At 41.2% G+C, this 144,179-nt stretch overlaps 2 protein-coding genes across 2 annotated transcripts; both read right to left on the reverse strand.

Annotated features, from left to right (window-relative positions):
* Window positions 1-8,698: 8,698 nt before the first annotated feature.
* Window positions 8,699-78,425, reverse strand: LOC143363664 (uncharacterized). The gene is made up of 2 exons (XM_076804221.1): window positions 77,822-78,425; window positions 8,699-8,715 (listed from the first exon to the last, which is right to left on the reverse strand). The coding sequence occupies exons 1-2, from the start codon at window positions 78,423-78,425 to the stop codon at window positions 8,699-8,701; spliced, it is 621 nt and encodes a 206-aa protein (XP_076660336.1).
* A 191-nt stretch (window positions 78,426-78,616) lies between these two features.
* On the reverse strand, window positions 78,617-81,516 carry LOC143363665 (uncharacterized). The gene is made up of 2 exons (XM_076804222.1): window positions 79,273-81,516; window positions 78,617-79,207 (listed from the first exon to the last, which is right to left on the reverse strand). The coding sequence occupies exons 1-2, from the start codon at window positions 81,514-81,516 to the stop codon at window positions 78,617-78,619; spliced, it is 2,835 nt and encodes a 944-aa protein (XP_076660337.1).
* Between the last annotated feature and the right edge of the window lie 62,663 nt (window positions 81,517-144,179).

The following is a 144,179-nucleotide window of genomic DNA, read 5'->3' on the forward strand; positions in this document are numbered from 1 at the left end:
CCTCTATCCTATCCTATCCTCTATCGTATCGCATCCTCTATCCTATCCTATCCTCTATCTTCTTCTATCCTCGATCCTATCCTATCCTCAACCCTATCCTATCCTCAATTCTATCGTATACTCCATCCTATCCTATCCGCTATCCTATCCTATCCTCTATCCTATAATATCCTCTATCCTATCCAATACTCTATCCTATCCTCTAGCCTATCCTCTATCCTATCCCATCCTCTATCCTATCCTATCCTCTATCCTATCCCATCCTCTATCCTATCCTATACTCTATCCTATCCTATCCTCTATCCTAGCCTATCCTCTATCCTATCCTATCCTCTATCCTATCCTATACTCTATCCTATCCTATCCTATATCCTATCCTATCCTTTATCCTATCCTATCCTCTATCCTATCCTATCCTATCCTGTATCCTATCCTATCCTCTATCCTATAATATCCTCTATAATATCGTATCCTCTATAATATCGTATCCTCTATAATATCGTATCCTCTATCCTATCCTATCCTCTATCCTATCCTATCCTCTATCCTATCCTATCCTCTATCCTATCCTATCCTCTATCCTATCCTATCCTCTATCCTATCCTATATTGTATCCTATCCTATCCTCAATTCTATCCTATACTCCATCCTATCCTATCCGCTATCCTATCCTATCCTCTATCCTATAATGTCCTCTATCCTATCCAATCCTCTATACTATCCTCTATCCTATCCTCTATCCTATCCTATCCTCTATCCTATCGTATCCTCTATCCTATCCAATCCTCTATCCTATCCTATCCTCTATCCTATCCTATCCTCTATCCTATCCTATCCTCTATCCTATCCAATCCCCTATGTTATCGTCTATCCTACCCTATCCTCTATAATATCGTATCCTCTATCATATCCTATCCTCTTTCCTATAATATCGTCTATCCTATCCTATTCCCTATCCTATCCTATCCTCTATCCTATTCTATCCTCTATCCTATCCTATCCTATCCTCCATCCTATCCTATCCTCTATCCTATCCTATCCTCTATCCTATCCTATCCTCTATCCTATCGCATCCTCTATCCTATACAATCCTCTATCCTATCCTATCCTCTGTCCTATCCTATCCTCTATCCTATAATATCCTCTGCCCTATCCTATCCTCTATCCTATCCTAGCCTCTATCCTATCCTATCCTCTATTATATCCTATCCTCTATCCTATCCTATCCTCTATCCTATCCTATCCTCTATCCTATCCTATCCTGTATCCTATCCTATCCTCTATACTATCCTATCCTCTATCCTACCCCATCCTCTATCCTATCATATCCTCTATCCTATCATATCCTCTATCCTATCCTATCCTCTATACTATCGTATCCTCTATAATATCGTATCCTCTATAATATCGTATCCTGTATCCTATCCTGTCCTCTTTCCTATCCTATCCTCTATCCTATCCTCTATCCTATCCTATCCTGTATCCTATCCTATCCTCTATCATATCCTATCCTCTATCCTATCCTATCCTCTATACTATCCTATCCTCTATCCTACCCCATCCTCTATCCTATCCTATCCTCTATCCTATCATATCCTCTATCCTATCCTATCCTCTATCCTATCCTATCCTCTATCCTATCCAATCCTCTATCCTATCCTATCCCCTATCCTATCCTATCATCTATCCTATCCTATCCTATATCCTATCCTATCATCTATCCTATCCTATCCTCTATCCTATCCTATTCTCTATCCTATCCTATCCTCTATCCTATCCTATCCTATATCCTATCCTATCCTCTATCCTATCCTATCCTCTATAATATCGTATCCTCTATAAAATCGTATCCTGTATCCTATCCTGTCCTCTTTCCTATCCTATACTATATCCTATCATATCCTCTATCCTATCCTATCCTCTATCCTATCCTATCCTCTATCCTATCCTATCGTCTATCCCATCCTATCCTCTATCCTATCCAAACCTCTATCCTATCCTATCCTCTATCCTATCCTATCCTATATCCTATCATGTCCTCTATAATATCGTATCCTCTATAATATCGTATCCTCTATAATATCGTATCCTCTATAATATCGTATCCTCTATAATATCGTATCCTGTATCCTATCCTGTCCTCCTTCCTATCCTATCCTCTATCATATCCTATCCTCTATCCTATCCTATCCTCTATCCTACCCTATCCTCTATCCTATCATATCCTCTATCCTATCCTATCCTCTATAATATCGTATCCTCTATAATATCGTATCCTCTATCCTATCCTATCCTCTATCCTATCCGATCCTCTATCCTATTCAATCCTCTATCCTATCCTATCCTCTATCCTATCCTATCCTCTACCCTATCCTATCCTATATCCTATCCTATCCTCTATCCTATCCTATCCTCTATCCTATCGCATCCTCTATCCTATCCAATCCTCTATCCTATCCTATCCTCTATCCTATCCTATCCTCTATCCTATCCTATCCTCTATCCTATCCTATCCTCTATCCTATCCTATCCTCTAACCTATCCTATCCTCTATCCTATCCTATCCTCTATACTATCGTATCCTCTATAATATCGTATCCACTATAATATCGTATCCTGTATCCTATCCTGTCCTCTTTCCTATCCTATCATCAATCCTATCCTATCCTCTATCCTATCCAATCCCCTATGTTATCCTCTATCCTATCCTATCCTCTATAATATCGTATCCTCTATCATATGCTATCCTCTTTCCTATAATATCATCTATCCTATCCTATCCTCTATCCTATCCTATCCTCTATCCTATCATATCCTCTATCCTATCCTATCCTCTATCCTATCCTATCCTCCATCCTATCCTATCCTCTATCCTATCCTATCGTCTATCCTATCCTATCCTCCATCCTATCCTATCCTCTATCCTATCCAATCCCCTATGTTATCCTCTATCCTATCCTATCCTCTATAATATCGTATCCTCTATCATATCCTATCCTCTTTCCTATAATATCATCTATCCTATCCTATCCTCTATCCTATCCTATCCTCTATCCTATCCAATCCTCTATCCTATCCTATCCCCTATCCTATCCTATCATCTATCCTATCCTATCCTATATCCTATCCTATCATCTATCCTATCCTATCCTCTATCCTATCCTATTCTCTATCCTATCCTATCCTCTATCCTATCCTATCCTCTATCCTATCCTATACTCTATCATATCCTATCCTCTTTCCTATAATATCATCTATCCTATCCTATGCTCTATCCTATCCAATCCTCTATCCTATCATATCCTCTATCCTATCCTATCCTCTATCCTATCCTATCCTCCATCCTATCCTATCCTCTATCCTATCCTATCCTCTATCCTATCCTATCCTCCATCCTATCCTATCCTCTATCCTATCCAATCCCCTATAATATCATCTATCCTATCCTATCCTCCATCCTATCCTATCCTCTATCCTATCCAATCCCCTATGTTATCCTCTATCCTATCCTATCCTCTATAATATCGTATCCTCTATAATATCGTATCCTCTATCCTATCCTATCCTCTATCCTATCCGATCCTCTATCCTATTCAATCCTCTATCCTATCCTATCCTCTATCCTATCCTATCCTCTACCCTATCCTATCCTATATCCTATCCTATCCTCTATCCTATCCTATCCTCTATCGTATCGCATCCTCTATCTTCTCCTATCCTCGATCCTATCCTATCCTCAACCCTATCCTATCCTCAATTCTATCGTGTAGAGTGGAAGGGTCTTTTCAGGAAGCTAAATCGTGTAATTTAGAAAGATGCTTTATTAAATGTTCTCTGCCAAGTCTGAACGTGAACTGAACTCGCTTAACGGACAACTCAAAACGAAAACTAGTGTCGGCGGTTTTTCACTCTGACCTTATAGCTCGAGTCGTCGTCGATCAGTTATTGTGTCGAAAAACACGGGGCGACGACCGCGCGCCACAACATTGTCTGAGGAACGACAATCCTTCCTCGCGCAACGGACACACGCTTGTATACAAGGCAGCGCAAGGTGTTTCTTTTACAGTTCGGCCTATTCTGACACCATGACCGTCCTCGGTCAAAGTCGATTTCGCAGCGACTAACAGAGCAATAAACAAAAGAAACGATATACAAAGATATGATAAAATGGAATCACAAAAAAAAATGAAATTGTAACATAAAATGAGATAAAATTATTAGTCATCACGATTATTTGGCCAGAGTTTCATTTGGTCGGGCCCTACGACCGTCGAAAAGGGTATACGTGTTCGTTGAAACCCATCGATATCGCTGACTACGTATCGATCATAATCTAACACCTTAATTACTTCATATGGGCCTTTAAACTTAGGTATTAACTTTTTATTGACTCCTGGCGTAACGTCGTGATTCCTAATCAATACATAATCTCCGACTCCATTTTGAGTGCTCGGTTTGTGACGCCGATCATATAGTAATTTATTGCGATCTTGCATCTTATCAATAACGGCGCACGCATTGTTTCTTATCGCAACTAAATCTCTCGATTGATCAATATTATCGAGAAGAATTGGTCGTACGCTATCATTCACTTTACCTGCTTGGTCCACACCGAAAAGTAATTTGCTGGGAGTAGTTCCCGTTGATTGGCAAATTGTGTTGTTTATAGCGTATTCTACATTATCGAGAACGTAAGACCAATCCTTGGGTGCTTCGCATAATTTCGCTAACATTGGCGTTATTAATCTATTATATCTTTCAGCCTGTCCGTTGGCTCGAGGTGTTCCGACAGCTATTAGCACGTGGCTTATTCCTGCTTCATCAATAAATTCTTTAAAAATGTTCGACGTGAAACAGGATCCGCGATCGCTAATTATACGTTTGGGCTTGCTGTAACTTCGGAAATAATCGTTAAGATGTTTAATAACTTCCTCGGTCGTTGTGGACTTGCACGCGAACAATCTAATAAATTTTGTAAATGCATCGACAACTAATAGTATGAATTTATAACTACGCCCGCTTTTCTCAAACGGACCGCAATGATCTATATGTATCGTGTTAAATGGTACATTGTCTTTCGGAATATTGTTTAAAAGCCCTTCGCTTCGGCCTTCCAAGGGGGAAAACTCTATACACTTGAGACAATTCCGAATGTGCTGCTTAACTTTTTGTCGTATGTTCGGAAACCAGTATACCTGTGTAATGTGCTGGACCACTTTTCCGACACCTAAATGCCCCAAATCGTCGTGGGAGGCACGCAATACATTTGATTCTAATATCCGTGGCACATAAAATAATAACTTGTTTTTTCCTGCTTTCCGATATACTAAACCATTTCTAAGTTCGTAAACTTTGTCTTCGGTTATTTCCAAACGTTTCCGAATAGCCTGAATGGTCTCGTCTTGGCATTGTTTTAACGCTAGAACTTGCTCGAACGTGTTCCCCTCTAAAACTAATACATTATGACACCTGCTCAATGCATCTACGTGCTTCATTCTCTCGTTACGTCGATGTTCTATCTCGTAATCGTAATTTTCTAAAAATAAAGCCCATCGGTAAATACGTGGATTTACATTTTGTTTGCTCAGAGTTAATCGAAAACTGTCACAATCTGTAATTATTTTAAAATGTATTCCAGACAGATAGATATCAAATCTCTTAATTGCGTAAATGACGGATAAACATTCTAATTCAAAACTATGGTACTTTGATTCCGGGGTACTTGCACGCTTGCTGAAGTAAAATACTGGTCGAAAAGGTCCGTCTGTCTGTTTCTGAAGCAAGATAGCTCCAAATCCACTAGCACTGGCGTCGCAATGCAATTCTGTTACCAATTTCGGGTCATAAATTGCTAAGACAGGTTCCTCTGCTAATCGTTGTTTCAAAATTTCGAAAGCTTGATGTTCGTTCGGACCAAATCGAAATTCTGCGTTCATTTTTATTATATCGTAAAGAGGTTTCGCTAAAATTGAGAAATTTTTAATAAATCGACGGAAGTAACTGGCTAGGCAAACAAACCGATGTAGTTCTTTGGTATTCTTCGGAATAGGGTAATTCAGAACAGATTCTACGTTTTCTTTGCTAGGCCGTATTCCTGTCTCGTCTACCAAATAACCCAAATAGTTCACATGTGTGTACAAAAGGGAGCATTTATCCCAACGAAACTCTAATTGATATTGAGCAGCTAAACTAAAAACACTACGCAGAATATTTAAATGATCGTCTATTGTGGTTGTTGCGACCAATATGTCGTCAAAATACAATAATATTTTATGATCGTTTAATAATTTACGGAAAATGTTAGATAAATAACGTTGGAATACACGCGGTGCGTTTGTTAGGCCAAAAGGCATTTTCAAATATTCGTATTGACCGAGTGGCGTTACGAAGGAAGTATACTTCACGGATTCGTTAGCCATTTTAACGTGATGAAAGCCATTACGTAAATCGAGTTTAGAAAAATATTTTTTTCCTTTCAATTGGTCCAAATGATCATCAATGAGCGGGGTTGGGTAATTATCTCGAATTGTTATTGCATTCAATGCTCGATAGTCTACGCACAACCTCACGTCGCCTGTTTTCTTCCGTACTAACACAATTGGACTCGCGTACGGAGAGTTACTTGGTTGGATAATCTTATCTCTAAGCAAAGTGTCTAAAAGTTCCTTCAATTTTCCTTTATCGGCGAAGGAGAGTCTCCTGGGGCGAAAGCTAATAGGCTGCGTATTTTTTAACTCGATCGCCATCTCGAAACCGGTAGGAGTAATGCTGTTATTATCGCAAGAGTTTAGTGCTTCGAAAAATAAATTTTTAACAGCCTCGGTCAAGCCCGACATTTCGGGGTTTATATCTAAGTTTTTTATTGGGTCCGTTGACCCATCGACGTACTGAATCTATAAAATTTGTTTTTCAAAATCGTCGACACACTCTATTTGGAATTGTTGTCCTAGTGTTATTTTTAATGAAGGATTTAATATATAGTCTCGTCCCAAAATAACGGCGTAATACATAGTAGTATCCGGAACGATTAAAAATTTCATGAAAATATCTACATTATTTATACAAACAGTCGTTTCAAAAATGCCTTCAACGTTCAAAGGTGAACCATTGATCCCGCTAAACGAATCTGTACGTTGATAAGGTGACCGAAACGCTACGGGTATAAAACTAGACTTAATCAAACTGACGGGGGAACCTGAATCGATCATAGCAGATAGAGAATAATCACAAGTATTACCATCGTGAGTATGCAGCGAAAATTTAAATGGTACCATAAATGGAGTCTGCGTCGACGTTGGTTGTACCAGATTGACAGTCGTCGGCCTCGATGATCCCTGCCGTGACGCTCTGGGTAGAGAATCGTTGCTTTCTTGCCGGTTTTGTGGGCAGCTATCGACTTTGTGCGACCGGCTTCCACATTTGAAACACGATCCCCAATCACGCTTTGGCTGGCGGCAATCTCGTTGTAGGTGACCACTGGTATTGCAATTATAACATTTATCTTCACGACGAATTCCTTGAGACGTCGTTCCTGCCCTCTTCGTTATCGCAGGCCACTTCACTTCTTTCCTCTCTTGAATAAGTTTCGGATCCTCCAATGTCAGTTTCGAAAACGCTTTCAGCATTTGATCTGTTGTTTCGAAGCATTGCATCCTTGCCTGGTTCCGCAATTCGGTGTCAGATATACCATCGATAACAACGTCAATTAACTCTTCCTGGTCGATACTGACTTCTTCGGCTAGTGTCAGTTTATCGTGAAAATAATCGGCGAAAAATTCATTTTTCTTCCAAATACGTGCTTCTAATTTCCTTCTTAACGACAGTTTGTTCGGACGGTGATCGAACAGTGATTGTAGCTTTTCAAAGATTCCCGAAACGGATAGCGATACGTTAGTTGATCGTGCTCGAAACCAGTTCAACGCCTTCCCTCTTAATCGTTGGTGGATCAACAGACGCGTCGAATTTTCGTCTAATTCATACGTTTGCCTCAACAATTCTACTTGCCGCTTCCAATTGCCAAAATTGTCGCCATCGCCCGAAAACTCATTCAGTATTTCGGCAATGTGGCGTATATTCACGGATCGTCCTGAAACATTACCGACTTCGGGTCGCGAAGGTTGGATCAAATCGCGTTCCAATCGCATCAATCGTATTTCACGTTCCAAAAGTTCTTTTTCCCGTCGGAGGAGTTCGAATTCGCGAGCACTAACGGCATTGTTCTCTTGAACTGTTGCTTCCCCAATTAACAAAGATGTATTTTCCACTATATCGTCTCGTTCTGTTAAACCGTCTTCCCGCAATCCTTGGAGTTCTTCTACGTATTCTTGCAGGTGATCGTCACAATCTGGAATTTCGGTTTGTAGTCGTGTGAGCAGATCGTGCTTCGAACCTCCGCTTGCCAGATTTCTCGAACGTAGTAAGATTCTTAATTCCGAAACCGTGAAATCACTGATGGATTCTTTCAAAATTGGCAGTCTTGGCATTTTCGAAATATTCTCAATAACCAAAATAAGGCAAAGTCAAACAAAAGATGAAACACGCGAGAACACTGTTTCTTAAACAAAATTACCAAACGGATAAAAATTTCACAAAAGATTCTTTGTTCTAACCAGTCCAAAATATCCTGAAAATGACTATTGAAAACTTCCACTACTAACGAAATCAATACTAAACGGATAGCCCAAAATTTACGGACGCGCTAACTAAACTCGCGAACTGTTTCCAAAAAAAAAAGTTCAGTTATCCCACTTCTGATACTGTAGAGTGGAAGGGTCTTTTCAGGAAGCTAAATCGTGTAATTTAGAAAGATGCTTTATTAAATGTTCTCTGCCAAGTCTGAACGTGAACTGAACTCGCTTAACGGACAACTCAAAACGAAAACTAGTGTCGGCGGTTTTTCACTCTGACCTTATAGCTCGAGTCGTCGTCGATCAGTTATTGTGTCGAAAAACACGGGGCGACGACCGCGCGCCACAACATTGTCTGAGGAACGACAATCCTTCCTCGCGCAACGGACACACGCTTGTATACAAGGCAGCGCAAGGTGTTTCTTTTACAATCGTATACTCCATCCTATCCTATCCGCTATCCTATCCTATCCTCTATCCTATAATATCCTCTATCCTATCCAATACTCTATCCTATCCTCTATCCTATCCTCTATCGTATCCTATCCTCTATCCTATCCTATCCTCTATCCTATTTTATCCTCTATCCTATCCTATCCTCTATCCTAGCCTATCCTCTATCCTATCCTATCCTCTATCCTATCCTATACTCTATCCTATCCTATCCTCTATCCTATCCTATCCTTTATCCTATCCTATCCTCTATCCTATCCTATCCTATCCTGTATCCTATCCTATCCTCTATCCTATCCTATCCTCTATCCTATCATATCCTCTATAATATCGTATCCTCTATAATATCGTATCCTCTATCCTATCCTATCCTATCCTCTATCCTATCCTATCCTCTATCCTATCCTATACTGTATCCTATCCTATCCTCAATTCTATCCTATACTCCATCCTATCCTATCCGCTATCCTATCCTATCCTCTATCCTATAATATCCTCTATCCTATCCAATCCTCTATACTATCCTCTATCCTATCCTCTATCCTATCCTATCCTCTATCCTATCGTATCCTCTATCCTATCCAATCCTCTATCCTATCCTATCCTCTATCCTATCCAATCCCCTATGTTATCGTCTATCCTATCCTATCCTCTATAATATCGTATCCTCTATCATATCCTATCCTCTTTCCTATAATATCGTCTATCCTATCCTATTCCCTATCCTATCCTATCCTCTATCCTATTCTATCCTCTATCCTATCCTATCCTATCCTCCATCCTATCCTATCCTCTATCCTATCCTATCCTCTATCCTATCCTATCCTCTATCCTATCCTATCCTCTGTCCTATTCTATCCTCTATCCTATAATATCCTCTGTCCTATCCTATCCTCTATCCTATCATATCCTCTATCCTATCCTATCCTCTATCCTATCCTATCCTCCATCCTATCCTATCCTCTATCCTATCATATCCTCTATCCTATCCTATCCTCTATCCTATCCTATCCTCCATCCTATCCTATCCTCTATCCTATCCTATCCTCTATCCTATCCTATCCTCCATCCTATCCTATCCTCTATCGTATCCAATCCCCTATGTTATCCTCTATCCTATCCTATCCTCTATAATATCGTATCCTCTATCATATCCTATCCTCTTTCCTATAATATCATCTATCCTATCCTATCCTCTATCCTATCCTATCCTCTATCCTATCATATCCTCTATCCTATCATATCCTCTATCCTATCCTATCCTCTATCCTATCCTATCCTCCATCCTATCCTATCCTCTATCCTATCCTATCGTCTATCCTATCCTATCCTCCATCCTATCCTATCCTCTATCCTATCCAATCCCCTATGTTATCCTCTATCCTATCCTATCCTCTATAATATCGTATCCTCTATCATATCCTATCCTCTTTCCTATAATATCATCTATCCTATCCTATCCTCTATCCTATCCTATCCTCTATCCTATCCAATCCTCTATCCTATCCTATCCCCTATCCTATCCTATCATCTATCCTATCCTATCCTATATCCTATCCTATCATCTATCCTATCCTATCCTCTATCCTATCCTATTCTCTATCCTATCCTATCCTCTATCCTATCCTATCCTCTATCCTATCCTATACTCTATCATATCCTATCCTCTTTCCTATAATATCATCTATCCTATCCTATGCTCTATCCTATCCAATCCTCTATCCTATCATATCCTCTATCCTATCCTATCCTCTATCCTATCCTATCCTCCATCCTATCCTATCCTCTATCCTATCCTATCCTCTATCCTATCCTATCCTCCATCCTATCCTATCCTCTATCCTATCCAATCCCCTATAATATCATCTATCCTATCCTATCCTCCATCCTATCCTATCCTCTATCCTATCCAATCCCCTATGTTATCCTCTATCCTATCCTATCCTCTATAATATCGTATCCTCTATAATATCGTATCCTCTATCCTATCCTATCCTCTATCCTATCCGATCCTCTATCCTATTCAATCCTCTATCCTATCCTATCCTCTATCCTATCCTATCCTCTACCCTATCCTATCCTATATCCTATCCTATCCTCTATCCTATCCTATCCTCTATCGTATCGCATCCTCTATCCTATCCTATCCTCTATCTTCTCCTATCCTCGATCCTATCCTATCCTCAACCCTATCCTATCCTCAATTCTATCGTATACTCCATCCTATCCTATCCGCTATCCTATCCTATCCTCTATCCTATAATATCCTCTATCCTATCCAATACTCTATCCTATCCTCTATCCTATCCTCTATCGTATCCTATCCTCTATCCTATCCTATCCTCTATCCTATTTTATCCTCTATCCTATCCTATCCTCTATCCTAGCCTATCCTCTATCCTATCCTATCCTCTATCCTATCCTATACTCTATCCTATCCTATCCTCTATCCTATCCTATCCTTTATCCTATCCTATCCTCTATCCTATCCTATCCTATCCTGTATCCTATCCTATCCTCTATCCTATCCTATCCTCTATCCTATCATATCCTCTATAATATCGTATCCTCTATAATATCCTATCCTATCCTCTATCCTATCCTATCCTATCCTCTATCCTATCCTATCCTCTATCCTATCCTATACTGAATCCTATCCTATCCTCAATTCTATCCTATACTCCATCCTATCCTATCCGCTATCCTATCCTATCCTCTATCCTATAATATCCTCTATCCTATCCAATCCTCTATACTATCCTCTATCCTATCCTCTATCCTATCCTATCCTCTATCCTATCGTATCCTCTATCCTATCCAATCCTCTATCCTATCCTATCCTCTATCCTATCCAATCCCCTATGTTATCGTCTATCCTATCCTATCCTCTATAATATCGTATCCTCTATCATATCCTATCCTCTTTCCTATAATATCGTCTATCCTATCCTATTCCCTATCCTATAATATCCTCTGTCCTATCCTATCCTCTATCCTATCATATCCTCTATCCTATCCTATCCTCTATCCTATCCTATCCTCCATCCTATCCTATCCTCTATCCTATCCTATCCTCTATCCTATCCTATCCTCCATCCTATCCTATCCTCTATCCTATCCAATCCCCTATGTTATCCTCTATCCTATCCTATCCTCTATAATATCGTATCCTCTATCATATCCTATCCTCTTTCCTATAATATCATCTATCCTATCCTATCCTCTATCCTATCCTATCCTCTATCCTATCCAATCCTCTATCCTATCCTATCCCCTATCCTATCCTATCATCTATCCTATCCTATCCTATATCCTATCCTATCATCTATCCTATCCTATCCTCTATCCTATCCTATTCTCTATCCTATCCTATCCTCTATCCTATCCTATCCTCTATCCTATCCTATCCTCTATCCTATCCTATCCTCTATCATATCCTATCCTCTTTCCTATAATATCATCTATCCTATCCTATCCTCTATCCTATCCTATCCTCTATCCTATCATATCCTCTATCCTATCCTATCCTCTATAATATCGTATCCTCTATCATATCCTATCCTCTTTCCTATAATATCGTCTATCCTATCCTATTCCCTATCCTATCCTATCCTCTATCCTATTCTATCCTCTATCCTATCCTATCCTATCCTCCATCCTATCCTATCCTCTATCCTATCCTATCCTCTATCCTATCCTATCCTCTATCCTATCTTATCCTCTATCCTATCCTATCCTCTGTCCTATCCTATCCTCTATCCTATAATATCCTCTGTCCTATCCTATCCTCTATCCTATCATATCCTCTATCCTATCCTATCCTCTATCCTATCCTATCCTCCATCCTATCCTATCCTCTATCCTATCCTATCCTCTATCCTATCCTATCCTCCATCCTATCCTATCCTCTATCCTATCCAATCCCCTATGTTATCCTCTATCCTATCCTATCCTCTATAATATCGTATCCTCTATCATATCCTATCCTCTTTCCTATAATATCATCTATCCTATCCTATCCTCTATCCTATCCTATCCTCTATCCTATCCAATCCTCTATCCTATCCTATCCCCTATCCTATCCTATCATCTATCCTATCCTATCCTATATCCTATCCTATCATCTATCCTATCCTATCCTCTATCCTATCCTATTCTCTATCCTATCCTATCCTCTATCCTATCCTATCCTCTATCCTATCCTATCCTCTATCCTATCCTATCCTCTATCCTATCCTATCCTCTTTCCTATAATATCATCTATCCTATCCTATCCTCTATCCTATCCTATCCTCTATCCTATCATATCCTCTATCCTATCCTATCCTCTATCCTATCCTATCCTCCATCCTATCCTATCCTCTATCCTATCCTATCCTCTATCCTATCCTATCCTCCATCCTATCCTATCCTCTATCCTATCCAATCCCCTATGTTATCCTCTATCCTATCCTATCCTCTATAATATCGTATCCTCTATCATATCCTATCCTCTTTCCTATAATACCATCTATCCTATCCTATCCTCTATCCTACCCTATCCTTTATCCTATCCTATCCTCTATAATATCCTATCCTCTATAATATCGTATCCTGTATCGTATCTTATCCTCTGTCCTATCCTATCCTCAATCTGATCCTATCCTCTATCCTATCGCATCCTCTTTCCTATCCAATCCCCTATCCTATCCTATCCTCTATCCTATCCTATCCTCTATCCTATCCTATCCTCTATCCTATCCTATCCTCTATCCTATCGCATCCTCTATCCTATCCAATCCTCTATCCTTTCCTATCCTCTATCCTATCCTATCCTCTATCCTATCCTATCCTATATCCTATCCTATCCTCTATCCTATCCTATCCTCCATAATATCGTATCCTCTATAATATCGTATCCTGTATCCTATCCTGTCCTCTTTCCTATCCTATCCTCAATCCAATCCTATCCTCTATCCTATCGTATCCTCTATCCTATCCTATCTTCTTTCCTATCCTATCCTCTATCCTATCCTATCCTCTATAATATCGTATCCTGTATCCTATCTTATCCTCTGTCCTATCCTATCCTCAATCCTACCCTATCCTCTATCCTATCGCATCCTCTATCCTATCCAATCCTCTATCCTATCCTATCCTCTATCCTATCCTATCCTCTATCCTATCCTATCCTATCCTATCCTCTATCCTATCCTATCCTCCATAATATCGTATCCTGTATAATATCGTATCCTGTATCCTATCCTGTCCTCTTTCCTATCCTATACTATATCCTATCATATCCTCTATCCTATCGTATCCTCTATCCTATCCTATCCTCTATCCTATCCTATCGTCTATCCCATCCTATCCTCTATCCTATCCAATCCTCTATCCTATCCTATCCTATCCTATATCCTATCATATCCTCTATAATATCGTATCCTCTATAATATCGTATCCTGTATCATATCCTGTCCTCTTTCCTATCCTATCATCAATCCTATCCTATCCTCTATCATATACAATCCCCTATGTTATCCTCTATCCTATCCTATCCTCTATAATATCGTATCCTCTATCATATCCTATCCTCTTTCCTATAATATCATCTATCCTATCCTATCCTCTATCCTATCCTATCCTCCATCCTATCATATCCTCTATCCTATCCTATCCTCTATCCTATCCTATCCTCTATCGACTCCTATCCTCTATGCTATCCAATCCCCTATGTTATCCTCTATCCTACCCTATCCTCTATAATATCCTATCCTCTATACTATCCTATCCTCTGTCCTATCCTATCCTCTATCCTATCCTATCCTCTATCCTATCCTATCCTCTATCCTATCCTATCCTCTATCCTATCCTATCCTCTATCCTATCCTATCCTCTATCCTATCCTATCCTGTATCCTATCCTATCCTCTATCCTATCCGATCCTCTATTCTATCCTATCCTCTATCGTCTCCTATCCTCTATGCTATCCAATCCCCTATGTTATCCTCTATCCTATCCTATCCTCTATAATATCCTATCCTCTATACTATCCTATCATCTGTCCTATCCTATCCTCTATCCTATCCTATCCTCTATCCTATCCTATCCTCTATCCTATCCTATCCTCTATCCTATCCTATCCTCTATCCTATCCTCTATCCTATCCTCTATCCTATCCTATCCTCTATCCTGTCCTATCCTGTATCCTATCCTATCCTCTATACTATCCTATCCTCTATCCTATCCGATCTTCTATCCTATCCTATCCTCTATCCTATCCTATCCTCTGTCCTATCCTATCCTCTATAATATCGTATCCTGTATCCTATCCTGTCCTCTTTCCTATCCTATCCTCTATCCTATCCTATCCTCTATCCTATCCTATCCTCTATCCTATCCTATCCTCTATAATATCGTATCCTCTATAATATCATATCCTGTATCCTATCCTATCCTGTGTAGTATCCTATCCTCTATCCTATCGCATCCTCGATCCTATCCAATCCTCTGTCCTATCCTATCCTCTATCCTATCCTATCATGTATCCTATAATATCCTATCCTCTATCCTATCATATCTTCTATAATATCGTATCCTCTATAATATCGTATCCTCTATCCTATCCTATCCTCTATCCTATCCTATCCTCTATCCTATTCAATCCTCTATCCTATCCTATCCTCTATCCTATCCTATCCTCTACCCTATCCTATCCTATATCCTATCCTATCCTCTATCCTATCCTATCCTCTATCGTATCGCATCCTCTATCCTATCCTATCCTCTATCTTCTCCTATCCTCGATCCTATCCTATCCTCAACCCTATCCTATCCTCAATTCTATCGTATACTCCATCCTATCCTATCCGCTATCCTATCCTATCCTCTATCCTATAATATCCTCTATCCTATCCAATACTCTATCCTATCCTCTATCCTATCCTCTATCGTATCCTATCCTCTATCCTATCCTATCCTCTATAATATCGTATCCTCTATAATATCGTATCCTGTATCCTATCCTATCCTGTGTAGTATCCTATCCTCTATCCTATCGCATCCTCGATCCTATCCAATCCTCTGTCCTATCCTATCCTCTATCCTATCCTATCCTGTATCCTATCCTATCCTCTATCCTATCCTATCCTCTATCCTATCATATCCTCTATAATATCGTATCCTCTATAATATCGTATCCTCTATCCTATCCTATCCTCTATCCTATCCTATCCTCTATCCTATTCAATCCTCTATCCTATCCTATCCTCTATCCTATCCTATCCTCTACCCTATCCTATCCTATATCCTATCCTATCCTCTATCCTATCCTATCCTCTATCGTATCGCATCCTCTATCCTATCCTATCCTCTATCTTCTTCTATCCTCGATCCTATCCTATCCTCAACCCTATCCTATCCTCAATTCTATCGTATACTCCATCCTATCCTATCCGCTATCCTATCCTATCCTCTATCCTATAATATCCTCTATCCTATCCAATACTCTATCCTATCCTCTAGCCTATCCTCTATCCTATCCCATCCTCTATCCTATCCTATCCTCTATCCTATCCCATCCTCTATCCTATCCTATACTCTATCCTATCCTATCCTCTATCCTATCCTATCCTCTATCCTATTCAATCCTCTATCCTATCCTATCCTCTATCCTATCCTATCCTCTACCCTATCCTATCCTATATCCTATCCTATCCTCTATCCTATCCTATCCTCTATCGTATCGCATCCTCTATCCTATCCTATCCTCTATCTTCTTCTATCCTCGATCCTATCCTATCCTCAACCCTATCCTATCCTCAATTCTATCGTATACTCCATCCTATCCTATCCGCTATCCTATCCTATCCTCTATCCTATAATATCCTCTATCCTATCCAATACTCTATCCTATCCTCTAGCCTATCCTCTATCCTATCCCATCCTCTATCCTATCCTATCCTCTATCCTATCCCATCCTCTATCCTATCCTATCCTCTACCCTATCCTATCCTATATCCTATCCTATCCTCTATCCTATCCTATCCTCTATCGTATCGCATCCTCTATCCTATCCTATCCTCTATCTTCTTCTATCCTCGATCCTATCCTATCCTCAACCCTATCCTATCCTCAATTCTATCGTATACTCCATCCTATCCTATCCGCTATCCTATCCTATCCTCTATCCTATAATGTCCTCTATCCTATCCAATCCTCTATACTATCCTCTATCCTATCCTCTATCCTATCCTATCCTCTATCCTATCGTATCCTCTATCCTATCCAATCCTCTATCCTATCCTATCCTCTATCCTATCCTATCCTCTATCCTATCCTATCCTCTATCCTATCCAATCCCCTATGTTATCGTCTATCCTACCCTATCCTCTATAATATCGTATCCTCTATCATATCCTATCCTCTTTCCTATAATATCGTCTATCCTATCCTATTCCCTATCCTATCCTATCCTCTATCCTATTCTATCCTCTATCCTATCCTATCCTATCCTCCATCCTATCCTATCCTCTATCCTATCCTATCCTCTATCCTATCCTATCCTCTATCCTATCGCATCCTCTATCCTATACAATCCTCTATCCTATCCTCTCCTCTGTCCTATCCTATCCTCTATCCTATAATATCCTCTGTCCTATCCTATCATCTATCCTATCCTAGCCTCTATCCTATCCTATCCTCTATTATATCCTATCCTCTATCCTATCCTATCCTCTATCCTATCCTATCCTCTATCCTATCCTATCCTGTATCCTATCCTATCCTCTATACTATCCTATCCTCTATCCTACCCCATCCTCTATCCTATCATATCCTCTATCCTATCATATCCTCTATCCTATCCTATCCTCTATACTATCGTATCCTCTATAATATCGTATCCTCTATAATATCGTATCCTGTATCCTATCCTGTCCTCTTTCCTATCCTATCCTCTATCCTATCCTCTATCCTATCCTATCCTGTATCCTATCCTATCCTCTATCATATCCTATCCTCTATCCTATCCTATCCTCTATCCTACCCCATCCTCTATCCTATCATATCCTCTATCCTATCATATCCTCTATCCTATCCTATCCTCTATCCTATCTTATCCTCTATCCTATCCTATACTCTATCCTATCCTATCCTCTATCCTACCCTATCCTTTATCCTATCCTATCCTCTAACCTATCCTATCCTCTATAATATCGTATCCTGTATCCTATCTTATCCTTTGTCCTATCCTATCCTCAATCCTATCCTATCCTCTATCCTATCGCATCCTCTATCCTATCCAATCCTCTATCATATCCTATCCTCTATCCTATCCTATCCTCTATCCTACCCTATCCTCTATCCTATCATATCCACTATCCTATCCTATCCTTTATCCTATCCTATCCTCTATCCTATCCGATCCTTTAAAATATCGTATCCTGTATCCTACCTTATCCTCTGTCCTATCCTATCCTCAATCCTATCCTATCCTCTATCCTATCGCATCCTCTATCCTATCCAATCCTCTATCCTATCCTATCCTCTATCCTATCCTATCCTCTATCCTATCCTATCCTCTATCCTACCCCATCCTCTATCCTATCATATCCTCTATCCTATCATATCCTCTATCCTATCCTATCCTCTATCCTACCCTATCCTCTATCCTATAATATACTCTATCCTATCCTATCCACTATCCTACCCTATCCTTTATCCTATCCTATCCTCTATCCTATCCTATCCTCTATAATATCGTATCCTGTATCCTATCTTATCCTTTGTCCTATCCTATCCTCAATCCTATCCTATCCTCTATCCTATCGCATCCTCTATCCTATCCAATCCTCTATCCTATCCTATCCTCTATCCTATCCTATCCTCTATCCTATCCTATCCTCTATCCTATCCTATCCTCTATCCTATCCTATCCTCTATAATATCGTATCCTCTATAATATCGTATCCTGTATCCTATCCTGTCCTCTTTCCTATCCTATCATCAATCCAATCCTATCCTCTATCCTATCGTATCCTCTATCCTATCCTATCTTCTTTCCTATCCTATCCTCTATCCTATCCTATCCTCTATAATATCGTATCCTGTATCCTATCTTATTCTCTGTCCTATCCTATCCTCAATCCAATCCTATCCTCTATCCTATCACATCCTCTATCCTATCCAATCCTCTATCGTATCCTATCCTCTATCCTATCCTATCCTCTATCCTATCCTATCCTCTATCCTATCCTATCCTCTATCCTATCCGATCCTCTATAATATCGTATCCTCTATAATATCGTATCCTCTATAATATCGTATCCTGTATCCTACCCTGTCCTCTTTCCTATCCTATCCTCAATCCAATCCTATCCTCTATCCTATCCTATATTCTATCCTATCCAAACCTCTATCCTATCCTATCCTCTATCCTATCCTATCCTCTATCCTAACCTATCCTCTATCCCATCCTATCCTCTATCCTATCCTATCCTCTATCCTATCCTATCCTCTATCCTATCCTATCCTCTATCCTATCCTATCCTCTATCCTATCCTATCCTCTATCCTAACCTATCCTCTATCCCATTCTATCCTCTATCCTATCCTATCCTCTATCCTATCCTATCCTCTATCCTATCCTATCCTCTATCCTATCCTATCCTCTATCCTATCCTATCCTCTATAATATCGTATCCTGTATCCTATCCTGTCCTCTTTCCTATCCTATCATCAATCCGATCCTATCCTCTATCCTATCCAATCCCTTATGTTATCCTCTATCCTATCCTATCCTCTATAATATCGTATCCTCTATCATATCCTATCCTCTTTCCTATAATATCATCTATCCTATCCTATCCTCTATCCTATCCTATCCTTTATCCTATCCTATCCTCTATCCTATCCTATCCTCTATAATATCGTATCCTGTATCCTATCTTATCCTCTATCCTATCCAATCCTCTATCCTATCCTATCCTCTATCCTATCCTATCCTCTATCCTATCCTATCCTCTATCCTATCCTATCCTCTATCCTATCCTATCCTCTATCCTATCCTATCCTCTATCCTATCCAATCCTCTATCCTATCCTATCCCCTATCCTATCCTATCATCTATCCTATCCTACCCTATATCCTATCCTATCCTCTATCCTATCCTATCCTCTATCCTACCCTATCCTTTATCCTATCCTATCCTCTAACCTATCCTATCCTCTATAATATCGTATCCTGTATCCTATCTTATCCTTTGTCCTATCCTATCCTCAATCCTATCCTATCCTCTATCCTATCGCATCCTCTATCCTATCCAATCCTCTATCATATCCTATCCTCTATCCTATCCTATCCTCTATCCTACCCTATCCTCTATCCTATCATATCCACTATCCTATCCTATCCTTTATCCTATCCTATCCTCTATCCTATCCGATCCTTTATAATATCGTATCCTGTATCCTACCTTATCCTCTGTCCTATCCTATCCTCAATCCTATCCTATCCTCTATCCTATCGCATCCTCTATCCTATCCAATCCTCTATCCTATCCTATCCTCTATCCTATCCTATCCTCTATCCTATCCTATCCTCTATCCTATCCTATCCTCTATCCTATCCTATCCTCTATCCTATCCTATCCTCTATCCTATCCTATCCTCTATCGTATCCAGCCTCTATCCTATCCTATCCTCTATCCTACCCTATCCTTTATCCTATCCTATCCTCTATCCTATCCTATCCTCTATAATATCGTATCCTGTATCCTATCTTATCCTTTGTCCTATCCTATCCTCAATCCTATCCTATCCTCTATCCTATCGCATCCTCTATCCTATCCAATCCTCTATCCTATCCTATCCTCTATCCTATCCTATCCTCTATCCTATCCTATCCTCTATCCTATCCTATCCTCTATCCTACCCCATCCTCTATCCTATCATATCCTCTATCCTATCATATCCTCTATCCTATCCTATCCTCTATCCTACCCTATCCTCTATCCTATAATATACTCTATCCTATCCTATCCACTATCCTACCCTATCCTTTATCCTATCCTATCCTCTATCCTATCCTATCCTCTATAATATCGTATCCTGTATCCTATCTTATCCTTTGTCCTATCCTATCCTCAATCCTATCCTATCCTCTATCCTATCGCATCCTCTATCCTATCCAATCCTCTATCCTATCCTATCCTCTATCCTATCCTATCCTCTATCCTATCCTATCCTCTATCCTATCCTATCCTCTATCCTATCCTATCCTCTATAATATCGTATCCTCTATAATATCGTATCCTGTATCCTATCCTGTCCTCTTTCCTATCCTATCATCAATCCAATCCTATCCTCTATCCTATCGTATCCTCTATCCTATCCTATCTTCTTTCCTATCCTATCCTCTATCCTATCCTATCCTCTATAATATCGTATCCTGTATCCTATCTTATTCTCTGTCCTATCCTATCCTCAATCCAATCCTATCCTCTATCCTATCACATCCTCTATCCTATCCAATCCTCTATCGTATCCTATCCTCTATCCTATCCTATCCTCTATCCTATCCTATCCTCTATCCTATCCTATCCTCTATCCTATCCGATCCTCTATAATATCGTATCCTCTATAATATCGTATCCTCTATAATATCGTATCCTGTATCCTACCCTGTCCTCTTTCCTATCCTATCCTCAATCCAATCCTATCCTCTATCCTATCCTATATTCTATCCTATCCAATCCTCTATCCTATCCTATCCTCTATCCTATCCTATCCTCTATCCTAACCTATCCTCTATCCCATCCTATCCTCTATCCTATCCTATCCTCTATCCTATCCTATCCTCTATCCTATCCTATCCTCTATCCTATCCTATCCTCTATCCTATCCTATCCTCTATCCTAACCTATCCTCTATCCCATTCTATCCTCTATCCTATCCTATCCTCTATCCTATCCTATCCTCTATCCTATCCTATCCTCTATCCTATCCTATCCTCTATCCTATCCTATCCTCTATAATATCGTATCCTGTATCCTATCCTGTCCTCTTTCCTATCCTATCATCAATCCGATCCTATCCTCTATCCTATCCAATCCCTTATGTTATCCTCTATCCTATCCTATCCTCTATAATATCGTATCCTCTATCATATCCTACCCTCTTTCCTATAATATCATCTATCCTATCCTATCCTCTATCCTATCCTATCCTTTATCCTATCCTATCCTCTATCCTATCCTATCCTCTATAATATCGTATCCTGTATCCTATCTTATCCTCTATCCTATCCAATCCTCTATCCTATCCTATCCTCTATCCTATCCTATCCTCTATCCTATCCTATCCTCTATCCTATCCTATCCTCTATCCTATCCTATCCTCTATCCTATCCTATCCTCTATCCTATCCAATCCTCTATCCTATCCTATCCCCTATCCTATCCTATCATCTATCCTATCCTACCCTATATCCTATCCTATCCTCTATCCTATCCTATCCTCTATCCTACCCTATCCTTTATCCTATCCTATCCTCTAACCTATCCTATCCTCTATAATATCGTATCCTGTATCCTATCTTATCCTTTGTCCTATCCTATCCTCAATCCTATCCTATCCTCTATCCTATCGCATCCTCTATCCTATCCAATCCTCTATCATATCCTATCCTCTATCCTATCCTATCCTCTATCCTACCCTATCCTCTATCCTATCATATCCACTATCCTATCCTATCCTTTATCCTATCCTATCCTCTATCCTATCCGATCCTTTATAATATCGTATCCTGTATCCTACCTTATCCTCTGTCCTATCCTATCCTCAATCCTATCCTATCCTCTATCCTATCGCATCCTCTATCCTATCCAATCCTCTATCCTATCCTATCCTCTATCCTATCCTATCCTCTATCCTATCCTATCCTCTATCCTATCCTATCCTCTATCCTATCCTATCCTCTATCCTATCCTATCCTCTATCCTATCCTATCCTCTATCGTATCCAGCCTCTATCCTATCCTATCCTCTATCCTACCCTATCCTTTATCCTATCCTATCCTCTATCCTATCCTATCCTCTATAATATCGTATCCTGTATCCTATCTTATCCTTTGTCCTATCCTATCCTCAATCCTATCCTATCCTCTATCCTATCGCATCCTCTATCCTATCCAATCCTCTATCCTATCCTATCCTCTATCCTATCCTATCCTCTATCCTATCCTATCATCTATCCTATCCTATCCTCTATAATATCGTATCCTCTATAATATCGCATCCTGTATCCTATCCTGTCCTCTGTCCTATCCTATCCTCAATCCAATCCTATCCTCTATCCTATCACATCCTCTATCCTATCCAATCATCTATCCTATCCTATCCTCTATCCCATCCTATCCTCTATCCTATCCTATCCTATATCCTATCCTATCCTCTATCCTATCCTATCCTCTATAATATCGTATCCTCTATCCTATCCTATCCTCTATCTTCTCCTATCCTCGATCCTATCCTGTCCTCAACCCTATCCTATCCTCAATTCTATCGTATACTCCATCCTACCCTATCCGCTATCGTATCCTATCCTCTATCCTATAATATCCTCGATCCTATCCAAAACTCTATCCTATCCTCTATCCTATCCTCTATCGTATCCTATCCTCTATCCTATCCTATCCTCTATCCTGTCCTATCCTCTATCCTATCCTATCCTCTATCCTATCCGATCCTCTATAATATCGTATCCTCTATAATATCGTATCCTCTATAATATCGTATCCTGTATCCTATCCTGTCCTCTTTCCTATCCTATCCTCAATCCAATCCTATCCTCTATCCTATCGTATCCTCTATCCTATCCTATCCTCAATCCAATCCTATCCTCTATCCTATCGTATCCTCTATCATATCCTATCCTCTTTCCTATAATATCATCTATCCTATCCTATCCTCTATCCTATCCTATCCTTTATCCTATCCTATCCTCTATCCTATCCTATCCTCTATAATATCGTATCCTGTATCCTATCTTATCCTCTATCCTATCCAATCCTCTATCCTATCCTATCCTCTATCCTATCCTATCCTCTATCCTATCCTATCCTCTATCCTATCCTATCCTCTATCCTATCCTATCCTCTATCCTATCCTATCCTCTATCCTATCCAATCCTCTATCCTATCCTATCCCCTATCCTATCCTATCATCTATCCTATCCTACCCTATATCCTATCCTATCCTCTATCCTATCCTATCCTTCTATCCTATCCTATTCTCTAACCTATCCTATCCTCTATCCTATCCTATCCTCTATCCTATCCTCTCCTCTATCCTATCCTATCCTCTATCCTATCTTATCCTCTATACTATCGTATCCTCTATAATATCGTATCCTCTATCCTATCCTATCCTCTATCTTCTCCTATCCTCGATCCTATCCTGTCCTCAACCCTATCCTATCCTCAATTCTATCGTATACTCCATCCTACCCTATCCGCTATCGTATCCTATCCTCTATCCTATAATATCCTCGATCCTATCCAAAACTCTATCCTATCCTCTATCCTATCCTCTATCGTATCCTATCCTCTATCCTATCCTATCCTCTATCCTGTCCTATCCTCTATCCTATCCTATCCTCTATCCTATCCGATCCTCTATAATATCGTATCCTCTATAATATCGTATCCTCTATAATATCGTATCCTGTATCCTATCCTGTCCTCTTTCCTATCCTATCCTCAATCCAATCCTATCCTCTATCCTATCGTATCCTCTATCCTATCCTATCCTCAATCCAATCCTATCCTCTATCCTATCGTATCCTCTATCATATCCTATCCTCTTTCCTATAATATCATCTATCCTATCCTATCCTCTATCCTATCCTATCCTTTATCCTATCCTATCCTCTATCCTATCCTATCCTCTATAATATCGTATCCTGTATCCTATCTTATCCTCTATCCTATCCAATCCTCTATCCTATCCTATCCTCTATCCTATCCTATCCTCTATCCTATCCTATCCTCTATCCTATCCTATCCTCTATCCTATCCTATCCTCTATCCTATCCTATCCTCTATCCTATCCAATCCTCTATCCTATCCTATCCCCTATCCTATCCTATCATCTATCCTATCCTACCCTATATCCTATCCTATCCTCTATCCTATCCTATCCTTCTATCCTATCCTATTCTCTAACCTATCCTATCCTCTATCCTATCCTATCCTCTATCCTATCCTCTCCTCTATCCTATCCTATCCTCTATCCTATCTTATCCTCTATACTATCGTATCCTCTATAATATCGTATCCTCTATAATATCGTATCCTGTATCCTATCCTGTCCTCTTTCCTATCCTATCCTCTATCCTATCCTCTATCCTATCCTATCCTGTATCCTATCCTATCCTCTATCATATCCTATCCTCTATCCTATCCTATCCTCTATCCTACCCCATCCTCTATCCTATCATATCCTCTATCCTATCCTATCCTCTATCCTATCCTATCCTCTATCCTATCCTATCCTCTATCCTATCCTATCCTCTATCCTATCCAATCCTCTATCCTATCCTATCCCCTATCCTATCCTATCATCTATCCTATCCTACCCTATATCCTATCCTATCCTCTATCCTATCCTATCCTTCTATCCTATCCTATTCTCTAACCTATCCTATCCTCTATCCTATCCTATCCTCTATCCTATCCTCTCCTCTATCCTATCCTATCCTCTATCCTATCTTATCCTCTATACTATCGTATCCTCTATAATATCGTATCCTCTATAATATCGTATCCTGTATCCTATCCTGTCCTCTTTCCTATCCTATCCTCTATCCTATCCTCTATCCTATCCTATCCTGTATCCTATCCTATCCTCTATCATATCCTATCCTCTATCCTATCCTATCCTCTATCCTACCCCATCCTCTATCCTATCATATCCTCTATCCTATCATATCCTCTATCCTATCCTATCCTCTATCCTATCTTATCCTCTATCCTATCCTATACTCTATCCTATCCTATCCTCTATCCTACCCTATCCTTTATCCTATCCTATCCTCTAACCTATCCTATCCTCTATAATATCGTATCCTGTATCCTATCTTATCCTTTGTCCTATCCTATCCTCAATCCTATCCTATCCTCTATCCTATCGCATCCTCTATCCTATCCAATCCTCTATCATATCCTATCCTCTATCCTATCCTATCCTCTATCCTACCCTATCCTCTTTCCTATCATATCCACTATCCTATCCTATCCTTTATCCTATCCTATCCTATATCCTATCCGATCCTTTATAATATCGTATCCTGTATCCTACCTTATCCTCTGTCCTATCCTATCCTCAATCCTATCCTATCCTCTATCCTATCGCATCCTCTATCCTATCCAATCCTCTATCCTATCCTATCCTCTATCCTATCCTATCCTCTATCCTATCCTATCCTCTATCCTATCCTATCCTCTATCCTATCCTATCCTCTATCCTATCCTATCCTCTATCCTATCCTATCCTCTATCGTATCCAGCCTCTATCCTATCCTATCCTCTATCCTACCCTATCCTTTATCCTATCCTATCCTCTATCCTATCCTATCCTCTATAATATCGTATCCTGTATCCTATCTTATCCTTTGTCCTATCCTATCCTCAATCCTATCCTATCCTCTATCCTATCGCATCCTCTATCCTATCCTATCCTCTATCCTATCCTATCCTCTATCCTATCCTATCCTCTATCCTATCCTATCCTCTATCGTATCCAGCCTCTATCCTATCCTATCCTCTATCCTACCCTATCCTTTATCCTATCCTATCCTCTATCCTATCCTATCCTCTATAATATCGTATCCTGTATCCTATCTTATCCTTTGTCCTATCCTATCCTCAATCCTATCCTATCCTCTATCCTATCCTATCCTCTATCCTATCCTATCCTCTATCCTATCCTATCCTCTATCGTATCCAGCCTCTATCCTATCCTATCCTCTATCCTACCCTATCCTTTATCCTATCCTATCCTCTATCCTATCCTATCCTCTATAATATCGCATCCTGTATCCTATCCTGTCCTCTTTCCTATCCTATCCTCAATCCAATCCTATCCTCTATCCTATCGTATCCTCTATCCTATCCTATCTTCTTTCCTATCCTATCCTCTATCCTATCCTATCCTCTATAATATCGTATCCTGTATCCTTTCTTATCCTCTGTCCTATCCTATCCTCAATCCAATCCTATCCTCTATCCTATCACATCCTCTATCCTATCCAATCATCTATCCTATCCTATCCTCTATCCTATCCTATCCTCTATCCTATCCTATCCTATATCCTATCCTATCCTCTATCCTATCCTATCCTCTATAATATCGTATCCTCTATCCTATCCTATCCTCTATCTTCTCCTATCCTCGATCCTATCCTGTCCTCAACCCTATCCTATCCTCAATTCTATCGTATACTCCATCCTACCCTATCCGCTATCGTATCCTATCCTCTATCCTATAATATCCTCGATCCTATCCAAAACTCTATCCTATCCTCTATCCTATCCTCTATCGTATCCTATCCTCTATCCTATCCTATCCTCTATCCTGTCCTATCCTCTATCCTATCCTATCCTCTATCCTATCCGATCCTCTATAATATCGTATCCTCTATAATATCGTATCCTCTATAATATCGTATCCTGTATCCTATCCTGTCCTCTTTCCTATCCTATCCTCAATCCAATCCTATCCTCTATCCTATCGTATCCTCTATCCTATCCTATCCTCAATCCAATCCTATCCTCTATCCTATCGTATCCTCTATCCTATCCTATCTTCTTTCCTATCCTATCCTCTATCCTATCCTATCCTCTATAATATCGTATCCTGTATCCTATCTTATCCTCTGTCCTATCCTATCCTCAATCCAATCCTATCCTCTATCCTATCACATCCTCTATCCTATCCAATCATCTATCCTATCCTATCCTCTATCCTATCCTATCCTCTATCCTATCCTATCCTATATCCTATCCTATCCTCTATCCTATCCTATCCTCTATAATATCGTATCCTCTATCCTATCCTATCCTCTATCTTCTCCTATCCTCGATCCTATCCTGTCCTCAACCCTATCCTATCCTCAATTCTATCGTATACTCCATCCTACCCTATCCGCTATCGTATCCTATCCTCTATCCTATAATATCCTCGATCCTATCCAAAACTCTATCCTATCCTCTATCCTATCCTCTATCGTATCCTATCCTCTATCCTATCCTATCCTCTATCCTATCCTATCCTCTATCCTATCCGATCCTCTATAATATCGTATCCTCTATAATATCGTATCCTCTATAATATCGTATCCTGTATCCTATCCTGTCCTCTTTCCTATCCTATCCTCAATCCAATCCTATCCTCTATCCTATCCTATATTCTATCCTATCCAATCCTCTATCCTATCCTATCCTCTATCCTATCCTATCCTCTATCCTATCTTATCCTCTATCCTATCCTATCCTCTATCCTATCCTATCCTCTATCCTATCCTATCCTCTATAATATCGTATCCTGTATCCTATCCTGTCCTCTTTCCTATCCTATCATCAATCCTATCCTATCCTCTATCCTATCCAATCCCTTATGTTATCCTCTATCCTATCCTATCCTCTATAATATCGTATCCTCTATCATATCCTATCCTCTTTCCTATAATATCATCTATCCTATCCTATCCTCTATCCTATCCTATCCTTTATCCTATCCTATCCACTATCCTATCCGATCCTCTATAATATCGTATCCTGTATCCTACCTTATCCTCTGTCCTATCCTATCCTCAATCCTATCCTATCCTCTATCCTATCCACTCCTCTATCCTATCCAATCCTCTATCCTATCCTATCCTCTATCCTTTCCTATCCTCTATCCTATCCTATCCTCTATCCTATCCTATCCTCTATCCTATCCTATCCTCTATCGTATCCTATCCTCTATCCTATCCTATCCTCTATCCTACCCTATCCTTTATCCTATCCTATCCTCTATCCCATCCTATCCTCTATAATATCGTATCCTGTATCCTATCTTATCCTTTGTCCTATCCTATCCTCAATCCTATCCTATCCTCTATCCTATCGCATCCTCAATCCTATCCAATCCTCTATCCTATCCTATCCTCTATCCTATCCTATCCTCTATCCTATCCTATCCTCTATCCTATCCTATCCTCTACAATATCGTATCCTCTATAATATCGTATCCTGTATCCTATCCTGTCCTCTTTCCTATCCTATCCTCTATCCTATCACATCCTCTATCCTATCCAATCCTCTATCCTATCCTATCCTCTATCCTATCCTATCCTCTATCCTATCCTATCCTATATCCTACCCTATCCTCTATCCTATCCTATCCTCTATAATATCGTATCCTCTATAATATCGTATCCTGTATCCTATCCTGTCCTCTTTCCTATCCTATACTATATCCTATCATATCCTCTATCCTATCCTATCCTCTATCCTATCCTATCCTCTATCCTATCCTATCGTCTATCCCATCCTATCCTCTATCCTATCCAATCCTCTATCCTACCCTATCCTCTATCCTATCATATCCTCTATAATATCGTATCCTCTATAATATCGTATCCTCTATAATATCGTATCCTGTATCCTATCCTGTCCTCTTTCCTATCCTATCCTCTATCCTATCCTCTATCATATCCTATCCTCTATCCTATCCTATCCTCTATCCTACCCTATCCTCTATCCTATCATATCCACTATCCTATCCTATCCTTTATCCTATCCTATCCTCTATCCTATCCTCTCCTCTATAATATCGTATCCTGTATCCTATCTTATCCTCTGTCCTATCCTATCCTCAATCCTATCCTATCCTCTATCCTATCGCATCCTCCATCCTATCCAATCCTCTATCCTATCCTATCCTCTATCCTATCCTGTCCTCTATCCTATCTTATCCTCTAGCCTCTATCCTATCCTCTATCCTATCCTCTATCCTATCCTATCCTCTATCCTATCCTATCCTCTATACTATCGTATCCTCTATAATATCGTATCCTCTATAATATCGTATCCTGTATCCTATCCTGTCCTCTTTCCTATCCTATCATCAATCCTATCCTATCCTCTATCCTATCCAATCCCCTATGTTATCCTCTATCCTATCCTATCCTCTATAATATCGTATCCTGTATCCTATCTTATCCTTTGTCCTATCCTATCCTCAATCCTATCCTATCCTCTATCCTATCGCATCCTCTATCCTATCCAATCCTCTATCCTATCCTATCCTCTATCCTATCCTATCCTCTATCCTATCCTATCCTATATCCTATCATATCCTCTATAATATCGTATCCTCTATAATATCGTATCCTGTATCCTATCCTGTCCTCTTTCCTATCCTATCATCAATCCTATCCTATCCGCTATCCTATACAATCCCCTATGTTATCCTCTATCCTATCCTATCCTCTATAATATCGTATCCTCTATCATATCCTATCCTCTTTCCTATAATATCATCTATCCTATCCTATCCTCTATCCTATCTTCTATCCTATCCTCTATCCTATCATATCCTCTATCCTATCCTATCCTCTATCCTACCCTATCCTTTATCCTATCCTATCCTCTATCCTATCCTATCCTCTATAATGTCGTATCCTGTATCCTATCTTATCCATTGTGCTATCCTATCCTCAATCCTATTATATCCTCTATCCTATCGCATCCTCTATCCTATCCAATCCTCTATCCTATCCTATCCTCTATAATATCCTATCCTCTATCCTATCCTATCCTCTATCCTATCCTATCCTATATCCTATCCTATCCTCTATCCTATCCTATCCTCTATAATATCGTATCCTCTATAATATCGTATCCTGTATCCTATCCTGTCCTCTTTCCTATCCTATCATCAATCCTATCCTATCCAATCCCCTATGTTATCCTCTATCCTATCCTATCCTCTATAATATCGTATCCTCTATCATATCCTATCCTCTTTCCTATAATATCATCTATCCTATCCTATCCTCTATCCTACCCTATCCTTTATCCTATCCTATCCTCTATCCTATTATGTCCTCTAAAATATCGTATCCTGTATCCTATCTTATCCTCTGTCCTATCCTATCCTCAATCCTATCCTATCCGCTATCCTATCGCATCCTCTATCCTATCCACTCCTCGATCCTATCCTATCCTCTATCCTATCCTGTCCTCTTTCCTATCCTATCCTCTATCCTATCCTCTATCCTATCCTATCCTGTATCCTATCCTATCCTCTATCATATCCTATCCTCTATCCTATCATATCCTCTATCCTATCATATCCCCTATCCTCTCCTATCCTCTATCCTATCCTATCCTCTATCCTATCCTATACTCTATCCTATCCTCTCCTCTATCCTACCCTATCCTTTATCCTATCCTATCCGCTATCCTATCCTATCCTCTATAATATCGTATCCTGTATCCTATCTTATCCTTTGTCCTATCCTATCCTCAATCCTACCCTATCCTCTATCCTATCGCATCCTCTATCCTATCCAATCCTCTATCCTATCCTATCCTCTATCCTATCCTATCCTCTATCCTATCCTATCCTCTATCCTATCCTATCCTCTATAATATCGTATCCTCTATAATATCGTATCCTGTATCCTATCCTGTCCTCTTTCCTATCCTATCCTCAATCCAATCCTATCCTCTATCCTATCGTATCCTCTATCCTATTTTGTCTTCTTTCCTATCCAATCCTCTATCCTATCCTATCCTCTATAATATCGTATCCTGTATCCTATCTTATCCTCTGTCCTATCCTATCCTCAATCCTATCCTATCCTCTATCCTATCGCATCCTCTATCCTATCCAATCCTCTATCCTATCCTATCCTCTATCCTATCCTATCCTCTATCCTATCCTATCCTATATCCTATCCTATCCTCTATCCTATCCTCTATCCTATCCTCTATCCTATCCTCTATCCTATCCTCTATCCTATCCTATCCTCCATAATATCGTATCCTCTATAATATCGTATCCTGTATCCTATCCTGTCCTCTTTCCTATCCTATACTATATCCTATCATATCCTCTATCCTATCCTATCCTCTATCCTATCCTATCCTCTATCCTATCCTATCGTCTATCCCATCCTATCCTCTATCCTATCCAATCCTCTATCCTATCCAATCCTCTATCCTATCCTATCCTCTATCCTATCCTATCCTCTATCGACTCCTATCCTCTATGCTATCCAATCCCCTATGTTATCCTCTATCCTATCCTATCCTCTATAATATCCTATCCTCTATACTATCCTATCCTCTGTCCTATCCTATCCTCTATCCTATCCTATCCTCTATCCTATCCTATCCTCTATCCTATCCTATCCTCTATCATATCCTATCCTGTATCCTATCCTATCCTCTATCCTATCCTATCCTCTATCCTATCCGATCCTCTATCCTATCCTATCCTCTATCGTCTCCTATCCTCTATGCTATCCAATCCCCTATGTTATCGTCTATCCTATCCTATCCTCTATAATATCCTATCCTCTATACTATCCTATCCTCTGTCCTATCCTATCCTCTATCCTATACTATCCTCTATCCTATCCTATCCTCTATCCTATCCTCTATCCTATCCTATCCTCTATCCTATCCTATCCTGTAACCTATCCTATCCTCTATACTATCCTATCCTCTATCCTATCCGATCTTCTATCCTATCCTATCCTCTATCCTATCCTATCCTCTGTCTTATCCTATCCTCTATCCTATCCTATCCTCTATCCTATCCTATCCTCTATCCTATCCTATCCTCTATCCTATCCTATCCTCTATCCTATCCTATCCTCTATCCTATCCTATCCTTTATCCTATCCTATCCTCTATCCTATCCTATCCTCTATCCTATCCAATCCTCTACCGTCTCCTATCCTGTATCCGATCCAATGCCCTATCCTCTATCCTATCCTATTATCTATCCTATCCTCTATCGTATCGTATCCTCTATCCTATCCTATCCTCTATCTTCTCCTATCCTCGATCCTATCCTATCCTCAACCCTATCCTATCCTCAATTCTATCGTATACTCCATCCTATCCTATCCGCTATCCTATCCTATCCTCTATCCTATAATATCCTCTATCCTACCCAATACTCTATCCTATCCTCTATCCTATCCTCTATCGTATCCTATAATCTATCCTATCCTATCCTCTATCCTATCCTATCCTCTATGCTATCCTATCCTCCATCCTATCCCATCCTCTATCCTATCCTATCCTCTATGCTATCCTATCCTCTATCCTATCCTATCCTCTATCCTATCCTATACTCTATCCTATCCTATCCTCTATCCTATCCTATCCTTTATCCTATCCTATCCTCTATAATATCCTGTATCCTATCCTGTCCTCTTTCCTATCCTATCATCAATCCTATCCTATCCTCTATCCTATCCAATCCCCTATGTTATCCTCTATTATATCCTATCCTCTTTCCTATAATATCATCTATCCTATCCTATCCTCTATCCTATCCTATCCTCTATCCTATCATATCCTCTATCCCATCCTATACTCTATCCTATCCTATCCACCATCCTATCCTATCCTCTATCCTATCCTATCCTCTATCCTATTCTGTCATCTTTCCTATCCTATCATCAATAGTATCCTATACTCTATCCTATCCAATCCCCTATGTTATCCCCTATCCTATCCTATCCTCTATAATATCGTATCCTCTATCATATCCTATCCTCTTTCCTATAATATCATCTATCCTATCCTATCCTCTATCCTATCCTATCCTCTATCCTATCATATCCTCTATCCTATCCTATCCTCTATCCTATCCTATCCTCTATCCTATCCAATCCTCTATCCTATCCTATCCCCTATCCTATCCTATCATCTATCCAATCCTATCCTATATCCTATCCTATCCTCTATCCTATCCTATCCTGTATCCTATCCTATCCTCTATCCTATCCAATCCCCTATGTTATCCTCTATTATATCCTATCCTCTTTCCTATAATATCATCTATCCTATCCTATCCTCTATCCTATCCTATCCTCTATCCTACCATATCCTCTACCCTATCCGATCCTCTATCCAATCCTATCCTCTATCCTATCCTGTCCTCTATCCTACCTTATCACCTATCCTATCCTATCCTCTATCCTATCCTATCCTCTATCCTATCCTATCCTCTATCCTATCCTATCCTGTATCCAATCTTATCCTCTGTCCTATCCTATCCTCTTACTTATCCTATCCTCTATCCTATTCTATCCTCTACCCTATCCTATCCTCTATCCAATCCTATCCTCTATCCTATCCTATCCTCTATCCAATCTTATCCTCTGTCCTATCCTATCCTCTATCCTATCCTATCCTCTATGCTATCGTATCCTCTATCCTATCCTATGCTCTTACTAATCCTATCCTCTATTATATCCTATCCTCTATTATATTCTATCCTCTATCCTATCCTATCCTCTATCCTATCCTATCCTCTATCCTATCCTATCCTCTATCCTATCCTATCCTCTCTCCTATCCGATCCTCTATCCTATCCTATCCTCTATCCTATCCTATCTTCTATCCTATCCTATCATCTATCCTATCCTATCCTCTATCCTATCCTATCCTCAATCGTATCCAATAATCTATCCAATCTTATCCTCTATCCTATCCTATCCTCTATCCTATCCTATCCTCTATCCTATCCTATCAACTATCCTATCCTATCCTCTATCCTATCCTATACTCTATCCTATCCTATCCTCTATCGTTTCCTATCCTCTATCCTATCCTGTCCTCTATCCTATACTATCCTCTATCCAATCTTATCCTCTATCCTATCCGATCCTCTATCCAATCCTCTATCCTATCCTATCCTCTATCCTATCCTATCCTCTATCCTATCCTATCCTCTCTCCTATCCGATCCTCTATCCTATCCTATCCTCTATCCTATCCTATCCTCTATCCTATCCTATCCTCTATCCAATCTTATCCTCTATCCTATCCGATCCTCTATCCAATCCTCTCCTCTATCCTATCCTATCCTCTATCCTATCCTATCCTCTATAATATCGTATCTTCTATCGTATCCTATCCTCTATCCTATCATATCCTCTATCCTATCATATCCTCTATCCTATCCTATCCTCTATCCTATCCTATCCTCTATCCTATCCTATACTCTATCCTATCCTATCCTCTATCCTACCCTATCCTCTATCCTATCCTATCCTCTATCCTATCCTATCCTCTATAATATCGTATCCTCTATAATATCGTATCCTCTCTAATATCGTATCCTCTAAAATATCGTATCCTGTATCCTATCCTGTCCTCTTTCCTATCCTATCCTCAATCCAATCCTATCCTCTATCCTATCCTATCCTCTATCCTATCCTATCCTCTATCCTATCCTATCCTCTATCCAATCTTATCCTCTATCCTATCCGATCCTCTATCCAATCCTCTCCTCTATCCTATCCTATCCTCTATCCTATCCTATCCTCTATAATATCGTATCTTCTATCGTATCCTATCCTCTATCCTATCATATCCTCTATCCTATCATATCCTCTATCCTATCCACTCCTCGATCCTATCCTATCCTCTATCCTATCCTGTCCTCTTTCCTATCCTATCCTCTATCCTATCCTCTATCCTATCCTATCCTGTATCCTATCCTATCCTCTATCATATCCTATCCTCTATCCTATCATATCCTCTATCCTATCATATCCCCTATCCTCTCCTATCCTCTATCCTATCCTATCCTCTATCCTATCCTATACTCTATCCTATCCTCTCCTCTATCCTACCCTATCCTTTATCCTATCCTATCCGCTATCCTATCCTATCCTCTATAATATCGTATCCTGTATCCTATCTTATCCTTTGTCCTATCCTATCCTCAATCCTACCCTATCCTCTATCCTATCGCATCCTCTATCCTATCCAATCCTCTATCCTATCCTATCCTCTATCCTATCCTATCCTCTATCCTATCCTATCCTCTATCCTATCCTATCCTCTATAATATCGTATCCTCTATAATATCGTATCCTGTATCCTATCCTGTCCTCTTTCCTATCCTATCCTCAATCCAATCCTATCCTCTATCCTATCGTATCCTCTATCCTATTTTGTCTTCTTTCCTATCCAATCCTCTATCCTATCCTATCCTCTATAATATCGTATCCTGTATCCTATCTTATCCTCTGTCCTATCCTATCCTCAATCCTATCCTATCCTCTATCCTATCGCATCCTCTATCCTATCCAATCCTCTATCCTATCCTATCCTCTATCCTATCCTATCCTCTATCCTATCCTATCCTATATCCTATCCTATCCTCTATCCTATCCTCTATCCTATCCTCTATCCTATCCTCTATCCTATCCTCTATCCTATCCTATCCTCCATAATATCGTATCCTCTATAATATCGTATCCTGTATCCTATCCTGTCCTCTTTCCTATCCTATACTATATCCTATCATATCCTCTATCCTATCCTATCCTCTATCCTATCCTATCCTCTATCCTATCCTATCGTCTATCCCATCCTATCCTCTATCCTATCCAATCCTCTATCCTATCCAATCCTCTATCCTATCCTATCCTCTATCCTATCCTATCCTCTATCGACTCCTATCCTCTATGCTATCCAATCCCCTATGTTATCCTCTATCCTATCCTATCCTCTATAATATCCTATCCTCTATACTATCCTATCCTCTGTCCTATCCTATCCTCTATCCTATCCTATCCTCTATCCTATCCTATCCTCTATCCTATCCTATCCTCTATCATATCCTATCCTGTATCCTATCCTATCCTCTATCCTATCCTATCCTCTATCCTATCCGATCCTCTATCCTATCCTATCCTCTATCGTCTCCTATCCTCTATGCTATCCAATCCCCTATGTTATCGTCTATCCTATCCTATCCTCTATAATATCCTATCCTCTATACTATCCTATCCTCTGTCCTATCCTATCCTCTATCCTATACTATCCTCTATCCTATCCTATCCTCTATCCTATCCTCTATCCTATCCTATCCTCTATCCTATCCTATCCTGTAACCTATCCTATCCTCTATACTATCCTATCCTCTATCCTATCCGATCTTCTATCCTATCCTATCCTCTATCCTATCCTATCCTCTGTCTTATCCTATCCTCTATCCTATCCTATCCTCTATCCTATCCTATCCTCTATCCTATCCTATCCTCTATCCTATCCTATCCTCTATCCTATCCTATCCTCTATCCTATCCTATCCTTTATCCTATCCTATCCTCTATCCTATCCTATCCTCTATCCTATCCAATCCTCTACCGTCTCCTATCCTGTATCCGATCCAATGCCCTATCCTCTATCCTATCCTATTATCTATCCTATCCTCTATCGTATCGTATCCTCTATCCTATCCTATCCTCTATCTTCTCCTATCCTCGATCCTATCCTATCCTCAACCCTATCCTATCCTCAATTCTATCGTATACTCCATCCTATCCTATCCGCTATCCTATCCTATCCTCTATCCTATAATATCCTCTATCCTACCCAATACTCTATCCTATCCTCTATCCTATCCTCTATCGTATCCTATAATCTATCCTATCCTATCCTCTATCCTATCCTATCCTCTATGCTATCCTATCCTCCATCCTATCCCATCCTCTATCCTATCCTATCCTCTATGCTATCCTATCCTCTATCCTATCCTATCCTCTATCCTATCCTATACTCTATCCTATCCTATCCTCTATCCTATCCTATCCTTTATCCTATCCTATCCTCTATAATATCCTGTATCCTATCCTGTCCTCTTTCCTATCCTATCATCAATCCTATCCTATCCTCTATCCTATCCTATCCTCTATCCTATCATATCCTCTATCCCATCCTATACTCTATCCTATCCTATCCACCATCCTATCCTATCCTCTATCCTATCCTATCCTCTATCCTATTCTGTCATCTTTCCTATCCTATCATCAATAGTATCCTATACTCTATCCTATCCAATCCCCTATGTTATCCCCTATCCTATCCTATCCTCTATAATATCGTATCCTCTATCATATCCTATCCTCTTTCCTATAATATCATCTATCCTATCCTATCCTCTATCCTATCCTATCCTCTATCCTATCATATCCTCTATCCTATCCTATCCTCTATCCTATCCTATCCTCTATCCTATCCAATCCTCTATCCTATCCTATCCCCTATCCTATCCTATCATCTATCCAATCCTATCCTATATCCTATCCTATCCTCTATCCTATCCTATCCTCTATCCTATCCTATCCTCTATCCTATCCAATCCCCTATGTTATCCTCTATTATATCCTATCCTCTTTCCTATAATATCATCTATCCTATCCTATCCTCTATCCTATCCTATCCTCTATCCTACCATATCCTCTACCCTATCCGATCCTCTATCCAATCCTATCCTCTATCCTATCCTGTCCTCTATCCTACCTTATCACCTATCCTATCCTATCCTCTATCCTATCCTATCCTCTATCCTATCCTATCCTCTATCCTATCCTATCCTGTATCCAATCTTATCCTCTGTCCTATCCTATCCTCTTACTTATCCTATCCTCTATCCTATTCTATCCTCTACCCTATCCTATCCTCTATCCAATCCTATCCTCTATCCTATCCTATCCTCTATCCAATCTTATCCTCTGTCCTATCCTATCCTCTATCCTATCCTATCCTCTATGCTATCGTATCCTCTATCCTATCCTATGCTCTTACTAATCCTATCCTCTATTATATCCTATCCTCTATTATATTCTATCCTCTATCCTATCCTATCCTCTATCCTACCCTATCCTCTATCCTATCCTATCCTCTATCCTATCCTATCCTCTATAATATCGTATCCTCTATAATATCGTATCCTCTCTAATATCGTATCCTCTAAAATATCGTATCCTGTATCCTATCCTGTCCTCTTTCCTATCCTATCCTCAATCCAATCCTATCCTCTATCCTATCCTATCCACTATCCTATCCTATCCTCAATCCTATCCTATCCTCTATAATATCGTATCCTCTATAATATCGTATCCTCTATAATATCGTATCCTGTATCCTAACCTGTCCTCTTTCCTATCCTATCCTCTATCCTATCCTATCCTCTATCCTACCCTATCCTCTATCCTATCATATCCTCTATCCTATCCTATCCTCTGTCCTATCCTATCCTCTATCCTATCCTATACTCTATCCTATCCTATCCTCTATCCTACCCTATCCTTTATCCTATCCTATCCTCTATCCTATCCTATCCTCTATCCTATCCTATCCTCTATAATATCGTATCTTGTATCCTATCCTGTCCTCTTTCCTATCCTATCATCAATCCTATCCTATCCTCTATCCTATCCTATCCTCTATCCTATCATATCCTCTATCCTATCCTATCCTCTATCCTATCCTATCCACTATCCTATCCTATCCTCTATCCTATCCTATCCTCTATAATATCGTATCCTCTACAATATCGTATCCTCTATAATATCGTATCCTGTATCCTATCCTGTCCCCTTTCCTATCCTATCATCAACCCTATCCTATCCTCTATCCTATCCTATCCTCTATCCTATCATATCCTCTATCCTATCCTATCCTCTATCCTATCCTATCCACTATCCTATCCTATCCTCTATCCTATCCTATCCTCTATAATATCGTATCCTCTATAATATCGTATCCTCTATAATATCGTATCCTCTATAATATCGTATCCTCTATAATATCTTATCCTCTATCCTATCCTATCCTCTATCCTATCTTATCGTCTATCCTATCCTATACTATATCCTGTCATATCCTCTATAATATCGTATCCTCTATCCAATCCTATCCTCTATCCTATCCTGTCCTCTATCCTATCTTATCACCTATCCTATCCTATCCTCTATCCTATCCTATCCTCTATCCTATCCTATCCTCTATCCTATCCTATCCTCTATCCTATCCTATCCTCTATCCTATCCTATCCTGTATCCAATCTTATCCTCTGTCCTATCCTATCCTCTTACTTATCCTATCCTCTATCCTATTCTATCCTCTACCCTATCCTATCCTCTATCCAATCCTATCCTCTATCCTATCCTATCCTCTATCCAATCTTATCCTCTGTCCTATCCTATCCTCTATCCTATCCTATCCTCTATGCTATCCTATCCTCTATCCTATCCTATGCTCTTACTAATCCTATCCTCTATCCTATCCTATCCTCTATCCTATCCTATCCTCTATCCTATCCTATCCTCTATCCTATCCTATCCTCTCTCTTATCCGATCCTCTATCCTATCCTATCCTCTATCCTATCCTATCTTCTATCCTATCCTATCATCTATCCTATCCTATCCTATATCCTATACTATCCTCAATCGTATCCAATAATCTATCCAATCTTATCCTCTATCCTATCCTATCCTCTATCCTATCCTATCCTCTATCCTATCCTATCAACTATCCTATCCTATCCTCTATCCTATCCTATACTCTATCCTATCCTATCCTCTATCGTTTCCTATCCTCTATCCTATCCTGTCCTCTATCCTATCCTATCCTCTATCCTATACTATCCTCTATCCAATCTTATCCTCTATCCTATCCGATCCTCTATCCAATCCTCTATCCTATCCTATCCTCTATCCTATCCTATCCTCTATCCTATCCTATCCTCTATCCTATCCTATCCTCTCTCCTATCCGATCCTCTATCCTATCCTATCCTCTATCCTATCCTATCCTCTATCCTATCCTATCCTCTATCCAATCTTATCCTCTATCCTATCCGATCCTCTATCCAATCCTCTCCTCTATCCTATCCTATCCTCTATCCTATCCTATCCTCTATCCTATCGTATCTTCTATCGTATCCTATCCTCTATCCTATCATATCCTCTATCCTACCCTATCCTTTATCCTATCCTATCCTTTATCCTATCCTATCCTCTATAATATCGTATCCTGTATCCTATGTTATCCTTTGTCCTATCCTATCCTCAATTCTATCCTATCCTCTATCCTATCCAATCCTCTATCCTATCCTATCCTCTATCCTATCCTATCCTCTATAATATCGTATCCTCTATAATATCGTATCCTCTCTAATATCGTATCCTCTAAAATATCGTATCCTGTATCCTATCCTGTCCTCTTTCCTATCCTATCCTCAATCCAATCCTATCCTCTATCCTATCCTATCCACTATCCTATCCTATCCTATCCTCTATAATATCGTATCCTCTATAATATCGTATCCTCTATAATATCGTATCCTGTATCCTAACCTGTCCTCTTTCCTATCCTATCCTCTATCCTATCCTATCCTCTATCCTATCCTATCCTCTATCCTACCCTATCCTCTATCCTATCATATCCTCTATCCTATCCTATCCTCTATCCTATCCTATCCTCTATCCTATCCTATCCTCTATCCTATCCTATCCCCTATCCTATCCTATCCTCTATACTATCGTATCCTCTATAATATCGTATCCTGTATCCTATCCTGTCCTCTGTCCTATCCTATCCTCTATCCTATCCTCTATCCTATCCTATCTTCTATCATATCCTATCCTCTATCCTATCCTATCCTCTATCCTACCCCATCCTCTATCCTATCATATCCTCTATCCTATCAGATCCTCTATCCTATCCTATCCTCTATCCTATCCTATCCTCTATCGTCTCCTATCCTCTATGCTATCCAATCCCCTATGTTATCCTCTATCCTACCCTATCCTGTATAATATCCTATCCTCTATAATATCCTATCCACTATACTATCCTATCCTCTGTCCTATCCTATCCTCTATCCTATCCTATCCTCTATCCTATCCTATCCCCTATGTTATCCTCTATCCTATCCTATCCTCTATAATATCGTATCCTCTATCATATCCTATCCTCTTTCCTATAATATCATCTATCCTATCCTATACTGTATCATATCCTATCCTCTATCCTATCCTATCCTCTATCCTATCCGATCCTCTATCCTATCCTATCCTCTATCCTATCCTATCCTCTATCGTCTCCTATCCTCTATGCTATCCAATCCCCTATGTTATCCTCTATCCTATCCTATCCTCTATAATATCCTATCCTCTATAATATCCTATTCTCTATACTATCCTATCCTCTGTCCTATCCTATCCTCTATCCTAACCTATCCTCTATCCTATCCTATCCTCTATCCTATCCTATCCTCTATCCTATCCTATCCTCTATCCTATCCTATCCTCTATAATATCGTATCCTCTATAATATCGTATCCTCTCTAATATCGTATCCTCTAAAATATCGTATCCTGTATCCTATCCTGTCCTCTTTCCTATCCAATCCGCTATCCTATCCTATCATCTATCCTATCCTATCCTCTATCCTATCCTATCCTCTATCCTATCCTATCCTCTATCCTATCCTATTCTCTATCCTATCCTATCTTATCCACTATCCTATCCTATCCTCTAACCTATCCTATCCTCTATCCTATCCTATACTCTATCCTATCCTATCCTCTATCCTATCCTATCCTATACTTTATCCTATCCTATCCTCTATCCTATCCTATCCTCTATAATATCGTATCCTGTATCCTATCGCATCCTCTATCCTATACAATCCTCTATCCTATCCTATCCTCTATCCTATCCTATCCTTTATCCTATCCTATCCTCTATCCTATCCTATCCTCTATCCTATCCTATCCTCTATAATATCGTATCTTGTATCCTATCCTGTCCTCTTTCCTATCCTATCATCAATCCTATCCTATCTTCTATCCTATCCTATCCTCTATCCTATCATATCCTCTATCCTATCCTATCCTCTATCCTATCCTATCCACTATCCTATCCTATCCTCTATCCTATCCTATCCTCTATAATATCGTATCCTCTATAATATCGTATCCTCTATAATATCGTATCCTGTATCCTATCCTGACCTCTTTCCAATCCTATCATCAATCCTATCCTATCCTCTATCCTATCCAATCCCCTATGTTATCCTCTATCCTATCCTATCCTCTATAATATCGTATCCTCTATCATATCCTATCCTCTATCCTATCCAATCCCCTATGTTATCCTCTATCCTATCCTATCCTCTATAATATCGTATCCTCTATCATATCCTATCCTCTTTCCTATAATATCATCTATCCTATACTATCCTGTATCCTATCCTATCCTCTATCCTATCCTATCCTCTATCCTATCCTATCCTCTATCCTATCCTATCCTCTATCCTATCCTATCCTCTATCCTATCCTATCCTCTATCCTATCCTATCCTCTATACTATCGTATCCTCTATAATATCGTATCCTGTATCCTATCCTGTCCTCTGTCCTATCCTATCCTCTATCCTATCCTCTATCCTATCCTATCCCCTATCATATCCTATCCTCTATCCTATCCTATCCTCTATCCTATCCTATCCTCTATCCTATCCTATCCTCTATCCTATCCTATCCTCTATCCTATCCTATCCTCTATCGTCTCCTATCCTCTATGCTATCCAATCCCCTATGTTATCCTCTATCCTACCCTATCCTCTATAATATCCTATCCTCTACAATATCCTATCCTCTATACTATCCTATCCTCTGTCCTACCCTATCCTCTATCCTATCCTATCCTCTATCCTATCCTATCCTAAATCCTATCCTATCCTCTATCCTATCCTATCCTCCATCCTATCCTATCCTCTATCCTATAATATCCTCTATCCTATCCTATCCTCTATCCTATCCAATCCTCTACCGTCTCCTATCCTGTATCCGATCCAATCCCCTATCCTCTATCCTATCCTATTCTCCATCCTATCCTCTATCGTATCGTATACTCTATCCTATCCTATCCTCTATCCTATCCAATCCTCTATCCTATCCTATCCTCTATCCTATCCTATCCACTATCGTCTCCTATCCTCTATGCTATCCAATCCCCTATGTTATCCTCTATCCTATCCTATCCTCTATAATATCCTATCCTCTTTAATATCCTATCCTCTATACTATCCTATCCTCTATCCTATCCTATCCTCTATCCTATCCTATCCTCTATCCTATCCTATCCTCTATAATATCGTATCCTGTATCCTATCATGTCCTCTTTCCTATCCTATGCTCAATCCTATCCTATCCTCTATCCTATGGTATCCTCTATCCTATCCAATCCTCTATCCTATCCTATCCTCTATCCTATCCTATCCTCTATCCTATCCTATCCTATATCCTATCCTATCCTCTATCCTATCCTATCCTATCCTCCATCCTATCCTATCCTCTATCCTATAATATCCTCTATCCTATCCTATTCTCTATCCTATCCAATCCTGTATCCGATCCAATCCCCTATCCTCTATCCTATCCTATTCTCCATCCTATCCTCTATCGTATCGTATACTCTATCCTATCCTATCCTCTATCTTCTCCTATCCTCTATCCTATCCTATCCTCAACCCTACCCTATCCTCAATTCTATCGTATACTCCATCCTACCCTATCCGCTATCCTATCCTATCCTCTATCCTATAATATCCTCTATCCTATCCAATCCTCTATCCTATCCTCTATCCCATCCTCTATCCTATCCTATTATGTATCCTATTCTATCCTCTATCCTATCCTATCCTCTATCCTACCCTATCCTCTATCCTATCCTATCTTCTATCCTATCCTATCCTCGTTCCTATCCTATCATCAATCCTATCCTATCCTCTATCCTATCCAATCCCCTATGTTATCCTCTATCCTATCCTATCCTCTATCCTATCCAATCCTCTACCGTCTCCTATCCTGTATCCGATCCAATCCCCTACCCTCTATCCTATCCTATTCTCTATCCTATCCTCTATCCTATCCTATCTTCTATCCTATCCTATCCTCTATCCTATCCAATCCTCTATCCTATCCTATCCTCTATCCTATCCTATCCTCTATCCTATCCTATCCTCTATCCTATCCTATCCTCTATCCTATCCTATCCTCTATCCTATCCTATCGTCTATCCTATCCTATCCACTATCCTATCCTATCCTCTATCCTATCCTATCCTCTATAATATCGTATCCTCTATAATATCGTATCCTCTATAATATCGTATCCTGTATCCTATCATGTCCTCTTTCCTATCCTATCCTCTATCCTTTCCAATCCTCTATCCTATCCTATCCTCTATCCTATCCTATCCTCTATCCTATCCTATCCTCTATCCTATCCTATCCTCTATCCTATCCTATCCTCTATCCTATCCTATCCTCTATACTATCGTATCCTCTATAATATCGTATCCTCTATAATATCGTATCCCGTATCCTATCCTCTCCTCTTCCCTATCCTATCATCAATCCTATCCTATCCTCTATCCTATCCAATCCCCTATGTTATCCTCTATCCTATCCTATCCTCTATAATATCGTATCCTCTATCATATCCTATCCTCTATCCTATCCAATCCCCTATGTTATCCTCTATCCTATCCTATCCTCTATAATATCGTATCCTCTATCATATCATATCCTCTTTCCTATAATATCATCTATCCTATCCTATCCTCTATCCTACCCTATCCTTTATCCTATCCTATCCTCTATCCTATCCTATCCTCTATAATATCGCATCCTGTATCCTATCTTATCCTCTGTCCTATCCTATCCTCAATCCTATCCTATCCTCTATCCTATCGCATCCTCTATCCTATCCAATCCTCTATCCTATCCTATCCTCTATCCTATCCTATCCTCTATACTATCGTATCCTCTATAATATCGTATCCTGTATCCTATCCTGTCCTCTGTCCTATCCTATCCTCTATCCTATCCTCTATCCTATCCTATCCCCTATCATATCCTATCCTCTATCCTATCCTATCCTCTATCCTATCCTATCCTCTATCCTATCCTATCCTCTATCCTATCCTATCCTCTATCCTATCCTATCCTCTATCGTCTCCTATCCTCTATGCTATCCAATCCCCTATGTTATCCTCTATCCTACCCTATCCTCTATAATATCCTATCCTCTACAATATCCTATCCTCTATACTATCCTATCCTCTGTCCTACCCTATCCTCTATCCTATCCTATCCTCTATCCTATCCTATCCTAAATCCTATCCTATCCTCTATCCTATCCTATCCTCCATCCTATCCTATCCTCTATCCTATAATATCCTCTATCCTATCCTATCCTCTATCCTATCCAATCCTCTACCGTCTCCTATCCTGTATCCGATCCAATCCCCTATCCTCTATCCTATCCTATTCTCCATCCTATCCTCTATCGTATCGTATACTCTATCCTATCCTATCCTCTATCCTATCCAATCCTCTATCCTATCCTATCCTCTATCCTATCCTATCCACTATCGTCTCCTATCCTCTATGCTATCCAATCCCCTATGTTATCCTCTATCCTATCCTATCCTCTTTAATATCCTATCCTCTTTAATATCCTATCCTCTATACTATCCTATCCTCTATCCTATCCTATCCTCTATCCTATCCTATCCTCTATCCTATCCTATCCTCTATAATATCGTATCCTGTATCCTATCATGTCCTCTTTCCTATCCTATGCTCAATCCTATCCTATCCTCTATCCTATGGTATCCTCTATCCTATCCAATCCTCTATCCTATCCTATCCTCTATCCTATCCTATCCTCTATCCTATCCTATCCTATATCCTATCCTATCCTCTATCCTATCCTATCCTATCCTCCATCCTATCCTATCCTCTATCCTATAATATCCTCTATCCTATCCTATTCTCTATCCTATCCAATCCTGTATCCGATCCAATCCCCTATCCTCTATCCTATCCTATTCTCCATCCTATCCTCTATCGTATCGTATACTCTATCCTATCCTATCCTCTATCTTCTCCTATCCTCTATCCTATCCTATCCTCAACCCTACCCTATCCTCAATTCTATCGTATACTCCATCCTACCCTATCCGCTATCCTATCCTATCCTCTATCCTATAATATCCTCTATCCTATCCAATCCTCTATCCTATCCTCTATCCCATCCTCTATCCTATCCTATTATGTATCCTATTCTATCCTCTATCCTATCCTATCCTCTATCCTACCCTATCCTCTATCCTATCCTATCTTCTATCCTATCCTATCCTCGTTCCTATCCTATCATCAATCCTATCCTATCCTCTATCCTATCCAATCCCCTATGTTATCCTCTATCCTATCCTATCCTCTATCCTATCCAATCCTCTACCGTCTCCTATCCTGTATCCGATCCAATCCCCTACCCTCTATCCTATCCTATTCTCTATCCTATCCTCTATCCTATCCTATCTTCTATCCTATCCTATCCTCTATCCTATCCAATCCTCTATCCTATCCTATCCTCTATCCTATCCTATCCTCTATCCTATCCTATCCTCTATCCTATCCTATCCTCTATCCTATCCTATCCTCTATCCTATCCTATCGTCTATCCTATCCTATCCACTATCCTATCCTATCCTCTATCCTATCCTATCCTCTATAATATCGTATCCTCTATAATATCGTATCCTCTATAATATCGTATCCTGTATCCTATCATGTCCTCTTTCCTATCCTATCCTCTATCCTTTCCAATCCTCTATCCTATCCTATCCTCTATCCTATCCTATCCTCTATCCTATCCTATCCTCTATCCTATCCTATCCTCTATCCTATCCTATCCTCTATCCTATCCTATCCTCTATACTATCGTATCCTCTATAATATCGTATCCTCTATAATATCGTATCCCGTATCCTATCCTCTCCTCTTCCCTATCCTATCATCAATCCTATCCTATCCTCTATCCTATCCAATCCCCTATGTTATCCTCTATCCTATCCTATCCTCTATAATATCGTATCCTCTATCATATCCTATCCTCTTTCCTATAATATCATCTATCCTATCCTATCCTGTATCCTATCCTATCCTCTATCCTACCCTATCCGCTATCCTATCCTATCCTCTATCCTATAATATCCTCTATCCTATCCAATCCTCTATCCTATCCTCTATCCCATCCTCTATCCTATCCTATTATGTATCCTATTCTATCCTCTATCCTATCATATCCTCTATCCTACCCTATCCTCTATCCTATCCTATCTTCTATCCTATCCTATCCTCGTTCCTATCCTATCATCAATCCTATCCTATCCTCTATCCTATCCAATCCCCTATGTTATCCTCTATCCTATCCTATCCTCTGTAATATCGTATACTCTATCCTATCGTATCCTCTGTAATATCGAATACTCTATCCTATCGTATCCTCTATCCTATCCTATCCTCTATCCTATCCTATCCTACATCCTATCCTATCCTCTGTCCTATCCTATCCTCAATCCTATCCTATCCTCTATCCTATCGCATCCTCTATCCTATCCAATCCTCTATCCTATCCTATCCTCTATCCTATCCTATCCTCTATCCTATCCTATCCTCTATCCTATCCTATCCTCTATCCTATCCTATCCTCTATCCTATCCTATCCTCTATACTATCGTATCCTCTATAATATCGTATTCTGTATCCTATCCTGTCCTCTTTCCTATCCTATCCTCTATCCTATCCTATCCTCTATCATATCCTATCCTCTATCCTATCCTATCCTCTATCCTACCCCATCCTCTATCCTATCATACCCTCTATCCTATCATATCCTCTATCCTATCCTATCCTCTATCCTATCCTATCCTCTATACTATCGTATCCTCTATAATATCGTATTCTGTATCCTATCCTATCCTCTATCCTACCCTATACTTTATCCTATCCTATCCTCTATCCTATCCTATCCTCCATCCTATCCTATCCTCTATCCTATCCTATCCTCTATCCTATCCTATCCTCTATCCTATCCTATCCTATCCTCCATCCTATCCTATCCTCTATCCTATAATATCCTCTATCCTATCCTATCCTCTATCCTATCCAATCCTCTACCGTCTCCTATCCTGTATCCGATCCAATCCCCTACCCTCTATCCTATCCTATTCTCTATCCTATCCTCTATCCTATCCTATCTTCTATCCTATCCTATCCTCTATCCTATCCAATCCTCTATCCTATCCTATCCTCTATCCTATCCTATCCTCTATCCTATCCTATCCTCTATCCTATCCTATCCTCTATCCTATCCTATCCTCTATCCTATCCTATCGTCTATCCTATCCTATCCACTATCCTATCCTATCCTCTATCCTATCCTATCCTCTATAATATCGTATCCTCTATAATATCGTATCCTCTATAATATCGTATCCTCTATAATATCGTATCCTGTATCCTAACCTGTCCTCTTTCCTATCCTATCCTCTATCCTATCCTATCCTCTATCCTATGCTATCCTCTATCCTACCCTATCCTCTATCCTATCATATCCTCTATCGTATCCTATCCTCTATCATATCCTATCCTCTATCCTATCCTATACTCTATCCTATCCTATCCTCTATCCTACCCTATCCTTTATCCTATCCTATCCTCTATCCTATCCTATCCTCTATCCTATCCAATCCGCTATCCTATCCTATCCTATCCTCTATCCTATCCTATCCTCTATCCTTTCCTTTCCTCTATCCTATCCTATCCTCTATCCTATCCTATCCTCTATCCTATCCTATCCTCTATCCTACCCTATCCTCTGTCCTATCCTATCTTCTATCCTATCCTATCCTCGTTCCTATCCTATCATCAATCCTATCCAATCCTCTATCCTATCGTATCCTCTATCCTATCCTTTATCCTATCCTATCTTCTATCCTATCCTATCCTCTATCCTATCCAATCCTCTATCCTATCCTATCCTCTATCCTATCCTATCCTCTATCCTATCCTATCCTCTATCCTATCCTATCCTCTATCCTATCCTATCCTCTATCATATCCTATCGTCTATCCTATCCTATCCACTATCCTATCCTATCCTCTATCCTATCCTATCCTCTATAATATCGTATCCTCTATAATATCGTATCCTCTATAATATCGTATCCTCTATAATATCGTATCCTGTATCCTAACCTGTCCTCTTTCCTATCCTATCCTCTATCCTATCCTATCCTCTATCCTATGCTATCCTCTATCCTACCCTATCCTCTATCCTATCATATCCTCTATCCTACCCTATCCTTTATCCTATCCTATCCTCTATCCTATCCTATCCTCTATAATATCGTATCCTCTATAATATCGTATCTTGTATCCTATCCTGTCCTCTTTCCTATCCTATCATCAATCCTATCCTATCCTCTATCCTATCCTATCCTCTATAATATCGTATCCTCTATAATATCGTATCCTCTCTAATATCGTATCCTCTAAAATATCGTATCCTGTATCCTATCCTGTCCTCTTTCCTATCCTATCCTCAATCCAATCCTATCCTCTATCCTATCGTATCCTCTATCCTATCCTTTCTTCTATCCTATCCTATCCTCTATCCTATCCTATCCTCTATCCTATCCAATCCGCTATCCTATCCTATCCTCTATCCTATCCTATCGTCTATCCTATCCTATCCTCTATCCTATCCTATCCTCTATCCTATCCTATCCTCTATCCTATCCTATCCTCTATCCTATCCTATCCTATCCTCTATCCTATCCTATCCTCTATCCTATCCTATCCTATCCACTATCCTATCCTATCCTCTAACCTATCCTATCCTCTATCCTATCCTATACTCTATCCTATCCTATCCTCTATCCTATCCTATCATCTATCCTATCCTATACTTTATCCTATCCCATCCTCTATCCTATCCTATCCTCTATAATATCGTATCCTCTATCCTATCGCATCCTCTATCCTATACAATCCTCTATCCTATCCTATCCTCTATCCTATCCTATCCTCTATCCTATCTTATCCTCTATCCTATCCTATCCTCCATCCTATCCTATCCTCCATCCTATCCTATCCTCTATCCTATCCTATCCTCTATCCTATCCAATCCTCTACCGTCTCCTATCCTGTATCCGATCCAATCCCCTATCCTCTATCCTATCCTATTATCTATCCTATCCTCTATCGTATCGTATCCTCTATCCTATCCTATCCTCTATCTTCTCCTATCCTCGATCCTATCCTATCCTCAACCCTATCCTTTCCTCTATCCTATCCTATCCTCTATCCTATCCTATACTCTAACCTATCCTATCCTCTATCCTATCCTATCCTCTATCCTATCCTATACTCTATCCTATCCTCTATCCTATCCTATCCTCTATCCTATCCTATCCTCTATAATATCGTATCCTCTATAATATCGTATCTTGTATCCTATCCTGTCCTCTTTCCTATCCTATCATCAATCCTATCCTATCCTCTATCCTATCCTATCCTCTATCCTATCCTATCCTCTATAATATCGTATCCTCTATAATATCGTATCCTCTATAATATCGTATCTTGTATCCTATCCTGTCCTCTTTCCTATCCTATCCTCAATCCAATCCTATCCTCTATCCTATCGTATCCTCTATCCTATCCTCTATCCTATCCTATCTTCTATCCTATCCTATCCTCTATCCAATCCAATCCTCTATCCTATCCTATCCTCTATCCTATCCTATCCTCTATCCTATCCTATCCTCTATCCTATCCTATCCTCTATCCTATCCTATCCTCTATACTATCGTATCCTCTATAATATCGTATTCTGTATCCTATCCTGTCCTCTTTCCTATCCTATCCTCTATCCTATCCTATCCTCTATCATATCCTATCCTCTATCCTATCCTATCCTCTATCCTACCCCATCCTCTATCCTATCATACCCTCTATCCTATCATATCCTCTATCCTATCCTATCCTCTATCCTATCCTATCCTCTATCGTCTCCTATCCTCTATGCTATCCAATCCCCTATGGTATCCACTATCCTACCCTATCCTCTATAATATCCTATCCTCTACAATATCCTATCCTCTATACTATCCTATCCTCTGTCCTATCCTATCCTCTATCCTATCCTATCCTCTATCCTATCCTATCCTAAATCCTATCCTATCCTCTATCCTATCCTATCCTCCATCCGATCCTATCCTCTATCCTATAATATCCTCTATCCTATCCTATCCTCTATCCTATCCAATCCTCTACCGTCCCCTATCCTGTATCCGATCCAATCCCCTATCCTCTATCCTATCCTATTCTCCATCATATCCTCTATCGTATCGTATACTCTATCCTATCCTATCCTCTATCCTATCCAATCCTCTATCCTATCCTATCCTCTATCCTATCCGATCCTCTATCCTATCCTATCCTCTATCCTATCCTATCCACTATCGTCTCCTATCCTCTATGCTATCCAATCCCCTATGTTATCCTCTATCCTATCCTATCCTCTATAATATCCTATCCTCTTTAATATCCTATCCTCTATACTATCCTATCCTCTATCCTATCCTATCCTCTATCCTATCCTATCCTCTATCCTATCCTATCCTCTATAATATCGTATCCTCTATAATATCGTATCCTGTATCCTATCATGTCCTCTTTCCTATCCTATCCTCTATCCTTTCCAATCCTCTATCTTATCCTATCCTCTATCCTATCCTATCCTCTATCCTATCCTATCCTATATCCTATCCTATCCTCTATCCTATCCTATCCTCTATCCTATCCTATCCTCTATCCTATCCTATCCTCTATCCTATCCTATCCTCTATACTATCGTATCCTCTATAATATCGTATCCTCTATAATATCGTATCCCGTATCCTATCCTGTCCTCTTTCCTATCCTATCATCAATCCTATCCTATCCTCTATCCTATCCAATCCCCTATGTTATCCTCTATCGTATCCTATCCTCTATAATATCGTATCCTCTATCATATCCTATCCTCTTTCCTATAATATCATCTATCCTATACTATCCTGTATCCTATCCTATCCTCTATCCTATCCTATCGTCTATCCTATCCGATCCTCTATCCTATCCTATCCTCTATCCTATCCTATCCTCTATCCTATCCGATCCTCTATCCTATCCTATCCTCTATCCTATCCTATCCACTATCGTCTCCTATCCTCTATGCTATCCAATCCCCTATGTTATCCTCTATCCTATCCTATCCTCTATAATATCCTATCCTCTTTAATATCCTATCCTCTATACTATCCTATCCTCTATCCTATCCTATCCTCTATCCTATCCTATCCTCTATCCTATCCTATCCTCTATCCTATCCTATCCTCTATCCTATCCTATCCTCTATCCTATCCTATCCTCTATAATATCGTATCCTGTATCCTATCATGTCCTCTTTCCTATCCTATCCTCAATCCTATCCTATCCTCTATCCTATGGTATCCTCTATCCTATCCAATCCTCTATCCTATCCTATCCTCTATCTCACCTATCCTCTATCCTATCCTATCCTATATCCTATCCTATCCTCTATCCTATCCTATCCTCCATCCTATCCTATCCTCTATCCTATAATATCCTCTATCCTATCCTATTCTCTATCCTATCCAATCCTGTATCCGATCCAATCCCCTATCCTCTATCCTATCCTATTCTCCATCCTATCCTCTATCGTATCGTATACTCTATCCTATCCTATCCTCTATCTTCTCCTATCCTCTATCCTATCCTATCCTCAACCCTATCCTATCCTCAATTCTATCGTATACTCCATCCTACCCTATCCGCTATCCTATCCTATCCTCTATCCTATAATATCCTCTATCCTATCCAATCCTCTATCCTATCCTCTATCCCATCCTCTATCCTATCCTATTATGTATCCTATTCTATCCTCTATCCTATCCTATCCTCTATCCTACCCTATCCTCTGTCCTATCCTATCTTCTATCCTATCCTATCCTCGTTCCTATCCTATCATCAATCCTATCCTATCCTCTATCCTATCCAATCCCCTATGTTATCCTCTATCCTATCCTATCCTCTGTAATATCGTATACTCTATCCTATCCTATCCTCTATCCTATCCTATCCTCTATCCTATCCTATCCTATATCCTATCCTATCCTCTGTCCTATCCTATCCTCAATCCTATCCTATCCTCTATCCTATCGCATCCTCTATCCTATCCAATCCTCTATCCTATCCTATCCTCTATCCTATCCTATCCTCTATCCTATCCTATCCTCTATCCTATCCTATCCTCTATCCTATCCTATCCTCTATCCTATCCTATCCTCTATACTATCGTATCCTCTATAATATCGTATTCTGTATCCTATCCTGTCCTCTTTCCTATCCTATCCTCTATCCTATCCTATCCTCTATCCTATCCTATCCTCTATACTATCGTATCCTCTATAATATCGTATTCTGTATCCTATCCTGTCCTCTTTCCTATCCTATCCTCTATCCTATCCTATCCTCTATCATATCCTATCCTCTATCCTATCCTATCCTCTATCCTACCCCATCCTCTATCCTATCATACCCTCTATCCTATCATATCCTCTATCCTATCCTATCCTCTATCCTATCCTATCCTCTATCGTCTCCTATCCTCTATGCTATCCAATCCCCTATGGTATCCTCTATCCTACCCTATCCTCTATAATATCCTATCCTCTACAATATCCTATCCTCTATACTATCCTATCCTCTGTCCTATCCTATCCTCTATCCTATCCTATCCTCTATCCTATCCTATCCTAAATCCTATCCTATCCTCTATCCTATCCTATCCTCCATCCTATCCTATCCTCTATCCTATAATATCCTCTATCCTATCCTATCCTCTATCCTATCCCATCCTCTACCGTCCCCTATCCTGTATCCGATCCAATCCCCTATCCTCTATCCTATCCTATTCTCCATCCTATCCTCTATCGTATCGTATACTCTATCCTATCCTATCCTCTATCCTATCCAATCCTCTATCCTATCCTATCCTCTATCCTATCCGATCCTCTATCCTATCCTATCCTCTATCCTATCCTATCCACTATCGTCTCCTATCCTCTATGCTATCCAATCCCCTATGTTATCCTCTATCCTATCCTATCCTCTATAATATCCTATCCTCTTTAATATCCTATCCTCTATACTATCCTATCCTCTATCCTATCCTATCCTCTATCCTATCCTATCCTCTATCCTATCCTATCCTCTATCCTATCCTATCCTCTATCCTATCCTATCCTCTATACTATCGTATCCTCTATAATATCGTATCCTCTATAATATCGTATCCCGTATCCTATCCTGTCCTCTTTCCTATCCTATCATCAATCCTATCCTATCCTCTATCCTATCCAATCCCCTATGTTATCCTCTATCCTATCCTATCCTCTATAATATCGTATCCTCTATCATATCCCATCCTCTTTCCTATAATATCATCTATCCTATACTATCCTGTATCCTATCCTATCCTCTATCCTATCCTATCCTCTATCCTATCCTATCCTCTATCCTATCCTATCCACTATCGTCTCCTATCCTCTATGCTATCCAATCCCCTATGTTATCCTCTATCCTATCCTATCCTCTATAATATCCTATCCTCTTTAATATCCTATCCTCTATACTATCCTATCCTCTATCCTATCCTATCCTCTATCCTATCCTATCCTCTATCCTATCCTATCCTCTATCCTATAATATCCTCTATCCTATCCTATTCTCTATCCTATCCTATCCTCTATCCTATCCAATCCCCTATGTTATCCTCTATCCTATCCTATCCTCTGTAATATCGTATACTCTATCCTATCGCATCCTCTATCCTATCCAATCCTCTATCCTATCCTATCCTCTATCCTATCCTATCCTCTATCCTATCCTATCCTCTATCCTATCCTATCCTCTATCCTATCCTATCCTCTATACTATCGTATCCTCTATAATATCGTATTCTGTATCCTATCCTGTCCTCTTTCCTATCCTATCCTCTATCCTATCCTATCCTCTATCATATCCTATCCTCTATCCTATCCTATCCTCTATCCTACCCCATCCTCAATCCTATCATACCCTCTATCCTATCATATCCTCTATCCTATCCTATCCTCTATCCTATCCTATCCTCTATACTATCGTATCCTCTATAATATCGTATTCTGTATCCTATCCTATCCTCTATCCTACCCTATCCTTTATCCTATCCTATCCTCTATCCTATCCTATCCTCTATAATATCGCATCCTGTATCCTATCTTATCCTCTGTCCTATCCTATCCTCAATCCTATCCTATACTCTATCCTATCCTATCCTCCATCCTATCCTATCCTCTATCCTATCCTATCCTCTATCCTATCCAATCCTCTACCGTCTCCTATCCTGTATCCGATCCAATCCCCTGCCCTCTATCCTATCCTATTCTCTATCCTATCCTCTATCCTATCCTATCTTCTATCCTATCCTATCCTCTATCCTATCCAATCCTCTATCCTATCCTATCCTCTATCCTATCCTATCCTCTATCCTATCCTATCCTCTATCCTATCCTATCCTCTATCCTATCCTATCCTCTATCCTATCCTATCCTCTATCCTATCCTATCCTCAATCCAATCCTATCCCCTATCCTATCGTATCCTCTATCCTATCCTTTATCCTATCCTATCTTCTATCCTATCCTATCCTCTATCCTATCCAATCCTCTATCCTATCCTATCCTCTATCCTATCCTATCCTCTATCCTATCCTATCCTCTATCCTATCCTATCCTCTATCCTATCCTATCGTCTATCCTATCCTATCCACTATCCTATCCTATCCTCTATCCTATCCTATCCTCTATAATATCGTATCCTCTATAATATCGTATCCTGTATAATATCGTATCCTCTATAATATCGTATCCTGTATCCTAACCTGTCCTCTTTCCTATCCTATCCTCTATCCTATCCTATCCTCTATCCTATGCTATCCTCTATCCTACCCTATCCTCTATCCTATCATATCCTCTATCCTATCCTATCCTCTATCCTATCCTATCCTCTATCCTATCCTATACTCTATCCTATCCTATCCTCTATCATACCCTATCCTTTATCCTATCCTATCCTCTATCCTATCCTATCCTCTATAATATCGTATCCTCTATAATATCGTATCTTGTATCCTATCCTGTCCCCTTTCCTATCCTATCATCAATCCTATCCTATCCTCTATCCTATAATATCCTCTATCCTATCCTATCCTCTATCCTATCCAATCCTCTATCCTATCCTATCCTCTATCCTATCCTATCCTCTATCCTATCCTATCCTCAATCCAATCCTATCCTCTATCCTATCGTATCCTCTATCCTATCCTTTATCCTATCCTATCTTCTATCCTATCCTATCCTCTATCCTATCCAATCCTCTATCCTATCCTATCCTCTATCCTATCCTATCCTCTATCCTATCCTATCCTCTATCCTATCCTATCCTCTATACTATCCTATCCTCTATCCTATCCTATCGTCTATCCTATCCTATCCACTATCCTATCCTATCCTCTATCCTATCCTATCCTCTATAATATCGTATCCTCTATAATATCGTATCCTCTATAATATCGTATCCTCTATAATATCGTATCCTGTATCCTAACCTGTCCTCTTTCCTATCCTATCCTCTATCCTATCCTATCCTCTATCCTATGCTATCCTCTATCCTACCCTATCCTCTATCCTATCCTATCGTCTATCCTATCCTATCCACTATCCTATCCTATCCTCTATCCTATCCTATCCTCTATAATATCGTATTCTCTATAATATCGTATCCTCTACAATATCGTATCCTCTATAATATCGTATCCTGTATCCTAACCTGTCCTCTTTCCTATCCTATCCTCTATCCTATCCTATCCTCTATCCTATGCTATCCTCTATCCTACCCTATCCTCTATCCTATCATATCCTCTATCCTATCCTATCCTCTATCCTATCCTATCCTCTATCCCATCCTATACTCTATCCTATCCTATCCTCTATCCTACCCTATCCTCTATCCTATCCTATCCTCTATAATATCGTATCCTCTATAATATCGTATCCTGTATCCTATCCTGTCCTCTTTCCTATCCTATCATCAATCCTATCCTATCCTCTATCCTATCCAATCCCCTATGTTATCCTCTATCCTATCCTATCCTCTATAATATCGTATCCTCTATCATATCCTATCCTCTTTCCTATAATATCATCTATCCTAACCTATCCTCTATCCTACCCAATCCTTTATCCTATCCTATCCTCTATCCTATTATATCCTCTATAATATCGTATCATGTATCCTATCTTATCCTCTGTCCTATCCTATCCTCAATCCTATCCTATCGTCTATCCTATCGCATCCTCTATCCTATCCAATCCTCTATCCTATCTTATCATCTATCCTATCCTGTCCTCTTTCCTATCCTATCCTCTATCCTATCCTCTATCCTATCCTATCCTCTATCCTATCCTATCGTCTATCCCATCCTATCCTCTATCCTATCCAATCCTCTATCCTATCCTATCCTCTATCCTATCCTATCCTATATCCTATCATATCCTCTGTAATATCGTATCCTCTATAATATCGTATCCTCTATAATATCGTATCCTGTATCCTATCCTGTATTCTTTCCTATCCTATCATCAATCCTATCCTATCCTCTATCGTCTCCTATCCTCTATCCTATCCAATCCCCTATGTTATCCTCTATCCTATCTTATCCTCTATCCTATCCTATCCTCAACCCTATCCTATCCTCAATTCTATCGTATACTCCATCCTATCCTATCCGCTATCCTATCCTATCCTCTATCCTATCCAATCCTCTATCCTCTATCCTATCCAATCCTCTATCCTATCCTCTATCCTATCCTCTATCCTATCCTATCCTCTATCCTGTCCAATCCCCTATCCTATCCTCTATCCTATCCTCTATCCTACCCTATCCTCTATCCTATCCTATCCTCTATCCTATCCAATCCTCTATCCTATCCTATCCTCTATCCTATCCTATCCTCTATCCTATCCTATCCTATATCCTATTCTATCCTCTATCCTATCCTATCCTCTATATTATCCTATCCTCTATCCTAACCTATCCTCCATCCTATCCTATCCTCTATCCTATAATATCCTCTTTCCTATCCTATCCTCAATCCTATCCTATCCTCTATTCTATGGTATCCTCTATCCTATCCAATCCTCTATCCTATCCTATCCTCTATCCTATCCTATCCTCTATCCTATCCTATCCTCTATCCTATCCTATCGACTATCCCATCCTATCCTCTATCCTATCCTATCCTATATCCTATCATATCCTCTGTAATATCGTATCCTCTATAATATCGTATCCTGTATCCTATCCTGTAATCTTTCCTATCCTATCATCAATCCTATCCTATCCTCTATCGTCTCCTATCCTCTATCCTATCCAATCCCCTATGTTATCCTCTATCCTATCTTATCCTCTATCCTATCCTATCCTCAACCCTATCCTATCCTCAATTCTATCGTATACTCCATCCTATCCTATCCGCTATCCTATCCTATCCTCTATCCTATCCAATCCTCTATCCTCTATCCTATCCAATCCTCTATCCTATCCTCTATCCTATCCTCTATCCTATCGTCTCCTCTATCCTATCCAATCCTCTATCCTATCCTCTATCCTATCCTCTATCCTACCCTATCCTCTATCCTATCCTATCCTCTATCCTATCCAATCCTCTATCCTATCCTATCCTCTATCCTATCCTATCCTCTATCCTATCCTATCCTATATCCTATCCTATCCCCTATCCTATCCTATCCTCTATCCTATCCTATCCTCTATCCTAACCTATCCTCCATCCTATCCTATCCTCTATCCTATAATATCCTCTTTCCTTTCCTATCCTCAATCCTATCCTATCCTCTATTCTATGGTATCCTCTATCCTATCCAATCCTCTATCCTATCCTATCCCCTATCCTATCCTATCCTCTATCTTATACTATCCTATATCCTATCCTATCCTCTATCCTATCCTATCCTCTATCCTATCCTATCCTCTATCCTATCCTATCCTCTATCCTATCCTATCCTCTATCCTATCCTATCCTCTATAATATCGTATCCTCTATAATATCGTATCCTGTATCCTATCCTGTCCTCTTTCCTATCCTATCATCAATCCTATCCTATCCTCTATCCTATCCAATCCCCTATGTTATCCTCTATCCTATCCTATCCTCTATAATATCGTCTCCTCTATCATATCCTATCCTCTTTCCTATAATATCATCTATCCTAACCTATCCTCTATCCTACCCAATCCTCTATCCTATCCTATCCTCTATCCTATCCTATCCTCTATCCTATCCTATACTCTATCCTATCCTATCCTCTATCCTACCCTATCCTCTATCCTATCCTATCCTCTATCCTATCCTATCCTCTATCATATCCTATCCTCTATCCTATCCTATCCTCTATCCTACCCCATCCTCTATCCTATCATATCCTCTATCCTATCATATCCACTATCCTATCCTATCCTCTATCCTATCCTATCCTCTATCCTATCCTATACTCTATCCTATCCTATCCTCTATCCCACCCTATCCTTTATCCTATCCTATCCTCTATCCTATCCTATCCTCTATAATATCGTATCCTGTATCCTATCTTATCCTCTGTCCTATCCTATCCTCAATCCAATCCTATCCTCTATCCTATCACATCCTCTATCCTATCCTATCCTCTATCCTATCCTATCCTCTATCGTATCCTATCCTCTATCCTATCCAATCCTCTATCCTATCCTATCCCCTATCCTATACTATCATCTATCCTATCCTATCATCTATCCTATCCTATCCTCTATCCTATCCTATCCTCTATCCTATCCTATTCTCTATCCTATCCTATCCTCTATCCTATCCTATCCTCTATCCTATCCTATCCTCTATCCTATCCTATCCTCTATACTATCGTATCCTCTATAATACCGTATCCTCTATAATATCGTATCCTGTATCCTATCCTGTCCTCTTTCCTATCCTATCCTCTATCCTATCCTCTATCCTATCCTATCCTGTATCCTATCCTATCCTCTATCATATCCTATCCTCTATCCTATCCTATCCTCTATCCTACCCCATCCTCTATCCTATCATATCCTCTGTCCTATCATATCCTCTATCCTATCCTATCCTCTATCCTATCCTATCCTCTATCCTATCATATCCTCTATCCTATCCTATCCTCTATCCTATCCTATCCTCTATCCTATCCTATCCTCTATCCTATCCTATCCTCTATCCTATCCTATCCTCTATCCTATCCTATCCTCTATCCTATCCAATCCTCTATCCTATCCTATCCTCTATCCTATCCTATCCTCTATCCTATCCTATACTCTATCCTATCCTATCCTCTATAATATCGTATCCTCTCTAATATCGTATCCTCTATAATATCGTATCCTGTATCCTATCCTGTCCTCTTTCCTATCCTATCATCAATCCTATCCTATCCTCTATCCTATCCAATCCCCTATGTTATCCTCTTTCCTATCCTATCCTCTATAATATCGTATCCTCTATCATATCCTATCCTCTTTCCTATAATATCATCTATCCTATCCTATCCTCTATCCTAACCTATCCTTTATCCTATCCTATCCTCTATCCTATCCTATCCTCTATAATATCGTATCCTGTATCCTATCTTATCCTCTATCCTATCCAATCCTCTATCCTATCATATCCTCTATCCTATCCTATCCTCTATCCTATCCTATCCTCTATCCTATCCTATCCTCTATCCTATCCTATCCTCTATCCTATCCTATCCTCTATCCTATCCTATCCACTATCCTATCCAATCCTCTATCCTATCCTATCCCCTATCCTATACTATCATCTATCCTATCCTATCATCTATCCTATCCTATCCTCTATCCTATCCTATCCTCTATCCTATCCTATTCTCTATCCTATCCTATCCTCTATCCTATCCTATCCTCTATCCTATCCTATCCTCTATCCTATCCTATCCTCTATACTATCGTATCCTCTATAATACCGTATCCTCTATAATATCGTATCCTGTATCCTATCCTGTCCTCTTTCCTATCCTATCCTCTATCCTATCCTCTATCCTATCCTATCCTGTATCCTATCCTATCCTCTATCATATCCTATCCTCTATCCTATCCTATCCTCTATCCTACCCCATCCTCTATCCTATCATATCCTCTGTCCTATCATATCCTCTATCCTATCCTATCCTCTATCCTATCCTATCCTCTATCCTATCATATCCTCTATCCTATCCTATCCTCTATCCTATCCTATCCTCTATCCTATCCTATCCTCTATCCTATCCTATCCTCTATCCTATCCTATCCTCTATCCTATCCTATCCTCTATCCTATCCAATCCTCTATCCTATCCTATCCTCTATCCTATCCTATCCTCTATCCTATCCTATACTCTATCCTATCCTATCCTCTATAATATCGTATCCTCTCTAATATCGTATCCTCTATAATATCGTATCCTGTATCCTATCCTGTCCTCTTTCCTATCCTATCATCAATCCTATCCTATCCTCTATCCTATCCAATCCCCTATGTTATCCTCTTTCCTATCCTATCCTCTATAATATCGTATCCTCTATCATATCCTATCCTCTTTCCTATAATATCATCTATCCTATCCTATCCTCTATCCTAACCTATCCTTTATCCTATCCTATCCTCTATCCTATCCTATCCTCTATAATATCGTATCCTGTATCCTATCTTATCCTCTATCCTATCCAATCCTCTATCCTATCATATCCTCTATCCTATCCTATCCTCTATCCTATCCTATCCTCTATCCTATCCTATCCTCTATCCTATCCTATCCTCTATCCTATCCTATCCTCTATCCTATCCTATCCTCTATCCTATCCAATCCTCTATCCTATCCTATCCCCTATCCTATACTATCATCTATCCTATCCTATCCTATATCCTATCCTATCCTCTATCCTATCCTATCCTCTATCCTATCCTATTCTCTATCCTATCCTATCCTCTATCCTATCCTATCCTCTATCCTATCCTATCCTCTATCCTATCCTATCCTCTATACTATCGTATCCTCTATAATACCGTATCCTCTATAATATCGTATCCTGTATCCTATCCTGTCCTCTTTCCTATCCTATCCTCTATCCTATCCTCTATCCTATCCTATCCTGTATCCTATCCTATCCTCTATCATATCCTATCCTCTATCCTATCCTATCCTCTATCCTATCCTATACTCTATCCTATCCTATCCTCTATCCTGCCCTATTCTTTATCCTATCCTATCCTCTATCCTATCCTATCCTCTATAATATCGTATCCTGTATCCTATCTTATCCTTTGTCCTATCCTATCCTCAATCCTATCCTATCCTCTATCCTATCGCATCCTCTATCCTATCCAATCCTCTATCCTATCCTATCCTCTATCCTATCCTATCCTCTATCCTATCCTATCCTCTATCCTATCCTATCCTCTATCCTATCCTATCCTCTATCCTATCCTATCCTCTATCCTATCCTATCCTCTATCCTATCCTATCCTCTATAATATCGTATCCTCTATAATATCGTATCCTCTATAATGTCGTATCCTCTCTAATATCGTATCCTCTAAAATATCGTATCCTGCATCCTATCCTGTCCTCTTTCCTATCCTATCCTCAATCCAATCCTATCCTCTATCCTATCGTATCTTCTATCCTATCCTTTCCTCTATCCTATCCTATATTCTATCCTATCCAATCCGCTATGCTATCCTATCCTCTATCCTATCCTATCCTCTATATTATCCTATCCTCTATCCTAGCCTATCCTCTATCCTATCCTATCCTCTATCCTATAATATCCTCTTTCCTATCCTATCCTCAATCCTATCCTATCCTCTATTCTATGGTATCCTCTATCCTATCCAATCCTCTATCCTATCCTATCCCCTATCCTATCCTATCCTCTATCCTATACTATCCTATATCCTATCCTATCCTCTATCCTATCCTATCCTCTATCCTATCCTATTCTCTATCCTATCCTATCCTCTATCCTATCCTATCCTCTATCCTATCCTATCCTCTATCCTATCCTATCCTCTATACTATCGTATCCTCTATAATACCGTATCCTATCCTATTCTCTATCCTATCCTATCCTCTATCCTATCCTATCCTCTATCCTATCCTATCCTCTATCCTATCCTATCCTGTATCCTATCCTATCCTCTATCATATCCTATCCTCTATCCTATCCTATCCTCTATCCTACCCCATCCTCTATCCTATCATATCCTCTGTCCTATCATATCCTCTATCCTATCCTATCCTCTATCCTATCCTATCCTCTATCCTATCCTATACTCTATCCTATCCTATCCTCTATCCTACCCTATCCTTTATCCTATCCTATCCTCTATCCTATCCTATCCTCTATAATATCGTATCCTGTATCCTATCTTATCCTTTGTCCTATCCTATCCTCAATCCTATCCTATCCTCTATCCTATCGCATCCTCTATCCTATCCAATCCTCTATCCTATCCTATCCTCTATCCTATCCTATCCTCTATCCCATCCTATACTATATCCTATCCTATCCTCTATCCTATCCTATCCTCTATCCTATCCTATCCTCTATCCTATCCTATCGTCTATCCCATCCTATCCTCTATCCTATCCAATCCTCTATCCTACCCTATCCTCTATCCTATCCTATCCTATATCCTATCATATCCTCTATAATATCGCATCCTCTATAATATCGTATCCTCTATAATATCGTATCCTGTATCCTATCCTGTCCTCTTTCCTATCCTATCCTCTATCCTATCCTCTATCCTATCCTATCCTGTATCCTATCCTATCCTCTATCATATCCTATCCTCTATCATATCCTATCCTCTATCCTACCCCATCCTCTATCCTATCATATCCTCTATCCTATCATATCCTCTATCCTATCCAATCCTCTATCCTATCCTATCCCCTATCCTATCCTATCCTCTATCCTATACTATCCTATATCCTATCCTATCCTCTATCCTATCCTATCCTCTATCCTATCCTATCCTCTATCCTATCCTATACTCTATCCTATCCTATCCTCTATCCTACCCTATCCTTTATCCTATCCTATCCTCTATCCTATCCTATCCTCTATAATATCGTATCCTGTATCCTATCTTATCCTTTGTCCTATCCTATCCTCAATCCTATCCTATCCTCTATCCTATCGCATCCTCTATCCTATCCAATCCTCTATCCTATCCTATCCTCTATCCTATCCTATCCTCTATCCCATCCTATACTATATCCTATCCTATCCTCTATCCTATCCTATCCTCTATCCTATCCTATCCTCTATCCTATCCTATCGTCTATCCCATCCTATCCTCTATCCTATCCAATCCTCTATCCTACCCTATCCTCTATCCTATCCTATCCTATATCCTATCATATCCTCTATAATATCGCATCCTCTATAATATCGTATCCTCTATAATATCGTATCCTGTATCCTATCCTGTCCTCTTTCCTATCCTATCCTCTATCCTATCCTCTATCCTATCCTATCCTGTATCCTATCCTATCCTCTATCATATCCTATCCTCTATCATATCCTATCCTCTATCCTACCCCATCCTCTATCCTATCATATCCTCTATCCTATCATATCCTCTATCCTATCCAATCCTCTATCCTATCCTATCCCCTATCCTATCCTATCCTCTATCCTATACTATCCTATATCCTATCCTATCCTCTATCCTATCCTATCCTCTATCCTATCCTATCCTCTATCCTATCCTATCCTCTATAATATCGTATCCTGTATCCTATCTTATCCTCTATCCTATCCAATCCTCTATCCTATCATATCCTCTATCCTATCCTATCCTCTATCCTATCCTATCCTCTATCCTATCCTATCCTCTATCCTATCCTATCCTCTATCCTATCCTATCCTCTATCCTATCCTATCCTCTATCCTATCCAATCCTCTATCCTATCCTATCCCCTATCCTATACTATCATCTATCCTATCCTATCATCTATCCTATCCTATCCTCTATCCTATCCTATCCTCTATCCTATCCTATTCTCTATCCTATCCTATCCTCTATCCTATCCTATCCTCTATCCTATCCTATCCTCTATCCTATCCTATCCTCTATACTATCGTATCCTCTATAATACCGTATCCTCTATAATATCGTATCCTGTATCCTATCCTGTCCTCTTTCCTATCCTATCCTCTATCCTATCCTCTATCCTATCCTATCCTGTATCCTATCCTATCCTCTGTCATATCCTATCCTCTATCCTATCCTATCCTCTATCCTACCCCATCCTCTATCCTATCATATCCTCTGTCCTATCATATCCTCTATCCTATCCTATCCTCTATCCTATCCTATCCTCTATCCTATCATATCCTCTATCCTATCCTATCCTCTATCCTATCCTATCCTCTATCCTATCCTATCCTCTATCCTATCCTATCCTCTATCCTATCCTATCCTCTATCCTATCCTATCCTCTATCCTATCCAATCCTCTATCCTATCCTATCCTCTATCCTATCCTATCCTCTATCCTATCCTATACTCTATCCTATCCTATCCTCTATAATATCGTATCCTCTCTAATATCGTATCCTCTATAATATCGTATCCTGTATCCTATCCTGTCCTCTTTCCTATCCTATCATCAATCCTATCCTATCCTCTATCCTATCCAATCCCCTATGTTATCCTCTTTCCTATCCTATCCTCTATAATATCGTATCCTCTATCATATCCTATCCTCTTTCCTATAATATCATCTATCCTATCCTATCCTCTATCCTAACCTATCCTTTATCCTATCCTATCCTCTATCCTATCCTATCCTCTATAATATCGTATCCTGTATCCTATCTTATCCTCTATCCTATCCAATCCTCTATCCTATCATATCCTCTATCCTATCCTATCCTCTATCCTATCCTATCCTCTATCCTATCCTATCCTCTATCCTATCCTATCCTCTATCCTATCCTATCCTCTATCCTATCCTATCCTCTATCCTATCCAATCCTCTATCCTATCCTATCCCCTATCCTATACTATCATCTATCCTATCCTATCCTATATCCTATCCTATCCTCTATCCTATCCTATCCTCTATCCTATCCTATTCTCTATCCTATCCTATCCTCTATCCTATCCTATCCTCTATCCTATCCTATCCTCTATCCTATCCTATCCTCTATACTATCGTATCCTCTATAATACCGTATCCTCTATAATATCGTATCCTGTATCCTATCCTGTCCTCTTTCCTATCCTATCCTCTATCCTATCCTCTATCCTATCCTATCCTGTATCCTATCCTATCCTCTATCATATCCTATCCTCTATCCTATCCTATCCTCTATCCTATCCTATACTCTATCCTATCCTATCCTCTATCCTACCCTATTCTTTATCCTATCCTATCCTCTATCCTATCCTATCCTCTATAATATCGTATCCTGTATCCTATCTTATCCTTTGTCCTATCCTATCCTCAATCCTATCCTATCCTCTATCCTATCGCATCCTCTATCCTATCCAATCCTCTATCCTATCCTATCCTCTATCCTATCCTATCCTCTATCCTATCCTATCCTCTATCCTATCCTATCCTCTATCCTATCCTATCCTCTATCCTATCCTATCCTCTATCCTATCCTATCCTCTATCCTATCCTATCCTCTATAATATCGTATCCTCTATAATATCGTATCCTCTATAATGTCGTATCCTCTCTAATATCGTATCCTCTAAAATATCGTATCCTGCATCCTATCCTGTCCTCTTTCCTATCCTATCCTCAATCCAATCCTATCCTCTATCCTATCGTATCTTCTATCCTATCCTTTCCTCTATACTATCCTATATTCTATCCTATCCAATCCGCTATGCTATCCTATCCTCTATCCTATCCTATCCTCTATATTATCCTATCCTCTATCCTAGCCTATCCTCTATCCTATCCTATCCTCTATCCTATAATATCCTCTTTCCTATCCTATCCTCAATCCTATCCTATCCTCTATTCTATGGTATCCTCTATCCTATCCAATCCTCTATCCTATCCTATCCCCTATCCTATCCTATCCTCTATCCTATACTATCCTATATCCTATCCTATCCTCTATCCTATCCTATCCTCTATCCTATCCTATTCTCTATCCTATCCTATCCTCTATCCTATCCTATCCTCTATCCTATCCTATCCTCTATCCTATCCTATCCTCTATACTATCGTATCCTCTATAATACCGTATCCTATCCTATTCTCTATCCTATCCTATCCTCTATCCTATCCTATCCTCTATCCTATCCTATCCTCTATCCTATCCTATCCTGTATCCTATCCTATCCTCTATCATATCCTATCCTCTATCCTATCCTATCCTCTATCCTACCCCATCCTCTATCCTATCATATCCTCTGTCCTATCATATCCTCTATCCTATCCTATCCTCTATCCTATCCTATCCTCTATCCTATCCTATACTCTATCCTATCCTATCCTCTATCCTACCCTATCCTTTATCCTATCCTATCCTCTATCCTATCCTATCCTCTATAATATCGTATCCTGTATCCTATCTTATCCTTTGTCCTATCCTATCCTCAATCCTATCCTATCCTCTATCCTATCGCATCCTCTATCCTATCCAATCCTCTATCCTATCCTATCCTCTATCCTATCCTATCCTCTATCCCATCCTATACTATATCCTATCCTATCCTCTATCCTATCCTATCCTCTATCCTATCCTATCCTCTATCCTATCCTATCGTCTATCCCATCCTATCCTCTATCCTATCCAATCCTCTATCCTACCCTATCCTCTATCCTATCCTATCCTATATCCTATCATATCCTCTATAATATCGCATCCTCTATAATATCGTATCCTCTATAATATCGTATCCTGTATCCTATCCTGTCCTCTTTCCTATCCTATCCTCTATCCTATCCTCTATCCTATCCTATCCTGTATCCTATCCTATCCTCTATCATATCCTATCCTCTATCATATCCTATCCTCTATCCTACCCCATCCTCTATCCTATCATATCCTCTATCCTATCATATCCTCTATCCTATCCAATCCTCTATCCTATCCTATCCCCTATCCTATCCTATCCTCTATCCTATACTATCCTATATCCTATCCTATCCTCTATCCTATCCTATCCTCTATCCTATCCTATCCTCTATCCTATCCTATACTCTATCCTATCCTATCCTCTATCCTACCCTATCCTTTATCCTATCCTATCCTCTATCCTATCCTATCCTCTATAATATCGTATCCTGTATCCTATCTTATCCTTTGTCCTATCCTATCCTCAATCCTATCCTATCCTCTATCCTATCGCATCCTCTATCCTATCCAATCCTCTATCCTATCCTATCCTCTATCCTATCCTATCCTCTATCCCATCCTATACTATATCCTATCCTATCCTCTATCCTATCCTATCCTCTATCCTATCCTATCCTCTATCCTATCCTATCGTCTATCCCATCCTATCCTCTATCCTATCCAATCCTCTATCCTACCCTATCCTCTATCCTATCCTATCCTATATCCTATCATATCCTCTATAATATCGCATCCTCTATAATATCGTATCCTCTATAATATCGTATCCTGTATCCTATCCTGTCCTCTTTCCTATCCTATCCTCTATCCTATCCTCTATCCTATCCTATCCTGTATCCTATCCTATCCTCTATCATATCCTATCCTCTATCATATCCTATCCTCTATCCTACCCCATCCTCTATCCTATCATATCCTCTATCCTATCATATCCTCTATCCTATCCAATCCTCTATCCTATCCTATCCCCTATCCTATCCTATCCTCTATCCTATACTATCCTATATCCTATCCTATCCTCTATCCTATCCTATCCTCTATCCTATCCTATCCTCTATCCTATCCTATCCTCTATCCTATCCTATCCTCTATCCTATCCTATCCTCTATAATATCGTATCCTGTATCCTATCCTGTCCTCTTTCCTATCCTATCATCAATCCTATCCTATCCTCTATCCTACCCAATCCTCTATCCTATCCTATCCTCTATCCTATCCTATCCTCTATCCTATCCTATACTCTATCCTATCCTATCCTCTATCCTACCCTATCCTCTATCCTATCCTATCCTCTATCCTATCCTATCCTCTATCATATCCTATCCTCTATCCTATCCTATCCTCTATCCTACCCCATCCTCTATCCTATCATATCCTCTATCCTATCATATCCACTATCCTATCCTATCCTCTATCCTATCCTATCCTCTATCCTATCCTATACTCTATCCTATCCTATCCTCTATCCCACCCTATCCTTTATCCTATCCTATCCTCTATCCTATCCTATCCTCTATAATATCGTATCCTGTATCCTATCTTATCCTCTGTCCTATCCTATCCTCAATCCAATCCTATCCTCTATCCTATCACATCCTCTATCCTATCCTATCCTCTATCCTATCCTATCCTCTATCCTATCCTATCCTCTATCCTATCCAATCCTCTATCCTATCCTATCCCCTATCCTATACTATCATCTATCCTATCCTATCATCTATCCTATCCTATCCTCTATCCTATCCTATCCTCTATCCTATCCTATCCTCTATCCTATCCTATCCTCTATCCTATCCTATCCTTTATCCTATCCTATCCTCTATACTATCGTATCCTCTATAATACCGTATCCTCTATAATATCGTATCCTGTATCCTATCCTGTCCTCTTTCCTATCCTATCCTCTATCCTATCCTCTATCCTATCCTATCCTGTATCCTATCCTATCCTCTATCATATCCTATCCTCTATCCTATCCTATCCTCTATCCTACCCCATCCTCTATCCTATCATATCCTCTGTCCTATCATATCCTCTATCCTATCCTATCCTCTATCCTATCCTATCCTCTATCCTATCATATCCTCTATCCTATCCTATCCTCTATCCTATCCTATCCTCTATCCTATCCTATCCTCTATCCTATCCTATCCTCTATCCTATCCTATCCTCTATCCTATCCTATCCTCTATCCTATCCAATCCTCTATCCTATCCTATCCTCTATCCTATCCTATCCTCTATCCTATCCTATACTCTATCCTATCCTATCCTCTATAATATCGTATCCTCTCTAATATCGTATCCTCTATAATATCGTATCCTGTATCCTATCCTGTCCTCTTTCCTATCCTATCATCAATCCTATCCTATCCTCTATCCTATCCAATCCCCTATGTTATCCTCTTTCCTATCCTATCCTCTATAATATCGTATCCTCTATCATATCCTATCCTCTTTCCTATAATATCATCTATCCTATCCTATCCTCTATCCTAACCTATCCTTTATCCTATCCTATCCTCTATCCTATCCTATCCTCTATAATATCGTATCCTGTATCCTATCTTATCCTCTATCCTATCCAATCCTCTATCCTATCATATCCTCTATCCTATCCTATCCTCTATCCTATCCTATCCTCTATCCTATCCTATCCTCTATCCTATCCTATCCTCTATCCTATCCTATCCTCTATCCTATCCTATCCTCTATCCTATCCAATCCTCTATCCTATCCTATCCCCTATCCTATACTATCATCTATCCTATCCTATCCTATATCCTATCCTATCCTCTATCCTATCCTATCCTCTATCCTATCCTATTCTCTATCCTATCCTATCCTCTATCCTATCCTATCCTCTATCCTATCCTATCCTCTATCCTATCCTATCCTCTATACTATCGTATCCTCTATAATACCGTATCCTCTATAATATCGTATCCTGTATCCTATCCTGTCCTCTTTCCTATCCTATCCTCTATCCTATCCTCTATCCTATCCTATCCTGTATCCTATCCTATCCTCTATCATATCCTATCCTCTATCCTATCCTATCCTCTATCCTATCCTATACTCTATCCTATCCTATCCTCTATCCTACCCTATTCTTTATCCTATCCTATCCTCTATCCTATCCTATCCTCTATAATATCGTATCCTGTATCCTATCTTATCCTTTGTCCTATCCTATCCTCAATCCTATCCTATCCTCTATCCTATCGCATCCTCTATCCTATCCAATCCTCTATCCTATCCTATCCTCTATCCTATCCTATCCTCTATCCTATCCTATCCTCTATCCTATCCTATCCTCTATCCTATCCTATCCTCTATCCTATCCTATCCTCTATCCTATCCTATCCTCTATAATATCGTATCCTCTATAATATCGTATCCTCCATAATGTCGTATCCTCTCTAATATCGTATCCTCTAAAATATCGTATCCTGCATCCTATCCTGTCCTCTTTCCTATCCTATCCTCAATCCAATCCTATCCTCTATCCTATCGTATCCTCTATCCTATCCTATCTTCTATCCTATCCTTTCCTCTATCCTATCCTATATTCTATCCTATCCAATCCGCTATGCTATCCTATCCTCTATCCTATCCTATCCTCTATATTATCCTATCCTCTATCCTAGCCTATCCTCTATCCTATCCTATCCTCTATCCTATAATATCCTCTTTCCTATCCTATCCTCAATCCTATCCTATCCTCTATTCTATGGTATCCTCTATCCTATCCAATCCTCTATCCTATCCTATCCCCTATCCTATCCTATCCTCTATCCTATACTATCCTATATCCTATCCTATCCTCTATCCTATCCTATCCTCTATCCTATCCTATTCTCTATCCTATCCTATCCTCTATCCTATCCTATCCTCTATCCTATCCTATCCTCTATCCTATCCTATCCTCTATACTATCGTATCCTCTATAATACCGTATCCTATCCTATTCTCTATCCTATCCTATCCTCTATCCTATCCTATCCTCTATCCTATCCTATCCTCTATCCTATCCTATCCTGTATCCTATCCTATCCTCTATCATATCCTATCCTCTATCCTATCCTATCCTCTATCCTACCCCATCCTCTATCCTATCATATCCTCTGTCCTATCATATCCTCTATCCTATCCTATCCTCTATCCTATCCTATCCTCTATCCTATCCTATACTCTATCCTATCCTATCCTCTATCCTACCCTATCCTTTATCCTATCCTATCCTCTATCCTATCCTATCCTCTATAATATCGTATCCTGTATCCTATCTTATCCTTTGTCCTATCCTATCCTCAATCCTATCCTATCCTCTATCCTATCGCATCCTCTATCCTATCCAATCCTCTATCCTATCCTATCCTCTATCCTATCCTATCCTCTATCCCATCCTATACTATATCCTATCCTATCCTCTATCCTATCCTATCCTCTATCCTATCCTATCCTCTATCCTATCCTATCGTCTATCCCATCCTATCCTCTATCCTATCCAATCCTCTATCCTACCCTATCCTCTATCCTATCCTATCCTATATCCTATCATATCCTCTATAATATCGCATCCTCTATAATATCGTATCCTCTATAATATCGTATCCTGTATCCTATCCTGTCCTCTTTCCTATCCTATCCTCTATCCTATCCTATCCTCTATCCTATCCTATCCTCTATCCTATCCTATCCTCTATCCTATCCTATCCTCTATCCTATACTATCCTATATCCTATCCTATCCTCTATCCTATCCTATCCTCTATCCTATCCTATTCTCTATCCTATCCTATCCTCTATCCTATCCTATCCTCTATCCTATCCTATCCTCTATCCTATCCTATCCTCTATACTATCGTATCCTCTATAATACCGTATAATATCCTATTCTCTATCCTATCCTATCCTCTATCCTATCCTATCCTCTATCCTATCCTATCCTCTATCCTATCCTATCCTGTATCCTATCCTATCCTCTATCATATCCTATCCTCTATCCTATCCTATCCTCTATCCTACCCCATCCTCTATCCTATCATATCCTCTGTCCTATCATATCCTCTATCCTATCCTATCCTCTATCCTATCCTATCCTCTATCCTATCCTATACTCTATCCTATCCTATCCTCTATCCTACCCTATCCTTTATCCTATCCTATCCTCTATCCTATCCTATCCTCTATAATATCGTATCCTGTATCCTATCTTATCCTTTGTCCTATCCTATCCTCAATCCTATCCTATCCTCTATCCTATCGCATCCTCTATCCTATCCAATCCTCTATCCTATCCTATCCTCTATCCTATCCTATCCTCTATCCCATCCTATACTATATCCTATCCTATCCTCTATCCTATCCTATCCTCTATCCTATCCTATCCTCTATCCTATCCTATCGTCTTTCCCATCCTATCCTCTATCCTATCCAATCCTCTATCCTACCCTATCCTCTATCCTATCCTATCCTATATCCTATCATATCCTCTATAATATCGCATCCTCTATAATATCGTATCCTCTATAATATCGTATCCTGTATCCTATCCTGTCCTCTTTCCTATCCTATCCTCTATCCTATCCTATCCTCTATCCTATCCTATCCTCTATCCTATCCTATCCTCTATCCTATCCTATCCTCTATCCTATCCTATCCTCTATCCTATCCTATCCTCTATCCTATCCAATCCTCTATCCTATCCTATCCCCTATCCTATACTATCATCTATCCTATCCTATCCTATATCCTATCCTATCCTCTATCCTATCCTATCCTCTATCCTATCCTATTCTCTATCCTATCCTATCCTCTATCCTATCCTATCCTCTATCCTATCCTATCCTCTATCCTATCCTATCCTCTATACTATCGTATCCTCTATAATACCGTATCCTCTATAATATCGTATCCTGTATCCTATCCTGTCCTCTTTCCTATCCTATCCTCTATCCTATCCTCTATCCTATCCTATCCTGTATCCTATCCTATCCTCTATCATATCCTATCCTCTATCCTATCCTATCCTCTATCCTATCCTATACTCTATCCTATCCTATCCTCTATCCTACCCTATTCTTTATCCTATCCTATCCTCTATCCTATCCTATCCTCTATAATATCGTATCCTGTATCCTATCTTATCCTTTGTCCTATCCTATCCTCAATCCTATCCTATCCTCTATCCTATCGCATCCTCTATCCTATCCAATCCTCTATCCTATCCTATCCTCTATCCTATCCTATCCTCTATCCTATCCTATCCTCTATCCTATCCTATCCTCTATCCTATCCTATCCTCTATCCTATCCTATCCTCTATCCTATCCTATCCTCTATCCTATCCTATCCTCTATAATATCGTATCCTCTATAATATCGTATCCTCTATAATGTCGTATCCTCTCTAATATCGTATCCTCTAAAATATCGTATCCTGCATCCTATCCTGTCCTCTTTCCTATCCTATCCTCAATCCAATCCTATCCTCTATCCTATCGTATCCTCTATCCTATCCTATCTTCTATCCTATCCTTTCCTCTATCCTATCCTATATTCTATCCTATCCAATCCGCTATGCTATCCTATCCTCTATCCTATCCTATCCTCTATAATATCGTATCCTGTATCCTATCTTATCCTTTGTCCTATCCTATCCTCAATCCTATCCTATCCTCTATCCTATCGCATCCTCTATCCTATCCAATCCTCTATCCTATCCTATCCTCTATCCTATCCTATCCTCTATCCCATCCTATACTATATCCTATCCTATCCTCTATCCTATCCTATCCTCTATCCTATCCTATCCTCTATCCTATCCTATCGTCTATCCCATCCTATCCTCTATCCTATCCAATCCTCTATCCTACCCTATCCTCTATCCTATCCTATCCTATATCCTATCATATCCTCTATAATATCGCATCCTCTATAATATCGTATCCTCTATAATATCGTATCCTGTATCCTATCCTGTCCTCTTTCCTATCCTATCCTCTATCCTATCCTCTATCATATCCTATCCTCTATCCTATCCTATCCTCTATCCTACCCTATCCTCTATCCTACCCTATTCTCTATCATATCCTATCCTCTATCCTATCCTATCCTCTATCCTATCCTATCCTCTATCCTATCCTATCCTCTATACTATCGTATCCTCTATTATATCGTATCCTCTATAATATCGTATCCTCTATCCTATCACATCCTCTATCCTATCCAATCCTCTATCCTATCCTATCCTCTATCCTATCCTATCCTCTATCCTATCCTATCCTCTATAATATCGTATCCTCTATAATATCGTATCCTGTATCCTATCCTGTCCTCTTTCCTATCCTATACTATATCCTATCATATCCTCTATCCTATCCTATCCTCTATCCTATCCTATCCTCTATCCTATCCTATCCTATATCCTATCCTATCCTCTATCCTATCCTATCCTCTATAATATCGTATCCTCTATAATATCGTATCCTGTATCCTATCCTGTCCTCTTTCCTATCCTATACTATATCCTATCATATCCTCTATCCTATCCTATCCTCTATCCTATCCTATCCTCTATCCTATCCTATACTCTATCCTATCCTATTCTCTATCCTATCCTATCCTCTATCCTATCCTATCCTCTATCCTATCCTATCCTCTATCCTATCCTATCCTCTATCCTATCCTATCCTCTATAATATCGTATCCTCTATAATATCGTATCCTGTATCCTATCCTGTCCTCTTTCCTATCCTATACTATATCCTATCATATCCTCTATCCTATCCTATCCTCTATCCTATCCTATACTCTATCCTATCCTATTCTCTATCCTATCCTATCCTCTATCCTATCCTATCCTCTATCCTATCCTATCCTCTATCCTATCCTATCCTCTATAATATCGTATCCTCTATAATATCGTATCCTCTATAATATCGTATCCTCTCTAATATCGTATCCTCTAAAATATCGTATCCTGTATCCTATCCTGTCCTCTTTCCTTTCCTATCCTCAATCCAATCCTATCCTCTATCCTATCGTATCCTCTATCCTATCCTATCTTCTATCCTATCCTTTCCTCTATCCTATCCTATATTCTATCCTATCCAATCCGCTATGCTATCCTATCCTCTATCCTATTGTTCGCGAGAGGAAATGGGTTTTAATAATTACAAAGGTTTCTTTATCACACACTGTTTTATTCCGTTCATCCGATCTCTACGAGAACTCACGCAAGACTGACTCAGGAGACTGTGTGCCTCGCGTGGCTGCGCGGCAAACCTCGCGTCGATCGGCAAACCTCGATCGCGACCCTTTTTTTGGCCTGATTACCGACTTATTTGTCCCCAGGTCGTAGCGGCTTTTCACGCCGACCGGCAAACCTCGGTCCCGACCATGGGGCACAATGCTTCGGTGTTTTATTTTATAATCCGTCCCCGAGCACAATGGGGGACCCGGAATCCAAGAACCAATGTATAACCATAACGGAATGATAAACGATAACTAACTATAGAACTATAGAATACATCACTAAAATGAGGCTACGGTCTAGCCGCGGCGGGAACATCCTCCCCCCCCCCCGTACAAGGTGGAAACGCCTTGTACTTCGCTTGTACTTGTTAATTTTATTAACCGTATTGCCGGTCTTAGCATACTGCCACCTGCCGTCTGGATCCTGACCACGCGCACTTGGTTATCGGACCCAGGCAGTAATTCTTTTATCACTCCTTTTATCCATTGATTCCTTGGAGATTGATAGTCCGCAATTAAGACGACATCGCCGATTTTCAGGCCGTCCGTTTTCTTAAGCCACTTCTTCCGTGGCAGCAAGGTGGGCAAATATTCCCGTAGCCAACGTTTCCAGAAACAGTCGGCTAAATGTTGGGCAATTTGCCATTGTTTTCTTGGGCAAGTACTTTGCTCATGGAACCTTTCGAAGGCTATGCGACCAGAAGAGCAGCCTATTAAAAAATGGTTTGGGGTTAACGCTTCCTGATCGCGAGGGTCGAGTGACACGTGGGTGAGTGGTCGTGAGTTGATGGTGTGCTCGACCTCTGCAAGAAGCGTCAACAACGTTTCTTCTTTAGGCGCCTGTTCTTTCAAAACTACGTTCAACGCCGTTTTCACAGATCGCACTAAGCGTTCCCAGGCTCCGCCCATATGGGGAGCCGCTGGCGGGTTGAAACGCCACTCGGTTCCATTCTGACGGACGTACTCTTGTTGCGCTTTGACATCCAGCTTTCGTATCGCCTCTCGCATTTCGTTACAAGCTCCTCGAAAATTTGTGCCATTGTCTGAGTATATGACTCGCGGTTGGCCCCTTCGCGCTGCTAGTCGGCGCAACGCCATTATAGCCGAGCTCGTGTCTAAGCTGTGTGCTAGTTCGATGTGGATCCCTCGCGTGGTGAGACACGTAAACAGAGCGCCCCAGCGCTTTTCTCGACGTCGGCCTACGGTGACAACATAGGCCCGAAATAATCCAATCCGCAATGACTGAACGGACGTTCACGATAAGCCAATCTTGAGTCAGGCAAGCCTGCCATGAGGGGAGGTCTGGGTTGGCTTCGATTCAACCGACAAAGCTGGCATTTCGACACCACTGAGCGAAGAGCGCTTCGTAAATTAGTCACCCAGAATTTTTGCCGGACTTCGTTTAACACCGTGTTTTCACTGCCATGTTTAGCATCGGTGTGATAATTATGTAACAACAGCCTTGTGACCGAGTGTTTACCGTCCAGGATAACGGGTTTACCCTGAAAATCCGTATTTGCCAGCGCTTCAACCCGGCCCTGCACTCGTAATAAGCCGTAGTTGTCCATCATCGGCAATAATTGCACAATACGGCTGTTAACTGTAATGGTGCGACCGCTAGTTAGGGCTGCGATCTCGTCCGGAAAGCTTTGTCGTTGGATCTCTTTAATCCATGCCCTCTCTGCTTTCGCTAGATGTTCCACGGTCAGAGTTATGCCCGACCTGTCAGGCGTTTCTCGTTTTCGTCGCAACCGTTTCCATCTTTCCGCCGCCACAAAACTCGGGCCGTGCTAGATAATAAGCGCTTCCAAGAGGAAAATCGTGATGAGTCCGGAAGAAACAAGGCCCCTTGCACCAATGCTGCGTAAATGAAAGCTTTCTTTTTCTCCGCACTCGCCATGCCTGACGATTCTTTCGTTGTAAGGGGCACCTGCTCCGGCCATTCGGACTCGTGCAATCGTAGAAAGTCGGGTCCACGAAACCAGCGATGACTTTCGTCGAGGCCTTTTTTTGCTCGCTTCGTGGCATCATCCGCTGGGTTAATATCAGAAGGAAGCCATTTCCAGTCCGTCAGATTCGTCAAATCGTTGATCTCAGTCACTCTGTGCGCTACAAAGGTTTGAAGCGACCTCGGATTGTCTCGAATCCATAAAAGCGCTGTGCGTGAATCGGACCATAACACGCGTCTTGAGATATCAAAATCGTGTTCTTCACTGATGGTCTTAGCGAGTCTGCTAGCTAGAACTGCCGCTTGAAGCTCCAGCCGAGGGACTGAAAGAGGCTTTAGGGGAGCTACGCGGCTCTTCGCAGCCACTAGGCTTGTCTGAATCGACCCGGAGCTGTACTGGAATCGCCAGTAACCGACCGCTGCGTATGCTTTGACGCTCGCGTCGCAGAACACATGCAACTCAATCCGGGTTACCTTGCTCTGCAAGGCCACATAGTGCCTGGGAATGGAGAGCGTAGCGACCTTTTGCAAATCGTTTACCCATATCTTCCACTCTGCAAATTCATGGTCTCCTAAGGGTTCATCCCAGCCGATGCCACTTATCCACACGCATTGCATGTTAATTTTAGATAACATTGTCAGCGGTGTCAATAGCCCTAATGGATCAAATACCGCCATAATTACACGCAGGAACTCTCGTTTCGTCGGTCTTCTTAGGAACTGAAGAAGCTCGTCGGGAACTCTACTCAAGCCTACATTGAACTTAAGTAAGTCCATGCGAGTATCCCATCGTAGGCCGAGAACTTTTTCCGGTTTGCCTTCGTCTTCGGCTAATTCAAGGTCGACCAAGTCTGAGGCTCGTTCGGATGGTGGCACACCTGCTAAGGCACATTGACTATTACTGGCCCAACCTCGCATTCGAAATCCTCCCTGTCGGTCGATCTTGATAATCTGGGCGATTACGTCAGATGCTTCTTTGTCCGTAGCGGAGCAGTGTATGAGATCGTCCATATAGCAATTTTTCGTTAATGCCGTCACCGCTAGGTGCATATTTCTCTCATACTGTTTCGCGTTCATGCTTTTCACATATATCGCGCTACATGGGGACGACTTTGCCCCAGGTATTAAAGAGGTTACGATATATTCGTCAGGTTCCGTCTCGCGGCTAGCGCCTCTATATAAGAAGCGTTGAGCGTTCTGGTCTTCCCGCCGTATCTTAATTTTGAAGTACATATCCTCAATATCCGCCTTATATGCTACTTTGCGCTGTCTGAAGCGCATCAGCACTCCTAATAGAGGCCGCAGTAGATCTGGCCCCGCCAATAGACAATCATTGAGACTTAGCCCCTTTGTCTTCGCAGCCGCATCAAACACCAGCCTCAGTTTCTTAGGTTTGTTCTTGTTTCGGACACCAAAGTGAGGTAAGTACCAAATCAATTCACCAGCGTCTTGTTTCTTAGTCTTCTTTACATATCCGTTTTTTATGAGCCGCTCCATTTCCTGGTAATAAAGCACTGCATAAGCCGGATCGCGATCTAATCTGGCCTCTAATTGTTTTAATCGGCTCAGAGCAGTAGCCCTGCTATTCGGTAGATGTGTCTTGTCCGTCCGCCAAAGCAAACCAGTTTCCCAGGCCGCCCCAACGCAGCGCGTTGTTTTTTCCAGAATCTCGATAGCTCTTTTCTCGTGCAGCGAACTGCCAACACACGCAGTAGTTCCTTGCAGATCTATCTTGAAATAATTTCTCACTAGTTCTTGTAAATCATCATCGACGCGTTCCGATATTTGATCCATGTTCGTTGCGTCAAGCAGTAATGCATGCCGGTTTATAGCCTTAAGACTTGTCTGTAGACCATGGATCACCCAGCCTAATCGCGTGAGAGATGCCACTGGTGCCTGTTTTCTTCCGCTGCGAATCTCACGAGTGACTATCAGCTCCCAATTATCTTGTCCGATAAGTATCTTCGGAACTGCTCGCGAGTAAGTCTCTATGCGTAAGTCGCAGAGATGTGGAGTGCTCGTCAAAAGACCTGGTTCGATCGTCTGTGCCGGTAGGGAGAGGTTGCGGACTGTTTGAACATTTTGAACGGAATGGGTCTCGAACTTCCCTTTGACATTGATCGAGACCTTTTCACTCTCTGTTTCTAACATCCCTGTGTTACCGATACCCTGTATGGCTAATGTTACGCACGGACCTCTCGCGCCAACTTTTCTCGCTATATCTTGGTCGACCAGGGTGGAAGTCGAACCCTCGTCCAGTAACGCAAACGTCTTTATGTCCGCCGCGGGTCCCTCAATTGTTACGGGCAGTATCTTCAGTAAGGCCCGCGGCCATTCCAGTCAAGCTTGAGCGTCGCGATCGCCCCCACTACTTCCAGTACCAACTCGTTCTTGCTCTCCTACGTTAGTGCGACCGACATTTTGAGTCTCCTCTCGCGGTCCATGAAGCAATCGATGGTGATTTTTTCCACAACCACGCCAGGAGCATCCTGCAGCTACACATTGGCCGCATCCATGGTCAGGCGCGAGACATTTAAAGCAAAGCTTTTTCTTCCTGACCCACCTCCATCGTCGAATAAGAGGTTCGCGTGTAAATTCGCGGCACACGGCTATCGAATGCCCACTGCATCCGCAGTAGGCACATTTTCTCCCGCTGCTCGGTCCGGCCACCGGTGAATTGTTATCACGGACCATGTCCGATCGCGATGCTCGCGATACCGTACATATTTTTGGCGATTCGAATGCAAACTTATTTCGTCTATCGTTTTCCTTTTTATAACCACCTCTGATTGAACGTCGTTCTCCTATGGTCTTGGCTAATCCTTCGCCCGAGCGAGATGTCGAAGCTGTCCCAGCGGCGCACGCCATTTCAGCTTCTTTGTAGAGGAAATTAGATAGGGCCACTAAACGAGGTACTTCAGTAGCGTAGGAGGCTAGGTCTCTGTTGTAGCTGTAGACTAACGCCGAGGGCATTTTCGAAATGACGTCTCGAATTAAATCCGGGCTATGTAGATATCCGACATGTTTCAAAGTTTGCATGGCTGCCACACTATTGCGAAGCTTAGTCGCGAAAGTTATCAAATCCATCTTCCCCGTATTTATTTTCGGCAGGTTTTTTACTTCCTGAACGATCCTATTTATAATTTTATAGGGGTTTCCAAACCGCAATTGCAGTGTTTGCATTATAACATTTGCACTACTAGCTGTAACCATTAGGGCATCGACCGCCTCCCTCGCTTCCCCTCTTAGTGCTTCATACAGGCGCGCCACATTTTCTCGTTCGGAATAACCACCTAGCTGAGATGACAGCTCAAAACTTTGCTTGAATCTTAACCATTCCAGACAATCGCCGGCAAATATCGGAAGGCTCTTTACCGACGTAAGCCTATTTACTAACTGACTCGACACTGAGCTTGTCGAATGCATGTCTCTTACAGCATCCAAAGCTCGCGATAGTAGTTGAAATACATCCGCACCGGCCGCAGTACGATTAGTGGGATCTGTCTGGTTGCGCGATGAGCGGTTCGTATCTCCAGTTTCAGTGGGGCGTGGGGACGCTCCCTCATGCGCCACGTCATGACAGTCTACCCCAAGCGGTTCCGAGCTGCCTTGCTCCGTCACTGCTCTCTGTTGCCTAGTGGGGCTCGACGTACGTGGGTTTAATTCGTTCCACTCTTCCGTATCGCTCGTGCATTCAAGATCGGCGGCCAAACGTTCGTTTATTAGCTCCACCTCAACTTGTTCTCTTTCCGCGAGCATGCTTCTTTTGACGCGAGCCCGCTCTTCAGCCGCGGCAAGTAACAATCGACGTTTCCGCGAACCGGATACTAAAGATGAGCAAGAGAACCTCTGTGGTGGACGCGGCGTATGGGGAGAGTCGGAAGGACGCAGCTGTGGCTCCTGGTTGGGCTCCCGTTCCTGGCGAATCACGGGCTCTACGGCCGTATCCTCCTCTATCGCAGATACGACCATGTTGTTTTCGGCCGGATCCGGCGGCAAATTAGCGTCCCTGTTCGTGACATAGGATGAGCGCCGGTTGCCTATCTCCAGACGATCTGATGAAGCTCGTCTTCCTCTCTTCCCTCGTCCTCGCGCCATGTTTGCGTAGCACTCACACTAACACTACACACTACACGCTAGACACTACACACTGTCCGTGAGACGTCATCCACTTCCTCTCGATCCCGAAGAGTCCCGGGTTTCGGCACCAATATGTTCGCGAGAGGAAATGGGTTTTAAATAATTACAATGGTTTCTTTATCACACACTGTTTTATTCCGTTCATCCGATCTCTACAAGAACTCACGCAAGACTGCCTCAGGAGACTGTGTGCCTCGCGTGGCTGCGCGGCAAACCTCGCGTCGATCGGCAAACCTCGATCGCGACCCTTTTTTTGGCCTGATTACCGACTTATTTGTCCCCAGGTCGTAGCGGCTTTTCACGCCGACCGGCAAACCTCGGTCCCGACCATGGGGCACAATGCTTCGGTGTTTTATTTTATAATCCGTCCCCGAGCACAATGGGGGACCCGGAATCCAAGAACCAATGCACAACCATAACAGAACGATAAACGACAACTAACTATAGAACTACAAAATACATCACTAAAATGAGGCTACGGTCTAGCCGCGGCGGGAACACCTATCCTATCCTCTATCCTATCCTATCCTCTATCCTATCCTATCCTCTATCCTATCCTATCCTCTATCCTATCCTATCCTCTATAATATTGTATCCTCTCTAATATCGTATCCTCTATAATATCGTATCCTGTATCCTATCCTGTCCTCTTTCCTATCCTATCATCAATCCTATCCTATCCTCTATCCTATCCAATCCCCTATGTTATCCTCTATCCTATCCTATCCTCTATAATATCGTATCCTCTATCATATCCTATCCTCTTTCCTATAATATCATCTATCCTATCCTATCCTCTATCCTAACCTATCCTTTATCCTATCCTATCCTCTATCCTATCCTATCCTCTATCCTATCCTATCCTCTATCCTATCCTATCCTCTATCCTATCCTATCCTCTATCCTATCCTATCCTCTATCCTATCCAATCCTCTATCCTATCCTATCCCCTATCCTATACTATCATCTATCCTATCCTATCCTATATCCTATCCTATCCTCTATCCTATCCTATCCTCTATCCTGTCCTATTCTCTATCCTATCCTATCCTCTATCCTATCCTATCCTCTATCCTATCCTATCCTCTATCCTATCCTATCCTCTATACTATCGTATCCTCTATAATACCGTATCCTCTATAATATCGTATCCTGTATCCTATCCTGTCCTCTTTCCTATCCTATCCTCTATCCTATCCTCTATCCTATCCTATTCTGTATCCTATCCTATCCTCTATCATATCCTATCCTCTATCCTATCCTATCCTCTATCCTACCCCATCCTCTATCCTATCATATCCTCTGTCCTATCATATCCTCTATCCTATCCTATCCTCTATCCTATCCTATCCTCTATCCTATCCTATACTCTATCCTATCCTATCCTCTATAATATCGTATCCTCTCTAATATCGTATCCTCTATAATATCGTATCCTGTATCCTATCCTGTCCTCTTTCCTATCCTATCATCAATCCTATCCTATCCTCTATCCTATCCAATCCCCTATGTTATCCTCTTTCCTATCCTATCCTCTATAATATCGTATCCTCTATCATATCCTATCCTCTTTCCTATAATATCATCTATCCTATCCTATCCTCTATCCTAACCTATCCTTTATCCTATCCTATCCTCTATCCTATCCTATCCTCTATAATATCGTATCCTGTATCCTATCTTATCCTCTATCCTATCCAATCCTCTATCCTATCCTATCCTCTATCCTATCCTATCCTCTATCCTATCCTATCCTCTATCCTATCCTATCCTCTATCCTATCCTATCCTCTATCCTATCCTATCCTCTATCCTATCCAATCCTCTATCCTATCCTATCCCCTATCCTATACTATCATCTATCCTATCCTATCCTATATCCTATCCTATCCTCTATCCTATCCTATCCTCTATCCTATCCTATTCTCTATCCTATCCTATGCTCTATCCTATCCTATCCTCTATCCTATCCTATCCTCTATCCTATCCTATCCTCTATACTATCGTATCCTCTATAATACCGTATCCTCTATAATATCGTATCCTGTATCCTATCCTGTCCTCTTTCCTATCCTATCCTCTATCCTATCCTCTATCCTATCCTATCCTGTATCGTATCCTATCCTCTATCATATCCTATCCTCTATCCTATCCTATCCTCTATCCTACCCCATCCTCTATCCTATCATATCCTCTGTCCTATCATATCCTCTATCCTATCCTATCCTCTATCCTATCCTATCCTCTATCCTATCCTATACTCTATCCTATCCTATCCTCTATCCTACCCTATCCTTTATCCTATCCTATCCTCTATCCTATCCTATCCTCTATAATATCGTATCCTGTATCCTATCTTATCCTTTGTCCTATCCTATCCTCAATCCTATCCTATCCTCTATCCTATCGCATCCTCTATCCTATCCAATCCTCTATCCTATCCTATCCTATCCTCTATCCTATCCTATCCTCTATCCTATCCTATCCTCTATCCTATCCTATCCTCTATCCTATCCTATCCTCTATCCTATCCTATCCTCTATCCTATCCTATCCTCTATAATATCGTATCCTCTATAATATCGTATCCTCTATAATGTCGTATCCTCTCTAATATCGTATCCTCTAAAATATCGTATCCTGCATCCTATCCTGTCCTCTTTCCTATCCTATCCTCAATCCAATCCTATCCTCTATCCTATCGTATCCTCTATCCTATCCTATCCTCTATCCTATCCTATCCTCTATAATATCGTATCCTCTATAATATCGTATCCTCTATAATATCGTATCCTCTATAATATCGTATCCTCTCTAATATCGTATCCTCTAAAATATCGTATCCTGTATCCTATCCTGTCCTCTTTCCTATCCTATCCTCAATCCAATCCTATCCTCTATCCTATCGTATCCTCTATCCTATCCTATCTTCTATCCTATCCTTTCCTCTATCCTATCCTATATTCTATCCTATCCAATCCGCTATGCTATCCTATCCTCTATCCTATCCTATCCTCTATCCTATCCTATCCTCTATCCTATCCTATCCTCTATCCTATCCTATCCTCTATAATATTGTATCCTCTCTAATATCGTATCCTCTATAATATCGTATCCTGTATCCTATCCTGTCCTCTTTCCTATCCTATCATCAATCCTATCCTATCCTCTATCCTATCCAATCCCCTATGTTATCCTCTATCCTATCCTATCCTCTATAATATCGTATCCTCTATCATATCCTATCCTCTTTCCTATAATATCATCTATCCTATCCTATCCTCTATCCTAACCTATCCTTTATCCTATCCTATCCTCTATCCTATCCTATCCTCTATAATATCGTATCCTGTATCCTATCTTATCCTCTATCCTATCCAATCCTCTATCCTATCCTATCCTCTATCCTATCCTATCCTCTATCCTATCCTATCCTCTATCCTATCCTATCCTCTATCCTATCCTATCCTCTATCCTATCCTATCCTCTATCCTATCCTATCCTCTATCCTATCCAATCCTCTATCCTATCCTATCCCCTATCCTATACTATCATCTATCCTATCCTATCCTATATCCTATCCTATCCTCTATCCTATCCTATCCTCTATCCTATCCTATTCTCTATCCTATCCTATCCTCTATCCTATCCTATCCTCTATCCTATCCTATCCTCTATCCTATCCTATCCTCTATACTATCGTATCCTCTATAATACCGTATCCTCTATAATATCGTATCCTGTATCCTATCCTGTCCTCTTTCCTATCCTATCCTCTATCCTATCCTCTATCCTATCCTATCCTGTATCCTATCCTATCCTCTATCATATCCTATCCTCTATCCTATCCTATCCTCTATAATATCGTATCCTGTATCCTATCTTATCCTCTATCCTATCCAATCCTCTATCCTATCCTATCCTCTATCCTATCCTATCCTCTATCCTATCCTATCCTCTATCCTATCCTATCCTCTATCCTATCCTATCCTCTATCCTATCCTATCCTCTATCCTATCCTATCCTCTATCCTATCCAATCCTCTATCCTATCCTATCCCCTATCCTATACTATCATCTATCCTATCCTATCCTATATCCTATCCTATCCTCTATCCTATCCTATCCTCTATCCTATCCTATTCTCTATCCTATCCTATCCTCTATCCTATCCTATCCTCTATCCTATCCTATCCTCTATCCTATCCTATCCTCTATACTATCGTATCCTCTATAATACCGTATCCTCTATAATATCGTATCCTGTATCCTATCCTGTCCTCTTTCCTATCCTATCCTCTATCCTATCCTCTATCCTATCCTATCCTGTATCCTATCCTATCCTCTATCATATCCTATCCTCTATCCTATCCTATCCTCTATCCTACCCCATCCTCTATCCTATCATATCCTCTGTCCTATCATATCCTCTATCCTATCCTATCCTCTATCCTATCCTATCCTCTATCCTATCCTATACTCTATCCTATCCTATCCTCTATCCTACCCTATCCTTTATCCTATCCTATCCTCTATCCTATCCTATCCTCTATAATATCGTATCCTGTATCCTATCTTATCCTTTGTCCTATCCTATCCTCAATCCTATCCTATCCTCTATCCTATCGCATCCTCTATCCTATCCAATCCTCTATCCTATCCTATCCTCTATCCTATCCTATCCTCTATCCTATCCTATCCTCTATCCTATCCTATCCTCTATCCTATCCTATCCTCTATCCTATCCTATCCTCTATCCTATCCAATCCTCTATCCTATCCTATCCCCTATCCTATACTATCATCTATCCTATCCTATCCTATATCCTATCATATCCTCTATCCTATCCTATCCTCTATCCTATCCTATTCTCTATCCTATCCTATCCTCTATCCTATCCTATCCTCTATCCTATCCTATCCTCTATCCTATCCTATCCTCTATACTATCGTATCCTCTATAATACCGTATCCTCTATAATATCGTATCCTGTATCCTATCCTGTCCTCTTTCCTATCCTATCCTCTATCCTATCCTCTATCCTATCCTATCCTGTATCCTATCCTATCCTCTATCATATCCTATCCTCTATCCTATCCTATCCTCTATCCTACCCCATCCTCTATCCTATCATATCCTCTGTCCTATCATATCCTCTATCCTATCCTATCCTCTATCCTATCCTATCCTCTATCCTATCCTATACTCTATCCTATCCTATCCTCTATCCTACCCTATCCTTTATCCTATCCTATCCTCTATCCTATCCTATCCTCTATAATATCGTATCCTGTATCCTATCTTATCCTTTGTCCTATCCTATCCTCAATCCTATCCTATCCTCTATCCTATCGCATCCTCTATCCTATCCAATCCTCTATCCTATCCTATCCTCTATCCTATCCTATCCTCTATCCTATCCTATCCTCTATCCTATCCTATCCTCTATCCTATCCTATCCTCTATCCTATCCTATCCTCTATCCTATCCTATCCTCTATAATATCGTATCCTCTATAATATCGTATCCTCTATAATGTCGTATCCTCTCTAATATCGTATCCTCTAAAATATCGTATCCTGCATCCTATCCTGTCCTCTTTCCTATCCTATCCTCAATCCAATCCTATCCTCTATCCTATCGTATCCTCTATCCTATCCTATCTTCTATCCTATCCTTTCCTCTATCCTATCCTATATTCTATCCTATCCAATCCTCTATGCTATCCTATCCTCTATCCTATCCTATCCTCTATATTATCCTATCCTCTATCCTAGCCTATCCTCTATCCTATCCTATCCTCTATCCTATAATATCCTCTTTCCTATCCTATCCTCTTTCCTATCCTATCCTCAATCCTATCCTATCCTCTATTCTATGGTATCCTCTATCCTATCCAATCCTCTATCCTATCCTATCCCCTATCCTATCCTATCCTCTATCCTATACTATCCTATATCCTATCCTATCCTCTATCCTATCCTATCCTCTATCCTATCCTATTCTCTATCCTATCCTATCCTCTATCCTATCCTATCCTCTATCCTATCCTATCCTCTATCCTATCCTATCCTCTATACTATCGTATCCTCTATAATACCGTATCCTATCCTATTCTCTATCCTATCCTATCCTCTATCCTATCCTATCCTCTATCCTATCCTATCCTCTATCCTATCCTATCCTCTATCCTATCCTATCCTGTATCCTATCCTATCCTCTATCATATCCTATCCTCTATCCTATCCTATCCTCTATCCTACCCCATCCTCTATCCTATCATATCCTCTGTCCTATCATATCCTCTATCCTATCCTATCCTCTATCCTATCCTATCCTCTATCCTATCCTATACTCTATCCTATCCTATCCTCTATCCTACCCTATCCTTTTTTTTCTTTTTTTTTTAACGTGAGGAAATGTTTTATACATACCCCGACTCCCTGGGGGAAGCCGGGGTTATGTGGGATTCTCCCCGGGGGCAAGCCCCCGGAGACTACCCACTAAAACCTCACGCCCACCTAAGCTACACGGGAGGTGCCTGGATCACGCGAGTACTCAACAGGACACCTCCCAGCTATCATCATGCCCCGGGGGAGGGGTTAACCTCCCCCACTGCCTACGCTATAAGACCCCGGGCGGAGGGACCCGCCCGGTGTCCCCATCCCTGGAGCCTTCGGATTGGGCTTCCCGAGCCCCAGCTCGGTCCACCCACAGCTCCCGGTGTCCTCGTGTCCCGCTCGGGGCCGGTGTCCCGAAGGAACCAGCCCCGGCCGAGACAAGAAGACGCCGCCACCGGAAGGAAGGGCCGTCGGAGGCGCGATCCGGCACGCCCCGACCCTTCCTTTCCCCAAACCCCCCACGTATCCCCCTCCCCAGTCGGGATGGGACGGACCGACACCCCCTTACATCGGGAAAATAACCCGGGGGTGTCGGCCTATCACGGGGGGAGCTATGCTCCCCCCCGGGGGCCCGGGTCAGCTCACGCCCCGGGCCCCCAAATTCGCCGCCCCCAGTGGTGGGGGCATAACAGGGCGCGGGGGAACTCCCCGCGCCAACCCCACTCCGCCCCCCACCACCGGGGGCACACGTTGACGCGGGGGAGACCCCCGCGCCCTCCCTACCCTCTCCGCCCCCCTACTGGGGGGCACACGTCGGCGCGGGGGTCGTCCCCGCGCCCAAATACGCCTCGCGGAGCCCGGGTCCCGTTCCCGGGCCCGCTCGGCGGCCTCCTTCTGCTTGATCACATCATCGCAGAAGGAGGCCACCGCCTTCCACGACCTCACGCTGTCGACCATGTGGTCGACCACGGTCGACAGCGAGAGGTCCCACCCTTCCACCGCGGCTCTAAGGACACGGCGCGGCTCGGCCCAAGCTGGGCACTCCTCCAGAGTGTGCCGCGCCGTGTCCACATCTTCGCCGCAGTGGTGGCACTGCGCAGTCGGCTCCCGCCCCATTCTGTGCAGGTACTCTCCGAAGCAACCGTGGCCGGAGAGCACCTGCGTGAGGCGGAAGGTCAACCTTCCCCGCCTCCTGCACCATATATGAAATATGGGCAGGAGGGCCCGGACAATCGGACGTGTGGAGGGCGTTAGCATCGCCCTCCACTCCGATAAACTTTCCGTCCGGGCCTGGCGATTCTGGCCCTCGAGCTCCTCCTCCTCCCCGCGCGTGAGTTCCACCCCCGGCGGGCGGCGGAAGGAGCGGGCGATGTGGTATAGCTTCGCCCGCTCCGCCGCCACCACAGTGAAGGGTGGAATCACGGCGAGGAGTCCCGCCGCCTCGGTGGAGATGGTGCGGTACCCCCGTATGACCCGCAAGGCCAGCCGCCGCCGCACTCTTTCTAGGAGTTTGCGGCTTGGCGTGCTGGCCTCGAGCGAGCGGTGCCATACGGGGGCCCCATACAGGGCTATAGACCGCACCACCTCCGTATAGAGGCGGCGCACTTTCAAATCCGGCCCCCCGACATTCGGCAGCAGCCGCGCCAATGCGGCTGCCGTCTTCTCTAGTCGGGGGGCGAGGAGCTCGAAGTGTTCTTCGAATCGCCAGCGGCCGTCTATGACCAGGCCCAGGTATCTCATCCTGGGCCCGATCTCGACGGAGGTTTCAGCGACGCGAATCCGGAGGTTCTGACCATGGGGCAGCCGCCGCGGCCGAGGCGATCCGTACATCCAGATCGCCTCGGTCTTTGCGGCGGCCACGGTCAACCCCATCCTCCGGATTCGCCCGACCACGCGGTCCAGGGCGGCCTCACACAGGTGCCTGGTTCTCCCCCAGTCCCCCCCCCCATGGCATATACCAGGGTGTCATCTGCGTAGCAGATGACACCCGTATCCGGGGGGAGGACAACCCGCAGCACCGCGTCGTAAGCCAAGTTCCACAGGAGCGGTCCGAGGACCGACCCCTGTGGAACGCCGCGGTGCGTCTCCCTCGTGTTCACGATGCTATACCGGCCGGTAAACATCACTTTCCTGCCGCGGAGGTAGTCACCGACCACCTTCCGGAGATAGGGGGGCACCTGGAAATACTCCATCGCCCCCACTATCTCCTTCCAGGGCAGGGCGTTGAAGGCGTTAGATATGTCTAACGACACCGCCAACAACGCCCCGCCCCGAGCGACAGCCCGTTCACGGAGGAGGCGCAGACGCTCCAGGGCGTCAATTGTGGAGCGCCCCCTCCGGAATCCATACTGGCTGTCGCTCAGGTCGGGACCACCCCGCGACAGGTGCTCGACGAGGCGGGCGGCAATTATCCTTTCGAATATCTTGCCCGCCTCGTCGAGTAAACAAACCGGCCGGTATGCAGAGGGAGACTCTGCGGGTTTCCCCTCCTTTTGGAGGAGAACCAGGCACGCTCTTTTCCACTCCTTGGGGAAGACTCCCCGGCGCAGGCTCGCGTCCATGACGCTCCTGAACGCCGGGGCGAGGACCTCCATAGCTAAGGCCATTATACCACCGGGAACCCCATCGGGGCCAGGGGCCTTCTTGCCCCCGGCCCGGAGTTCCCGGACGGCCCGGTACAGCTCCCACTCGGTGACCCGGAATTCGTCCGACCACTCAATGGTCGGATCCGGGGCGCGTTCCCTCCTCCCCTCGTTCCCTTCATCAGCGGGGAAGAGGGTGTCAACGACGCGCCCCAGAAATTCCGGGTCTAGCCTCTCCGTGACCGGGGACGCCCAGGGGCGGAGCTTCCCAAGCACCGCCTTATACGGGCGCCCCCACGGATCGTCACGGAGGGTGAGCAGGAGCTCATCCCAGGCCTTGGCCTTAGCAGCGGCAATCGCACGCTTGAGGGCCACGGCCGCCGATCTGTACTCCCTGTACAGCTCGGCGACCCTCGGCTCCGCGTCGCCGCCCAGGAAATGGCGGCGACGGGCGCGGGTGTACTGGCGGCGGGCTCGGCCGGCCGAACTGCGAAGTTCGGCCAGCTCCTCCGACCACCAGTAAACAGACTTTCTCGGGGGCTGAGCTCGGACCCGGGGCATCGCCACGTCGCAGATCATCTGCAACGTGCCCCGGATCCAAGTCGCCCCCTCATTTACCCCGCGCTCCCTGGCCGAAGGCCAGGCGGAGCCGATTATCACGGCCCTCAGGAGGTCCCCGTCTAGTCGTTGCAGCGCCCATCTGGGCGCTGACGGGGTGCCACGTCGGAGGGGCGTGTCCAATGGCGAGTCCGAGACCACAGCCACGTCCATCAGGACGTAGCTGTGGTCAGACAAGGTCTCTCCATCCCAGACCCGCCAGTTGGACACACGGCGTGAGGCGGCGGCCGTCGCGAACGACACGTCAACAATCGACCACCCATTCCACCTGACGCACGTAGGCACGGAGCCCCGGTTTATCAACCGGAGCTCCATCCCCTCCGCCCAGTCTTCCAGGACTCCGCCTCGGGCGCTGGTCCCGGGGTTACCCCAGGTGGTGGACCTCGCATTGAGGTCCCCCAGGACCAGCACCGGACCGGCTATATATGGGGCTCTCATTAGCCCCAGCCGGTCCAGGAACATCCCGAGTTCGGCGGAGTCACAACTGGGTGAGTTGTAGCACCCCACGACCAGAAGTCTTCCCCATTTCACCATAACCATCCCCCTGCCCCGTTCGACCACGGAGCAGGGGGGCACAGTCGCCGAGTGGCGACGCCACCACACCGCCACGGAGCCGTCAGCGTCACCGGACCAGTGTGGATGGTCCGGGACTCTGTACGGCTCCGTGGCGACGGCCAGGCCAACCCCCCACTCCTCCAGGCACTGGACCATCAGGTCCTGTGCCCGGCAGCAGTGGTTGAGGTTGGCCTGGACTACCAACTGGGGGGACCGGCTGGACGTGGCCATTAATTGGCTTCAGCCGGTCTCCCCTTTTCAGCCACCGACGAGGGTGGCGGGGGGCCTGGGACCCCCTCCCCGCTGGGGACTGCCTCCACCTCCATCTCCACTGTCTCAGTGGAGGTGGTGGGGGCGGCTACTGCCTCCCCGGCAGTCCCCTTCGTCGCGCTTTGGGGGGGCGCCACACCGCCCCCCTTTGCGCCCTTCTGTTTGGGAGGCGGGGAGCACGCTTTGCTCCCCGCCTTGTGCCCCGCCGGTCTCCCCACAGCCGCGCACACCACGCAGTGCGGGTGGGCTTTGCAGTCCACCGCCCGGTGGGATGCATCCCCGCAGCGGTAACAATGACCGCTGCGGTCGACCGCCGCTGTGCATCGCTGCCGTACATGGCCTAAGGCCAGGCAGCGAAAGCACTGCAGCGGTCGTGGAGCCAGAACCACCACCTGGGCGGTGGACCACCCAACACGCACCTTGCCGGCCTTCTCCACCGCCAGCGCGGCCACGGCCGGGCACTGCACCCAGATCGTGCCGAGTCCGTTGGGCGGAGCCTTCAGCTCCCCCACCCTGACGGACTCGGCGGCGCAGCCCCCGGCCTTCGCTACCGCCTCCGTTACCTCCCGGGGGGTGACTGATACCTCCAGGCCCGTGAGACGGAATTCCGCCTTCTTTACGGGCCTGGAGATCCTCACCCCCATGTCCCCGAGGACGGCCGTCATCCGCGCCGCCAGGGCGTCGGCCTTGGGGCCCCCATCGGCCCCGGGGACCTCAATTACGAGGCCCCCGGTGACTGCACGCTTCCAATTTAGGGCCCCAATGCCCAGGGCGTCGAGGTCGACGCCCTGGCGAGCCCTCCTGATGGCCTCCTCATAGGAGGCCTTGCTCCCCTCCGGGACGGTGATTGTTACCGCCGCTGATCGGGGGGAGCCTTGACCTTGGCCGCTGCCTTCCCGCCCTTCGAGGCGGGGGCAACGGCCTTCCCCTTCTTGGTGGCGCCCGCCGGCGCCTTGGCCGCGGCGGCCGCAGCATTGGCCACGGCGGCGACAGCCTTAGCCGCAGCCTTGGCCCTCCTCCCCACGACCTCTGCCCAGATCTCCTCCTTCGGGAGACCCGGCTTCGGTGCCGGGGGCGGCGCCGAACGGGCGCTCGGAGGCTGGGGGATCTCCCCAGCCTTCTTGCCCTTCTTCTTCTTCTTTTTCTTCTGCCCCGAAGGGGCAGGGGCCGGCGTCGGCGGCGCAGGCGCAGGCGTAGGGGCAGGCGGGGCCAGCGGTCCGCGAGGCGACGGGCGAGGGGGCCCACGTGCCCCCGCAGCCGGGACAACGGCCGCGACCGCCCGCCGGAGCTCCATCCGCATTTCCTGGCGGATGGAGCTAAGCCCGGCCTCCATGAGCGCCCGCATCTGGACCATCAGGTCCGACGCGGGCGCCCCGGCATCCCCGACAACAGCGGGTACCGGCAGGGGGGGAGCGTCGCGCAGCCGCTTGACAGCCATCAGCTCCCCTCTGATGGCTTCGAGGGAGTCGCGGGTCTCCCGCAACTCCCTCTCAAGGGCCGCGCAGCGCTCCCGCAGGAAGCCGGTCTCGGGATCCGTGAGGGAGGAGGGGCCAGAGCCAGCCGCAGGGATTCCCCCCGGGAAGCCCCTGCGGTCTATCTCATTGGCCACCTCCTCGATCAGGTCGGAGGAGTCGCGGAACCCTTTGACGAACGTCCCTTTAAGGTTCCGGCTCCTCCCGGCCATGTCCCGGTTTTCATTGGCCAGCTCGACGAGGAGAGCGGTCAACTCCCCGGGGAGCAGACTTCTCACCTCCGGACGGGGAACCTCGGAAAACCTCACATCCCCGTCCAGCTTGTCCCGTTTGTCGGCCGGGGTCGGCGAAGCCCTCCCCGGAGTCAGGGGGAGCGGGCGCTTAGCGCCCGCGCCGCTGGTGGAGGGGGTCGTACTGGCCGACCTGATCGATAAAATCGACCTGATCGAGCCGACCGATCCACGGTCCCCCTCCCCGTCGAGCCCGCCGCGTCCCGCCAAACCTCTGACAGGTTTGGCCTTGGGCCGGTCTCCATCCACTGGGGCCGGTGGCCCCATAACCTGTGGTGGCACTGCCACCACAGCTCCCCCCTCAACCACTTCCGGGTGTGGTTCCCCCTCCTTAAACTCATCTTTTATTTTAATATTCTCCATAATATTCCCACGAGAACGGCGGGAAAAGAGGTCCACCCGGGCAGAGCCCCCACTACCCGGGTAAGGCTACATACACACTGGAGGCGCCAAGTATCCAGTGGTGGTTGGTGCGCTCACCCTATCCTTTATCCTATCCTATCCTCTATCCTATCCTATCCTCTATAATATCGTATCCTGTATCCTATCTTATCCTTTGTCCTATCCTATCCTCAATCCTATCCTATCCTCTATCCTATCGCATCCTCTATCCTATCCAATCCTCTATCCTATCCTATCCTCTATCCTATCCTATCCTCTATCCCATCCTATCCTATATCCTATCCTATCCTCTATCCTATCCTATCCTCTATCCTATCCTATCCTCTATCCTATCCTATCGTCTATCCCATCCTATCCTCTATCCTATCCAATCCTCTATCCTACCCTATCCTCTATCCTATCCTATCATATCCTCTATAATATCGCATCCTCTATAATATCGTATCCTCTATAATATCGTATCCTGTATCCTATCCAGTCCTCTTTCCTATCCTATCCTCTATCCTATCCTCTATCATATCCTATCCTCTATCCTATCCTATCCTCTATCCTACCCTATCCTCTATCCTATCCTATTCTCTATCATATCCTATCCTCTATCTTATCCTATCCTCTATCCTATCCTATCCTCTATCCTATCCTATCCTCTATAATATCGTATCCTGTATCCTATACTGTCCTCTTTCCTATCCTATCATCAATCCTATCCTATCCTCTATCCTATCCAATCCCCTATGTTATCCTCTATCCTATCCTATCCTCTATAATATCGTATCCTCTATCATATCCTATCCTCTTTCCTATAATATCCTCTATAATATCGTATCCTGTATCCTATCTTATCCCTTGTCCTATCCTATCCTCAATCCTATCCTATCCTCTATCCTATCGCATCCTCTATCCTATCCAATCCTCTATCCTATCCTATCCTCTATCCTATCCTATCCTCTATCTTATCCTATCCTCTATCCTATCCTATCCTCTATCCTATCCTATCCTCTATAATATCGTATCCTGTATCCTATACTGTCCTCTTTCCTATCCTATCATCAATCCTATCCTATCCTCTATCCTATCCAATCCCCTATGTTATCCTCTATCCTACCCTATCCTCTATAATATCCTATCCTCTATACTATCCTATCCTCTGTCCTATCCTATCCTCTATCCTATCCTATCCTCTATCCTATCCTATCCTCTATCCTATCCTATCCTCTATCCTACCTATCCTGTATCCTATACTATCCTATCCTCTATCCTATCCTCTATCCTATCCTATCCTCTATCCTATCCTATCCTGTATCCTATCCTATCCTCTATACTATCCTATCCTCTATCCTATCCGATCTTCTATCCTACCCTATCCGCTATCGTATCCTATCCTCTATCCTATAATATCCTCTATCCTATCCTATCCTCTATCCTATCCTATCCTCTATCCTATCCGATCCTCTATAATATCGTATCCTCTATCCTATCCTATCCTCTATAATATCGTATCCTGTATCCTATCCTGTCCACTTTCCTATCCTATCCCCAATCCAATCCTATCCTCTATCCTATCCTATATTCTATTCTATCCAATCCTCTATCCTATCCTATCCTCTATCCTATCCTCTATCCTAACCTATCCTCTATCCCATCCTATCCTCTATCCTATCCTATCCTCTATCCTATCCTATCCTCTATCCTATCCTATCCTCTATCCTATCCTATCCTCTATCCTATCCTATCCTCTATCGTATCGTATCCTCTATCCTATCCTATCCACTATCTTCTCCTATCCTCGATCATATCCTATCCTCAACCCTATCCTATCCTCAATTCTATCGTATACTCCATCCTATCCTATCCGCTATCCTATCCTATCCTCTATAATATCGTATCCTCTATAATATCGTATCCTGTATCCTATCCTGTCCTCTTTCCTATCCTATCATCAATCCTATCCTATCCTCTATCCTATCCAATCCCCTATGTTATCCTCTATCCTATCCTATCCTCTATAATATCGTATCCTCTATCATATCCTATCCTCTTTCCTATAATATCCTCTATAATATCGTATCCTGTATCCTATCTTATCCTTTGTCCTATCCTATCCTCAATCCTGTCCTATCCTCTATCCTATCGCATCCTCTATCCTATCCAATCCTCTATCCTATCCTATCCTCTATCCTATCCTATCCTCTATCCTATCCTATCCTCTATCCTATCCTATCCTCTATCCTATCCAATCCTCTATCCTATCCTATCCCCTATCCTATCCTATCCTATATCCTATCCTATCCTCTATCCTATCCTATCCTCTATCCTATCCTATTCTCTATCCTATCCTATCCTCTATCCTATCCTATCCTCTATCCTATCCTATCCTCTATCCTATCCTATCATCTATACTTTCGTATCCTCTATAATATCGTATCCTCTATAATATCGTATCCTGTATCCTATCCTGTCCTCTTTCCTATCCTATCCTCTATCCTATCTTATCCTGTATCCTATCCTATCTTCTATCATATCCTATCCTCTATCCTATCCTATCCTCTATCCTACCCCATCCTCTATCCTATCATATCCTCTATCCTATCATATCCTCTATCCTATCCTATCCTCTATCCTATCCTATCCTCTATCCTATCCTATACTCTATCCTATCCTATCCTCTATAATATCGTATCCTGTATCCTATCTTATCCTCTGTCCTATCCTATCCTCAATCCAATCCTATCCTCTATCCTATCACATCCTCTATCCTATCCAATCCTCTATCCTATCCTATCCTCTATCCTATCCTATCCTCTATCCTATCCTATCCTATATCCTATCCTATCCTCTATCCTATCCTATCCTCTATAATATCGTATCCTCTATAATATCGTATCCTCTATCCTATCCTATCCTCTATAATATCGTATCCTCTATAATATCGTATCCTGTATCCTATCCTGTCCTCTTTCCTATCCTATCCTCAATCCAATCCTATCCTCTATCCTATCGTATCCTCTATCCTATCCTATCTTCTTTCCTATCCTATCCTCTATCCTATCCTATCCTCTATACTATCGTATCCTCTATCCTATCCTATCCTGTATCCTATCCTATCCTCTATACTATCCTATCCTCTATCCTATCCGATCTTCTATCCTACCCTATCCGCTATCGTATCCTATCCTCTATCCTATAATATCCTCTATCCTATCCTATCCTCTATCCTATCCTATCCTCTATCCTATCCGATCCTCTATAATATCGTATCCTCTATCCTATCCTATCCTCTATAATATCGTATCCTGTATCCTATCCTGTCCACTTTCCTATCCTATCCCCAATCCAATCCTATCCTCTATCCTATCCTATATTCTATTCTATCCAATCCTCTATCCTATCCTATCCTCTATCCTATCCTATCCTCTATCCTAACCTATCCTCTATCCCATCCTATCCTCTATCCTATCCTATCCTCTATCCTATCCTATCCTCTATCCTATCCTATCCTCTATCCTATCCTATCCTCTATCGTATCGTATCCTCTATCCTATCCTATCCACTATCTTCTCCTATCCTCGATCATATCCTATCCTCAACCCTATCCTATCCTCAATTCTATCGTATACTCCATCCTATCCTATCCGCTATCCTATCCTATCCTCTATAATATCGTATCCTCTATAATATCGTATCCTGTATCCTATCCTGTCCTCTTTCCTATCCTATCATCAATCCTATCCTATCCTCTATCCTATCCAATCCCCTATGTTATCCTCTATCCTATCCTATCCTCTATAATATCGTATCCTCTATCATATCCTATCCTCTTTCCTATAATATCCTCTATAATATCGTATCCTGTATCCTATCTTATCCTTTGTCCTATCCTATCCTCAATCCTATCCTATCCTCTATCCTATCGCATCCTCTATCCTATCCAATCCTCTATCCTATCCTATCCTCAATCCTATCCTATCCTCTATCCTATCGCATCCTCTATCCTATCCAATCCTCTATCCTATCCTATCCTCTATCCTATCCTATTCTCTATCCTATCCTATCCTCTATCCTATCCTATCCTCTATCCTATCCTATCCTCTATCCTATCCTATCATCTATTCTTTCGTATCCTCTATAATATCGTATCCTCTATAATATCGTATCCTGTATCCTATCCTGTCCTCTTTCCTATCCTATCCTCTATCCTATCCTATCCTGTATCCTATCCTATCTTCTATCATATCCTATCCTCTATCCTATCCTATCCTCTATCCTACCCCATCCTCTATCCTATCATATCCTCTATCCTATCATATCCTCTATCCTATCCTATCCTCTATCCTATCCTATCCTCTATCCTATCCTATACTCTATCCTATCCTATCCTCTATAATATCGTATCCTGTATCCTATCTTATCCTCTGTCCTATCCTATCCTCAATCCAATCCTATCCTCTATCCTATCACATCCTCTATCCTATCCAATCCTCTATCCTATCCTATCCTCTATCCTATCCTATCCTCTATCCTATCCTATCCTATATCCTATCCTATCCTCTATCCTATCCTATCCTCTATAATATCGTATCCTCTATAATATCGTATCCTCTATCCTATCCTATCCTCTATAATATCGTATCCTCTATAATATCGTATCCTGTATCCTATCCTATCCTCTATCCTATCCTATCCTCTATCCTATCCTATTCTCTATCCTATCCTATCCTCTATCCTATCCTATCCTCTATCCTATCCTATCCTCTATCCTATCCTATCCTCTATACTATCGTATCCTCTATAATACCGTATCCTCTATAATATCGTATCCTGTATCCTATCCTGTCCTCTTTCCTATCCTATCCTCTATCCTATCCTCTATCCTATCCTATCCTTTATCCTATCCTATCCTCTATCATATCCTATCCTCTATCCTATCATATCCTCTATCCTACCCCATCCTCTATCCTATCATATCCTCTATCCTATCATATCCTCTATCCTATCCTATCCTCTATCATATCCTATCCTCTATCCTATCCTATCCTCTATCCTACCCCATCCTCTATCCTATCATATCCTCTATCCTATCATATCCTCTATCCTATCCTATCCTCTATCCTATCCTATCCTCTATCCTATCCTATACTCTATCCTATCCTATCTTCTATCCTACCCTATCCTTTATCCTATCCTATCCTCTATCCTATCCTATCCTCTATAATATCGTATCCTCTATAATATCGTATCCTGTATCCTATCCTGTCCTCTTTCCTATCCTATACTATATCCTATCATATCCTCTATCCTATCCTATCCTCAATCCTATCCTATCCTCTATCCTATCGCATCCTCTATCCAATCCAATCCTCTATCCTATCATATCCTCTATCCTATCCTATCCTCTATCCTATCCTATCCTCTATCCTATCCTATTCTCTATCCTATCCTATCCTCTATCCTACCCTATCCTTTATCCTATCCTATCCTCTATCCTATCCTATCCTCTATAATATCGTATCCTGTATCCTATCTTATCCTTTGTCCTATCCTATCCTCAATCCTATCCTATCCTCTATCCTATCGCATCCTCTATCCTATCCAATCCTCTATCCTATCCTATCCTCTATCCTATCCTATCCTCTATCCTATCCTATCCTATATCCTATCCTATCCTCTATCCTATCCTATCCTCTATAATATCGTATCCTCTATAATATCGTATCCTGTATCCTATCCTGTCCTCTTTCCTATCCTATACTATATCCTATCATATCCTCTATCCTATCCTATCCTCTATCCTATCCTATCCTCTATCCTATCCTATCCTCTATCCTATCCTATCCTCTATCCTATCCTATCCTCTATCCTATCCTATCCTCTATCCTATCCTATCCTCTATCCTATCCTATCCTCTATAATATCGTATCCTCTATAATATCGTATCCTCTATAATGTCGTATCCTCTCTAATATCGTATCCTCTAAAATATCGTATCCTGCATCCTATCCTGTCCTCTTTCCTATCCTATCCTCAATCCAATCCTATCCTCTATCCTATCGTATCCTCTATCCTATCCTATCTTCTATCCTATCCTTTCAACTATCCTATCCTATATTCTATCCTATCCAATCCGCTATGCTATCCTATCCTCTATCCTATCCTATCCTCTATATTATCCTATCCTCTATCCTAGCCTATCCTCTATCCTATCCTATCCTCTATCCTATAATATCCTCTTTCCTATCCTATCCTCAATCCTATCCTATCCTCTATTCTATGGTATCCTCTATCCTATCCAATCCTCTATCCTATCCTGTCCCCTATCCTATCCTATCCTCTATCCTATACTATCCTATATCCTATCCTATCCTCTATCCTATCCTATCCTCTATCCTATCCTATTCTCTATCCTATCCTATCCTCTATCCTATCCTATCCTCTATCCTATCCTATCCTCTATCCTATCCTATCCTCTATACTATCGTATCCTCTATAATACCGTATCCTCTATAATATCGTATCCTGTATCCTATCCTGTCCTCTTTCCTATCCTATCCTCTATCCTATCCTCTATCCTATCCTATCCTTTATCCTATCCTATCCTCTATCATATCCTATCCTCTATCCTATCATATCCTCTATCCTACCCCATCCTCTATCCTATCATATCCTCTGTCCTATCATATCCTCTATCCTATCCTATCCTCTATCCTATCCTATCCTCTATCCTATCCTATACTCTATCCTATCCTATCCTCTATCCTACCCTATCCTTTATCCTATCCTATCCTCTATCCTATCCTATCCTCTATAATATCGTATCCTGTATCCTATCTTATCCTTTGTCCTATCCTATCCTCAATCCTATCCTATCCTCTATCCTATCGCATCCTCTATCCTATCCAATCCTCTATCCTATCCTATCCTCTATCCTATCCTATCCTCTATCCCATCCTATCCTATATCCTATCCTATCCTCTATCCTATCCTATCCTCTATCCTATCCTATCCCCTATCCTATCCTATCGTCTATCCCATCCTATCCTCTATCCTATCCAATCCTCTATCCTACCCTATCCTCTATCCTATCCTATCCTATATCCTATCATATCCTCTATAATATCGCATCCTCTATAATATCGTATCCTCTATAATATCGTATCCTGTATCCTATCCTGTCCTCTTTCCTATCCTATCCTCTATCCTATCCTCTATCATATCCTATCCTCTATCCTATCCTATCCTGTATCCTATCCTATCCTCTATCATATCCTATCCTCTATCATATCCTATCCTCTATCCTACCCCATCCTCTATCCTATCATATCCTCTATCCTATCATATCCTCTATCCTATCCTATCCTCTATCATATCCTATCCTCTATCCTATCCTATCCTCTATCCTATCCTATACTCTATCCTATCCTATCTTCTATCCTACCCTATCCTTTATCCTATCCTATCCTCTATCCTATCCTATCCTCTATAATATCGTATCCTCTATAATATCGTATCCTGTATCCTATCCTGTCCTCTTTCCTATCCTATACTATATCCTATCATATCCTCTATCCTATCCTATCCTCAATCCTATCCTATCCTCTATCCTATCGCATCCTCTATCCAATCCAATCCTCTATCCTATCATATCCTCTATCCTATCCTATCCTCTATCCTATCCTATCCTCTATCCTATCCTATTCTCTATCCTATCCTATCCTCTATCCTACCCTATCCTTTTTCCTATCCTATCCTCTATCCTATCCTATCCTCTATAATATCGTATCCTGTATCCTATCTTATCCTTTGTCCTATCCTATCCTCAATCCTATCCTATCCTCTATCCTATCGCATCCTCTATCCTATCCAATCCTCTATCCTATCCTATCCTCTATCCTATCCTATCCTCTATGCTATCCTATCCTATATCCTATCCTATCCTCTATCCTATCCTATCCTCTATAATATCGTATCCTCTATAATATCGTATCCTGTATCCTATCCTGTCCTCTTTCCTATCCTATACTATATCCTATCATATCCTCTATCCTATCCTATCCTCTATCCTATCCTATCCTCTATCCTATCCTATCGTCTATCCCATCCTATCCTCTATCCTATCCAATCCCATATCCTCTATCCTATCCTATTATCTATCCTATCCTCTATCGTATCGTATCCTCTATCCTATCCTATCCCCTATCTTCTCCTATCCTCGATCCTATCCTATCCTCAACCCTATCCTATCCTCAATTCTATCGTATACTCCATCCTATCCTATCCGCTATCCTATCCTATCCTCTATAATATCGTATCCTCTATAATATCGTATCCTCTATCATATCCTATCCTCTTTCCTATAATATCCTCTATAATATCGTATCCTGTATCCTATCTTATCCTTTGTCCTATCCTATCCTCAATCCTATCCTATCCTCTATCCTATCGCATCCTCTATCCTATCCAATCCTCTATCCTATCCTATCCTCTATCCTATCCTATCCTCTATCTTATCCTATCCTCTATCCTACCCTATCCTCTATCCTATCCTATCCTCTATAATATCGTATCCTGTATCCTATACTGTCCTCTTTCCTATCCTATCATCAATCCTATCCTATCCTCTATCCTATCCAATCCCCTATGTTATCCTCTATCCTACCCTATCCTCTATAATATCCTATCCTCTATACTATCCTATCCTCTGTCCTATCCTATCCTCTATCCTATCCTATCCTCTATCCTATCCTATCCTCTATCCTATCCTATCCTCTATCCTACCTATCCTGTATCCTATACTATCCTATCCTCTATCCTATCCTCTATCCTATCCTATCCTCTATCCTATCCTATCCTGTATCCTATCCTATCCTCTATACTATCCTATCCTCTATCCTATCCGATCTTCTATCCTACCCTATCCGCTATCGTATCCTATCCTCTATCCTATAATATCCTCTATCCTATCCTATCCTCTATCCTACCCTATCCTCTATCCTATCCTATACTCTATCCTATCCTATCCTCTATCCTACCCTATCCTTTATCCTATCCTATCCTCTATCCTATCCCATCCTCCATCCTATTCCATCCTCTATCCTATCCTATCCTCTATCCTATCCTATCCTCTATCCTATCCTATCCTCTATCCTATCCTATCCTCTATCCTATCCTATACTCTATCCTATCCTATCCTCTATCCTACCCTATCCTTTATCCTATCCTATCCTCTATCCTATCCTATCCTCTATAATATCGTATCCTGTATCCTATCTTATCCTTTGTCCTATCCTATCCTCAATCCTATCCTATCCTCTATCCTATCGCATCCTCTATCCTATCCAATCCTCTATCCTATCCTATCCTCTATCCTATCCTATCCTCTATCCTATCCTATCCTCTATCGTATCCTATCCTCTATAATATCGTATCCTCTATAATATCGTATCCTGTATCCTATCCTATCTTCTTTCCTATCCAATCCTCTATCCTATCCTATCCTCTATAATATCGTATCCTGTATCCTATCTTATCCTCTGTCCTATCCTATCCTCAATCCTATCCTATCCTCTATCCTATCGCATCCTCTATCCTATCCAATCCTCTATCCTATCCTATCCTCTATACTATCCTATCCTCTATCCTATCCTATCCTATATCCTATCCTATCCTCTATCCTATCCTATCCTCTATAATATCGTATCCTCTATAATATCGTATCCTGTATCCTATCCTGTCCTCTTTCCTATTCTATACTATATCCTATCATATCCTCTATCCTATCCTATCCTCTATCCTATCCTATCCTCTATCCTATCCTATCGTCTATCCCATCCTATCCTCTATCCTATCCAATCCTCTATCCTATCCTATCCTCTATCCTATCCTATCCTATATCCTATCATATCCTCTATAATATCGTATCCTCTATAATATCGTATCCTGTATCCTATCCTCTATCATATCCTATCCTCTATCCTATCCTATCCTCTATCCTATCCTATCCTCTATCCTATCCTATCCTCTATCCTATCCTATCCTCTACAATATCGTATCCTGTATCCTATCCTGTCCTCTTTCCTATCCTATCATCAATCCTATCCTATCATCTATCCTATCCAATCCTCTATGTTATCCTCTATCCTATCCTATCCTCTATAGTATCGTATCCTCTATCATATCATATCCTCTTTCCTATAATATCATCTATCCTATCCTATCCTCTATCCTACCCTATCCTTTATCCTATCCTATACTCTATCCTATCCTATCCTCTATCCTACCCTATCCTTTATCCTATCCTATCCTCTATCCTATCCTATCCTCTATAATATCGTATCCTGTATCCTATCCTGTCCTCTTTCCTATCCTATCATCAATCCTATCCTATCATCTATCCTATCCAATCCTCTATGTTATCCTCTATCCTATCCTATCCTCTATAGTATCGTATCCTCTATCATATCATATCCTCTTTCCTATAATATCATCTATCCTATCCTATCCTCTATCCTATCCTATCCTCTATCCTATCCTATCCTCTATCGTATCCTATCCTCTATAATATCGTATCCTCTATAATATCGTATCCTGTATCCTATCCTGTCCTCTTTCCTATCCTATCCTCAATCCAATCCTATCCTCTATCCTATCGTATCCTCTATCCTATCCTATCTTCTTTCCTATCCAATCCTCTATCCTATCCTATCCTCTATCCTATCCTATCCTCTATCCTATCCTATCTTCTATCCTATCCTCTATCCTATCCTATCCTCTATCCTATCCTATCCTGTATCCTATCCTATCCTCTATACTATCCTATCCTCTATCCTATCCGATCTTCTATCCTATCCTATCCTCTATCCTATCCTATCCTCTGTCCTATCCTATCCTCTATCCTATCATATCCTCTATCCTATCCTATCCTCTATCCTATCCTATCCTCTATCCTATCCTATCCTTTATCCTATCCTATCCTCTATCCTATCCTATCCTCTATAATATCGTATCCTGTATCCTATCGCATCCTCTATCCTATACAATCCTCTATCCTATCCTATCCTCTATCCTATCCTATCCTCTATCCTATCCAATCCTCTACCGTCCCCTATCCTGTATCCGATCCAATCCCCTATCCTCTATCCTATCCTATTATCTATCCTATCCTCTATCGTATCGTATCCTCTATCCTATCCTATCCTCTATCTTCTCCTATCCTCGATCCTATCCTATCCTCAACCCTATCCTATCCTCAATTCTATCGTATACTCCATCCTATCCTATCCGCTATCCTATCCTATCCTCTATCCTATAATATCCTCTATACTATCCAATACTCTATCCTATCCTCTATCCTATCCTCTATTGTATCCTATCCTCTATCCTATCCTATCCTCTATCCTATCCTATCCTCTATCCTATCCTATCCTCCATCCTATCCCATCCTCTATCCTATCCTATCCTCTATCCTATCCTATCCTCCATCCTATCCTATCCTCTATCCTATCCTATACTCTATCCTATCCTATCCTCTATCCTATCCCATCCTTTATTCTATCCTATCCTCTATAATATCGTATCCTGTATCCTATCCTGTCCTCTTTCCTATCCTATCATCAATCCTATCCTATCCTCTATCCTATCCAATCCCCTATGTTATCCTCTATCATATACTATCCTCTTTCCTATAATATCATCTATCCTATCCTATCCTCTATCCTACCCTATCCTCTATCCTATCATATCCTCTATCCTATCATATCCTCTATCCTATCCTATCCTCTATCCTATCCTATCCTCTATCCTATCCAATACTCTACCGTCTCCTATCCTGTATCCGATCCAATCCCCTATCCTCTATCCTATCCTATTATCTATCCTATCCTCTATCGTATCGTATCCTCAACCCTATCCTATCCTCAATTCTATCGTATACTCCATCCTATCCTATCCGCTATCCTATCCTATCCTCTATCCTATAATATCCTCTATCCTATCCAATACTCTATCCTATCCTCTATCCTATCCTCTATCGTATCCTATCCTCTATCCTATCCTATCCTCTATCCTATCCTATCCTCTATCCTATCCTATCCTCCATCCTATCCCATCCTCTATCCTATCCTATCCTCTATCCTATCCTATCCTCTATCCTATCCTATCCTCTATCCTATCCTATACTCTATCCTATCCTATCCTCTATCCTATCCTATCCTTTATTCTATCCTATCCTCTATAATATCGTATCCTGTATCCTATCCTGTCCTCTTTCCTATCCTATCATCAATCCTATCCAATCCTCTATCCTATCCTATCCTCTATCCTATCCTATCCTCTATCCTATCCTATCCTCTATAATATCGTATCCTCTATAATATCGTATCCTGTATCCTATCCTGTCCTCTTTCCTATCCTATCCTCAATCCAATCCTATCCTCTATCCTATCCTATCCTCTATCCTATCCTATCCTCTATAATATCGTATCCTCTATAATATCGTATCCTGTATCCTATCCTGTCCTCTTTCCTATCCTATACTATATCCTATCATATCCTCTATCCTATCCTATCCTCTATCCTATCCTATCCTCTATCCTATCCTATCGTCTATCCCATCCTATCCTCTATCCTATCCAATCCTCTATCCTATCCTACCCTCTATCCTATCCTATCCTATATCCTATCATATCCTCTATAATATCGTATCCTCTATAATATCGTATCCTGTATCCTATCCTCTATCATATCCTATCCTCTATCCTATCCTATCCTCTATCCTATCCTATCCTCTATCCTATCCTATCCTCTATCCTATCCTATCCTCTATAATATCGTATCCTGTATCCTATCCTGTCCTCTTTCCTATCCTATCATCAATCCTATCCTATCATCTATCCTATCCAATCCTCTATGTTATCCTCTATCCTATCCTATCCTCTATAGTATCGTATCCTCTATCATATCATATCCTCTTTCCTATAATATCATCTATCCTATCCTATCCTCTATCCTACCCTATCCTTTATCCTATCCTATCCTCTATCCTATCCTATCCTCTATAATATCGTATCCTGTATCCTATCTTATCCTCTATCCTATCCAATCCTCTATCCTATCCTATCCTCTATCGTATCCTATCCTCTATCCTATCCTATCCTCTATCCTATCCTATCCTATTCTCTATCCTATCCTATCCTCTATCCTATCCTATCCTCTATCCTATCCAATCCTCTATCCTATCCTATCCCCTATCCTATCCTATCATCTATCCTATCCTATTCTCTATCCTATCCTATCCTCTATCCTATCCTATCCTCTATCCTATCCAATCCTCTATCCTATCCTATCCCCTATCCTATCCTATCATCTATCCTATCCTATCCTATATCCTATCCTATCCTCTATCCTATCCTATCCTCTATCCTATCCTATCCTCTATACTATCGTATCCTCTATAATATCGTATCCTCTATAATATCGTATCCTGTATCCTATCCTGTCCTCTTTCCTATCCTATCCTCTATCCTATCCTCTATCCTATCCAATCCTGTATCCTATCCTATCCTCTATCATATCCTATCCTCTATCCTATCCTATCCTCTATCCTACCCCATCCTCTATCCTATCATATCCTCTATCCTATCATATCCTCTATCCTATCCTATCCTCTATCCTACCCTATCCTCTATCCTATCCTATACTCTATCCTATCCTATCCTCTATCCTACCCTATCCTTTATCCTATCCTATCCTCTATCCTATCCTATCCTCTATCCTATCCAATCCTCTATCCTATCCTATCCTCTATCCTATCCTATCCTCTATCCTATCCTATCCTATATCCTATCCTATCCTCTATCCTATCCTATCCTCTATCCTATCCTATCCTCTATAATATCGTATCCTCTATAATATCGTATCCTCTATAATATCGTATCCTGTATCCTATCCTGTCCTCTTTCCTATCCTATACTATATCCTATCATATCCTCTATCCTATCCTATCCTCTATCCTATCCTATCCTCTATCCTATCCTATCGTCTATCCCATCCTATCCTCTATCCTATCCAATCCTCTATCCTACCCTATCCTCTATCCTATCCTATCCTATATCCTATCATATCCTCTATAATATCGTATCCTCTATAATATCGTATCCTCTATAATATCGTATCCTGTATCCTATCCTGTCCTCTTTCCTATCCTATCCTCTATCCTATCCTCTATCCTATCCTATCCTCTATCCTATCCTATCCTCTACAATATCGTATCCTGTATCCTATCCTGTCCTCTTTCCTATCCTATCATCAATCCTATCCTATCATCTACCCTATCCAATCCTCTATGTTATCCTCTATCCTATCCTATCCTCTATAGTATCGTATCCTCTATCATATCATATCCTCTTTCCTATAATATCATCTATCCTATCCTATCCTCTATCCTACCCTATCCTTTATCCTATCCTATCCTCTATCCTATCCTATCCTCTATAATATCGTATCCTGTATCCTATCTTATCCTCTATCCTATCCAATCCTCTATCCTATCCTATCCTCTATCGTATCCTATCCTCTATCCTATCCTATCCTCTATCCTATCCTATCCTCTATCCTATCCTATCCTCTATCCTATCCTATCCTCTATCCTATCCAATCCTCTATCCTATCCTATCCCCTATCCTATCCTATCATCTATCCTATCCTATCCTATATCCTATCCTATCCTCTATCCTATCCTATCCTCTATCCTATCCTATTCTCTATCCTATCCTATCCTCTATCCTATCCTATCCTCTATCCTATCCTATCCTCTATCCTATCCTATCCTCTATACTATCGTATCCTCTATAATATCGTATCCTCTATAATATCGTATCCTGTATCCTATCCTGTCCTCTTTCCTATCCTATCCTCTATCCTATCCTCTATCCTATCCTATCCTGTATCCTATCCTATCCTCTATCATATCCTATCCTCTATCCTATCCTATCCTCTATCCTACTCCATCCTCTATCCTATCATATCCTCTATCCTATCCTATCCTCTATCCTACTCCATCCTCTATCCTATCATATCCTCTATCCTATCATATCCTCTATCCTATCCTATCCTCTATCCTACCCTATCCTCTATCCTATCCTATACTCTATCCTATCCTATCCTCTATCCTACCCTATCCTTTATCCTATCCTATCCTCTATCCTATCCTATCCTCTATCCTATCCAATCCTCTATCCTATCCTATCCTCTATAATATCGTATCCTGTATCCTATCTTATCCTTTGTCCTATCCTATCCTCAATCCTATCCTATCCTCTATCCTATCGCATCCTCTATCCTATCCAATCCTCTATCCTATCCTATCCTCTATCCTATCCTATCCTCTATCCTATCCTATCCTCTATCGTATCCTATCCTCTATAATATCGTATCCTCTATAATATCGTATCCTGTATCCTATCCTGTCCTCTTTCCTATCCTATCCTCAATCCAATCCTATCCTCTATCCTATCGTATCCTCTATCCTATCCTATCTTCTTTCCTATCCAATCCTCTATCCTATCCTATCCTCTATCCTATCCTATCCTCTATCCTATCCTATCTTCTATCCTATCCTCTATCCTATCCTATCCTCTATCCTATCCTATCCTGTATCCTATCCTATCCTCTATACTATCCTATCCTCTATCCTATCCGATCTTCTATCCTATCCTATCCTCTATCCTATCCTATCCTCTGTCCTATCCTATCCTCTATCCTATCATATCCTCTATCCTATCCTATCCTTTATCCTATCCTATCCTCTATCCTATCCTATCCTTTATCCTATCCTATCCTCTATCCTATCCTATCCTCTATCCTATCCTATCCTTTATCCTATCCTATCCTCTATCCTATCCTATCCTCTATAATATCGTATCCTGTATCCTATCGCATCCTCTATCCTATACAATCCTCTATCCTATCCTATCCTCTATCCTATCCTATCCTCTATCCTATCCAATCCTCTACCGTCTCCTATCCTGTATCCGATCCAATCCCCTATCCTCTATCCTATCCTATTATCTATCCTATCCTCTATCGTATCGTATCCTCTATCCTATCCTATCCTCTATCTTCTCCTATCCTCGATCCTATCCTATCCTCAACCCTATCCTATCCTCAATTCTATCGTATACTCCATCCTATCCTATCCGCTATCCTATCCTATCCTCTATCCTATAATATCCTCTATACTATCCAATACTCTATCCTATCCTCTATCCTATCCTCTATTGTATCCTATCCTCTATCCTATCCTATCCTCTATCCTATCCTATCCTCTATCCTATCCTATCCTCCATCCTATCCCATCCTCTATCCTATCCTATCCTCTATCCTATCCTATCCTCTATCCTATCCTATCCTCTATCCTATCCTATACTCTATCCTATCCTATCCTCTATCCTATCCTATCCTTTATTCTATCCTATCCTCTATAATATCGTATCCTGTATCCTATCCTGTCCTCTTTCCTATCCTATCATCAATCCTATCCTATCCTCTATCCTATCCAATCCCCTATGTTATCCTCTATCATATACTATCCTCTTTCCTATAATATCATCTATCCTATCCTATCCTCTATCCTACCCTATCCTCTATCCTATCATATCCTCTATCCTATCATATCCTCTATCCTATCCTATCCTCTATCCTATCCTATCCTCTATAATATCGTATCCTGTATCCTATCGCATCCTCTATCCTATACAATCCTCTATCCTATCCTATCCTCTATCCTATCCTATCCTCTATCCTATCCAATACTCTACCGTCTCCTATCCTGTATCCGATCCAATCCCCTATCCTCTATCCTATCCTATTATCTATCCTATCCTCTATCGTATCGTATCCTCTATCCTATCCTATCCTCTATCTTCTCCTATCCTCGATCCTATCCTATCCTCAACCCTATCCTATCCTCAATTCTATCGTATACTCCATCCTATCCTATCCGCTATCCTATCCTATCGTCTATCCTATAATATCCTCTATCCTATCCAATACTCTATCCTATCCTCTATCCTATCCTCTATCGTATCCTATCCTCTATCCTATCCTATCCTCTATCCTATCCTATCCTCTATCCTATCCTATCCTCCATCCTATCCCATCCTCTATCCTATCCTATCCTCTATCCTATCCTATCCTCTATCCTATCCTATCCTCTATCCTATCCTATCCTCTATCCTATCCTATCCTCTATCCTATCCTATACTCTATCCTATCCTATCCTCTATCCTATCCTATCCTTTATTCTATCCTATCCTCTATAATATCGTATCCTGTATCCTATCCTGTCCTCTTTCCTATCCTATCATCAATCCTATCCAATCCTCTATCCTATCCTATCCTCTATCCTATCCTATCCTCTATCCTATCCTATCCTCTATAATATCGTATCCTCTATAATATCGTATCCTGTATCCTATCCTGTCCTCTTTCCTATCCTATCCTCAATCCAATCCTATCCTCTATCCTATCCTATCCTCTATCCTATCCTATCCTCTATAATATCGTATCCTCTATAATATCGTATCCTGTATCCTATCCTGTCCTCTTTCCTATCCTATACTATATCCTATCATATCCTCTATCCTATCCTATCCTCTATCCTATCCTATCCTCTATCCTATCCTATCGTCTATCCCATCCTATCCTCTATCCTATCCAATCCTCTATCCTATCCTATCCTCTATCCTATCCTATCCTATATCCTATCATATCCTCTATAATATCGTATCCTCTATAATATCGTATCCTCTATAATATCGTATCCTGTATCCTATCCTCTATCATATCCTATCCTCTATCCTATCCTATCCTCTATCCTATCCTATCCTCTATCCTATCCTATCCTCTATCCTATCCTATCCTCTATCCTATCCTATCCTCTATCCTATCCTATCCTCTATAATATCGTATCCTGTATCCTATCCTGTCCTCTTTCCTATCCTATCATCAATCCTATCCTATCATCTATCCTATCCAATCCTCTATGTTATCCTCTATCCTATCCTATCCTCTATAGTATCGTATCCTCTATCATATCATATCCTCTTTCCTATAATATCATCTATCCTATCCTATCCTCTATCCTACCCTATCCTTTATCCTATCCTATCCTCTATCCTATCCTATCCTCTATAATATCGTATCCTGTATCCTATCTTATCCTCTATCCTATCCAATCCTCTATCCTATCCTATCCTCTATCGTATCCTATCCTCTATCCTATCCTATCCTCTATCCTATCCTATCCTATTCTCTATCCTATCCTATCCTCTATCCTATCCTATCCTCTATCCTATCCAATCCTCTATCCTATCCTATCCCCTATCCTATCCTATCATCTATCCTATCCTATCCTATATCCTATCCTATCCTCTATCCTATCCTATCCTCTATCCTATCCTATTCTCTATCCTATCCTATCCTCTATCCTATCCTATCCTCTATCCTCTCCTATCCTCTATCCTATCCTATCCTCTATACTATCGTATCCTCTATAATATCGTATCCTCTATAATATCGTATCCTGTATCCTATCCTGTCCTCTTTCCTATCCTATCCTCTATCCTATCCTCTATCCTATCCAATCCTGTATCCTATCCTATCCTCTATCATATCCTATCCTCTATCCTATCCTATCCTCTATCCTACCCCATCCTCTATCCTATCATATCCTCTATCCTATCATATCCTCTATCCTATCCTATCCTCTATCCTACCCTATCCTCTATCCTATCCTATACTCTATCCTATCCTATCCTCTATCCTACCCTATCCTTTATCCTATCCTATCCTCTATCCTATCCTATCCTCTATCCTATCCAATCCTCTATCCTATCCTATCCTCTATCCTATCCTATCCTCTATCCTATCCTATCCTATATCCTATCCTATCCTCTATCCTATCCTATCCTCTATCCTATCCTATCCTCTATGTTATCCTCTATCCTATCCTATCCTCTATAGTATCGTATCCTCTATCATATCATATCCTCTTTCCTATAATATCATCTATCCTATCCTATCCTCTATCCTACCCTATCCTTTATCCTATCCTATCCTCTATCCTATCCTATCCTCTATAATATCGTATCCTGTATCCTATCTTATCCTCTATCCTATCCAATCCTCTATCCTATCCTATCCTCTATCGTATCCTATCCTCTATCCTATCCTATCCTCTATCCTATCCTATCCTCTATCCTATCCTATCCTCTATCCTATCCTATCCTCTATCCTATCCAATCCTCTATCCTATCCTATCCCCTATCCTATCCTATCATCTATCCTATCCTATCCTATATCCTATCCTATCCTCTATCCTATCCTATCCTATCCTCTATCCTATCCTATTCTCTATCCTATCCTATCCTCTATCCTATCCTATCCTCTATCCTATCCTATCCTCTATCCTATCCTATCCTCTATACTATCGTATCCTCTATAATATCGTATCCTCTATAATATCGTATCCTGTATCCTATCCTGTCCTCTTTCCTATCCTATCCTCTATCCTATCCTCTATCCTATCCTATCCTGTATCCTATCCTATCCTCTATCATATCCTATCCTCTATCCTATCCTATCCTCTATCCTACTCCATCCTCTATCCTATCATATCCTCTATCCTATCCTATCCTCTATCCTACTCCATCCTCTATCCTATCATATCCTCTATCCTATCATATCCTCTATCCTATCCTATCCTCTATCCTACCCTATCCTCTATCCTATCCTATACTCTATCCTATCCTATCCTCTATCCTACCCTATCCTTTATCCTATCCTATCCTCTATCCTATCATATCCTCTATCCTATCCAATCCTCTATCCTATCCTATCCTCTATCCTATCCTATCCTCTATCCTATCCTATCCTATATCCTATCCTATCCTCTATCCTATCCTATCCTCTATCCTATCCTATCCTCTATCCTATCCTATCCTCTATAATATCCTATCCTCTATAATATCGTATCCTGTATCCTATCCTGTCCTCTTTCCTATCCTATCATCAATCCTATCCTATCCTCTATCCTATCCAATCCCCTATGTTATCCTCTATCATATACTATCCTCTTTCCTATAATATCATCTATCCTATCCTATCCTCTATCCTACCCTATCCTCTATCCTATCATATCCTCTATCCTATCATATCCTCTATCCTATCCTATCCTCTATCCTATCCTATCCTCTATAATATCGTATCCTGTATCCTATCGCATCCTCTATCCTATACAATCCTCTATCCTATCCTATCCTCTATCCTATCCTATCCTCTATCCTATCCAATACTCTACCGTCTCCTATCCTGTATCCGATCCAATCCCCTATCCTCTATCCTATCCTATTATCTATCCTATCCTCTATCGTATCGTATCCTCTATCCTATCCTATCCTCTATCTTCTCCTATCCTCGATCCTATCCTATCCTCAACCCTATCCTATCCTCAATTCTATCGTATACTCCATCCTATCCTATCCGCTATCCTATCCTATCGTCTATCCTATAATATCCTCTATCCTATCCAATACTCTATCCTATCCTCTATCCTATCCTCTATCGTATCCTATCCTCTATCCTATCCTATCCTCTATCCTATCCTATCCTCTATCCTATCCTATCCTCCATCCTATCCCATCATCTATCCTATCCTATCCTCTATCCTATCCTATCCTCTATCCTATCCTATCCTCTATCCTATCCTATCCTCTATCCTATCCTATCCTCTATCCTATCCTATCCTCTATCCTATCCTATCCTCTATCCTATCCTATCCTCTACAATATCGTATCCTGTATCCTATCCTGTCCTCTTTCCTATCCTATCATCAATCCTATCCTATCATCTATCCTATCCAATCCTCTATGTTATCATCTATCCTATCCTATCCTCTATAGTATCGTATCCTCTATCATATCATATCCTCTTTCCTATAATATCATCTATCCTATCCTATCCTCTATCCTACCCTATCCTTTATCCTATCCTATCCTCTATCCTATCCTATCCTCTATAATATCGTATCCTGTATCCTATCTTATCCTCTATCCTATCCAATCCTCTATCCTATCCTATCCTCTATCGTATCCTATCCTCTATCCTATCCTATCCTCTATCCTATCCTATCCTCTATCCTATCCTATCCTCTATCCTATCCTATCCTCTATCCTATCCAATCCTCTATCCTATCCTATCCCCTATCCTATCCTATCATCTATCCTATCCTATCCTATATCCTATCCTATCCTCTATCCTATCCTATCCTCTATCCTATCCTATTCTCTATCCTATCCTATCCTCTATCCTATCCTATCCTCTATCCTATCCTATCCTCTATCCTATCCTATCCTCTATACTATCGTATCCTCTATAATATCGTATCCTCTATAATATCGTATCCTGTATCCTATCCTGTCCTCTTTCCTATCCTATCCTCTATCCTATCCGCTATCCTATCCTATCCTCTATCCTATAATATCCTCTATACTATCCAATACTCTATCCTATCCTCTATCCTATCCTCTATCGTATCCTATCCTCTATCCTATCCTATCCTCTATCCTATCCTATCCTCTATAATATCGTATCCTGTATCCTATCCTGTAATCTTTCCTATCCTATCATCAATCCTATCCTATCCTCTATCCTATCCAATCCCCTATGTTATCCTCTATCATATACTATCCTCTTTCCTATAATATCATCTATCCTATCCTATCCTCTATCCTACCCTATCCTCTATCCTATCATATCCTCTATCCTATCATATCCTCTATCCTATCCTATCCTCTATCCTATCCTATCCTCTATAATATCGTATCCTGTATCCTATCGCATCCTCTATCCTATACAATCCTCTATCCTATCCTATCCTCTATCCTATCCTATCCTCTATCCTATCCAATACTCTACCGTCTCCTATCCTGTATCCGATCCAATCCCCTATCCTCTATCCTATCCTATTATCTATCCTATCCTCTATCGTATCGTATCCTCTATCCTATCCTATCCTCTATCTTCTCCTATCCTCGATCCTATCCTATCCTCAACCCTATCCTATCCTCAATTCTATCGTATACTCCATCCTATCCTATCCGCTATCCTATCCTATCGTCTATCCTATAATATCCTCTATCCTATCCAATACTCTATCCTATCCTCTATCCTATCCTCTATCGTATCCTATCCTCTATCCTATCCTATCCTCTATCCTATCCTATCCTCTATCCTATCCTATCCTCCATCCTATCCCATCCTCTATCCTATCCTATCCTCTATCCTATCCTATCCTCTATCCTATCCTATCCTCTATCCTATCCTATCCTCTATCCTATCCTATACTCTATCCTATCCTATCCTCTATCCTATCCTATCCTTTATTCTATCCTATCCTCTATAATATCGTATCCTGTATCCTATCCTGTCCTCTTTCCTATCCTATCATCAATCCTATCCAATCCTCTATCCTATCCTATCCTCTATCCTATCCTATCCTCTATCCTATCCTATCCTCTATAATATCGTATCCTCTATAATATCGTATCCTGTATCCTATCCTGTCCTCTTTCCTATCCTATCCTCAATCCAATCCTATCCTCTATCCTATCGTATCCTCTATCCTATCCTATCTTCTTTCCTATCCTATCCTCTATCCTATCCTATCCTCTATAATATCGTATCCTGTATCCTATCTTATCCTCTGTCCTATCCTATCCTCAATCCTATCCTATCCTCTATCCTATCGCATCCTCTATCCTATCCAATCCTCTATCCTATCCTATCCTCTATACTATCCTATCCTCTATCCTATCCTATCCTATATCCTATCCTATCCTCTATCCTATCCTATCCTCTATAATATCGTATCCTCTATAATATCGTATCCTGTATCCTATCCTGTCCTCTTTCCTATTCTATACTATATCCTATCATATCCTCTATCCTATCCTATCCTCTATCCTATCCTATCCTCTATCCTATCCTATCGTCTATCCCATCCTATCCTCTATCCTATCCAATCCTCTATCCTATCCTATCCTCTATCCTATCCTATCCTATATCCTATCATATCCTCTATAATATCGTATCCTCTATAATATCGTATCCTGTATCCTATCCTCTATCATATCCTATCCTCTATCCTATCCTATCCTCTATCCTATCCTATCCTCTATCCTATCCTATCCTCTATCCTATCCTATCCTCTACAATATCGTATCCTGTATCCTATCCTGTCCTCTTTCCTATCCTATCATCAATCCTATCCTATCATCTATCCTATCCAATCCTCTATGTTATCATCTATCCTATCCTATCCTCTATAGTATCGTATCCTCTATCATATCATATCCTCTTTCCTATAATATCATCTATCCTATCCTATCCTCTATCCTACCCTATCCTTTATCCTATCCTATCCTCTATCCTATCCTATCCTCTATAATATCGTATCCTGTATCCTATCTTATCCTCTATCCTATCCAATCCTCTATCCTATCCTATCCTCTATCGTATCCTATCCTCTATCCTATCCTATCCTCTATCCTATCCTATCCTCTATCCTATCCTATCCTCTATCCTATCCTATCCTCTATCCTATCCAATCCTCTATCCTATCCTATCCCCTATCCTATCCTATCATCTATCCTATCCTATCCTATATCCTATCCTATCCTCTATCCTATCCTATCCTCTATCCTATCCTATTCTCTATCCTATCCTATCCTCTATCCTATCCTATCCTCTATCCTATCCTATCCTCTATCCTATCCTATCCTCTATACTATCGTATCCTCTATAATATCGTATCCTCTATAATATCGTATCCTGTATCCTATCCTGTCCTCTTTCCTATCCTATCCTCTATCCTATCCTCTATCCTATCCTATCCTGTATCCTATCCTATCCTCTATCATATCCTATCCTCTATCCTATCCAATCCTCTATCCTACCCCATCCTCTATCCTATCATATCCTCTATCCTATCATATCCTCTATCCTATCCTATCCTCTATCCTACCCTATCCTCTATCCTATCCTATACTCTATCCTATCCTATCCTCTATCCTACCCTATCCTTTATCCTATCCTATCCTCTATCCTATCCCATCCTCCATCCTATTCCATCCTCTATCCTATCCTATCCTCTATCCTATCCTATCCTCTATCCTATCCTATCCTCTATCCTATCCTATCCTCTATCCTATCCTATACTCTATCCTATCCTATCCTCTATCCTACCCTATCCTTTATCCTATCCTATCCTCTATCCTATCCTATCCTCTATAATATCGTATCCTGTATCCTATCTTATCCTTTGTCCTATCCTATCCTCAATCCTATCCTATCCTCTATCCTATCGCATCCTCTATCCTATCCAATCCTCTATCCTATCCTATCCTCTATCCTATCCTATCCTCTATCCTATCCTATCCTCTATCGTATCCTATCCTCTATAATATCGTATCCTCTATAATATCGTATCCTGTATCCTATCCTATCTTCTTTCCTATCCAATCCTCTATCCTATCCTATCCTCTATAATATCGTATCCTGTATCCTATCTTATCCTCTGTCCTATCCTATCCTCAATCCTATCCTATCCTCTATCCTATCGCATCCTCTATCCTATCCAATCCTCTATCCTATCCTATCCTCTATACTATCCTATCCTCTATCCTATCCTATCCTATATCCTATCCTATCCTCTATCCTATCCTATCCTCTATAATATCGTATCCTCTATAATATCGTATCCTGTATCCTATCCTGTCCTCTTTCCTATTCTATACTATATCCTATCATATCCTCTATCCTATCCTATCCTCTATCCTATCCTATCCTCTATCCTATCCTATCGTCTATCCCATCCTATCCTCTATCCTATCCAATCCTCTATCCTATCCTATCCTCTATCCTATCCTATCCTATATCCTATCATATCCTCTATAATATCGTATCCTCTATAATATCGTATCCTGTATCCTATCCTCTATCATATCCTATCCTCTATCCTATCCTATCCTCTATCCTATCCTATCCTCTATCCTATCCTATCCTCTATCCTATCCTATCCTCTACAATATCGTATCCTGTATCCTATCCTGTCCTCTTTCCTATCCTATCATCAATCCTATCCTATCATCTATCCTATCCAATCCTCTATGTTATCCTCTATCCTATCCTATCCTCTATAGTATCGTATCCTCTATCATATCATATCCTCTTTCCTATAATATCATCTATCCTATCCTATCCTCTATCCTACCCTATCCTTTATCCTATCCTATACTCTATCCTATCCTATCCTCTATCCTACCCTATCCTTTATCCTATCCTATCCTCTATCCTATCCTATCCTCTATAATATCGTATCCTGTATCCTATCTTATCCTTTGTCCTATCCTATCCTCAATCCTATCCTATCCTCTATCCTATCGCATCCTCTATCCTATCCAATCCTCTATCCTATCCTATCCTCTATCCTATCCTATCCTCTATCCTATCCTATCCTCTATCGTATCCTATCCTCTATAATATCGTATCCTCTATAATATCGTATCCTGTATCCTATCCTGTCCTCTTTCCTATCCTATCCTCAATCCAATCCTATCCTCTATCCTATCGTATCCTCTATCCTATCCTATCTTCTTTCCTATCCAATCCTCTATCCTATCCTATCCTCTATCCTATCCTATCCTCTATCCTATCCTATCTTCTATCCTATCCTCTATCCTATCCTATCCTCTATCCTATCCTATCCTGTATCCTATCCTATCCTCTATACTATCCTATCCTCTATCCTATCCGATCTTCTATCCTATCCTATCCTCTATCCTATCCTATCCTCTGTCCTATCCTATCCTCTATCCTATCATATCCTCTATCCTATCCTATCCTCTATCCTATCCTATCCTCTATCCTATCCTATCCATTATCCTATCCTATCCTCTATCCTATCCTATCCTCTATAATATCGTATCCTGTATCCTATCGCATCCTCTATCCTATACAATCCTCTATCCTATCCTATCCTCTATCCTATCCTATCCTCTATCCTATCCAATCCTCTACCGTCCCCTATCCTGTATCCGATCCAATCCCCTATCCTCTATCCTATCCTATTATCTATCCTATCCTCTATCGTATCGTATCCTCTATCCTATCCTATCCTCTATCTTCTCCTATCCTCGATCCTATCCTATCCTCAACCCTATCCTATCCTCAATTCTATCGTATACTCCATCCTATCCTATCCGCTATCCTATCCTATCCTCTATCCTATAATATCCTCTATACTATCCAATACTCTATCCTATCCTCTATCCTATCCTCTATTGTATCCTATCCTCTATCCTATCCTATCCTCTATCCTATCCTATCCTCTATCCTATCCTATCCTCCATCCTATCCCATCCTCTATCCTATCCTATCCTCTATCCTATCCTATCCTCCATCCTATCCTATCCTCTATCCTATCCTATACTCTATCCTATCCTATCCTCTATCCTATCCCATCCTTTATTCTATCCTATCCTCTATAATATCGTATCCTGTATCCTATCCTGTCCTCTTTCCTATCCTATCATCAATCCTATCCTATCCTCTATCCTATCCAATCCCCTATGTTATCCTCTATCATATACTATCCTCTTTCCTATAATATCATCTATCCTATCCTATCCTCTATCCTACCCTATCCTCTATCCTATCATATCCTCTATCCTATCATATCCTCTATCCTATCCTATCCTCTATCCTATCCTATCCTCTATAATATCGTATCCTGTATCCTATCGCATCCTCTATCCTATACAATCCTCTATCCTATCCTATCCTCTATCCTATCCTATCCTCTATCCTATCCTATCCTCTATCCTATCCAATACTCTACCGTCTCCTATCCTGTATCCGATCCAATAACCTATCCTCTATCCTATCCTATTATCTATCCTATCCTCTATCGTATCGTATCCTCTATCCTATCCTATCCTCTATCTTCTCCTATCCTCGATCCTATCCTATCCTCAACCCTATCCTATCCTCAATTCTATCGTATACTCCATCCTATCCTATCCGCTATCCTATCCTATCCTCTATCCTATAATATCCTCTATCCTATACAATACTCTATCCTATCCTCTATCCTATCCTCTATCGTATCCTATCCTCTATCCTATCCTATCCTCTATCCTATCCTATCCTCTATCCTATCCTATCCTCCATCCTATCCCATCCTCTATCCTATCCTATCCTCTATCCTATCCTATCCTCTATCCTATCCTATCCTCTATCCTATCCTATACTCTATCCTATCCTATCCTCTATCCTATCCTATCCTTTATTCTATCCTATCCTCTATAATATCGTATCCTGTATCCTATCCTGTCCTCTTTCCTATCCTATCATCAATCCTATCCAATCCTCTATCCTATCCTATCCTCTATCCTATCCTATCCTCTATCCTATCCTATCCTCTATAATATCGTATCCTCTATAATATCGTATCCTGTATCCTATCCTGTCCTCTTTCCTATCCTATCCTCAATCCAATCCTATCCTCTATCCTATCCTATCCTCTATCCTATCCTATCCTCTATAATATCGTATCCTCTATAATATCGTATCCTGTATCCTATCCTGTCCTCTTTCCTATCCTATACTATATCCTATCATATCCTCTATCCTATCCTATCCTCTATCCTATCCTATCCTCTATCCTATCCTATCGTCTATCCCATCCTATCCTCTATCCTATCCAATCCTCTATCCTATCCTACCCTCTATCCTATCCTATCCTATATCCTATCATATCCTCTATAATATCGTATCCTCTATAATATCGTATCCTGTATCCTATCCTCTATCATATCCTATCCTCTATCCTATCCTATCCTCTATCCTATCCTATCCTCTATCCTATCCTATCCTCTATCCTATCCTATCCTCTATAATATCGTATCCTGTATCCTATCCTGTCCTCTTTCCTATCCTATCATCAATCCTATCCTATCATCTATCCTATCCAATCCTCTATGTTATCCTCTATCCTATCCTATCCTCTATAGTATCGTATCCTCTATCATATCATATCCTCTTTCCTATAATATCATCTATCCTATCCTATCCTCTATCCTACCCTATCCTTTATCCTATCCTATCCTCTATCCTATCCTATCCTCTATAATATCGTATCCTGTATCCTATCTTATCCTCTATCCTATCCAATCCTCTATCCTATCCTATCCTCTATCGTATCCTATCCTCTATCCTATCCTATCCTCTATCCTATCCTATCCTATTCTCTATCCTATCCTATCCTCTATCCTATCCTATCCTCTATCCTATCCAATCCTCTATCCTATCCTATCCCCTATCCTATCCTATCATCTATCCTATCCTATTCTCTATCCTATCCTATCCTCTATCCTATCCTATCCTCTATCCTATCCAATCCTCTATCCTATCCTATCCCCTATCCTATCCTATCATCTATCCTATCCTATCCTATATCCTATCCTATCCTCTATCCTATCCTATCCTCTATCCTATCCTATCCTCTATACTATCGTATCCTCTATAATATCGTATCCTCTATAATATCGTATCCTGTATCCTATCCTGTCCTCTTTCCTATCCTATCCTCTATCCTATCCTCTATCCTATCCAATCCTGTATCCTATCCTATCCTCTATCATATCCTATCCTCTATCCTATCCTATCCTCTATCCTACCCCATCCTCTATCCTATCATATCCTCTATCCTATCATATCCTCTATCCTATCCTATCCTCTATCCTACCCTATCCTCTATCCTATCCTATACTCTATCCTATCCTATCCTCTATCCTACCCTATCCTTTATCCTATCCTATCCTCTATCCTATCCTATCCTCTATCCTATCCAATCCTCTATCCTATCCTATCCTCTATCCTATCCTATCCTCTATCCTATCCTATCCTATATCCTATCCTATCCTCTATCCTATCCTATCCTCTATCCTATCCTATCCTCTATAATATCGTATCCTCTATAATATCGTATCCTCTATAATATCGTATCCTGTATCCTATCCTGTCCTCTTTCCTATCCTATACTATATCCTATCATATCCTCTATCCTATCCTATCCTCTATCCTATCCTATCCTCTATCCTATCCTATCGTCTATCCCATCCTATCCTCTATCCTATCCAATCCTCTATCCTACCCTATCCTCTATCCTATCCTATCCTATATCCTATCATATCCTCTATAATATCGTATCCTCTATAATATCGTATCCTCTATAATATCGTATCCTGTATCCTATCCTGTCCTCTTTCCTATCCTATCCTCTATCCTATCCTCTATCCTATCCTATCCTCTATCCTATCCTATCCTCTACAATATCGTATCCTGTATCCTATCCTGTCCTCTTTCCTATCCTATCATCAATCCTATCCTATCATCTACCCTATCCAATCCTCTATGTTATCCTCTATCCTATCCTATCCTCTATAGTATCGTATCCTCTATCATATCATATCCTCTTTCCTATAATATCATCTATCCTATCCTATCCTCTATCCTACCCTATCCTTTATCCTATCCTATCCTCTATCCTATCCTATCCTCTATAATATCGTATCCTGTATCCTATCTTATCCTCTATCCTATCCAATCCTCTATCCTATCCTATCCTCTATCGTATCCTATCCTCTATCCTATCCTATCCTCTATCCTATCCTATCCTCTATCCTATCCTATCCTCTATCCTATCCTATCCTCTATCCTATCCAATCCTCTATCCTATCCTATCCCCTATCCTATCCTATCATCTATCCTATCCTATCCTATATCCTATCCTATCCTCTATCCTATCCTATCCTCTATCCTATCCTATTCTCTATCCTATCCTATCCTCTATCCTATCCTATCCTCTATCCTATCCTATCCTCTATCCTATCCTATCCTCTATACTATCGTATCCTCTATAATATCGTATCCTCTATAATATCGTATCCTGTATCCTATCCTGTCCTCTTTCCTATCCTATCCTCTATCCTATCCTCTATCCTATCCTATCCTGTATCCTATCCTATCCTCTATCATATCCTATCCTCTATCCTATCCTATCCTCTATCCTACTCCATCCTCTATCCTATCATATCCTCTATCCTATCCTATCCTCTATCCTACTCCATCCTCTATCCTATCATATCCTCTATCCTATCATATCCTCTATCCTATCCTATCCTCTATCCTACCCTATCCTCTATCCTATCCTATACTCTATCCTATCCTATCCTCTATCCTACCCTATCCTTTATCCTATCCTATCCTCTATCCTATCCTATCCTCTATCCTATCCAATCCTCTATCCTATCCTATCCTCTATAATATCGTATCCTGTATCCTATCTTATCCTTTGTCCTATCCTATCCTCAATCCTATCCTATCCTCTATCCTATCGCATCCTCTATCCTATCCAATCCTCTATCCTATCCTATCCTCTATCCTATCCTATCCTCTATCCTATCCTATCCTCTATCGTATCCTATCCTCTATAATATCGTATCCTCTATAATATCGTATCCTGTATCCTATCCTGTCCTCTTTCCTATCCTATCCTCAATCCAATCCTATCCTCTATCCTATCGTATCCTCTATCCTATCCTATCTTCTTTCCTATCCAATCCTCTATCCTATCCTATCCTCTATCCTATCCTATCCTCTATCCTATCCTATCTTCTATCCTATCCTCTATCCTATCCTATCCTCTATCCTATCCTATCCTGTATCCTATCCTATCCTCTATACTATCCTATCCTCTATCCTATTCGATCTTCTATCCTATCCTATCCTCTATCCTATCCTATCCTCTGTCCTATCCTATCCTCTATCCTATCATATCCTCTATCCTATCCTATCCTTTATCCTATCCTATCCTCTATCCTATCCTATCCTTTATCCTATCCTATCCTCTATCCTATCCTATCCTCTATCCTATCCTATCCTTTATCCTATCCTATCCTCTATCCTATCCTATCCTCTATAATATCGTATCCTGTATCCTATCGCATCCTCTATCCTATACAATCCTCTATCCTATCCTATCCTCTATCCTATCCTATCCTCTATCCTATCCAATCCTCTACCGTCTCCTATCCTGTATCCGATCCAATCCCCTATCCTCTATCCTATCCTATTATCTATCCTATCCTCTATCGTATCGTATCCTCTATCCTATCCTATCCTCTATCTTCTCCTATCCTCGATCCTATCCTATCCTCAACCCTATCCTATCCTCAATTCTATCGTATACTCCATCCTATCCTATCCGCTATCCTATCCTATCCTCTATCCTATAATATCCTCTATACTATCCAATACTCTATCCTATCCTCTATCCTATCCTCTATTGTATCCTATCCTCTATCCTATCCTATCCTCTATCCTATCCTATCCTCTATCCTATCCTATCCTCCATCCTATCCCATCCTCTATCCTATCCTATCCTCTATCCTATCCTATCCTCTATCCTATCCTATCCTCTATCCTATCCTATACTCTATCCTATCCTATCCTCTATCCTATCCTATCCTTTATTCTATCCTATCCTCTATAATATCGTATCCTGTATCCTATCCTGTCCTCTTTCCTATCCTATCATCAATCCTATCCTATCCTCTATCCTATCCAATCCCCTATGTTATCCTCTATCATATACTATCCTCTTTCCTATAATATCATCTATCCTATCCTATCCTCTATCCTACCCTATCCTCTATCCTATCATATCCTCTATCCTATCATATCCTCTATCCTATCCTATCCTCTATCCTATCCTATCCTCTATAATATCGTATCCTGTATCCTATCGCATCCTCTATCCTATACAATCCTCTATCCTATCCTATCCTCTATCCTATCCTATCCTCTATCCTATCCAATACTCTACCGTCTCCTATCCTGTATCCGATCCAATCCCCTATCCTCTATCCTATCCTATTATCTATCCTATCCTCTATCGTATCGTATCCTCTATCCTATCCTATCCTCTATCTTCTCCTATCCTCGATCCTATCCTATCCTCAACCCTATCCTATCCTCAATTCTATCGTATACTCCATCCTATCCTATCCGCTATCCTATCCTATCGTCTATCCTATAATATCCTCTATCCTATCCAATACTCTATCCTATCCTCTATCCTATCCTCTATCGTATCCTATCCTCTATCCTATCCTATCCTCTATCCTATCCTATCCTCTATCCTATCCTATCCTCCATCCTATCCCATCCTCTATCCTATCCTATCCTCTATCCTATCCTATCCTCTATCCTATCCTATCCTCTATCCTATCCTATCCTCTATCCTATCCTATACTCTATCCTATCCTATCCTCTATCCTATCCTATCCTTTATTCTATCCTATCCTCTATAATATCGTATCCTGTATCCTATCCTGTCCTCTTTCCTATCCTATCATCAATCCTATCCAATCCTCTATCCTATCCTATCCTCTATCCTATCCTATCCTCTATCCTATCCTATCCTCTATAATATCGTATCCTCTATAATATCGTATCCTGTATCCTATCCTGTCCTCTTTCCTATCCTATCCTCAATCCAATCCTATCCTCTATCCTATCCTATCCTCTATCCTATCCTATCCTCTATAATATCGTATCCTCTATAATATCGTATCCTGTATCCTATCCTGTCCTCTTTCCTATCCTATACTATATCCTATCATATCCTCTATCCTATCCTATCCTCTATCCTATCCTATCCTCTATCCTATCCTATCGTCTATCCCATCCTATCCTCTATCCTATCCAATCCTCTATCCTATCCTATCCTCTATCCTATCCTATCCTATATCCTATCCTATCCTCTATAATATCGTATCCTCTATAATATCGTATCCTGTATCCTATCCTCTATCATATCCTATCCTCTATCCTATCCTATCCTCTATCCTATCCTATCCTCTATCCTATCCTATCCTCTATCCTATCCTATCCTCTATCCTATCCTATCCTCTATCCTATCCTATCCTCTATCCTATCCTATCCTCTATAATATCGTATCCTGTATCCTATCCTGTCCTCTTTCCTATCCTATCATCAATCCTATCCTATCATCTATCCTATCCAATCCTCTATGTTATCCTCTATCCTATCCTATCCTCTATAGTATCGTATCCTCTATCATATCATATCCTCTTTCCTATAATATCATCTATCCTATCCTATCCTCTATCCTACCCTATCCTTTATCCTATCCTATCCTCTATCCTATCCTATCCTCTATAATATCGTATCCTGTATCCTATCTTATCCTCTATCCTATCCAATCCTCTATCCTATCCTATCCTCTATCGTATCCTATCCTCTATCCTATCCTATCCTCTATCCTATCCTATCCTATTCTCTATCCTATCCTATCCTCTATCCTATCCTATCCTCTATCCTATCCAATCCTCTATCCTATCCTATCCCCTATCCTATCCTATCATCTATCCTATCCTATCCTATATCCTATCCTATCCTCTATCCTATCCTATCCTCTATCCTATCCTATTCTCTATCCTATCCTATCCTCTATCCTATCCTATCCTCTATCCTATCCTATCCTCTATCCTATCCTATCCTCTATACTATCGTATCCTCTATAATATCGTATCCTCTATAATATCGTATCCTGTATCCTATCCTGTCCTCTTTCCTATCCTATCCTCTATCCTATCCTCTATCCTATCCAATCCTGTATCCTATCCTATCCTCTATCATATCCTATCCTCTATCCTATCCTATCCTCTATCCTACCCCATCCTCTATCCTATCATATCCTCTATCCTATCATATCCTCTATCCTATCCTATCCTCTATCCTACCCTATCCTCTATCCTATCCTATACTCTATCCTATCCTATCCTCTATCCTACCCTATCCTTTATCCTATCCTATCCTCTATCCTATCCTATCCTCTATCCTATCCAATCCTCTATCCTATCCTATCCTCTATCCTATCCTATCCTCTATCCTATCCTATCCTATATCCTATCCTATCCTCTATCCTATCCTATCCTCTATCCTATCCTATCCTCTATAATATCGTATCCTCTATAATATCGTATCCTCTATAATATCGTATCCTGTATCCTATCCTGTCCTCTTTCCTATCCTATACTATATCCTATCATATCCTCTATCCTATCCTATCCTCTATCCTATCCTATCCTCTATCCTATCCTATCGTCTATCCCATCCTATCCTCTATCCTATCCAATCCTCTATCCTACCCTATCCTCTATCCTATCCCATCCTATATCCTATCATATCCTCTATAATATCGTATCCTCTATAATATCGTATCCTCTATAATATCGTATCCTGTATCCTATCCTGTCCTCTTTCCTATCCTATCCTCTATCCTATCCTCTATCCTATCCTATCCTCTATCCTATCCTATCCTCTACAATATCGTATCCTGTATCCTATCCTGTCCTCTTTCCTATCCTATCATCAATCCTATCCTATCATCTACCCTATCCAATCCTCTATGTTATCCTCTATCCTATCCTATCCTCTATAGTATCGTATCCTCTATCATATCATATCCTCTTTCCTATAATATCATCTATCCTATCCTATCCTCTATCCTACCCTATCCTTTATCCTATCCTATCCTCTATCCTATCCTATCCTCTATAATATCGTATCCTGTATCCTATCTTATCCTCTATCCTATCCAATCCTCTATCCTATCCTATCCTCTATCGTATCCTATCCTCTATCCTATCCTATCCTCTATCCTATCCTATCCTCTATCCTATCCTATCCTCTATCCTATCCTATCCTCTATCCTATCCAATCCTCTATCCTATCCTATCCCCTATCCTATCCTATCATCTATCCTATCCTATCCTATATCCTATCCTATCCTCTATCCTATCCTATCCTATCCTCTATCCTATCCTATTCTCTATCCTATCCTATCCTCTATCCTATCCTATCCTCTATCCTATCCTATCCTCTATCCTATCCTATCCTCTATACTATCGTATCCTCTATAATATCGTATCCTCTATAATATCGTATCCTGTATCCTATCCTGTCCTCTTTCCTATCCTATCCTCTATCCTATCCTCTATCCTATCCTATCCTGTATCCTATCCTATCCTCTATCATATCCTATCCTCTATCCTATCCTATCCTCTATCCTACTCCATCCTCTATCCTATCATATCCTCTATCCTATCCTATCCTCTATCCTACTCCATCCTCTATCCTATCATATCCTCTATCCTATCATATCCTCTATCCTATCCTATCCTCTATCCTACCCTATCCTCTATCCTATCCTATACTCTATCCTATCCTATCCTCTATCCTACCCTATCCTTTATCCTATCCTATCCTCTATCCTATCATATCCTCTATCCTATCCAATCCTCTATCCTATCCTATCCTCTATCCTATCCTATCCTCTATCCTATCCTATCCTATATCCTATCCTATCCTCTATCCTATCCTATCCTCTATCCTATCCTATCCTCTATCCTATCCTATCCTCTATAATATCGTATCCTCTATAATATCGTATCCTGTATCCTATCGCATCCTCTATCCTATACAATCCTCTATCCTATCCTGTCCTCTATCCTATCCAATACTCTATCCTATCCTCTATCCTATCCTCTATCGTATCCTATCCTCTATCCTATCCTATCCTCTATCCTATCCTATCCTCTATCCTATCCCATCCTCCATCCTATTCCATCCTCTATCCTATCCTATCCTCTATCCTATCCTATCCTCTATCCTATCCTATCCTCTATCCTATCGCATCCTCTATCCTATCCAATCCTCTATCCTATCCTATCCTCTATCCTATCCTATCCTCTATCCTATCCTATCCTCTATCGTATCCTATCCTCTATAATATCGTATCCTCTATAATATCGTATCCTGTATCCTATCCTGTCCTCTTTCCTATCCTATCCTCAATCCAATCCTATCCTCTATCCTATCGTATCCTCTATCCTATCCTATCTTCTTTCCTATCCAATCCTCTATCCTATCCTATCCTCTATCCTATCCTATCCTCTATCCTATCCTATCTTCTATCCTATCCTCTATCCTATCCTATCCTCTATCCTATCCTATCCTGTATCCTATCCTATCCTCTATACTATCCTATCCTCTATCCTATCCGATCTTCTATCCTATCCTATCCTCTATCCTATCCTATCCTCTGTCCTATCCTATCCTCTATCCTATCATATCCTCTATCCTATCCTATCCTCTATCCTATCCTATCCTCTATCCTATCCTATCCTTTATCCTATCCTATCCTCTATCCTATCCTATCCTCTATCCTATCCTATCCTTTATCCTATCCTATCCTCTATCCTATCCTATCCTCTATAATATCGTATCCTGTATCCTATCGCATCCTCTATCCTATACAATCCTCTATCCTATCCTATCCTCTATCCTATCCTATCCTCTATCCTATCCAATCCTCTACCGTCTCCTATCCTGTATCCGATCCAATCCCCTATCCTCTATCCTATCCTATTATCTATCCTATCCTCTATCGTATCGTATCCTCTATCCTATCCTATCCTCTATCTTCTCCTATCCTCGATCCTATCCTATCCTCAACCCTATCCTATCCTCAATTCTATCGTATACTCCATCCTATCCTATCCGCTATCCTATCCTATCCTCTATCCTATAATATCCTCTATACTATCCAATACTCTATCCTATCCTCTATCCTATCCTCTATCGTATCCTATCCTCTATCCTATCCTATCCTTTATTCTATCCTATCCTCTATAATATCGTATCCTGTATCCTATCCTGTCCTCTTTCCTATCCTATCATCAATCCTATCCTATCCTCTATCCTATCCAATCCCCTATGTTATCCTCTATCATATACTATCCTCTTTCCTATAATATCATCTATCCTATCCTATCCTCTATCCTACCCTATCCTCTATCCTATCATATCCTCTATCCTATCATATCCTCTATCCTATCCTATCCTCTATCCTATCCTATCCTCTATAATATCGTATCCTGTATCCTATCGCATCCTCTATCCTATACAATCCTCTATCCTATCCTATCCTCTATCCTATCCTATCCTCTATCCTATCCAATACTCTACCGTCTCCTATCCTGTATCCGATCCAATCCCCTATCCTCTATCCTATCCTATTATCTATCCTATCCTCTATCGTATCGTATCCTCTATCCTATCCTATCCTCTATCTTCTCCTATCCTCGATCCTATCCTATCCTCAACCCTATCCTATCCTCAATTCTATCGTATACTCCATCCTATCCTATCCGCTATCCTATCCTATCGTCTATCCTATAATATCCTCTATCCTATCCAATACTCTATCCTATCCTCTATCCTATCCTCTATCGTATCCTATCCTCTATCCTATCCTATCCTCTATCCTATCCTATCCTCTATCCTATCCTATCCTCCATCCTATCCCATCCTCTATCCTATCCTATCCTCTATCCTATCCTATCCTCTATCCTATCCTATCCTCTATCCTATCCTATCCTCTATCCTATCCAATACTCTATCCTATCCTATCCTCTATCCTATCCTATCCTTTATTCTATCCTATCCTCTATAATATCGTATCCTGTATCCTATCCTGTCCTCTTTCCTATCCTATCATCAATCCTATCCAATCCTCTATCCTATCCTATCCTCTATCCTATCCTATCCTCTATCCTATCCTATCCTCTATAATATCGTATCCTCTATAATATCGTATCCTGTATCCTATCCTGTCCTCTTTCCTATCCTATCCTCAATCCAATCCTATCCTCTATCCTATCCTATCCTCTATCCTATCCTATCCTCTATAATATCGTATCCTCTATAATATCGTATCCTGTATCCTATCCTGTCCTCTTTCCTATCCTATACTATATCCTATCATATCCTCTATCCTATCCTATCCTCTATCCTATCCTATCCTCTATCCTATCCTATCGTCTATCCCATCCTATCCTCTATCCTATCCAATCCTCTATCCTATCCTATCCTCTATCCTATCCTATCCTATATCCTATCATATCCTCTATAATATCGTATCCTCTATAATATCGTATCCTGTATCCTATCCTCTATCATATCCTATCCTCTATCCTATCCTATCCTCTATCCTATCCTATCCTCTATCCTATCCTATCCTCTATCCTATCCTATCCTCTATCCTATCCTATCCTCTATAATATCGTATCCTGTATCCTATCCTGTCCTCTTTCCTATCCTATCATCAATCCTATCCTATCATCTATCCTATCCAATCCTCTATGTTATCCTCTATCCTATCCTATCCTCTATAGTATCGTATCCTCTATCATATCATATCCTCTTTCCTATAATATCATCTATCCTATCCTATCCTCTATCCTACCCTATCCTTTAGCCTATCCTATCCTCTATCCTATCCTATCCTCTATAATATCGTATCCTGTATCCTATCTTATCCTCTATCCTATCCAATCCTCTATCCTATCCTATCCTCTATCGTATCCTATCCTCTATCCTATCCTATCCTCTATCCTATCCTATCCTATTCTCTATCCTATCCTATCCTCTATCCTATCCTATCCTCTATCCTATCCAATCCTCTATCCTATCCTATCCCCTATCCTATCCTATCATCTATCCTATCCTATCCTATATCCTATCCTATCCTCTATCCTATCCTATCCTCTATCCTATCCTATTCTCTATCCTATCCTATCCTCTATCCTATCCTATCCTCTATCCTATCCTATCCTCTATCCTATCCTATCCTCTATACTATCGTATCCTCTATAATATCGTATCCTCTATAATATCGTATCCTGTATCCTATCCTGTCCTCTTTCCTATCCTATCCTCTATCCTATCCTCTATCCTATCCAATCCTGTATCCTATCCTATCCTCTATCATATCCTATCCTCTATCCTATCCTATCCTCTATCCTACCCCATCCTCTATCCTATCATATCCTCTATCCTATCATATCCTCTATCCTATCCTATCCTCTATCCTACCCTATCCTCTATCCTATCCTATACTCTATCCTATCCTATCCTCTATCCTACCCTATCCTTTATCCTATCCTATCCTCTATCCTATCCTATCCTCTATCCTATCCAATCCTCTATCCTATCCTATCCTCTATCCTATCCTATCCTCTATCCTATCCTATCCTATATCCTATCCTATCCTCTATCCTATCCTATCCTCTATCCTATCCTATCCTCTATAATATCGTATCCTCTATAATATCGTATCCTCTATAATATCGTATCCTGTATCCTATCCTGTCCTCTTTCCTATCCTATACTATATCCTATCATATCCTCTATCCTATCCTATCCTCTATCCTATCCTATCCTCTATCCTATCCTATCGTCTATCCCATCCTATCCTCTATCCTATCCAATCCTCTATCCTACCCTATCCTCTATCCTATCCTATCCTATATCCTATCATATCCTCTATAATATCGTATCCTCTATAATATCGTATCCTCTATAATATCGTATCCTGTATCCTATCCTGTCCTCTTTCCTATCCTATCCTCTATCCTATCCTCTATCCTATCCTATCCTCTATCCTATCCTATCCTCTACAATATCGTATCCTGTATCCTATCCTGTCCTCTTTCCTATCCTATCATCAATCCTATCCTATCATCTACCCTATCCAATCCTCTATGTTATCCTCTATCCTATCCTATCCTCTATAGTATCGTATCCTCTATCATATCATATCCTCTTTCCTATAATATCATCTATCCTATCCTATCCTCTATCCTACCCTATCCTTTATCCTATCCTATCCTCTATCCTATCCTATCCTCTATAATATCGTATCCTGTATCCTATCTTATCCTCTATCCTATCCAATCCTCTATCCTATCCTATCCTCTATCGTATCCTATCCTCTATCCTATCCTATCCTCTATCCTATCCTATCCTCTATCCTATCCTATCCTCTATCCTATCCTATCCTCTATCCTATCCAATCCTCTATCCTATCCTATCCCCTATCCTATCCTATCATCTATCCTATCCTATCCTATATCCTATCCTATCCTCTATCCTATCCTATCCTATCCTCTATCCTATCCTATTCTCTATCCTATCCTATCCTCTATCCTATCCTATCCTCTATCCTATCCTATCCTCTATCCTATCCTATCCTCTATACTATCGTATCCTCTATAATATCGTATCCTCTATAATATCGTATCCTGTATCCTATCCTGTCCTCTTTCCTATCCTATCCTCTATCCTATCCTCTATCCTATCCTATCCTGTATCCTATCCTATCCTCTATCATATCCTATCCTCTATCCTATCCTATCCTCTATCCTACTCCATCCTCTATCCTATCATATCCTCTATCCTATCCTATCCTCTATCCTACTCCATCCTCTATCCTATCATATCCTCTATCCTATCATATCCTCTATCCTATCCTATCCTCTATCCTACCCTATCCTCTATCCTATCCTATACTCTATCCTATCCTATCCTCTATCCTACCCTATCCTTTATCCTATCCTATCCTCTATCCTATCATATCCTCTATCCTATCCAATCCTCTATCCTATCCTATCCTCTATCCTATCCTATCCTCTATCCTATCCTATCCTATATCCTATCCTATCCTCTATCCTATCCTATCCTCTATCCTATCCTATCCTCTATCCTATCCTATCCTCTATAATATCGTATCCTCTATAATATCGTATCCTGTATCCTATCGCATCCTCTATCCTATACAATCCTCTATCCTATCCTGTCCTCTATCCTATCCAATACTCTATCCTATCCTCTATCCTATCCTCTATCGTATCCTATCCTCTATCCTATCCTATCCTCTATCCTATCCTATCCTCTATCCTATCCCATCCTCCATCCTATTCCATCCTCTATCCTATCCTATCCTCTATCCTATCCTATCCTCTATCCTATCCTATCCTCTATCCTATCGCATCCTCTATCCTATCCAATCCTCTATCCTATCCTATCCTCTATCCTATCCTATCCTCTATCGTATCCTATCCTCTATAATATCGTATCCTCTATAATATCGTATCCTGTATCCTATCCTGTCCTCTTTCCTATCCTATCCTCAATCCAATCCTATCCTCTATCCTATCGTATCCTCTATCCTATCCTATCTTCTTTCCTATCCAATCCTCTATCCTATCCTATCCTCTATCCTATCCTATCCTCTATCCTATCCTATCTTCTATCCTATCCTCTATCCTATCCTATCCTCTATCCTATCCTATCCTGTATCCTATCCTATCCTCTATACTATCCTATCCTCTATCCTATCCGATCTTCTATCCTATACAATCCTCTATCCTATCCTATCCTCTATCCTATCCTATCCTCTATCCTATCCAATCCTCTACCGTCTCCTATCCTGTATCCGATCCAATCCCCTATCCTCTATCCTATCCTATTATCTATCCTATCCTCTATCGTATCGTATCCTCTATCCTATCCTATCCTCTATCTTCTCCTATCCTCGATCCTATCCTATCCTCAACCCTATCCTATCCTCAATTCTATCGTATACTCCATCCTATCCTATCCGCTATCCTATCCTATCCTCTATCCTATAATATCCTCTATACTATCCAATACTCTATCCTATCCTCTATCCTATCCTCTATCGTATCCTATCCTCTATCCTATCCTATCCTCTATCCTATCCTATCCTCTATCCTATCCTATCCTCCATCCTATCCCATCCTCTATCCTATCCTATCCTCTATCCTATCCTATCCTCTATCCTATCCTATCCTCTATCCTATCCTATACTCTATCCTATCCTATCCTCTATCCTATCCTATCCTTTATTCTATCCTATCCTCTATAATATCGTATCCTGTATCCTATCCTGTCCTCTTTCCTATCCTAACATCAATCCTATCCTATCCTCTATCCTATCCAATCCCCTATGTTATACTCTATCATATACTATCCTCTTTCCTATAATATCATCTATCCTATCCTATCCTCTATCCTACCCTATCCTCTATCCTATCATATCCTCTATCCTATCCTATCCTCTATCCTATCCAATACTCTACCGTCTCCTATCCTGTATCCGATCCAATCCCCTATCCTCTATCCTATCCTATTATCTATCCTATCCTCTATCGTATCGTATCCTCTATCCTATCCTATCCTCTATCTTCTCCTATCCTCGATCCTATCCTATCCTCAACCCTATCCTATCCTCAATTCTATCGTATACTCCATCCTATCCTATCCGCTATCCAATCCTATCCTCTATCCTATAATATCCTCTATCCTATCCTATCCTCTATAATATCGTATCCTCTATAATATCGTATCCTCTATAATATCGTATCCTGTATCCTATCCTGTCCTCTTTCCTATCCTATACTATATCCTATCATATCCTCTATCCTATCCTATCCTCTATCCTATCCTATCCTCTATCCTATCCTATCGTCTATCCCATCCTATCCTCTATCCTATCCAATCCTCTATCCTACCCTATCCTCTATCCTATCCTCTCCTATATCCTATCATATCCTCTATAATATCGTATCCTCTATAATATCGTATCCTCTATAATATCGTATCCTGTATCCTATCCTGTCCTCTTTCTTATCCTATCCTCTATCCTATCCTCTATCCTATCCTATCCTCTATCCTATCCTATCCTCTATCCTATCCTATCCTCTACAATATCGTATCCTGTATCCTATCCTGTCCTCTTTCCTATCCTATCATCAATCCTATCCTATCATCTACCCTATCCAATCCTCTATGTTATCCTCTATCCTATCCTATCCTCTATAGTATCGTATCCTCTATCATATCATATCCTCTTTCCTATAATATCATCTATCCTATCCTATCCTCTATCCTACCCTATCCTTTATCCTATCCTATCCTCTATCCTATCCTATCCTCTATAATATCGTATCCTGTATCCTATCTTATCCTCTATCCTATCCAATCCTCTATCCTATCCTATCCTCTATCGTATCCTATCCTCTATCCTATCCTATCCTCTATCCTATCCTATCCTCTATCCTATCCTATCCTCTATCCTATCCTATCCTCTATCCTATCCAATCCTCCATCCTATCCTATCCCCTATCCAATCCTATCATCTATCCTATCCTATCCTATATCCTATCCTATCCTCTATCCTATCCTATCCTCTATCCTATCCTATTCTCTATCCTATCCTATCCTCTATCCTATCCTATCCTCTATCCTATCCTATCCTCTATCCTATCCTATCCTCTATACTATCGTATCCTCTATAATATCGTATCCTCTATAATATCGTATCCTGTATCCTATCCTGTCCTCTTTCCTATCCTATCCTCTATCCTATCCTCTATCCTATCCTATCCTGTATCCTATCCTATCCTCTATCATATCCTATCCTCTATCCTATCCTATCCTCTATCCTACTCCATCCTCTATCCTATCATATCCTCTATCCTATCCTCTCCTCTATCCTACTCCATCCTCTATCCTATCATATCCTCTATCCTATCATATCCTCTATCCTATCCTATCCTCTATCCTACCCTATCCTCTATCCTATCCTATACTCTATCCTATCCTATCCTCTATCCTACCCTATCCTTTATCCTATCCTATCCTCTATCCTATCCTATCCTCTATCCTATCCAATCCTCTATCCTATCCTATCCTCTATCCTATCCTATCCTCTATCCTATCCTATCCTATATCCTATCCTATCCTCTATCCTATCCTATCCTCTATCCTATCCTATCCTCTATCCTATCCTATCCTCTATAATATCGTATCCTCTATAATATCGTATCCTGTATCCTATCGCATCCTCTATCCTATACAATCCTCTATCCTATCCTGTCCTCTATCCTATCCAATACTCTATCCTATCCTCTATCCTATCCTCTATCGTATCCTATCCTCTATCCTATCCTATCCTCTATCCTATCCTATCCTCTATCCTATCCCATCCTCCATCCTATTCCATCCTCTATCCTATCCTATCCTCTATCCTATCCTATCCTCTATCCTATCCTATCCTCTATCCTATCCTATCCTCTATCCTATCCTATACTCTATCCTATCCTATCCTCTATCCTACCCTATCCTTTATCCTATCCTATCCTCTATCCTATCCTATCCTCTATAATATCGTATCCTGTATCCTATCTTATCCTTTGTCCTATCCTATCCTCAATCCTATCCTATCCTCTATCCTATCGCATCCTCTATCCTATCCAATCCTCTATCCTATCCTATCCTCTATCCTATCCTATCCTCTATCCTATCCTATCCTCTATCGTATCCTATCCTCTATAATATCGTATCCTCTATAATATCGTATCCTGTATCCTATCCTGTCCTCTTTCCTATCCTATCCTCAATCCAATCCTATCCTCTATCCTATCGTATCCTCTATCCTATCCTATCTTCTTTCCTATCCAATCCTCTAACCTATCCTATCCTCTATCCTATCCTATCCTCTATCCTATCCTATCTTCTATCCTATCCTCTATCCTATCCTATCCTCTATCCTATCCTATCCTGTATCCTATCCTATCCTCTATACTATCCTATCCTCTATCCTATCCGATCTTCTATCCTATCCTATCCTCTATCCTATCCTATCCTCTGTCCTATCCTATCCTCTATCCTATCATATCCTCTATCCTATCCTATCCTCTATCCTATCCTATCCTCTATCCTATCCTATCCTTTATCCTATCCTATCCTCTATCCTATCCTATCCTCTATCCTATCCTATCCTTTATCCTATCCTATCCTCTATCCTATCCTATCCTCTATAATATCGTATCCTGTATCCTATCGCATCCTCTATCCTATACAATCCTCTATCCTATCCTATCCTCTATCCTATCCTATCCTCTATCCTATCCAATCCTCTACCGTCTCCTATCCTGTATCCGATCCAATCCCCTATCCTCTATCCTATCCTATTATCTATCCTATTCTCTATCGTATCGTATCCTCTATCCTATCCTATCCTCTATCTTCTCCTATCCTCGATCCTATCCTATCCTCAACCCTATCCTATCCTCAATTCTATCGTATACTCCATCCTATCCTATCCGCTATCCTATCCTATCCTCTATCCTATAATATCCTCTATACTATCCAATACTCTATCCTATCCTCTATCCTATCCTCTATCGTATCCTATCCTCTATCCTATCCTATCCTCTATCCTATCCTATCCTCTATCCTATCCTATCCTCCATCCTATCCCATCCTCTATCCTATCCTATCCTCTATCCTATCCTATCCTCTATCCTATCCTATCCTCTATCCTATCCTATACTCTATCCTATCCTATCCTCTATCCTATCCTATCCTTTATTCTATCCTATCCTCTATAATATCGTATCCTGTATCCTACCCTGTCCTCTTTCCTATCCTAACATCAATCCTATCCTATCCTCTATCCTATCCAATCCCCTATGTTATCCTCTATCATATACTATCCTCTTTCCTATAATATCATCTATCCTATCCTATCCTCTATCCTACCCTATCCTCTATCCTATCATATCCTCTATCCTATCATATCCTCTATCCTATCCTATACTCTATCCTATCCTATCCACCATCCTATCCTATCCTTTATCCTATCCTATCCTCTATCCTATCCTATCCTCTATAATATCGTATCCTGTATCCTATCGCATCCTCTATCCTATACAATCCTCTATCCTATCCTATCCTCTATCCTATCCTCTATCCTATCCAATACTCTACCGTCTCCTATCCTGTATCCGATCCAATCCCCTATCCTCTATCCTATCCTATTATCTATCCTATCCTCTATCGTATCGTATCCTCTATCCTATCCTATCCTCTATCTTCTCCTATCCTCGATCCTATCCTATCCTCAACCCTATCCTATCCTCAATTCTATCGTATACTCCATCCTATCCTATCCGCTATCCAATCCTATCCTCTATCCTATAATATCCTCTATCCTATCCAATACTCTATCCTATCCTCTATCCTATCCTCTATCGTATCCTATCCTCTATCCTATCCTATCCTCTATCCTATCCTATCCTCTATCCTATCCTATCCTCCATCCTATCCCATCCTCTATCCTATCCTATCCTCTATCCTATCCTATCCTCTATCCTATCCTATCCTCTATCCTATCCTATCCTCTATCCTATCCTATACTCTATTGTATCCTATCCTCTATCCTATCCTATCCTTTATTCTATCCTATCCTCTATAATATCGTATCCTGTATCCTATCCTGTCCTCTTTCCTATCCTATCATCAATCCTATCCAATCCTCTATCCTATCCTATCCTCTATCCTATCCTATCCTCTATCCTATCCTATCCTCTATAATATCGTATCCTCTATAATATCGTATCCTGTATCCTATCCTGTCCTCTTTCCTATCCTATCCTCAATCCAATCCTATCCTCTATCCTATCGTATCCTCTATCCTATCCTATCTTCTTTCCTATCCTATCCTCTATCCTATCCTATCCTCTATAATATCGTATCCTGTATCCTATCTTATCCTCTGTCCTATCCTATCCTCAATCCTATCCTATCCTCTATCCTATCGCATCCTCTATCCTATCCAATCCTCTATCCTATCCTATCCTCTATACTATCCTATTCTCTATCCTATCCTATCCTATATCCTATCCAATCCTCTATCCTATCCTATCCTCTATCCTATCCTATCCTATATCCTATCATATCCTCTATAATATCGTATCCTCTATAATATCGTATCCTCTATAATATCGTATCCTGTATCCTATCCTCCATCATATCCTATCCTCTATCCTATCCTATCCTCTATCCTATCCTATCCTCTATCCTATCCTATCCTCTATAATATCCTATCCTCTATCCTATCCTATCCTCTATAATATCGTATCCTGTATCCTATCCTGTCCTCTTTCCTATCCTATCATCAATCCTATCCTATCATCTATCCTATCCAATCCTCTATGTTATCCTCTATCCTATCCTATCCTCTATAGTATCGTATCCTCTATCATATCATATCCTCTTTCCTATAATATCATCTATCCTATCCTATCCTCTATCCTACCCTATCCTTTATCCTATCCTATCCTCTATCCTATCCTATCCTCTATAATATCGTATCCTGTATCCTATCTTATCCTCTATCCTATCCAATCCTCTATCCTATCCTATCCTCTATCGTATCCTATCCTCTATCCTATCCTATCCTCTATCCTATCCTATCCTATTCTCTATCCTATCCTATCCTCTATCCTATCCTATCCTCTATCCTATCCAATCCTCTATCCTATCCTATCCCCTATCCTATCCTATCATCTATCCTATCCTATCCTATATCCTATCCTATCCTCTATCCTATCCTATCCTCTATCCTATCCTATTCTCTATCCTATCCTATCCTCTATCCTATCCTATCCTCTATCCTATCCTATCCTCTATCCTATCCTATCCTCTATACTATCGTATCCTCTATAATATCGTATCCTCTATAATATCGTATCATGTATCCTATCCTGTCCTCTTTCCTATCCTATCCTCTATCCTATCCTCTATCCTATCCAATCCTGTATCCTATCCTATCCTCTATCATATCCTATCCTCTATCCTATCCTATCCTCTATCCTACCCCATCCTCTATCCTATCATATCCTCTATCCTATCATATCCTCTATCCTATCCTATCCTCTATCCTACCCTATCCTCTATCCTATCCTATACTCTATCCTATCCTATCCTCTATCCTACCCTATCCTTTATCCTATCCTATCCTCTATCCTATCCTATCCTCTATCCTATCCAATCCTCTATCCTATCCTATCCTCTATCCTATCCTATCCTCTATCCTATCCTATCCTATATCCTATCCTATCCTATCCTCTATCCTATCCTATCCTCTATAATATCGTATCCTCTATAATATCGTATCCTCTATAATATCGTATCCTGTATCCTATCCTGTCCTCTTTCCTATCCTATACTATATCC

This window comes from Halictus rubicundus, unplaced genomic scaffold (genome assembly GCF_050948215.1).
Source record: "Halictus rubicundus isolate RS-2024b unplaced genomic scaffold, iyHalRubi1_principal scaffold0085, whole genome shotgun sequence".
Classification (NCBI taxonomy): Eukaryota; Metazoa; Arthropoda; class Insecta; order Hymenoptera; family Halictidae; genus Halictus; species Halictus rubicundus.

Excerpts from the sequence above, each read along its gene's own strand:
- LOC143363664 (XM_076804221.1), bottom strand. The coding sequence starts at position 78,425 with ATGCGAGAGGCGATACGAAAGCTGGATGTCAAAGCGCAACAAGAGTAC.
- LOC143363665 (XM_076804222.1), bottom strand. The coding sequence starts at position 81,516 with ATGTTAGAAACAGAGAGTGAAAAGGTCTCGATCAATGTCAAAGGGAAG. Across the intron at positions 79,208-79,272 it reads CTTTCATTTACGCAGCATTG|CACGGCCCGAGTTTTGTGGC; the intron begins GTGCAAGGGGCC and ends CTTATTATCTAG.